Source organism: Hyperolius riggenbachi, chromosome 12 (genome assembly GCF_040937935.1).
Source record: "Hyperolius riggenbachi isolate aHypRig1 chromosome 12, aHypRig1.pri, whole genome shotgun sequence".
Lineage (NCBI taxonomy): Eukaryota > Metazoa > Chordata > Amphibia > Anura > Hyperoliidae > Hyperolius > Hyperolius riggenbachi.
Window position 1 is genome coordinate 113,495,383 of NC_090657.1, and position 144,179 is coordinate 113,639,561.

The 144,179-nt window shown below is 45.2% G+C and overlaps 1 protein-coding gene across 3 annotated transcripts; it reads left to right on the top strand.

The window, feature by feature from the left end:
* The first annotated feature begins 23,498 nt into the window (after positions 1-23,498).
* Positions 23,499-112,743, top strand: LOC137542588 (amine oxidase [copper-containing] 3-like). Of its 3 annotated transcripts, none has more exons than XM_068264619.1 (4): positions 23,499-25,136; positions 70,637-70,922; positions 107,437-107,566; positions 111,877-112,743. In XM_068264619.1, exons 1-4 carry the CDS (start codon positions 23,555-23,557, stop codon positions 112,162-112,164), a joined length of 2,286 nt encoding a protein of 761 aa, XP_068120720.1. In that variant the 5' UTR covers positions 23,499-23,554; the 3' UTR covers positions 112,165-112,743. The 3 variants fall into 3 exon arrangements, with proteins under 3 accessions (XP_068120720.1, XP_068120722.1, XP_068120721.1); XM_068264621.1 differs by lacking the exon at positions 23,499-25,136 and adding an exon at positions 46,435-46,496; XM_068264620.1 differs by lacking the exon at positions 23,499-25,136 and adding an exon at positions 55,222-55,361.
* The last annotated feature ends 31,436 nt before the right edge of the window (positions 112,744-144,179 follow it).

A 144,179-nucleotide genomic window follows, 5' to 3' on the forward strand; every position in this document is an offset into this window, starting at 1 on the left:
TCCCCCATGCAGGCTGGGATAGCCAGAATGTGGAGCTCCGACCGATTGGGACTTCACACCCTGACTATACCAGCTGCAAAAAAGGTCGCCTAATGCCGATTTTTGTTCCGGGGTATCTGTTGGGGGGGGGGCCCATTGTTGCTTAAACCGGCCCTGCATACAGTACCAGTTGTCAGAGTAACAGCTTGTTTGAATCGCAGCGCGCACACTGCATCACATACCAACAGCCTTGTGTTATCACTGTCACTGCTGTCTGTTATTATGTTCAAAAATAATAATAGTCACTAAGCGATCTAACCTTTGTGACAAACCGTTCCAGTTTAAAAAATTACTGTCTGAATTGCAGTGTGCACACTAGTGATGCTCAAATACCCCTTTTTAAAATTCGAGTTTGGTCGAATTCGAATAGTAAATTATTCGAGGTCAGTCGAATATTCGAGTCGAATAATTTTTACTATTCGATTCGACCTCGGACTTCGAGCTCACTATTCGAGTCGGTATTCGAGCTCACTATTCGAGCTGACTATTCGAATTGGCCTTAAATAGCTTCCAACACTTGTTTTGAGGGTGAATGATGCAAGAAACATCTTTTTTTCCAAGTAACAACAGCAAGTGATTATGTGGGGATGTTCCTTTAAAAAAAAATGTGGAAAGAGAAGTTGTGTCCTAAATTTTGTTCAGTAGTGTTACTGTATATACTTGTTCTTCTTCTTCTTTATCTTTCTTCTTCTTCTAGATCTTCTTCTTCTATATCTTCTTCTTCTTCTTCTTCTTCTTCATCTTCTTCTTCTTCTTCTTCATCATCTTCTTCTTCTTCTTCTTCTTCATCATCTTCTTCTTCATCTTCTTCATCTTCTTCTTCATCTTCATCTTCATCATCTTCTTCTTCTTCTTCTTCTTCTTCTTCATCATCTTCTTCTTCATCTTCTTCATCTTCTTCTTCATCTTCATCTTCATCTTCTTCTTCTTCTTCATCTTCATCTTCTTCATCTTCTTCATCTTCTTCTTCTTTATCTTCTTCTTCTTCTTCTTCTTCTTCATCTTCTTCTTCTTCATCTTCTTCTTCTTCATCTTCTTCTTCTTCATCTTCTTCTTCTTCTTCTTCTTCTTCATCTTCTTCATCTTCTTCTTCTTCTTCTTCATCTTCTTCTTCTTCATCTTCTTCTTCTTCATCTTCTTCATCTTCTTCTTCTTTTTCATCTTCTTTTTCATCTTCTTCTTCATCTTCTTCTTCATCTTCTTCTTCATCTTCTTCTTCATCTTCTTCTTCTTCATCTTCTTCATCTTCTTCTTCTTTATCTTCTTCTTCTTTTTCATCTTCTTCTTCATCATCTTCACGTATTTCTCTTTTCAATTTTTTTTTAAAGAAATGCAGCTATTTTTGAGCGTAACAAATAGCTGGTGGGCGCACGCATGTTGGAAGCGCCATTGTATGTGCTCCCTGGCAGTGGAAACACAAAGACAGCAGGAGGTAAATTCAGCAGCAGGAGGAGGAGGATGAGTGTGTGGCAGCAGGCAGTCAATGAGGCAGGCAGCTCGCCGTGACATAATAGCCCTGGTACCTAGCGGTGATACCAGGGCTGTAAATAAACACAACAGGAGGTCCCAGACAGCGGTCGTGCAGCCCACATTGTGTCCAATACACAACTGGGACAACACAGTTTTCAACCCGGGCACCTCAGAAAAATTAAACCTTTTTTTTTTTTTTAATGGTTTTTTGGTTTTTGGTTTTACAACCAATATAGCTATTGTTTGACGTAATAGCTGGTGGCAGAGTGGCAGCAGAAGAAGGTAATTCTGTGTACCCTGGCAGTGGGAAACACAGACAGACAGCAGCAGCAGGAGGAGGAATGGAGGAGTAGGCGAGCAGCTATTGTTTGACGTAATAGCTGGTGGCAGAGTGGCAGCAGAAGGTAAATCATCTGTGTACCCTGGCAGTGGGAAACACAGACAGACAGCAGCAGCAGCAGCAGGAGGAGGTGTGGAGGAGCAGTGTGAGTGTGGCAGCAGGTAGGCAGCGTGACATAATAGCCCTGGTACCTAGCGGTGATACCAGGGCTGTAAATAAACACAACAGGAGGTCCCAGACAGCGGTCGTGCAGCCCACATTGTGTCCAATACACAACTGGGACAACACAGTTTTCAACCCGGGCACCTCAGAAAAATTAAACCTTTTTTTTTTTTTAATGGTTTTTTGGTTTTACAACCAATATAGCTATTGTTTGACGTAATAGCTGGTGGCAGAGTGGCAGCAGAAGAAGGTAATTCTGTGTACCCTGGCAGTGGGAAACACAGACAGACAGCAGCAGCAGGAGGAGGAATGGAGGAGTAGGCGAGCAGCTATTGTTTGACGTAATAGCTGGTGGCAGAGTGGCAGCAGAAGGTAAATCATCTGTGTACCCTGGCAGTGGGAAACACAGACAGACAGCAGCAGCAGCAGCAGGAGGAGGTATGGAGGAGCAGTGTGAGTGTGGCAGCAGGTAGGCAGCGTGACATAATAGCCCTGGTACCTAGCGGTGATACCAGGGCTGTAAATAAACACAACAGGAGGTCCCAGACAGCGGTCGTGCAGCCCACATTGTGTCCAATACACAACTGGGACAACACAGTTTTCAACCCGGGCACCTCAGAAAAATTAAACCTTTTTTTTTTTTTTTTAATGGTTTGTTTGGTTTTGGTTTTGCAACCAATATAGCTATTGTTTGACGTAATAGCTGGTGGCAGAGTGGCAGCAGAAGAAGGTAATTCTGTGTACCCTGGCAGTGGGAAACACAGACAGACAGCAGCAGCAGGAGGAGGAATGGAGGAGTAGGCGAGCAGCTATTGTTTGACGTAATAGCTGGTGGCAGAGTGGCAGCAGAAGGTAAATCATCTGTGTACCCTGGCAGTGGGAAACACAGACAGACAGCAGCAGCAGCAGCAGGAGGAGGTATGGAGGAGCAGTGTGAGTGTGGCAGCAGGTAGGCAGCGTGACATAATAGCCCTGGTACCTAGCGGTGATACCAGGGCTGTAAATAAACACAACAGGAGGTCCCAGACAGCGGTCGTGCAGCCCACATTGTGTCCAATACACAACTGGGACAACACAGTTTTCAACCCGGGCACCTCAGAAAAATTACACCTTTTTTTTTTTTAATGGTTTTTTGGTTTTTGGTTTTACAACCAATATAGCTATTGTTTGACGTAATAGCTGGTGGCAGAGTGGCAGCAGAAGAAGGTAATTCTGTGTACCCTGGCAGTGGGAAACACAGACAGACAGCAGAAGGGCAGTACACAGCAGCCCACTGTAGGTGTAAAATGTGTGGCTGCAGGCGACGTAATAGTCAAAGTGAACCAGGCTGGCTTAGTGAGCAGGAGCCAGGAGGTGGTAAAGGGTGGTAAGGCACATTAACGATGGTTCCGGCAGCCAGTTCATGTCCCCCTCTCGCCGACAACAGGGGCCAGGAACTCGCCTTCCACCCACGCCTGGTTCATCTTGAGAAACGTCAGTCTGTCCACAGACTTGTGAGACAGACGTGAGCGTTTCTCGGTGACCACGCCACCAGCTGCACTGAAGCAGCGCTCGGACAGCACGCTGGAAGGGGGGCAGGACAGCACTTCCAGGGCGTACTGCGCCAGCTCGCTCCAGATCTCCATGCGCTTGACCCAATACTCCATGGGATCAACAGGGGCATCGCTGTCAAGCCCGCTGTACGACCCCATGTAGTCAGCCACCATGCGGGTCAGGCGCTGGCTGTGACCGGAGGAGGATGCTGCTGCATGCATCTCCTCTCTAGTCACTGCTGCCGGAGCCTCTACAGTCCTGTAGAGCTCGTGGCTGAGAGACAGCAGGTCTGTGGGGCGCTTGCTGCTGCTGGATGCAGGCACCTGCTGCTGCCTCTGTGCTGGCTGCTGGACAGTGGGGGTGGAAGGCTGGGGGAAGGCTTCCTCCAAGCGCTCAACAAGGGCCTGCTGCAAGCTCCTTATTTGTTGCGCTGGGTCTCCTCCTGCAGGCGGCAGGAACTGGCTCAACTTCCCCTTGAGGCGTGGGTCCAACATCATGCTGATCCAGATCTCCTCCCTCTGCTTCATCTGGATCACCCTGGGGTCCCTGCGCAGGCACGTCAGCATGTGCGCTGCCATTGGGAAGAGGCGGGCCACGTCTGCTGGCACATCGACGTCAGTGCTGTCCTCATCCTCCTCCTCTGCCGCCTCATCCTCTCTCCACCCCCGCACCAACTCAGCTGCGCTGTGCTGATCCCCCTCATCAGCAGCCAGGTCAGGGACCTCCACCAAGTCCTCCTCCTCCTCCCCCTCAGAGGTGGACTGCGCAGCTGGTTGCCGCTCCTGCTGGTCCAAGGCTGCCGCTCCCTGTTCCAGCAAAGCATCGAGGGCCCTGTTCAGCAGAGAAACCAGGGGCACCCACTCGCAGACCATAGCATGGTCCCTGCTCACCATGTTTGTGGCCTGCAGGAAGGGAGCCAGCACAAAGCACACCTGCTGCATGTGCCTCCAGTCATCATCGGGGACGATGGACGGGATGTTGCTGGTCTTGTCCCTTCTCTGAGCTGCGGAAACAGTGGCCAGGGCAAGGTACTGTTTGACAGCGTGCCTCTGTTCAACCAGATGCTCCAACATCGCCAGGGTGGAGTTCCAGCGAGTCGGAACGTCAAGGATCAGCCGATGGCGTGGCAGATCCAGCTCCTTTTGCACGTCTTCCAGGCTCGCACAGGCTGCAGCCGAGCGCCGGAAGTGACGCACAACATTCCTTGCCGTTTCCAGCAGTTCGCCCATCCCCTGGTAGGTGCGCAGGAACTTCTGCACCACCAGGTTCAGCACGTGGGCAAGACAGGGGATGTGGGTCAGGTTTCCCCTGTCTATTGCGGCAACCAGATTGGCCCCATTGTCGGCCACCACCTCTCCGACTCTGAGGCCTCTGGGGGTCAGCCAAATCCTCTCCTGCTCCTGGAGTTTGGCCAACACATGGGTTGCCGTCAGCTTGGTCTTCCCAAGGCTGACCAAGTGCAGCAGCGCTTGGCAGTGGCGGGCCTTCACGCTGCTGCTGAGGCGGGGGGTTTGGCCAGGTGTGCCGGAGGATGGCAGAGGATCGGAGGAACCTGCTGCAGTTCCCCTGACCCTGCGGGGTGGCACCACCCACTGTGTTGCTGCTGCTGCTGTGCCCGCTGCTGCTCTCCCATCCTCACCCCCTTCCACCAAGCTGACCCAGTGGACAGTGAAGGACAGGTAGCGGCCTGTCCCGAAGCGGCTGCTCCAGGAGTCCATGGTGACGTGGACCCTTTCACCAACCGCGTGCTCCAGCCCTCGCTCCACATTGGCCATCACAAAGCGGTGCAGTGCAGGAATGGCCTTGCGGGCAAAGAAGTGTCTGCTGGGGAGCTGCCAGTCTGGGGCTGCGCAAGCAAGCAGCGCACGAATGTCGCTCCCCTCCTGCACGAGCGTGTACGGCAGGAGTTGGGAGCACATGGCCCGTGCCAGCAAGCCGTTCAGCTGCCGCACGCGACGGCTGCTGGGAGGCAGAGCCCTAACCACCCCCTGGAAGGACTCGCTCAAAAGGCTCTGGCGTGGCCTTTTGCTGACACGGGAATCAGCAGACACAGCAGAGGAGGCCACTGAGGACTGGCTGCCAGAACAGGCCTCAGTGTCGGCGGCAGGAGTTGCAGAGGGGGGAGGAGCAGTGCGTTTCCGCACTCCTGCTGGTGCTGCTGGAGGAGCAGGAGGGCGGGTGGCTGCTGTTGCTGCTGCTGCTGCTGAAGGCTGTGCAGTGATGGGTGTGGTGCCACTGCCAGCACCAGATGCCTTCAGCCTCTGGAACTCCTCATGCTGGTGGAAATGTTTAGCCGCAAGGTGGTTGATGAGCGAGCTGGTGCAGAACTTTAAGGGGTCTGCACCTCTGCTCAACTTCCGCTGACAGTGGTTGCAAGTGGCGTACTTGCTGTACACAGTGGGCATGGTGAAATATCGCCAGATTGGTGACTTAAACATCCCCCTACGGCATGGAAGCGCTGCTGCCTGTCTCCCTGTGGTGGTTGGGGGGGGGGGCTTGGGGGGCTTGGGTGCGGCTGGTGGTGGTACTGGCAGATGCTGCTGCTGCTGCTGCTGAGCCTGAGACACCAGCAGGCTGTGGGACCTGCCTACTGCTGCTGCCAATGCTTGCAATGATGCGCCTCCTTGCAAGGCCCACAAGAGCATCCTCCTCCTCCTCCTCAGAGCTGCTGAGGACGACATCCCCTGGAGGTGGTGGCACCCAGTCTCTGTCTGTCACCGGGTCATCATCATCCTCCCCCTCCTGAAACATGTCCTGCTGGGATGAGGACCCCCCAAACTCCTCTCCTGATGCATGGATGGGCTGCTTGACTGTCGCCACAGTCTTGCTGTCCAATCCCTCATCCCCCAAAGTGCCCATCAGCATCTCCTCCTCAAGATCGCCAACAACAGCAGACAATTTACTCATGATGCCTGGGGTCAAAAGACTGCTGAATGACAGGTCAGCGAGTGACGGTGAACTGGCCTCCTCCCCAGACCCTGCTGGGCGGCTGCTGCGAACAGGGGTGGTGGTGGTGGTGGTGGTGAGGGTGGAGGCCTCGGATGCAGAGCTGATGGCGGGCTGCTCATCCTCCGTCATGAGTTGCACCACAGTGTCTGCATCCTTTTCCTCAAAGGGACGTTTCCGACCCGGCTGGAGGAAAATGGGAGCAGGTGCTACACGCTGCTGCTGCTGTGTCTCTGCAGCGTGAGTTGCAGATGCTCCTGCTGGGCGGCGCCCAAGGCGTCCACGGCCAGTGGCTATGGGAGGAATGTTAGCCACTGACGCTGCTGCTGCTGCTGCGGAACTGTGCATGGTGGCGCGCCCGCGGCCGCGGCTTGCCACAATGCTGCTCCCTCTCCTCCTGATTCCCTTGCTGCCCTTCCCCTTGCCCAAACCGCGCTGGCTGCCACTTCCAGACATCTTCAATGTTTTGGGCGTATAGAGAAAAGTTTTTTAAAAGGGCGGCTGAAAAGTGGGGTACTTTAATGGAGTGGGTTGGTTGGTGAGGTGACTGAGTGAGTGTCCCCTAGTACAGTAAGTAAGTAGTAACAGTCAGGAAGTACAACTAGCAGTTACAATAATCAGTAGTAATCACAAGTAAATTTAGTGTGTGTACACTCAGACAGTGAGTGCACGCACGCAGGAGCTAGTAGCCTATGGACAGTGACTGAGTGTCCTAGACTCCTAGTACAGTAAGAGTAAGTAGTAACAGTAAGTAGAACTAACTAATTACGATAATCAATCAGCGATCAGAAGGAAATAGAGTGTGTGTTGTGTGTGTACACTCAGACAGTGAGTGCACGCACGCAGGAGCTAGTAGCCTATGAACACAGTGACTGAGTGTCCTAGACTCCTAGTACAGTAAGAGTAAGTAGTAACAGTAAGAAGAACTAACTAATTACAATAATCAATCAGCGATCAGAAGGAAATGGAGTGTGGGTGTGTGTACACTCAGACAGTGAGTGCACGCACGCAGGAGCTAGTAGCCTATGAACACAGTGACTGAGTGTCCTAGACTCCTAGTACAGTAAGAGTAAGTAGTAACAGTAAGTAGAACTAACTAATTACAATAATCAATCAGCGATCAGAAGGAAATGGAGTGTGGGTGTGTGTACACTCAGACAGTGAGTGCACGCACGCAGGAGCTAGTAGCCTATGAACACAGTGACTGAGTGTCCTAGACTCCTAGTACAGTAAGAGTAAGTAGTAACAGTAAGTAGAACTAACTAATTACAATAATCAATCAGCGATCAGAAGGAAATGGAGTGTGGGTGTGTGTACACTCAGACAGTGAGTGCACGCACGCAGGAGCTAGTAGCCTATGAACACAGTGACTGAGTGTCCTAGACTCCTAGTACAGTAAGAGTAAGTAGTAACAGTAAGTAGAACTAACTAATTACAATAATCAATCAGCGATCAGAAGGAAATGGAGTGTGGGTGTGTGTACACTCAGACAGTGAGTGCACGCACGCAGGAGCTAGTAGCCTATGAACACAGTGACTGAGTGTCCTAGACTCCTAGTACAGTAAGAGTAAGTAGTAACAGTAAGTAGAACTAACTAATTACAATAATCAATCAGCGATCAGAAGGAAATGGAGTGTGGGTGTGTGTACACTCAGACAGTGAGTGACCGCACGCAGGAGCTAGTAGCCTATGGACAGTGACTGAGTGTCCTAGACTCCTAGTACAGTAAGAGTAACTAGTAACAGTAAGTAGAACTAACTAATTACAATAATCAATCAGCGATCAGAAGGAAATGGAGTGTGGGTGTGTGTACACTCAGACAGTGAGTGCACGCACGCAGGAGCTAGTAGCCTATGAACACAGTGACTGAGTGTCCTAGACTCCTAGTACAGTAAGAGTAAGTAGTAACAGTAAGTAGAACTAACTAATTACAATAATCAATCAGCGATCAGAAGGAAATAGAGTGTGGGTGGTGTGTGTACACTCAGACAGTGAGTGACCGCACGCAGGAGCTAGTAGCCTATGAACACAGTGACTGAGTGTCCTAGACTCCTAGTACAGTAAGAGTAAGTAGTAACAGTAAGTAGAACTAACTAATTACAATAATCAATCAGCGAACAGAAGGAAATGGAGTGTGGGTGTGTGTACACTCAGACAGTGAGTGCACGCACGCAGGAGCTAGTAGCCTATGAACACAGTGACTGAGTGTCCTAGACTCCTAGTACAGTAAGAGTAAGTAGTAACAGTAAGTAGAACTAACTAATTACAATAATCAATCAGCGATCAGAAGGAAATGGAGTGTGGGTGTGTGTACACTCAGACAGTGAGTGCACGCACGCAGGAGCTAGAAGCCTATGAACACAGTGACTGAGTGTCCTAGACTCCTAGTACAGTAAGAGTAAGTAGTAACAGTAAGTAGAACTAACTAATTACAATAATCAATCAGCGATCAGAAGGAAATAGAGTGTGGGTGGTGTGTGTACACTCAGACAGTGAGTGACCGCACGCAGGAGCTAGTAGCCTATGGACAGTGACTGAGTGTCCTAGACTCCTAGTACAGTAAGAGTAAGTATTAACAGTAAGTACAACTAACTAATTACGATAATCAATCAGCGATCAGAAGGAAATGGAGTGTGGGTGTGTGTACACTCAGACAGTGAGTGCACGCACGCAGGAGCTAGTAGCCTATGAACACAGTGACTGAGTGTCCTAGACTCCTAGTACAGTAAGAGTAAGTAGTAACAGTAAGTAGAACTAACTAATTACAATAATCAATCAGCGATCAGAAGGAAATGGAGTGTGGGTGTGTGTACACTCAGACAGTGAGTGCACGCACGCAGGAGCTAGAAGCCTATGAACACAGTGACTGAGTGTCCTAGACTCCTAGTACAGTAAGAGTAAGTAGTAACAGTAAGTAGAACTAACTAATTACAATAATCAATCAGCGATCAGAAGGAAATAGAGTGTGGGTGGTGTGTGTACACTCAGACAGTGAGTGACCGCACGCAGGAGCTAGTAGCCTATGAACACAGTGACTGAGTGTCCTAGACTCCTAGTACAGTAAGAGTAAGTAGTAACAGTAAGTAGAACTAACTAATTACAATAATCAATCAGCGATCAGAAGGAAATGGAGTGTGGGTGTGTGTACACTCAGACAGTGAGTGCACGCACGCAGGAGCTACAAGCCTATGAACACAGTGACTGAGTGTCCTAGACTCCTAGTACAGTAAGAGTAAGTAGTAACAGTAAGTAGAACTAACTAATTACAATAATCAATCAGCGATCAGAAGGAAATAGAGTGTGGGTGGTGTGTGTACACTCAGACAGTGAGTGACCGCACGCAGGAGCTAGTAGCCTATGGACAGTGACTGAGTGTCCTAGACTCCTAGTACAGTAAGAGTAAGTATTAACAGTAAGTACAACTAACTAATTACGATAATCAATCAGCGATTAGAAGGAAATGGAGTGTCGGTGTGTGTACACTCAGACAGTGAGTGCACGCACGCAGGAGCTAGTAGCCTATGAACACAGTGACTGAGTGTCCTAGACTCCTAGTACAGTAAGAGTAAGTAGTAACAGTAAGTAGAACTAACTAATTACGATAATCAATCAGCGATCAGAAGGAAATGGAGTGTGGGTGTGTGTACACTCAGACAGTGAGTGCACGCACGCAGGAGCTAGTAGCCTATGGACAGTGACTGAGTGTCCTAGACTCCTAGTACAGTAAGAGTAAGTAGTAACAGTAAGTACAACTAACTAATTACGATAATCAATCAGCGATCAGAAGGAAATAGAGTGTGTGTTGTGTGTGTACACTCAGACAGTGAGTGCAGTGCGCACACGCAGGAGCTAGTAGCCTATATGAACAGTGACAGTGAGTGTCCCTACGGGTACAGTAAGAGTAAGTAGTAAGTAAGTACAACTAAATAACAATAATCTATCAGTAATCAGAAGGAAATAGAGTGTGTGTACACACAGACAGTGAGTGAGTGCACACACGCAGGAGCTAGCTAGTAGCCTATAAACAGTGACAGTCAGTGAGTGTCCTACTCCTAGTACAGTATAACTACAATACTATTAGTAAAGGACAGCAGAAATACTGGTATAGATGAGAGAAATAAACAGAGGACAGCTGCCCACAGAGGCAAGGCCCCCCTGAGGCCTAAACCTGTAAGCTTGCAGCAGCTGCCTGTCTCTAATGTAACACACAAGCTACTAACTAAAATACAATGTCTATCTAACTAACAACAATATAGGTGTATATGGCAGGTGTAGGTGAGCAAAAACGCTAGGTAAATGATCACAATAGAGCACTTGCTAAGCCAAAGCACAAAGGAGCAACTCTCTCTCTGTACAAGTCTCAGGCAAGCATGGAGAAACGGAACATGGCGGCCGCTATTTATAGGGTAGGGGCTGGCCAGGGTCCCCCTCTGTGATTGGCTGCCGTCAGAGGGCCTGGGAGCCCTCTGATTGGCTCTAAGGACATCAATCGGTACCGAGCTCGAATAGCGCCGGGTTGCTCGAATAGCTCGAATAGTGAATGGGCTATTCGAGTGTACTCGGATAGCCCATTCGAATAGCTCCAGCTATTCGGAGCTCGAATACCGAGCTCGAATAGCTGGAAAAGAGCTCGAATATTCGAGCTACTCGAATATTCGAGCTCTGCTGAGCACCACTGGTGCACACTGTGTCACATGGGTACCACAAAAAAGGCATGGGAAAAAAGGGTGCACAGTAACGTTATTAGTAAAATATTGTTCTTAAAATATAAATATTTTACTATAAAAACATAAAATATTGATATTAAATGCCAATATTTGACTATGGCCAAACCAGGCGGGGTGTGAAGCGAACTCATAGGCTGCTGTACCTGGCAGCCCAGCCACGTCCTCCCCTCTCTCTCTCTCGCAATGTTGCAGAGTGGAGGGGCAGCCGCTGCACAAAGTATCCAGGGAAGTGCTGGGAGCTCAGCTACGCTGTGCTATTGCTATTCTCTGCTCAGAGCTACACTAGGATCCTCATTACTCCCCAACGACTTCCCATCCCTGGCACCTCACGCGGGACTCCCGAGCAGAGGAAAAGTTTCCAGCAGCAGCATTGGGGTGCGTTATGGCCTCGGTGGGAAATACACTGCTTGGGATTGGAGCTGCTACAATTTCCTCCTCATGGCTCAGAGCCTCTGCCTCTGCTGGAAGAGAGAACTGCGGCTCCCGCGTCTTTTGAGGAGAGCACTCTGTGCAGACTGCGGGCTGTGGAGAGAGTATTCAGTGGAGCTCCTATCAATGTATGAGGAGAGCAAAGACCGGGACAGGAAGAAAGGACACATGGAAGTGGAAAATAGCGGCATTTGGGCACCTGCCCAAATTCCATTTCTACTATGGTGGAATTTCCACTATGGTCCATTTCCACTATGGTGCCCACAAACTGTTATTTTGTATTGGCGCCTATAGCGGCACCCATTTAGTCCACATGCCGCATGCCACCCTTTTTCCTGCAATGCTATACCAACAGCCTTGTGTTTATCGATATCACTGATGCCCGTTATTTTTTAAAATAAAAATTGCTACTGAGTAATCTGACCTTTTGTGACATACCATTCCAGTGTAAAGCCTTTTGTTAGCGATGTCACTGCTCTCATTATATTAAAAAGAATGTTTTCCCATTATTACTGATTTGTGACAAATCCTTGTAGATCACTGTTATTAGGAACATAAAGGCAGGATGAAGCACAGAGGTAGTAGGGCTCGTGGTGTTGATACATCCCAGGGCCGTGGCATATGTGCTACTCTGCAGTAGGAGTGCATTAGAGGTAGCACTCAGCATTCCGCTTCTTTTTTACCTCTTCTGCTATCAATGTTCCTGCACCCTACTCATTCTCCACAGTATTGTGAGCAACCCCAATACCACCTCACTAGAGATGTTTTTCTGTTCGCGAACCTTCGCGGAAGGTTCGGTCTGCGTAAAAGTTCACGAACCGCAATAGACTTTACTGGGGATGCAAACTTTGAAAAATCGAAAAAATTATGCTGGCCACAAAAGTGATGGAAAAGATGTTTCAAGGGGTCTAACACCTGGAGGGGGGCATGGCGGAGTGGGATACATGCCCAAAGTCCCGGGGAAAAATCTGGATGTGACGCAAAGCAGTGTTTTATGGGCAGTAATCACATTGAATGCTAAATTGCAGGCCTAAAGTGCTTTAAAACATCTTGCATGTGTTTACATCAATCAGGGAGTGTAATTAGAGTTCTGCTTCACACTGACACACCAAACTCACTGTGTAACGCACCGCAAACAGCTGTTTGCGTAGTGACGGCCGTGCTGGACTGGGGCGCACCGTGGCCAGAGTGTAGGCCGTGGCGGTTTTCAAGCCCATATGTTTGCCGGGCTGTGGTAGCTCAATGGTAGAACAACAGTGACTCTCCAGCTGATCAAATTTGGTCTGACCACAATGAAGCAACGACCTTATTATCTTTTGTGTCCCACTCCCACCCGAGACACTCATATAGCCAGCGGTCATTGCTTCATTGTGATACGCAAGCCCCTTCACCGCGGCAAGGTAATGATCATGAAGGGGGATGGGCACATGTACATGCCTTTTGTTTTTTTGTTGCAGCCGCCGCAGTGCAGCCAGAAAAATTAGGCAGACATGTACACGCACCAGAAAAATTAGTGCAGCGGCCGCTGCTAGCAGCGGCCTTAAAAATTCAGGAATCCACCTAGAGTCCTGGACCCTGTTGGTGGTGGCAGAGAAGGCAAGTGGCCTGTAGGCAGAGATGCTGTGTGTGGGGACTGACTTAGTCTTCGGTCGTGCAGTAGCCCTCCGTGATCCATTCCTCACTCATTTTGATAAAGGTCAGGTACTGAACACTGTCGTGACTTAGGCGACTTCTCTTCTCAGTAACTATGCCTCCAGCTGCACTGAAAGTCCTTTCTGACAGGACGCTTGCAGCAGGGCAAGAGAGAAGTTGTTTGGCAAATTGGGACAGCTCTGGCCACAGGTCAAGCCTGCGCAACCAGTAGTCCAAGGGTTCATCGTCGCTTTTCGCAGTGTCTACATCCACACTCAAGGCCAGGTAGTCGGCTACCTGCCGGTCCAGGCATTGGTGGAGGGTGGATCCGGAAGGACTATGGTAAGGAGTTGGACTAAGGAATGTTTGCATGTCCGACATCACCCTGAGATCGCTGGAGCGTCCTGTCCTTGCTTGCGTGGACTTGGGAGGAGGAGGGTTACTGCCAGTGGTATCTTGATTGCATTGTGCAGCCGCATCACCCTTAAACGCATTGTAAAGCATCATTGACAGCTTGTTCTGCAAGTGCTGCATCCTTTCCGCCTTCTGTTGAGTTGGTAACAGGTCCGCCACTTTGTGCCTGTACCAAGGGTCTAGTAGCGTGGCCATCCAGTACAGGTCATTCGCCTTGAGTTTTTTGATACGGGGGTCCCTCAACAGGCTGGACAACATGAAAGAGGCCATCTGCACAAAGCTGGATGCAGACATACTCTCCATCTCCTCTTGCTCTTCCTCAGTGACGGGATGCAACTCCTCTTCCTCCCCCCAGCCACGAACAATACCACGGGAACATGGAGCAGCAGAAGCCCCCTGTGACGGCTGCCGCAGTTGTTCTTCTTCCGCCGCCTCTTCCTCCTCCACAGAAACACCTTCCTCATCACCATCATCAGAGTCTGACTCCTCTCCTTCCCCACACGATTCCTCTTCTTCCTCCTCCTCCTCCCCCCTCTGTGCTGCCGCAGGTGTTGTGGAAACATCGGGTTCGGATGTAAATCGCTCCCACGACTCCTGCTGCTGTAACTGTTCCCCTTCACGCTTCTCCACAGCTGTTTCCACCACTCTACGCACGGCACGCTCCAGGAAGTAGGCGTAGGGGATCAAGTCGCTGATGGTGCCCTCAGCATGACTCACCAGTTTGGTCACCTCCTCAAAGGGCTCCATGACCCTGCATGCATTTCGCATCAGTGTCCAGTTGTTGGGCCACAACATCCTCATCCTCCCAGATTGTGTCCTTGTACTGTAATGATACAGGTACTGGGTGACGGCTTTCTCCTGGTCTAGCAGGTGAGAGAACATCAGCAGGGTGGAATTCCAGCGAGTCGGGCTATCGCAAATCAGGCGTCTCACCGGCAAGTTGTTTCTACGCTGAATGTCCGCAAAGCGTGCCATGGCCGTGTAAGAGCGCCTGAAATGCCCACACAACTTCCTGGCCTGCTTCAGGACGTCCTCTAAGCCTGGGTACTTGGACACAAATCTTTGCACAACCAGATTCAGCACATGTGCCATGCAGGTTACGTGTGTCAGCTTTCCAAAATTCAACGCAGAAATGAGATTGCTGCCATTGTCACACACCACGTTGCCGATCTCAAGCTTGTGCGGGGTCAGCCATTGCTCCACCTGTTTGTTAAGAGCAGCCAGGAGAGCTGCTCCAGTGTGACTCTCCGCTTTCAGGCAAGACATGTCTAACACGGTGTGACACCGTCGTACCTGGCATGCAGGCCCTGGGGTGCGGAAGCTGTGTAGCTGGAGAGGAGATCGCGGCACCAGCCAAGGAGGAGGAGGATGACGACAGCGAAGAGGTGGTAGCAGGTGGAGAGGAGGTGGCTGGAGGCCTGCCTGCAAGCCATGGAGGTGTGACAAGTCGGTCCGCTGCGCAGCCACGTACTCCCTGCTTGCTGCCATCGGTCACCAGGTTGACCCAATGGGCTGTGTATGTAATGTAGTGGCCCTGCCCATTTTTGGCATCAGGCATCCGTGGTCAGGTGGACCCTTGACCCAACGCTCTTCGCAATAGATGACACCACTTGCCTCTCAACTGCACGGTACAGTTTGGGTATGGCCTTTTGTGAAAAATAATTGCGGCCTGGTATCTTCCACTGCGGTGTACCAATGGCCACAAACTTACGGAAAGCCTCCGACTCCACCAACTTGTATGGTAATAGCTGGCGAGCTAATAGTTCCGCCACACCAGCTGTCAGACGCCGGGCAAGAGGGTGACTGGCAGACATTTGCTTCTTACGCTCAAATACTTCCTTCACGGACAGCTGGGTACTGCTGTGGGCAGAGGAGAAGGAACCGCTGAAGGGAAGAGGCGGTGTGGAGGAGGGTAGCTGTGAAGGGAGAAAGCGGATGAAGACGATGCACCTGAAGTAGGAAGATGAGAAGGAGGGTGGCTTGTCTTTTGTGTGCTGCTTTTCCTCAGGTGTTCTTGCCATAGCTGTTTGTGCCTTCTCTCCAGGTGCCTTCGTAAGGCACTTGTCCCTACGCGAGAGTCGGCCTTTCCACGGCTCAATTTTTGCTGGCAGAGACAACAGATGGCTTTGCTCCGATCTGAGACACACATGTTAAAAAATCTCCAAACCGCTGAGCCCCCCCTGGGGTGATGGCGCTACGGTGGCATCAGCAGCTGACGTTGAAGGGCATGTTGGCTGGCTGTCCATAGCTGGCAATACATGGCGCCGGACACTGCCCCCAGCTGTTTCTGAGGACGAGTTCCCTCTGCTTCTATCATGGAGTCGTCTCCTCCTACTCCTCTCTGACTCCCCCTCTGAACTGTCCCCTGGTCATCTCCTCTACCGGGAACATACGTGGCATCCGTATAATCGTCATCATAATCCTCCTGCCCAGCTTCACTTTCCTCAGACACCTCCTCAACTGCACCAACTTCAGGTTGTTCATCATCCCCCTCCTCACACGTTACGTCCATACTATCGCCACCTTACTCAGACGTATGAGGTGCTGTACCTGCGCCTTCTTCTTGTTGTTGCAGTAGTGGCTGTGAATCAGTGATTTCACCACCACCACCAAATAACTCCTGCGAAGTGTCAAATGCAGCGAATGTGTTGCTTGTTGTAGCGCTGGTGGCTGCGGGAGATGAGGTGTTCTGTGTTAAATAGTCAAGCACGTCCTGATCTTGGGAAGTGATGGCACGTGCCTTCTTCTGAGCACTGTATTTTGGGCCAGGTCCGCACGAAATCACAGCTACACCACCTCGCACCGACTTGTCGGTGCCAGGTGGCCTTCCTCTGGGTCTACCTCTTCCTCTACCTGGTTTGTCCATTTTGTCCATCTCGGGGGGATGCTAGGTATATGCAGTGAGCTAGGATCACTCAACACAACAGGTAGTTATATGTAGTGATGTGGGTTCACTGAACAGTAAAGGTAGTTAAAGGTAGTTAGATGCAGTGAGCTGGGTTCACTGAACAGTAAAGGTACTTAGATGCAGTGAGGTGGGTTCACTCAACACAACAGGTAGTTAGATGCAGTGAGCTAGGTTCACTGAACAGTAAAGGTACTTAGATGCAGTAAGGTGGGTTCACTCAACACAACAGGTGGTTAGATGCAGTGAGATGGGTTCACTGAACAGTAAAGGTACTTAGATGCAGTGAGGTGGGTTCACTCAACACAACAGGTAGTTAGATGCAGTGAGCTGGGTTCACTCAACACAAAGCTAGGTATATGCAGTGATGAGGTGGGTTAAGTAAACACAACCGGTACTGGGTATATGCAGTACTGGGTAGTACAATGTGCAGCTCCCTGTCACACACACAGGTAGTCACTGAATGTGCTGGGCTGCTAGCAGTGGCACACACACTAGTTTGCATGGTGCAGGCGAACGCGAACCACCAAAGTTCGCCTGGAACCGTTCACAGGCGAACCGTTCACTACATCTCTACACCTCACTACCCCACCTTCAAGTGATTGCTCAGAGGCGTTATTTTCCCATGCATTGAAAGACCAAAGTGATGTGCAAGTATTCTTACCATCAGATAAAGGAGGAGAGGTGGACGTTAGACACTCAAGTGACTGTAGTCTACTGTGAGTCGGAAATTGTCATCGATGGGGGTGATGATGATGATGTGGATGATGAAATGATGGATTTTTCATGGGAACCCAGAAGAAAGGAAGAGGAGGAGAAGGATGGTTCAGAGGGAGAAACAGAGACTTGGAGAGGGAGAAGAAGGGAAAGAAGAGTGTGACAGCACCTGTGGTCAGCCAGACACCGCTCCCGATCACTTCTAGCGGTACTAGATCCGCAGCACAAGGATCTTTAGTGACCAGGTGACATACGTTGTCGGAAGCTTGTCTGGAAGGGACAAAGCCCACCTGGTCCCAATGCACCAAGGCCCCCAACACTTTGTTAAGCCTTTGAGCTAATCATAGTTCAAAAGGGAGATAGGGCGGTAGTTTTTTGGGAGGAGTGAGTCTCGTTCTGGTTTAGGAATAACTGTGAGGAATGAGGATAAGAATTCCGAACGGACCTCCTTGCCCTTGAGAATAGAGTTATAAAGAGATTTAAGATAGGGGAGAAGGATATATCTAAATTTTTTATAATAAAGGGCAGTTAGACCATCCGGCCCAGGGGATTTATTGTTTGTTAATTTTTTTTAATTGTAGATAAAATGTCCTCATCAGAGACATGGATACTCAGGGTTTTAGCCGATTCCGTAGTAAGGACTGGAGTCTTGATGAAGCCCAAGAATTCCTCCACTCCTCCTGCGCCCTCCGGATTAGGCTCATTGTAGAGAGATTGGTAGAAAGTATAAATTGCTTGATAAATTTTAGACAGTTTGCTGGTGACAGACCCATCAGAAAGTTTAATCTTTTGTACATGGTTAAGCAATTGTTGTTGTCTGAGTCTCTGAGCAAGCCATCTATCTGGCTTATTCATAAATTTGTGGAACCTGGACTGAGTCCATTTAAACAGCTTCTCAGAGGACCTAGAGAGAACAACATCTATTTGTAGTTTTAGGTCTTTAATAAGCTTATGAGTATATAAAGAGGGGTACCTCTGATGTTCTGCTACCAAGCAATTCAATTTATGTTCCAGGTTGGACAACATTTCTGAACTAGCCTTTTTGGCCTGTGATGCTATTTGGATAAATTTACCCCGGATTACCGGTTTATGCGCACACCAGACTAGAGCTGGGGAGGTATCTGGAAGGGCATTATGAGAAAAATAGGAGGAGAGCTCAGAACTTAAAGTGGCTATATTGGAGGGATTAATTAAAAGCGAATCATTGAAATGCCAGTTTCTAAAGTGTTGAATAGAGTATACAGTCGAAAAGGCTGTTAGTACTAGGTTAGATTAGACCACGCATTGGGAATATGTCTAGAGAAGATAATTTGGTCAGCATGAGCAGAATTAGTAAAATTTCATCAATTCTAGAGAAAGTGTTGAATTGAGGAGAGTAGTATGTATAGCCCCTTTTGCCTCCATTATGCTCCCTCCAGGTATCTACCAGAGTTAAGAGGGATGAGAAATGAGACATCTTAGCACGTTTAGAGGGGGAAAATCTAGTAGATTGAGAACCAGTAGTGTCAATAATGGGGCAAAACGGGAGACTAAAATCCCCTGCCCAGTATAATATGTCGTAATTCAAAGATAGCAATTTTTTAGCGGAAAGCATGAAAACCTTTAGCGGGTCTGATGGATGTGCATAAGAATTTACAATGCAAATAGTTTTATCCTGGATAGTGCCCAACAGTATGACAAATCTGCCAGAATCATTAATTATATTAGATGTCACCTGGAGGGGAAAAAAATTATGAAGGAGAATTTCGACCCCTTCCTTCTTCACGGTCGGGTGGGATGACAGAAAAAATCGTTGGTATTGGGAGTGAAAAAATGTTGGGTGCGATATTTGGGAAAAATGGGTCTCCTGTATAGCTATAAGATCAGGTTTGTGTTTGGTATAGTCTAACAATGCCTTTCTTCGTTTGGGAGGGGAGTTTAGTCCCCTGCATTATGGAATACTATTCGACACATCCAGGAACACATAGTAGGAATGCAAAATAAAACATATACGTCTACATGCAGATCAGAGAAACTAAGCATTACAGCCACAAAAAAATAACAGAAAACAGAAAACTTTAGAAAACAAAAACAGAAAGCTTCACAGGAAGCCTGAAGGAACGTAGTTCCTAATATCATGCCAAGGCCTGCCAGGACAGATAATAAATATCCCAGCATGGCTTAGACAAAGTTGAGGCAGCAAACCAACCCCTAAACTTAACTGACTCAAGTCCGCTAACAGTACAGTAAGCTAGGAAGGCAAGTATTCCTCCATCAGAAAACAGAGGTGGTGTTTTTCAGAGTTGCCGCCATAGAAAAGCTAAGGTAGATGGGGCTTCACAAGCAGCATAATAAAATGTGAGATTAGGCCCCAAATGTGTCCCGGTATATCTTGAGATAGACGTGTAAAAAAATAGAGAAATCAGGTCGATACTTCACCTGTCGTGGTGTCAAGAAAAATTAGAGTGTGAGTTAGATGGGGTGAGGTGTCTTAAGGGATCCTGACGCCTGTTTGCTCTCACCTCGGTCCAGGTTCTTGATGGGCGAAGGGACCTCTGAGGTAATGGAGCTGCTGCTGTAGTTGCAGTGGGCAATTGCACAGGTATGTTGCATTGCTCTAGTGCTTTCAGCGCCTCATCAAAGTTCTTGCAGTGAAAAGTTTGATTAGAATGTTCAAAAATGAGCGCAAAAGGAAAGCCCCATCGATAACATACAGAGGCCTGGATCAAGGCTGCCGTTACGGGCCTCATCTCCCTACGTTTAACCACTTAAGGACTGCAGTCATAAAACCCCTTAAAGACCAGACACTTTTTTTCCATTCAGACCACTGCAGCTTTAACGGTTTATTGCTCGGTCATACAACCTACCATCTAAATGAATTTTACCTCCTTTTCTTGTCCCTAATACAGCTTTCTTTTGGTGCTATTTGATTGCTGCTGTGATTTTTAGTTTTTATTATATTCATCAAAAAATACATGAATTTTGTCCAAAAAATGATTTTTTTTTAACTTTCTGTGCTGACATTTTTCAAATAAAGTAAAATTTCTATATACATTTTTGTCCAAATTTATTGTGCTACATGTCTTTGATAAAAAAAAAATCCAATAAGTGTATATTTATAGGTTTGGGTAAAAGTTATAGCGTTTACAAACTATGGTGCAAAAAGTGAATTTTCCCATTTTGAAGCATCTCTGACTTTTCTGAGCACCTGTCAGGTTTAATGAGGTGCTAGGGGCAGATTAGGGTCTGATCTGATGGGTAGCAGTGACAGGGGGTGACGGGGTGATTGATAGGTGATCAGTAGGTGATTACAAGTGAGAATATATGCAAGCAGTGCACTGGCGAGTTGATCAGAGCGGGTCTGGGGGGCTATCTGAGGGTGTGGGCATGTGATTGGGTGCTCGCAAGGGGCAGATTAGGGTCTAATCTGATGGGTAGAAGTGACAGGTGGTGACAGGGGGTGACGGGGTGATTGATAGGTGAAAACAATGCACTTGGGAGGTGATCTGACGGCGGGTCTGCGGGCGATCTGAGGGTGTGGGTGGGTGATCAGACGCCCGCAAGGGACAGGTTAGGGTCTGATCTGATGGGTAGCAGTGACAGGTGGTGACAGGGGGTGATTGATGGGTGATTGACAGGTGATTATAGGGGAGAATAGATGTATACAGTACACGGGGGGGGGGGTCTGGGGAGGATCTGAGGGTGTGTGTGTGTGTGGGGGGGTGATCAGGAGCCCTCAGGGGGCAGTTAAGGGCCTAATCTAAAAAATAGCATTGACAGATAGTAACAGGGAGTGATTGATGGGTGATTACGGGGGTGATTGGGTGCAAACAGGGGTCTGAGGGGGTGGGCGATCAGAGGGCAGGGGGGGGGCATCAGTGTGTTTGGGTGCAGACTAGGGTGGCTGCAGCCTGCCCTGGTGGTCCCTCGATCATATCGTATTCTACGCTTTAGATGCGGCGATCCAGGGGTTAATAACCCGCCAGCGCTTCCGATCGGCCGGCGGGTTGACGTTGCGGGTGGGCGGAGTCTATTGCCGGCGGATGCGCGCGCATCACAGCACGTGATCCCCGGCCAGCTGAAGTCCCAAGACCCGACGCCAATTGCCGTTACGTGGTCCTGGGCATGCCACTTTGCCGCCGCCAATCTACAGTGGGCGGTCGGCAAGTGGTTAAACAGGGTTTTTAGGAGAGAGGTCAGCGAATATTTGGACAGGGTCAGTCTGACCTGGGAGGGCAGTCAAGTCTCTGGCTGCATTCAGGATTGTATCTCGGTGTTCCGCAAATTGAAGTTTAAGGATAATATCACGAGGAAGATCCCGATTTTTAGGCTTGTAGAGCGCCCTATGAATTCTTACGATGCGGAACTCAGCCATGCCAACATTAGGCAGCAATGCTGGGAACAGATTTAGAGCCATTGGTTTTAAGTCTGAGATAGTTTCCGGAACCCCCTGATGCATAAGGTTTGCCCTTCTCGCCCTGGTCTTCATGTCCTCCAACTTCGCTTGAATTTCCTCGATTTGCTGTGCCTGATGATCTGTTTGAATTTTATCTGCGTTCAGAGCATCCGCAAAGGGGTCAGTTTGCTTTTTAAGATACGCTACTCGATCTCCGACATCTTTAATTTGCTTTGAAAGATCCGATACTGCAGTTGAGAGCTCGTCTTTAAACACTCTGTGGATATTGTTGAAAAGCTGATCCAGCTTAGCATCGAGAACCGTTGGTTGCAGATCAGGTGGGGAGGGAGAGGAGAACAGGGCCTGAGTCTGCTGTTCTGACATGGACGGGAGAGACGGTGTGTCAGACTCAGATGCCATCTTAGGAGCCAACTCCCTAGGCTGGAGAAGTGTGGTGATCGGAGTTTGCTTTGCAAGAGTGGCAGAGGCTGAGGAACGGCGTCTTCTCCCTCTTCGTTTTCTCGACCCTGGCATCTCAGGGGACTCCCGTGCTAGATGGAGGTATTCTCGCCTTAAATGCTGGTGCTAGCTAGTAAAATCAGCAAGTCAGGGGCAGAGCTCAGAGAGTCGCCATGCTTCCTCTCTGGCACCGCATATGCGCCTCCGAGTAATATTTGACATTTCAGGTCAGAATAAGTTTCAAATTGTAATAGCTAACTGTGCAGTGGCATGTATTTCTGGTCTCAGCTTAAGTGGCTGAACATAACAATTTTTAGACAGGTAGCCACGGTGAGCCGCTGAGCTTAACGGTGGTGTGGATCGAGATCACGTCTTTGGGAACTAGCTGGATGCCTTCACTTTGAACTGGACTGACCTGCTCAACCCCCATGAGAGGTAGTAAGAGTGTTGGTCTGCTTTCGGATTGAACACCGGGAACAGTTATGTGTTTTTAACTCCTCCTATCCTGAGCCTTGAAAACTGGTTCTGCTCCCTAGGTCGCTGTGATATCCTACTGAAAAAAAGCTTCTGCATAAATACATACTTTTTGTGGAACATTTCCCCTTGATCCTCCTCCGCCATGCTACTGAGTTTTGATACCCTCTGTACACCTTTTTTTTAAAGATATTGTGGATGCAGAGATCCCCTGAAGGTGTTAGAAGTGCACCCTGCCATTGAAGTCAATGGAGCTCACTGCGAATGATAGGTTTGCAAGCGTTCGTGGTAACGTTTGTGGACGTGTTCATGAACACAAAATTGTGATGTTTGGCCATCCCTAGTTTGCAGTCTGTCATCTTGGTTGCTGCCAGTCCGGTACACAGACTGTCAACCCTTTCCTTACCTATCCTGCCTGCAGTCCATCATCTTGTTCTCTGCTAGCCCCATCATCATTAGTCATAAAGATCCTATCAGGCCCTATTTATGATATGTTCGGTATATGTGCATGGGTGGTTTTTTTTTTTTTTTTGTCAAAATTGAGAATTATAATTTATTTTTATTGTCATGGGCTAAACAAACCACAGCCTTTGAAAATGCTACAGCCAAATGAAGTAAAAGCTAATGCAAAATTTTAACTATTGTGATTTCTTACAACTCTGTCCCTATTTGTAATTTGAAAAAAGCAGGCAATAGTTTAGATTTTTTAGAGGCTCTCCAGGGTATCCATAGTTTAGAGATTCCAAAATAAATATCATAATGTCTTTTTTCCTGCAGGATCTAGTTTCACTCCCCTCCCCTTTAACAGTTTGTTATTTTTTAGCAAGTTAAATAGACTGAGGATGAGTGAAAGAAATTCTTTTTCTGCCAAGCCAAGTCTGGAAGTTCAGGCTCCGACAGGGAAAGAGAAGCAAGCTTACTAGGACCAAAACATGAATATTAAAGCCATCACTGCTGTTTTGATTATAGCCATTTTAACCATTTTAGCTTTAGTCTCAGTGCTGTTATTTAACCTAAAAACAAAATCCTGTAGTGCAGAAAATCAGAAAGCTGTCCTCTTAAAGCACAGTGACAAGAGTTTGATATTTGCCGATCTGACACCTGAAGAAATAAGTGAAGTTGTGAACTATGCTAAAGTAAAGCTCAACAAACCTCTAGTGGACATCTCCAAAGCTGATCCTAATTCCAACTGTATATATTCAGTGGAGCTGCTGCCACCCAAAAAGCAAGATGCCTTACTGTATATGGATAAGGGGGGACCCAAACCAAGAAGAGAAGCATTGATGGTTATTTATTTTGGAAGTCATCATCAGCCTGAAGTAAAAGAGTATGTAGTAGGACCCCTTCCTAAACCTACCAGTATAACGGACATTACCATTCAAAAATACAAAGAAAACATTCCTTATCATCGTAGACCAGTAATTGGCAGAGAATATACTCAGATACGCCAATTTCTCCTACAGGAGTTTCAAAATGCAAATACATTTCTGAAGGACGTGCTTGAATATAATGAATCTGATAGTGAATTCTTTTCTGCTTTGACCAGCGCACCCAGAGGCTTGCAATCTGGAGATCGTAGAACATGGTTTGCCATGTTTTATAACACAAAGGGCAGTGGCTTCTTTCTACACCCAACTGGATTAGAACTGTTGGTGGATCATAAAAGCCTTGATGTAAAGGAGTGGCAGGTGGAAAAAGTATTTTACAATGGATATTACTTTCCAACCCTATCTGATTTAGAGGGGAAATATAAGAAGGGGACATTGACAACAGTTAAAATGAAAAAGCCACTTGACAAAAAAGAAGACATTGCTTCATTGCAGTCCCCCCAAAAAGCTTTTTATGATATTCCCATGCAATATGAACCAGAAGGTGCCCGGTATAGTGTCAAAAATAATCAAGTATTGTTCCAGCATTGGCGTTTTGCATTTGGTGTTAATGTTAATACAGGGCTCAGATTATATGATATTCAGTTCAAGGGAGAAAGGATAGTTTATGAGCTTGGTGTCCAAGAAGCCATCAGTATTTATGGTTCTAATGCACCAACTGGACTATCAACAAGATACATGGATGGACATTTTGGTATTGGACGTTCTATCTACCAACTAGTTCGAGGTATTGACTGCCCTTACTTCTCTACTTATGTGGATACTCATTACTTGTTAGATTCAGATACATCAGTTCTTAACAAGGGATCCATTTGCATCTTTGAACTTAATACTGGCATGCCTCTGAGACGTCACTTCTCAACTCTAGGTTCTTCCTTCTATGGCGGCTTAGCCAACACTGTTCTGGTCATTAGAACTATTGCTACATTGGGTAACTATGACTATGTGTTTGATTATGTGTTCTATCAAAATGGAGCCATAGAGTCAAAAGTCCATGCAACAGGATATATAAGCACATCATTCTTTATGAGAGGGGGTGAGGAACATGGACATCGAGTGGGGCCTCATACACTGGGAACCATTCATACACATTTCATGAATTACAAAGTGGATCTGGATGTTGGAGGTAAGTACCAATGTAACATATGTATTTTTTTCATAGAAAATCATCTAGGTGAGCTGTGTATCATGTTTTTAAAAACAATATATTTAAACAAATATATTAATCAAGATCAAGGAAAAATATGATTTGAAATAGTGATATTTATCTGTAGAGGGCAGGTATGTATATATTTTGCAAGTGTAACATGTACAGAAAAAGAATGTATTTGAAAAACAAAAAGGAAAAAAAAAATACTTGTTTTCTATAATTTTGGATAGAATAGGTGATGATTAGAGCATCTTTTATTGCTGTCTAAAACCCACTGGGGAGATTTTCCCTGACTTCCTCAGTTCTCAGTGACACTGTCACTAGGACACAGAGTAAGCAGTTCACTCAGTGATCTTGCCACTAGAACAGAAAGTGAGCAAAATCTTAATAGGTACTCAGACAGACAGAATAAAGAGCAAACAATATTTCAAGAGCAAACAGATATAAAGAGCAAACAGGTGTTCTTCTCATTATTAGTGTCTCAATTGCAAATAACTCACCTAACTTTCTGTCCCTATTGACCCAGCCCATGGGACAGGAAATAACGAAAAAGCTCTAACTTTTCTGTACTCTATCCAAAATGAAAACACATTCGGCTTGATTTTATTTTATGTTTCTCAAGGAACAAAGACAGATGGAACTTTATCTATCTTTATTTATACTCATGTGACATGCTGCAATATATAATATATACAAACAAAATTAATTAACAGTTAAAGCCATTGGTGAGCCATGACATCACCATTAAAACACGTACTAATACACATTAAACGCTTACTAGTACACTTAACAAATTAAGAAAAACCTGTACGGATTTAAACCTTTAAAAACTTTTCTCGTATTTACTGTTAACCATGCTGTAAAATGCTGGAAATGTACAGGGCAAACACTTTAATTTCTATAGTATAGCAAAAAGTAATAACCAAGTTATTTTCAGACTAGAGTAATTGTGAGGTTGATATAGTACAGCTGTATAGTGAAGAGATGAATAAGTGAAGCCAGAGGTATAAGTTGAAATGGGTGCCAGAACGGTCTGTGTAAAAAGGGTGACGCCATAGACTTGAATGTAATTTGTTGCTATTAGTGGCTATGTCTCTACCAGCTTTGCACATGTAGAGACTGAAATCCTTGCCCATTCTTCTTTGCAAAACAGCTCCAGCTCAGTCAGATTAGATGGTCAGCATTTGTGAACAGCAGTTTTCAGATCTTGCCACAGATTCTCGATTGGATTTAGATCTGGACTTTGACTGGGCCATTTTAACACATGGATATGTTTTGTTTTAAACCATTCCATTGTTGTCCTGGCTTTATGTTTAGGGTCGTTGTCCTGCTGGAAGGTGAACCTCCGCCCCAGTCTCAAGTCTTTTGCAGACTCCAAGAGGTTTTCTTCCGAGATTGCCCTGTATTTGGCTCCATCCATCTTCCCATCAACTCTGACCAGCTTTCATGTCCTTGGTGAAGAGAAGCACCCCCAAAGCATGATGCTGCCACCACCATATTTGACAGTAGGGATGGTGTGTTCAGAGTGATTTGCAGTGTTAGTTTTCCGGCACACATAGCATTTTGGCCAAAAAGTTCCATTTTGGTCTCATCTGACCAGAGCACCTTCTTCCACATGGTTGCTGTGTCCCCCACATGGCTTGTGGCAAACTGCAAACTGGACTTCTTATGCTTCTCTGTTAACAATGGCTTTCTTCTTGCCACTCTTCCATAAAGGCCAACTTTGTGCAGTGCACGACTAATAGTTGTCCTATGGACAGATTCCCCAACCTGAGCTGTAGATCTCTGCAGCTCATCCAGAGTCACCATGGGCCTCTTGACTGCATTTCTGATCAGCGCTCTCCTTGTTTGGCCTGTGAGTTTAGGTGGACTGCCTTGTCTCGGTAGGTTTACAGTTGTGCCATACTCCTTCCATTTCTGAAAGATCGCTGGAGCAGTGCTCCGTGGGATGTTCAAGGCTTTGGAAATCTTTTTGTAGCCTAAGCCTGCTTTACATTTCTCAATAACTTTATCCCTGACCTGTCTGGTGTGACTTTGGACTTCCTGGTGTTGTTGCTCCCAAGATTCCCAAGATTCTCTTAGACAACCTCTGAGGCCGTCACAGAGCAGCTGTATTTGTACTGACATTAGATTACACACAGGTGCACTCTATTTAGTAATTTGCACTCATCAGGCAATGTCTATGGGTAACTGACTATACTCAGACCAAAAGGGGCTGAATAATTACGCACACCCCACTTTGCAGTTATTGATTTGTAAAAAATGTTTGGAATCATGTATGATTTTCGTTCCACTTCTCACATGTACACCACTTTGTATTGGTCTTTCACATGTAATTCCAATAAAATTGATTCATGTTTGTGGCAGTAATGTGACAAAATGTGGAAAACTTCAAGGGGGCCGAATACTTTTCCAAACCACTGTATATATATATATATATATATATATATATATATATATATATATATATATATATATATATATATATATATATATGTTTATTTCCTTTTAAGCAATACCAGTTGCCTGGCAGCCCTGCGGATCCTCTGCCTCTAATACTATTAGCCATAGCCCCTGAACAAGCATGCAGCAGATCAGGTGTTTCAGACTTTAAAGTCAGATCTGACAAGACTAGCTGCATGCTTGTTTCTGGTGTTATTCAGATATTACTGCGGAGATAGAGACCAGCAGGGCTGCCAGGCAACTGGTATTGATTAAAAGGAAATAAATGTGGCAGCCTCCGTATACCTCTTACTTCAGTTCCCCTTTAAAGAGACTCCGTAACAAAAATTGCATCCTGTTTTTTATCATCCTACAAGTTCCAAAAGCTATTCTAATGTGTTCTGGCTTACTGCTGCACGTTCTACTATCACCATCTCTGTAATAAATCAACTTATCTCTCTCTTGTCAGACTTGTCAGCCTGTGTCTGGAAGGCTGCCAAGTTCTTCAGTGTTGTGGTTCTGTGATGCATCTCCCCCCTCCAGGCCCCTCTCTGCACACTGCCTGTGTGTTATTTAGATTAGAGCAGCTTCTCTCTGCTCTCTTATCTTTTACAAGCTGGATAAATCCTTCTCTGAGCTGGCTGGGCTTTCACATACTGAGGACTTACATACAGGCAGAGCTGTCTGCACTCTGCAGGAAGAAACAGCCTGACACTTCAGTGGAAGATAGCTGCAGGGGGAAAGAAACACACAAATGATCTCTTGAGATTCAAAAGGAAGGGTGTATACAGCCTGCTTGTGCATGGATGTATTTTCTATGTGTGGACATACTGTACATCAACCTACTTCCTGTTTTGGTGGCCATTTTGTTTGTTTATAAACAAACTTTTTAAAACTGTTTTTAACCACTTTTAATGCGGCGAGGAGCGGCGAAATTGTGACAGAGGGTAATAGGAGATGTCCCCTAACGCACTGGTATGTTTACTTTTGTGCGATTTTAACAATACAGATTCTCTTTAAAGAAGTTGGATGGATGCTGCCAGCTCTAATGTTCTTGACTGATATTATTTGCTAGGTTGACTAGCTCCATTTGAGGATCTGCTGAATGATTTAGAGCCACTATGTGCATAAAAAGATCATTATAGTATTTGCCTTTTGTTTCTTCCAGTCTATACATAGGGATGGATGGCCTGAGTATGGGTGCTAGCCTAGGTGCTACTAGTCTTGGTGCTGGCCTAGGCAGTGCCATGACAGCAGCATGTGGTCTTGCCTTGCCATTGCTCGCCATTTGTTGGCAGTTACAAAGTGAGTGATCTTTTACTTGTTACCAGATTTCAAGTCAGTAGCACTTGTGTTTACAGGCTGGTTAGTGAGATTAATAGTGAATGTGACATCATTTGTACTTTTATTCTCTTCAATGTCATGCAGAAGTGCTGAGTATCACATCTTGTACCACATCTTGTATCACATTAGATGCAGCCGTTTCCACCTGGGGTTCAGAGCTGATCACTGTAGATGTTGAGGAAGACAAATAATCTTTAAGAGGATCGGAAACAGTAAGAGATGGAAGTTGGACCTTGAGTGATCTGACACACTAGGTGCACAGGGAGAGAGTTGCTAAACTACATTTGTAGTATTAGAGGAAGCAGAAGGGGCTGTTTGATTCGTTTAATTATGACAGCAGCAGCTGGAGTAGTTGGTGGCAGCAGAGTAGGCTGAGGACCCTGGCCTTGGGAAAACAGCAGGAATAAAATAAAAATATGATAGCAACAGCAGTAGTATGAGGAGGAACTGGTGGCAGCAGAGTATACATGTGGACCAGTGTGGACCCTGGTAGTGGGAACGCAGCATGGATAAAATAAAACAATAACAGGTAGAGGTACCAGGCAGTGGTTGCGAAGCTGCAGTTGGGGCATCCCTACAACTCAACAGCACAGTTTTCAACCTGGACACCCACAGAATTAATGCAATACATTTATAATGGTGGCAGCAGCAGTTGGTGACAGCAGAGTAGGCTGTGGAACGTGGCGGTAGTACCACAGCAATAATTACACAAAATTATGTAGGTAGAAAAAAACTAAGTTTTGTAAAAGTAATACCTTTTAATGGCTAACTGATAAACCTAAATTATGCAGCTTTCAGGGATATAGTCCCCTACTTCAGGCCTATTTCCAGATGTTGTTCTGAAGTAAAACACTGATGCAGGTAAATAGTAAACACGAAGATGACAGTTGTGCTGGTTACTGTTTAGCAGTTATATGCCAGGTGATCAGCAGACACCTAACTGACATCTAACTGCTAAACAGTAACCAGCATCTTTGCGTTTACTATTTACCTGCATAAGTGTTTTACTTCAGCTAACATCTGGAAATATGCCTGAAAAAGGGGACTAGATCCCAGAAAGCTTGCATAATTAAACTTTATCACTTAGTCATCAAAAGGTATTATTTTTACACAACTTTGGTTTTTTTCCATCTACTTAATTTGTCTGGCTTACAAAGTTATATAACAGCAGCAGGAGGAATTGGTGGCAGCAAAGTGTGCTGTGGAACCTGGTGGTGGTAACACAGCAATAATTACACAAAATTATATAACAGCAGCAGGATGAGACATTGGTGGCAGCAGAGTGTGCTGTGGAACCTGGCGGTAGTAGCACAGCAATAACCCAATGAAATTATGACAGCGGAGGTTCCAGGCAGTGGTCGTGAAACTGTAGTTGGGGTCTCCCCACCATTCAGACAGCACAGGTTTCAACCCGGGCAATTCCACAATGAATGCAATAAATTTATAATGGCAGATGCAGCAGCTGCTGGCAGCAGAGTAGGCTGTGGAAGCTGGTGGTAGTACCACAGCAATAATTACACAAAATGATATAACAGCAGCAGGAGGAGGAATTGGTGGCAGCAAGCTTAGTGACCACTGTTTGGGGGGGGGGGGGACAGGGGAGCCGGCGACAGCACTGGCCCTTCTGCCTCTGCCCCTGGCAAACATTAGACAATTATAAGCAGTAAACTTTATTAACAGTAAAAAAAAAGTAGTGTTTTCAATGGTAAATGTGTGCTGCCTTTTAAACGGTAATTTTTAAATGGTATATGTGTGTTGTGTTTTAGATGGACGAACTACAAAAAGCACAAAGAGAGACAACAAATAGCACACAGACCCCCACAGTACACTGTCTAGTGACTACTAGTACTACACTTAGTCATTACATTTAGTTACACTCTGAAACAAAGCACTACTCTGTCTGAATAAGCTTGCACAATGACACAAATAAATATAGATTGTTAGATGTCTTTTAAGTAAACACTAAAAAAGTTGCTCAGAGATAAACTATACTAGTACTACTGAGGACTGCAGTGACTCACCCTGATAGTGACAACAGTGAATGAGTGACACTGATGACTAATACCATACTACTAGTCTAGTTAATCTTACTAGGCTAGCTCACTGACACTGAAAAAATCCTATATAATAATAGCTAAGTGTCCCTGCGTCATCATTTGTCCCTGTGTTCAGCTGACTTGCTCTGCACTGTCCCTGTGATTGCTAGGTCAACAGAGGCGCACAGCGCAGAGCTGGGAGGATGACACAGGGAAGGAGGAGGAGGACAACAGGGTTGCGGGGGGAGGGGGGGCGGGCGTATGCGCACATGCATGCTGACATGCGCTGGTGGCGGCGTTGGTGACAGACCTAGAGCCTATTTTTACACGGGCTTAGGTCTACTAGTATATAATATATAGATTGTTAGACATCTTTTAAGTAAACACCAAAAAAGTCGCTCAGAGATAAACTATACTAGTACTACTAAGGACTCCAGTGACTCACGCTGACAGTGACAACAGTGAATGTGTGACACTGACGACTAATACTACACGCACAGTATATCTAATCCCTAACCCCCGCACTAAGCACCACTAGTACAGCTAAATTCATTAAATCCCCGTCCCCAGGGCCAGATTTACAGCCCAGGAGCCTATAGGCACATAAGCTCTGGCGCCCTAAACTCCACCCCTTAACACAGACCACACCCTCTAATGTCACACCCCCTTGTCTTATGTAATAAAACCACACAATGTAATGTAGATATCCAGATAGGCAGGTGGGAGAGCCCAGCAGGTAGGTATAGAGGGCACAGAAAAAAGTCAGTGGGGGTAGGTAGGTGGGAAAATACAGTAGGTAGGTATAGACAGCAGAGAGAACTCAGTGGGGATAGTTAGGTGCAGGGGCGTAACTAGAAATCACTGGGCTCCCCTGCGAAAATTTGGATGCCCCCCCCCCCAATAGGTGCCAAATAATCGTAATGGCGCAGCGTTTCACTATAAAATAATTGTAATGGGGCAGCTTTTCACCATAAAATAATCATAATGCAGCAATGTTTCACCATAAAATAATCAATCATAATGTGTGCAGAATGTCACCATAATCGTAATGCCGAAATGTTTCACCAGAAAATAATAATGTGTGCAGAATGTCACCATAAAATAATTGTAATGCCGCAATGTTTCACCAGAAAATAATTGCAATGAGGGCAGCATTTCACCAGAAAATAATCGCTACGTGCTACGGGAAGATGGCACCCTAAGCCCAGTACTGGAGACACAAAGGGCTCGATTCACAAAGCGGTGCTAACCCAGTTAGAGACTTTAGGCGTGATAACCATTGCACCACGCTGGTGAAAAGCCAGTGTAGGCGTGAAAAGTTTAGGTGTGATAAGTTTAGGTGTGATAAGTTTAGGCATGCTAAGTTTAGATAAGTGTAGATAGCGTGCAAAGTCCCGCACGCAAAGCAGCGCCATTAAACTGTATGCGTAGTGCTCCAGACTTTGCTAGCGCAAAACTTTTGATCAGCTGTGCATTGCGGTGCCAACGCAGTTGGTGCTTAAACTTATCATGCCTAAACTTATCACACCTAAACTTATCACGCCTAAACTTATCACACCTAAACTTATCACACCTAAACTTATCATGCCTAAACTGAGTTTAGGCATGATAAAGGGCTTTTCACCAGGGTGCTAACTGTTAGCACCGCTTTGTGAATCAGGCCCTAATAGTCTTCAGTGCAGCGCTTCGGACGCCATCTTCCCGTAGCCCTGCTCTGCTTCCAGGAAGAGTCCCGCAGGCTGAGGTGAACTGCGGGTAGCTGGGAAAAAACTGGTGCAGCGTCTAATAGACACCATGGCCAGTTCAACACTTTAGGGGTCCCTCAAACTGGCGGCAGTGCTCCCCCTGCAAATGGCGCTTTTGCTGCTGGTAAAGAGCACATGCAGAGAGCAGTCAGTGGAAGGGTTAAAGCAGACCTGAACACAGAACTTCCGCTCTGCTCTAAAAGATACACAACAGCATCAGGGCTGTGAAGTTGGAGTCAGAGCAATTTTGGGTACCTGGAGTCAGAGGTTGTATAAACTGAGGAGTCAGAAGATTTTTGTACTAAATCCACAGTCCTGAATAGCGTAATAACCTTTAAAGATCCGTTACAGCTGATACAAATCCTGCAATAAATCTGCATTGTGTCTACTTCCTTTTTTCATGGAAGCAGACATAGGCTTAACATCCTGTGCTTTCAAATGAGCTTAAAGGAGTCATCAAACAGATAATGCTACCCCCAGTACTACTTACCCAGGGCTTCCTCCAGCCCCTCACAGCTGCTATGTCCGTTGCCGCAGCTCCGCACTTCGCCGCTGGCTCCCAGTCCCTGACGGTGCCTTGCCAGCGTCCTCTACTGTGCCACTGTCAATCCCCTCCACATGGTCCGGAGCGTACTGCGCAGGCGCAAAAATACTGAGCCTGCACGGTACACCCTGGACCACGTGGAGGTGAATGACAGCGGCGCTTGCACAGGTGCAGTTGAGGACGACCTGGAGGTCTGGGAGCGGGGGCCAGCGACGGAGAGTGGAGCTGCAGCGAGGGACATAGCGGCTGTGAGGGGCAGGAGGAAGCCCTGGGTAAGTTATACTGGTGGTAGCATTATCTGTTTGACTCCTTTAAGTACAGTGGTAGTCAGGTGACACGGGAAAAATAACAATTGTGATTAGACGCAGATTTGCGGGAATTAGACTAAACTCTCTAATACATACGGTGCACTTCTACTTGTTTTCCTTCTGTCGTGTGCACGAATTCAGATACAGGCAGGCAGTCGGAGGGGGCGGAGCCTCAGGGGGCGGAGCCGCAGAAACGTCAAGTCCCTCTTCTCCCAAGTATGCCGCGCGGCTCCGGACAGCGGCTGAGGGGAACTTGGGGGTAGAAGAAGGCCATGCAGAGAAGAGCAAATGGGATCCGGAGTAGCGGCGGCCGCCCAAGTCTCCACCTCGGCGGTAAGCCGGTAGCAGGAACGATGCTCTCTCCTCCATGCGTTCCAGGCAGCTAACGTCACTCCTGAGCAGCGCCCCCTGCCTCCTCTCCATGGTTACACACAGCGTGACATGGAGAGGGTGCAGGGGGCGCTGCTGTGGAGTGACATCAGCGCTGGGTCTGGAACGCAGGAAACATCATTTAAATGCGCCGCTCACCGAAGGATGGAGCCGCTGCCTGCTGCGCTGCCATATTTTTTTAACAACTACAGGGAGGGAGGGAGAAAGAGGCATAGTGGGTAGTGATCCGCCCACCCCTCACAAACGGCTCCGCCCCTAGGCACGTGCCTACAGTGCCTAGTGGTAAATCCAGCCCTGCCCGTCCCTACACTCCATAAACTTCTATCCCTATGCACAATACTAGTCTATCACTTTACTCACTATACCTAATACACTGACTGTAAATCAATCACAAAGCTAATCTGTCCAAAATCTCAGGCTAGATCAGCAAAGTAATCAAAGCAATCAATAAGTACAGTAGAAAGGCTCAATTTGCACAGTAGAATCACACTTGCACAGTAATACACAGCATTGGATCAGTATGACACTTTTATCAAAACTAGTCAATCAGCAAGGAGTAGGTTTTAACCGCATCAGGACCACACGCCCCTAGTGACCAGGCGATGATTTACAATTCAGCACTGCGCAGCTTTAACAGCTCGCTGCACGGCCATACAACATAGCACACAAATGAATCTTACCTCCCTTTTATAGTCAATAGTAGGGCTTTCTTTTGGTGGTCTCTGATCACTCCTGTGTCCTTTTTAAAAACAAAACAAACCAAAAAAAAAACCTTATTTCCTTTACCTCCCCCCCCCCCCCCCTTTAAATTGTCCCTAGAAAGCAATCAGTTAAGTCTCTATGCCTGCAAGACATAGGACTACGGCAGGGATTAGATTGTGCACGCATCTAAGGGGCAGTAAAGTGACAAGGCTTTCACTTCTACAGCGCTGCGGGAGATCCGCAGTGCTGTTTACAGGATCTTCTCAAAAAATTAGCATATTGTGATAAAGTTCATTATTTTTTTGTAATGTACTGATAAACATTAGACTTTCATATATTTTAGATTCAAATACACACAACTGAAGTAGTTCAAGCCTTTTATTGTTTTAATATTGGTGATTTTGGGATAAGCTCATGAAAACCCCAAATTCCTATCTCAAAAAATTAGCATATTTAATCTGACCAATAAAAGAAAAGTGTTTTTAAAACAAAAAAGTCAACCTTCAAATAATTATGCTCAGTTATGCACTCAATACTTGGTCGGGAATCCTTTTGCATAAATGACTGCTTCAATGCGGCGTGGCATGGAGGCAATCAGCCTGAGGCACTGCTCAGGTGTTATGGAGGCCCAGGATGCTTCGATAGCGGCCTTAAGCTCATCCAGAGTGTTGGGTCTTGCGTCTCTCAACTTCCTCTTCACAATATCCCACAGATTCTCTATGGGGTTCAGGTCATGAGAGTTGGCAGGCCAATTGAGCACAGTAATTCCATGGTCAGTAAACCATTTACCAGTGGTTTTGGCACTGTGAGCAGGTGCCAGGTCGTGCTGAAAAATGAAATCTTCATCTCCATAAAGCTTTTCAGCAGATGGAAGCATGAAGTGCTCCAAAATCTCCTGATAGCTAGCTGCATTGACCCTGCCCGTGATAAAACACAATGGACCAACACCAGCAGCTGACATGGCACCTCAGACCAGGGCCGGGCCGAGGCATAGGCTGGAGAGGCTCCAGCCTCAGGGCGCAGTGTAGGAGGGGGCGCACAATTCACTCAGCTGTCATTCCTAATTGTGTTTGAAGCAGAAAGAAATAAAAAAAGGGGATACATAGCAGTGACTGCAAGCCAGATAACTAGATATTAAGGTGTTGGGGAGGTTGTGGGCCCTGTGGCACCTCTAAGTCTAATAGCAATCAGTGTGTGACGGCTGGGGTGGGAGGGATGGAGGGGCGCACTTTGGTGTCTCAGCCTTGGGTGCTGGAGGACCTTGTCCCGCCTCTGCCTCAGACCATCACTGACTGTGGGTACTTGACACTGGACTTCAGGCATTTTGGCATTTCACTCTCCCCAGTCTTCCTCCAGACTCTGGCACCTTGATTCTGAATGACATATAAAAGTTGCTTTCATCCGAAAAAAGTACTTTGGACCACTGAGCAACAGTCCAGTGCTGCTTCTCTGTAGCCCAGCTCAGGCGCTTCTGCCGCTGTTTATGGTTCAAAAGTGGGTTCATGCTTCCATCTGCTGAAAAGCTTTATGGAGATGAAGATTTCATTTTTCAGCACAACCTGGCACCTGCTCACAGTGCCAAAACCACTGGTAAATGGTTTACTGACCATGGTATTACTGTGTTTAATTGGCCTGCCAACTCTCCTGACCTGAACCCCATAGAGAATCTGTGGGATATTGTGAAGAGAAAGTTGAGAGACACAAGACCCAATACTCTGGATGAGCTTAAGGCAGTGCTGGTCGTAATGGAAAAATCTACGCTTACGGATCATTACGCGTAATTTTACGCTATTACGCATTACGCAATTATGGTTACGGCGTAGTAAATTATTTATGGTTCATCAGTGTAATTACGCGTTAACTTACGCAGTTACGCGTAAGGATACCGTAATGTAGGCGCTTACACTACGATGTTACGCGTAGTGCCGTAATACCCATTAATGCGTATTTTTTGACGCATACGGACGATGTGTACGCAAAAGCCGTCAATGTGACAGTTATTGCGTACACATCATTCGTATGCGTCAAAACGTACGCTTATACTGAAGGGCGGGAGAAGATACTATTGGTTGCTTAGAATGTTGACTGATTGGCTACTCTTAGAAAAGGGGAGTTTTTACGTTAGTAATTACGAGTAAAATTACGCGTAAGTGTTCGTAAAATTACGCATACCTAGCAATTACGGTAGACAGTGGAATTACGATACCACTTAATTGCTTACGCGTAAATAATTACGCGTAAGACCGTAAATTACGCGTAGCGCTTACGCGTACATTTACATTGAATTACGATGCGTAATTACGCTCATGCGTAATTTCGGCCCAGCACTGGCTTAAGGCCGCTATCGAAGCATTCTGGGCCTCCATAACACCTGAGCAGTGCCACAGGCTGATTGCCTCAATGCCACACCGCATTGAAGCAGTCATTTCTGCAAAAGGATTCCCGACCAAGTATTGAGTGCATAACTGAACATAATTATTTGAAGGTTGACTTTTTTTGTTTTAAAAACACTTTTCTTTTATTGGTCGGATGAAATATGCTAATTTTTTGAGATAGGAATTTGGGGTTTTCATGAGCTGTATGCCAAAATCATCAATATTAAAACAATAAAAGGCTTGAACTACTTCAGTTGTGTGTATTTGAATCTAAAATATATGAAAGTCTAATGTTTATCAGTACATTACAGAAAATAATGAACTTTATCACAATATGCTATTTTTTTGAGAAGATCCTGTACATTAAGTTATGTAATCAGCAGCATGCCAGTTACTGACAGGCTAATTGATGCAGCCTCCTCTCTCCCTCTGCAGGAACCTGCGCTTGAGCGAGCGCTCGCTTGTTCCCTGCAAATCTTGTGCATTGCGAGATGACGCAATTCCGTGTTAGGCGGTCCTGGGGGAGCCACTCTGCGGCCGCAGTTCTGCATTAGGCAGTCGCAGAGTGGTTAAAATGGCATCCTTATATATAGGGGAGGGGTGGGCACAAGCTCTCCACATTACCATTGGTTGCTAGGGACTCTGCTATGGACACTGTGGTTGGTCTGAAGTGCATTTCCATACTTGGGGCCTGATTCACAAAGCGGTGCTAACAGTTAGCACCCTGGTGAAAAGCCCTTTATCATGCCTAAACTCAGTTTAGGCATGATAAGTTTAGGGGCTCGATTCACAAAGCGGTGCTAACCCAGTTAGAGACTTTAGGCGTGATAACCATTGCACCACGCTGGTGAAAAGCCAGTTTAGGCGTGATAAGTTTAGGTGTGATAAGTTTAGGTGTGATAAGTTTAGGCATGCTAAGTTTAGATAAGTGTAGATAGCGTGCAATGTCCTGTAGGCAAAGCAGCGCCATTAAACTCTATGCAAAGTGCACCAGGCTTTGCTAGCGCAAAACTTTTGATCAGCTGTGCACTGCGGTGCTAACGCAGTTGGTGCTTAAACTTATCATGCCTAAACTTATCACACCTAAACTTATCATGCCTAAACTTATCACACCTAAACTTATCACACCTAAACTTATCATGCCTAAACTGAGTTTAGGCGTGATAAAGGGCTTTTCACCAGCGTGCTAACTGTTAGCACCGCTTTGTGAATCAAGCCCTAGGTGTGATAAGTTTAGGTGTGATAAGTTTAGGTGTGATAAGTTTAGGTGTGATAAGTTTAGGCATGATAAGTTTAAGCACCAACTGCGTTAGCACCGCAGTGCACAGCTGATCAAAAGTTTTGCGCTAGCAAAGTTTGGTGCACTTTGCATAGAGTTTAAAGGCGCTGCTTTGCGTGCGGGACTTTGCACGCTATCTACACTTATCTAAACTTAGCATGCCTAAACTTATCACACCTAAACTTATCACACCTAAACTTATCACGCCTAAACTGGCTTTTCACCAGTGTGGTGCAAAGGTTATCACGCCTAAAGTCTTTTAGGCATGATAACTGAGTTATCACCGCTTTGTGAATCAGGCCCTTGAAGTCTCTCGTAATTACTTGGTATCGTAATTACCAAGCAGTAATCAAAATTTTGGCTGCATCTTCATAAATACCCGTAATCGGCATTCGTAAATTGGAGCCAATTACGAATTTCTATTTTCAATTTGTAAGTGCCATTTTCAATTGGTAATTACGGTAACTCATAATTACCGACTCGGTACAAGCACCACTAGCTATAGACTGTCAAAAGGGCACCTGCTTTTTTACAATGGGCTATATAATGAATATACAGGATCTTCTAAAAAAATTTGCATATTGTTGTCATTAGTTTCTGTAATGTACTGATAAACATTAGACTTTCATATATTTTAGATTCATTACACTACAACTGAAATAGTTCAAGCCTTTTATTGTTTTAATATTGATGATTTTAGCATACAGCTCATGAAAACCCAAATTTCCTATCTCAAAAAATTAGCATATTTCATCCAACCATTAAAAGAAAAGTGTTTTTTAAAACAAAAAAGTCAACCTTTAAATAATTATGTTCAGTTATGCACTCAATACTTGGTCGGGAATCCTTTTGCAGAAATGACTGCTTCAATGCGGCGTGGCATGGAGGCAATCAGCCTGCGGCACTGCTCAGGTGTTATGGAGGCCCAGGATTCTTCGATAGCGAACTTTATCACAATATTCTAATTTTTTGAGAAGACCCTGTAAGTGATTATCAATGATAGAGCTAGAGTAGCTTTTTGCCATGAAATAATTTTTATGGTCACAAGATGGCACTATATAGAAGGTAATAATATATTAAGGATTTAACATGCCATTGATGGTACTGGAGAAATTGCCTAGCTAAATACAAGCGCAGAGAGGAGTGACGACACACCCTGAGGAAACGCCCTAAGAGGCGTGAAACGCGTCGGTGGGCGGGGCTACGTCACGTCTGGCCAGACTAGCATGCTAACGCGCTTTCGCCTACTACACTGAAGATACGGAAGACGCGAAGTAAGGAGGAAGGTGTACGCGGAGACCAGGGCTGGGCCAAGGCATAGGCTGGAGAGGCTCCAGCCTCAGGGCGCAGTGCAGGAGGGGGCGCACAATTCATTCAGCTGTCATTCCTAATTGTGTATGAAGCAGAAAGAAATAAGAAAAGAGGATACATAGCAGTGACTGCAAGCCAGATAACTAGATATTAAGGTGTTGGAGGAGGTTGTGGGCCCTGTGGCCCTCTTAGTCTAATAGCAATCAGTGTGTGACGGCTGGGGTGGGAGGGATGGAGGGGCGCACTTTGGTGTCTCAGCCTTGGGTGCTGGAGGACCTTGTCCCAGCTCTGGCGGAGACCCAGCGAGTAAGCAAGCTGGGACGCCAGCTGCTCAAGGGTCCGCACACCGCCGCCCAGCGCATACCGCATCACAAGCGACAGAGGTATCACTACCAAAGAGGCTGACTGGAGACTACAGCAGTGAGAAAGAGTGGTGAGACATCAGTGTACACAGCTGACTGCCTATTTAACAGGATCTGCTGTATTGTCTAATGCCTATTCTGCCTATGACTGCTTACTGCTGAAGGACTGCCTTGTTGTGTTGTTGCTATAAAGCTGAAGCATAAATTAATGACTGCTTAACGCTACTAAACTGCCTGCCTTCCGCTATCTGTCCAGATAAAGTATCTTACACGTGCCTAAAGTTTACTCCAGTTAAAGATTATTTACCAACTATGCAGATTTTGTGCAGATAAAGGAAATATAAAAGTGGTACCACTGTCCACATATAGATTGCTATATAGGCTGTGTTGTGTGTGGCGAATGCGTGTATGTATGGAATGCTATATCATGTAAGCTGGCCAGCAAAGTGACATATTTAGCCCTGCAGTGTGCTCTTCTGTTTTTATGGATCATTTTCCCTTCCCTTATCCCATATCCCAGGTTTTAAACATTGTTAACCTATTTCAATAAACTTTTGATATGTTTTGCATATATACTTGAGACCATACACTCTTTTTATTTAAAACTAGAGTAGCTTTTTGCCATGAAATAATTTTTATGGTCACAAGATGGCACTATATAGAAGGTAATAATATATTAAGGATTTAACATGCCATTGATGGTACTCACGTGTGAGATTCATTTTAGCCACAGCATGGATACTGCAGGAATAAGTTTTTATATATATATTGTGTTTTTTTAGAAGCAGTTGTTTTCCTATTTGCAATGCGGGTGTAATCAATCATTATATTCTGAGAATCCCTGGATGGAGTGGTGCTCAATATATAAACAGGAGCACAAACTATATATAGGACTTCAACAAAATGGCGCCTATGGTGCAGACATTTCATTTTTTTGCATCCTCACAGGAAGGGGAAATGATGTCATCTGAACTTGATTTTAAAACTAAGCAGCATGCAACATTTAGGTGTCTTGAGAAAACCGGCGTGTCCGGTGAAACCGGTCGACACGTGTGACAGCCTCTCACTGCGCGTTTGGGATGTGCTGCTACAGTGCCTGAACAGTGGGACCGTGGTGACTTTTACGCCGACTGGGACTACATCTACCTTTTTAAGGCAGCCGAGAGTACAACATGGAGCTTTGATAACCACAAGGTGATACGTCGCCAGAGCGGTGAAGCAAGGTCTGTTTATAATTTACTGGAAGCATCCAGCAACTCCACTGCGAAAGGGTGGCAAACATGGTGAGACCGTTCTAATTGTTTTTTGGCTCTGTTATACTCATGGCTTTATACAAAAAAGGCACAGTTGGCAGCATGTGGACAATAATTCATGATTTTTACACCAGCTAAGGCCGTTTATATGGTGATATGTGCATTCTAGCAGAATAGGCACACAGTACATGGACTTTTGCAAGTTCTGGACCAGCGTCTTTTTTTGTTGATATTCAACCAGTATTTAACTGATATATATCTATATACTTTTTTGATGGACATATCTGCATGGATGTTTTTCATCAGAGGCCTCAGATCAGGTGTTTAGGCGATTATGTTTGCCTTTTTTTCAACATTACAGTGCGCACTGTGGGACTCTCACTGGTAGTACCCTATTAGAGGGCATTTTATTATGGGGGTTTGTAGGTGTGTTTTATAGGTATGAATAATAAGTTATTTTTTATATGGCAGTTATCCGTGCTGTGGCATTGTTTTTTGTAGATTTTGAACCCTGAATTTCATCCCTTTATTACAATGAATTTTGACCAGCCCATCCTTGTCAGGCACGAGGTCCTCTGCCAGTTACAAGGAGCCAGTGGGCACAAACGTGACACAACCGGCAGCTACACCATGCACACAACGGCCACATACCGAGTCCAACCAATTGTTCCATGACACAATGGGATATTCGCAGGAGCTATTCTCTCTCCCCCCCCCCCCCCCCATATGTGCAACCTTGCATCTGTGAAAGGTCAATAACAGCCACAAATCTTGGGCCTGGATTCACAGGCAGTGGATGCTGAAAATGCACTAATTACTGAAAGGCAAATCGAGGACGAAGACACCTAAATCTCGCAATGTGCGCAGGAATTTGAATCATAGGAGGTCTGCCAAGATTAGGAAGAGATGGGATTGAGGTGCGCAGAGGTTGTTCTGAGGAGCTCTAGTCCAGTGCACACACATGAGATGGAAGAGGAGGTTACGGACGATGAGTTCACAGACCCAACATGGGAAGCAGGCCATCGCCCTCGGAATAGCACTACAGATGAGTCAACGGAAGAACCCACTGCTGCAAGAGTTCACGTTGTGACACAAAGTATTCAGGGAATATCGACCACAACAAGTGCACATGTGAGACGCAAAAGAGGCATGCGCCAAACTCCCCAGCAAAGCAGTAGGTCTTTAAAAGTCTGGTCTTTTTTTTAAGACAGCAGGGAGGATGTAACCAAGGTGGTTTGCAAGGTGTGCAGGACCACAATGAGCAGGGGAAAAAATTTCAACAACCTCACCATCACCAGCATGTGCCGGCACATGGAAGCCAAACATCGCAATCTGTGGGCAGACACACAAGGCCAGGGTACCGGCTCGCTTCCAGCCCCCAGCAACACTGCCTCCATTTAGGACACCAGACCCTCCTCAGCAGACCAGCCATTACATGTTGGCCAACCATCAGTACCCGATGTCAGTCGCAGCAGTAGTGCTCTTGACTGTTCCCAGTCATCGACGACAACAACCAACTGCCCTTCAGTGTGCATGCCTACTGTTCGGTTGTCTGTCCCGGAGATGTTGGAGTGCTTCAAATCCATAATGTCGATGGCCATACCACGTTACGTGGTTCCCAGGCACCACTACTTTCGAGCTGTGCCGTGCCAGCATTACAGGAGCACGTGGTCGCAAACATCAACCCAAGCCTGAAAAATGCAGTTGCCTGCAAGGTTCACCTCACCATTGACATGTGGATGAGTGCGTTTGGCCAGGGTCGGTACATCTCCCTTACGGTGCACTGGGTGAACCTTGTGGAGCCTGGGAGCGACACCTCACCCGCTATGGCACAGGTTTTGCCAACACCTCAAATAGCCGGACCTGCGTCCCTCGAGTTGATGACAGCACCTACCTCTCTGGCTCCTTCTCCTCCACCCCCTCTCCAAACTCTACCTCATTTAGCAGGGCTAACTCAGCAATAGGTGCATGGAAGTAGTGCAGCACAGCTGTTGCCATGCGTCAGCAGGCCTTATTAAAGATGATCTGCCTTGGAGATAAGCAGCACACCGGTGCTGAAATTTGGAAGGGAATACAGGAACAGACCCCGTTGTGGCTGGCACCGCTGGACCTGGAACCAGGCCAGGTTGTGTGTGATAATGGGAGCAATCTCATTAGCGCGTTACAGTTGGCAAAGCTGAGACACATCCCTTGCCTGGCCCATGTTCTGAACCTAGTGGTTCAGTGGTCTCTGAGGACATACCCAGACGTGGCGGATCTTCTGCAGAATGTGCAACGAGTGGCAAAGCATTTTCGCAAATCCAGTACCGCTTCGGCCGCACTTACCAAGTTGCAGCAGCGAATCCATCTACCCAACCATCGCTTGGTGTGTGATGTTCCCATGCGCTGGAATTCGACGCTGCACATGTTAGCACGCCTTTGCGAGCAAAAGAGTGCAGTAGTTCAGTACCTGATGGAGCAGTACCGAGGCAGTCAGCTGCCAAACTTTTGTGGTTCAGAATGGGCCTCTGCGCAGTCCTCCAAAATTTTGAGCAATCCATGTTGCTTGTGAGCGGTGATAACTCATTAGTCAGCATTACAATACCACTACTGTGTTTACTGAAGAAATCAATGTTGAAGATCAAGGAAGACGCAATCAGGATGGAAGAGGAGGAATTCAGAGAAGACAACGCACAGTGTGATATTATCCACATTAGGCAATCTGCCTCAGGAACTGCTGGTCCCTTGTATGATGAAGAGGATCGAGGAACAGCTGGAGTTGGAGCAGGACATGGATGCCTCCACTGCCGAGGGACATGGCCGTGCATGTTTGACTTCCACAATTCAACGGGAATGGGCAGGAGAAAACGAGGAAGAAGGTGGGCATGATGCTGGTGATGGTGCATCACAAGCAAGCACAGAACATGATGATGATAACGAGCAACCTGTTGGGACTCTGGCACACATGGCTAAGTTCATATTAGGCTGCATTGTCCGAATTCTGGCGGACGTGGAGTACTGGGTTTATACCCTTCTGGATCCACGGTACAAAGAAAATTTTCCAACATTGATTGAAGAAAGTGTCAGACAGGTAAAAATGCAAGAGTACCAGAAGGCCCTTGTGGAGAAATTGGTGAGGAGATTTCCATCCTCCTCTAGCCACGCCGACAGACTGACTTCCGCTAACCCAGTACTAGGAGGGGAGCAAAGAATAACACAAGCTGCAGCTAGTGCCCACAAGGGAATCGGCAGTGTCCAAGGTGTGGTAAAGTTTTCTGACACCCAGGCAGCAGCCCACAGAACAGCATTTGCGCAGTTCCACCATCAACACCGCTCGCCTGCAGAGGATGGTCAAGGACTACATGTCAGATAGCGTAGCCATGTTCAACAATCCATCAGTCCCCTTTAATTATTGGGTCTCTAAGCTAGACACCTGGCACGAACTGGCATTGTACGCAATAGAGGTGCTGGCTTGCCCTGCCGCCAGTGTTATGTCCGACTGTTGTTTCAGTGCTGCCGGAGGCATCGTTACAGATAGGCGTATCTGCCTTTCCATAGCAAATGCAGACCGTCTGACACAAATAAAAATGAATAAATCGTGGATTTCGCAACACCCCCCGAGCAAGCACCATGAACATCTGTGCAGGGTTAACGTTGCCGGTCCCAGATAGGAATAGGACTGTTTTTCAGGAATATCTCTTTTGTATAATATTTATCAATGCATGGCGGCAAAATGCATTGGTTTAAAGTGAACCTGAGGTGAGAATGAGATGGAGGTTGCCATATTTATTTCCTTTCAAATTATACCAGTTACCTGGCAGCCATAATGATCTATTTGGACGCAGTGGTGTGTGAATTAAACCAGAAAGAAGTATGCAGGTAATCTTGCCAGGTCGGACATTATTGTCAGAAACACATGATCTGCTGCATGCTTGTTCAGGGTCTATGCTTGAACGTATTAGAGGCAGAGGATCTGAAGGACAACCAGGCAACTGGTGTTGCTTAAAAGGAAATAAATATGGCAGCCTCTCCATGTCACTCTCACCTCGGGTTCACTTTAAGCCTGCATTTTGTCCTCATGCAAGGCCTGGGTTGTGTCACAAAGCGTGGCCTTGCTCTCCTGTAACTCCTCTTCCATCCTGTGTGCTGGGTTAGCGTTGCCGGTCCTATTGGTACTAGGACAGCTTTTCAGGATCTCATTTGTATAAAATTTATAAATGCATGGCGATACACTGCATTGGCCTTAAGCGTGCAGTTTTTCCCCATACACGTATGCCTTTTTTTGGGGAGTTTTATTGGCAGTCAAGTATAATTGGCGCACTGCTCTGCAAACATGAGTCCCTGCTTTTATTCTGAGCCTAAGATCTATGTGTAAATGCCCCCCCACTATTTTTCAAACCATTTTGCAGAAGTTTCCCTCATTTTGCAAGTTTTTTTTCAGGCCTGCAAAGCAGGGATGCTCGGGTTCCCTTTGACTTCAATTAGGCTCGGTGTTTGGCCGAATATCCCGAACATCCGGACTATGTTCGGCCGAGCCGACCCGAGCCCGAATATCTGGGTGTTTGATCAACCTGATTTATTATGTGTATGAAAATTATGTTTACACTATATGCCCTTGATATAATAACAGCTATACTTTTACAGCTACATTTTAGCCTCATCATTTTGTACAGCGCTGTGAAGATGTTGGCGCTATATAAATATGAAATAAAAATATTTTGCAGGTACTACAATCCACACAAAAAATTCCCGGTTATTTTGATCAAGCTAAATACAGGTTATATCTTTACTATTATATCTTTTCAATATTGCACCTACAAAGATCACAAATGCAGTTTACATCTTTGTCATTAAATGCGGCTACAGCAATCATAGATAATACCAGTAATAACTTCCAAAAATTGTGGCTACAACAAAATCACTTAATAAAAAAGATCTCCCAACAGGGCTGTTCCTAGCCTTTTTGTCACTCGAGGCAAGAAGTCCTATGTCATCCTCCCCCGCCAGCCCCCATAAAAAAGTAAAAACCCACACACTTAAGAATATGAACCATGGAGTGAATAAGGTGGATGCTTAATACAAGGAGTCCCCAAGATAGAAACAACCTGCCGATCCTGTCTAATTTCATTTCACACCCCCTTCCTGCATCTCCTACATTATGTAGCAAGATTACATTTGACATGAGGAGAGTGAGGAGCCAGGAATAGAGGAAGCAGGAGACAGACAGGATGGTCACACAGGCACAGCCATGGACTCCGGCAGGGAGGTGAGAGCACAGCTTCTGCTACGCTATACTCTGCATTTACACACTGGGCTGGGGGCAGTGGCGTAGCTAAGGAAGCTCAGGGTCCCAGTACAAGTTTTACATTGGCTCCCCCCAAGCACTCTCTTCATAACAATTGATATGGCGCACCATATCCTGCAAAGGACAACTACAGTACAGTCAGGGGCGCCTCCTAGCCATTTTGTCACTCCAAGCGAGAAAACCTGCCCCCCCCCCCCCCCCCCCCCGAAAATAATCAGAAAGCGGCATCGTTTCACCAGAAAATAATTGTAATGCTAAAGCATTTCACCAGAAAATCGTAATGCTAAAGCATTTCACCAGAAAATAATCGTTGTCTGGTCGATCAGGTGACCCTGGGGGGAGAAAATAGGTAGAGAGAGGGATGAGAGGAGGTAGAGATACTGGAAAGTGGAAGTCACAGGAGGGAGAATAAATGGGAGAAATATGTCTCACCATCGGGGTCCTGTTTGGCAGGGCACACAGTGAAAGGAAAAAGCAGGAAGGGAGGGGGATGGAGCACATGGGAAGCAGATACTGAAACACAGCACTCAGGAGGGCAGCCAGAGACACAGAACTTTCTGCAGCAAGTCAGCTTATGTAAATAGTGCTGTACAGTGCTTCCCAGCCTCTGCTCCTGTTACAGCATGTCCCATCATTATCCTATCCTGGACAGTATGACAACTGGCTGTTCTACTGAAAAAAATCAGCATATAAGTGACAGTAAAATACAGTATATGCTGATAATGAGAATAAATAATCATGAATGCTGGGCAGCCAGGGTTTGTACTGTCCAGGATGCAGATAATGGTGATTGTAGTAACAGGAGCAGAGGTCCCACCATCCAGATCCACTCAAAGTCTCCCTGGTAATAGCGGCAGGCTGGTCACGGTTCATCTCCTCTCCCCCTCCTCCTGGCACAGGCAGCTGTATCACATTCTCTACCTCATGGCTGCTGTGCGTGTGTGAAGGATTCCTTCTGCCTCACACACACAGGTCCGGACCGTCCCTCCATTCATTGCAGTGCATTGTGACTAGCAGCTGGAGTCTCTGGGGGACGCAGGGGACATGACAAAGTTCAGCCATTGCGAGTGAGCAGCATGTCGTCCAGGGGCGTAGGAATAGACCCTGCAGCCCCTGCAGTTGCAGGGGGGCCCCTAGCAAGTCAGGGGCCCGGAGGAGGAAAGGCTGTCACCACCGGCGTACCTACCGGGGATGCGACTCTCTCAGCCGCAGGGGGGCCCGGCCGCCCGGGGCTGCTCTGGGGCCCGCTCACTGTGCGTGGGGGGAGCGCTGCTCTGGACCCCCCAGCAAGGTGCTCAACTGGCCGCAGCATCTAATAGACGCTGCGCCAGTTCATTCCCCGCAGCCCCGCTCCAGCAGCCTGCATAGTCTCCGGCAGGCAGAGCAGGGCTACGGCAAGATGGCCGCCGAAGAAGCCCTACACTGGAGACTATTTGTGTCTCTAGTACAGGGCTTCGGCAGCCATCTTGCCGTAGCCCTGCACTCTGCCTGTCAGCGCGGGAGATGTGCTGCAGGAGGACTCGGGGAGCTGCGAGCCAGATGCCGGGAGAGGAGAAGACTTCTGTCAGGTAAGTGAATTGTTTTTTTTTCACAGGTGCATTTTTTTTTCTAGTGTCTGCTGCCTACATTGTGATTTTCAGGTGTCTGCTGCACACATTATGATTTTCTGGTGTCTGCTGCCCACATTATGATTTTCTGGTGACTGATGCCCACATTGTGATTTTCTGGTGACTGCTGCCCACATTACGATTTTCAGGTGTCTGCTGCCCACATTGCGATTTTCTGGTGTCTGCTGCCCACATTGCGATTTTCTGGTGTCTGCTGCCCACATTGTGATTTTCTGGTGACTGCTGCCCACATTACGATTTTCAGGTGTCTGCTGCCCACATTGCGATTTTCTGGTGTCTGCTGCCCACATTGTGATTTTCTGGTGTCTGCTGCCTACATTACGATTTTCTGGTGTCTGCTGCCCACATTACGATTTTCTGGTGTCTGCTGCCCACATTATGATTTTCTAGTGTCTGCTGCCCACATTATGATTTTCTGGTGTCTGCTGCCCACATTACGATTTTCTGGTCACTGCTGCCCACATTACGATTTTCTGGTCACTGCTGCCCACATTGCGATTTTCTGGTCACTGCTGCCCACATTGCGATTTTCTGGTGTCTGCTGCCCACATTGCGATTTTCTGGTGTCTGCTGCCCACATTACGATTTTCTGGTCACTGCTGCCCACATTGCGATTTTCTGGTCACTGCTGCCCACATTGCGATTTTCTGGTCACTGCTGCCCACATTGCGATTTTCTGGTGTCTGCTGCCCACATTATGATTTTCTGGTGTCTGCTGCCCACATTACGATTTTCAGGTGTCTGCTGCCCACATTACGATTTTCAGGTGTCTGCTGCCCACATTACGATTTTCAGGTGTCTGCTGCCCACATTAGGATTTTCTGGTGTCTGCTGCCCACATTGCGATTTTTTGGTGTCTGCTGCCCACATTGCGATTTTCTGGTGTCTGCTGCCCACATTACGATTTTCAGGTGTCTGCTGCCCACATTGTGATTTTCAGGTGTCTGCTGCCCACATTACGATTTTCTGGTCACTGCTGCCCACATTGCGATTTTCTGGTCACTGCTGCCCACATTGCGATTTTCAGGTGTCTGCTGCCCTCATTACGATTTTCAGGTGTCTGCTGCCCACATTTACGATTTTCAGGTGTCTGCTGCCCACATTACGATTTTCAGGTGTCTGCTGCCCACATTGCGATTTTCAGGTGTCTGCTGCCCACATTGCGATTTTCTGGTGTCTGCTGCCCACATTACGATTTTCTGGTGTATGCTGCCCACATTAGGATTTTCTGGTGACTGCTGCCCACATTGCGATTTTCTGGTGACTGCTGCCCACATTGCGATTTTTCTGGTGACTGCTGCCCACATAAGGATTTTCTGGTGACTGCTGCCCACATTAGGATTTTCTGGTGTCTGCTGCCCACATTACGACATTCTGGTGACTGACTGCTGCCCACATTAGGATTTTCTGGTGACTGCTGCCCACATTACGATATTCTGGTGACTGCTGCCCACATTAGGATTTTCTGGTGACTGATGCCCACATTGCAATTTTCTGGTGACTGCTGCCCACATGGCGATTTTCTGGTGACTGCTGCCCACATTGCGATTTTCTGGTGAACTCTGCCCACATTACGATTTTCTGGCCCACATTACGATTTTCTGGTGAACACTGCTAACGTTACGATTGTCTGGTGAATGCTGTCCACGTTACGATTTTCTGGTGAACGCTGCCCACATTACGATTTTCTGGCCCACATTACGATTTTCTGGTGAACACTGCCCAAGTTACGATTGTCTGGTGAATGCTGTCCATGTTACAATTTTCTGGTGAACTCTGCCCACATTACGATTTTCTGTCCCACATTACGATATTCTGGTGAACGCTGCCCACATTACGATTGTCTGGTGAATGCTGCCCACGTTACAATTTTCTGGTGACTGCTGCTCACATTACTATTTTCTGGTGACTGGTGCCCACATTACGATTTTCTGGTGAACTCTGCCCACATTATGATTTTCTAAAGGCCCATATTACGATTTTCTGGTGAACTCTGCCCACATTACGATTTTCTGGCCCACATTACGATTGTCTGGTAAAATGCTGCCCACTTTACAATTAATTTACAGTGAAACGCTGCCCCATTACGATTATTTGGCACCTATGGGGGGGGGGCCCCATCCAAATATTCGCAGGGGGGCCCAGTGATTTCTAGTTACGCCCCTGATGTCGTCCTAACTCTGCTGGCAAGGGGGCGGAATTAGAGGCGGGGACAGAGTTCACTGAATACTGTGGCCACTGATGTGAAGAGGGGGTGGCCTTAGAAGTGAAGGCGTGCAGCAGAGCTGTTTCTCCATCTATTGGCCGGGGAGGAGGGGGGAGTGTATGGAGGTGGGACGGTGATCTCCCTCATCGCTCGAGTCTCTGACTTTCTGTCCTCTTCTCTGCTAACAAGATAACAATATATCACGCAAGAAAATGCGCCTGGTGACAAGCACAGCGCCCCAAGTGGCTGCTTGTAGTGCCTGCTGGTTCAGGCGCCCCTGAGTACAGTGTCAGTGTCAGAGGTGCAAAAAGATGATGGGGAACAGTTTGTTAATGATTACTACTATTCAATGCATCTGTAGAAGTGTTTATTACCAGCACAGGACCAATAAAGAGCTAATACTGCGTTTGAGGGAGGACACATTGGGGGACAGAAGGAGGCACAAAGGGGAAAAGAACGATGCACAAGGGGACAGAGGGATGCATGGGGTTGAGGAGAGATGGCACAGAGGGACACAGTGGCAGCTGCCTGCAACTTACACTACCCAGACACAGCAGAAGAAGGTGATAGAGCACACATGCGGGTGGGCTTCTTTTGTGGGTGGGGCTTAATCCAGGGGCATGGCACCCCCAGGACCAATAGCACTCCAGGCAATGGCCTGTAATCTCTATGCCTAAAAATGCCCCTGGTAGAAAGTGATGTACATGTGACCATTAGTCATGATCAGTGGTCCTCAAACTAAGGGCCGCGGGCCGAATGTGGCCCCCTGAGGATTTTTTTACCGGTCTCCCCCCACACAAAATGTAATACTTATAGTCTAGATGCGGTCAGATATATCTTTAAATATTGGTGGTCCTCATATAGAATAGCAGTGCTGGCACCATCCATCCACATGGAAGCCAGAAAGCAGTAATTCGCTGGTTTCCAATCAAATTCCACATCAGGTGACACTGCTGTCCAATTGGACTGCAGGTTGTCACCTGGGTATGATTCACTGTCTGGCCCGCAAAGACTTCTACATCATTTTATATATACTCCGGCCCCCCAGCAGTCTGAAGTATGTTGACCCGGCCCTCGACCCAAAATGTTTGGAGACCCCTGGTCAAGATGGTCCTTCCTCACTGGGTCCACTAGTGGGATCTGGCGCTGGTTTTGGTCTTTCCAGGTACCTCTTCATGGTATCTGTAAAGTTTTTGGTAAACTGACATTAATCTACACTCTTACAGCACTTCAGTGCAGACATTTACACCATAGTCACTGAATGATCTTGGTCATATTACTAACCACAGTAATGCACATAGTAAAACCTTAACCCTGGACAACAACATCATATCAAAGCAGATGATACACATGCTGAATGGCCAAATTATTAAAGACCCCACACTTATAATGCCTGTTATTTCTTTTAATTGCAGGCTTTTCAATCAATAGTTGTGCTTAGAGTTGAAGTTTCTAGACCAGTAGTAATCAGGCCCGGATTTCTGGGAAGGTCAGAGGCCATGGCCTAGGGCTATAAAAATTAGCAGGGCGCAGGACTTGGAGAGATAAGAGGTCACATGTCAAAGTAAATCACCTCTCCTGCTTTGCTCTGGTCTGCCTGAATTCCAGAGATCCCTGCATCTCTCTTACTTGTGCAAAGTGTGTGTTATGGCAGTCAGCATCTGCTGTCACCTGTATGATGAGAGGGGACAAACAATCTGCTGTGAGAAGAAAAATATATGGTCTCAAGTAGCAGAACTCTTGAGTTCCAATTAGTTTTTTTCATGCAGCACGCATTCACGGGCAGGAATTAGCAGCTCTCCCCCTCCCTGACTGATGATAGTTTATTACTAGTAGGTCAGTGCTGTTAAAGACCTCAGATCTGTTGAATTTATGGCTTTTTTTTTCCTCCTAGAGAATGACAACAACATTCTTTCTGCTACAGTTTAACTCTTTCCTGGCTTGTTTTTGTAAGCAAAGTACTGTGTTGACCATCAGTGAAAGCAGGATGTTTTGAAACAGAATGACAACTGTGTTACATTTATTTATATTTACAAAACTATCAATGCATCTCCTGCTGACTGTATATATAGCTGTGTGCCTAACATCTTGTATACAGTAACACAGTCTGAAGACGGCTCATTAACCAAAGGCTCACTGTTTTTCTTTGGATTAGCCAATAAAAAGTGTTATTTTGTTACAAAACTTCCTGCTGACTGATTTTAAAATCTGTCTTAAGTGCTAAATTGTCACTGTGTAAAGTACACCTGAGCTTATGCTGGGTACACACAATGCAATTTTCTGACAGCTTTACTGTCAGATCGACTATTTCCAACATGTCCGATCTGCTTTCCAATCAATTTTCTGAATGATTTTTCATAGAAGTGAACAGCAAATTGATCGAAAAATTGAAATTAGATCAGACATGATGGAAATAATCGACCTGACAGTAAATCTGTCAGAAAATTGCATCATGTGTACCTAGCATTACACTACATCTATGCCGGTGTGTGTAGTGTCAGAACCTTCTACTTATCTGGTCTCTGTTTTGGATAGGCTTCTCTCCATTGCACTGCTTTGTCCCTATTTGTGCCTCTGACGGCAGCAAGTAGCAAAGAGGACAAAGAAGCAGCGCTGTCCACTGGGGCTCCTTGTGATTTTGCACTTCTGTATGCATGTGCACAGGAGCTGAGGGAGTGTTATGGGTATGTGTACTTGACAAGTGCTGCTGAGTGCTCATACATGAGCATCATTTCTGAAGTATGCAAGCCCAGAACACTATCGCCTGCTGTGCATGCAGACAGGAGCGCGAAATTACATGAAGTGGACAGAGCATGCACTGCTTCTTTGTTGAACGGGGCAAAGCAGCAAAACAGAGGGGGGCCCGTTCAAAATAGTCAGAGTTGGACAGAATGGGGGGGGGGGGGGGCGGTTGGTGACAGCCGACCTAGGGCGCTGGAAAGTACAAATCCGGCCCTGGTAGTAATCCTCTAGACACCTGAGATATTGTTTCACAGGAAAAGCCAAGAATGTTAGTGGTTTCCTAAATACTAATTCTATCTTTTTGTTACACCCATAATCATGACTCACACCAGTTTGTTTATAGATTCTATCATACCCATGTAGAGGCTAAACAGATATCTTAATATGATATCTCTTATGTCACTAATGGAACCATTCAAAGTCGGTGTTGTAATCCGGGCACACAATGTATAAAAACTTTAATTAGCAAATAATATGAAATTCTATCGAGAGAATGTTCTAAATCAGATAGCACCAGGCAGCGTGGTTGAAGATTGTAACCTCAATCTCTTCAAGCTGCAGCTAAGCAACTCCAATTGGTCATTGGAATACTGTCCCAAAAAAGGTGTACTTTTTCATTAGAAGGAAATCCCATTGTATAACAATGAGACTCAGAGACATCTTCTTTTCGATCAAATAAAAAGAGTTTCAAACTGGCAAGAGGAGGTCCTTAAAGGACCTCTTTCGCGAATGAGGAAAAAAAAAGTGTTTTATGCATAAACTTTCAAACATCCTTCTAAAATAGTGTAAAAAGTTTTTTTTTTTTTTTTTAAATGAATGGTTTCATCAAAGCCACATGTAATCCTCAGTCTTTGTAAACACTGATGGATGATGGACTGGGAGGCTAATCCATTTCTTAGGAGTGCTTTTTTTTTTTACTTTCATTTCACAAACATAACTCCTGCCTGCGTACGTTAAAAAGGGGCGCTGGGAAAAAAGGGCGCCGGGTTTTAAACGATAAACATGGATAACGTTTAAAAATATAATGTACTATATTTCGTTTAAAAATAATGTTTTATAAAGTTATAAATCATTAAATAATGTGCATGAAATTGGCAATTGTGAAAACGTTAATCTTCCGTTTAAAAAGTGAAACGTATAATAACGTTTAAAAAAAAATAGTAAGTAACCCTCCCTGTACCTACCCCTAACCCCTAGACCCCCGTGTTGGTGCCTAAACCTAAGACTCCCCTGATGGTGCCTAAACCTAAGACTCCCCTGGTGGTGCCTAAACCTAAGACTCCCCTGGTGGTGCCTAAACCTAAGACCCCCCTGTTGATGCCTAAACCTAAGACCCCCCTGGTGGTGCCTAAACCTAAGACCCCCCTGTGATAAGCATTAATAACGTGTGAAAAAAATATTGTGCTGTTTTTCGTTTAAAAATAATGTTTTAAAAAAGATTGTACTGTTTTTCGTTTAAAAATAATGTTTAAAAAATTATAAATCATAAAATAATGTGTAATCATGAGAAGCAGTTATAAAACAGTAAAAGTCTCCGGGCGCCGCTTATAAAACGTTATTTTTTTCCGGCGCCCTTTTTTCCTGTCGGGCGCCCATTAAACGATATTTATTATGGGAGTGAATGGCGGCGCCCGATTTGTCCACTTGCCTCAGGCGCCCGAATTTACTGTTCCCCTCCTGCCTACCTAGTTTTCAGTGGTGTAATCCACTGCTGGCAGGAATCACCGTTATAGCATAACGGCTGAGCTCCACTGAGCTCCTCCGTATGCGTTTACATTGTTGCCTGGCAACAAGACTCCCGGTCTGTGCAGAGGGTCGTTCTGTGCAAAGGTCATCTGTTATCAGCTGCTGGGAGAATCAGTCAGAATCAGCCCTATCTACACCATCCATTCTTTGTCCAAATTGATTGAATTCGATTCATTGATTCGATTCGATCCGACCTGTCCAATTCATGATTCAATTCAATTTGTTTCAAATTGAATCGAATCATGAATTGGACATGTCAGATTGAATCGAATCAAATTGAATCGAATCGGACAAATAACCGTATGGTGTAGATGGGGCTGATTCTGGCTGATTCTCCCAGCAGCTGGTAACAGATGACTCTCTGCACAGAATGACTCTCTGCACAGACCGGGAGTCTTGTTGCCAGGCAACAATGTAAACACATATGGAGGAGCTCAGTGGAGCTCAGCGATTATGCTATAACGGTGATTCTTGCCAGCAGTGAATAACACCACTGAAAACTAGGTAGGCAGGAGTTATGTTTGTGAAATGAAAGTAAAAAAGCACCCCTTACAAATGCCTCCCAGTCATCATCTGTCAGTGTTTACAAACACTGAGGATTACATGTTGCTTTGATGAAACCATTCATTGAGAGAGCCTAAGCGCTTTGAGTCCTATGGGAGAAAAGCGCTATAGAAATGTTATTGTATTATTATTGTATTATTGTATTATGATTTAAAAAAAAAAACTTTTTACACTTTATGCATGAGCCACTTTTTATTTTTTTCCTCATTCAGGAAAAGGTCCTTTAAAATAATTTTAAGTGAGCATAACCTTAAGTTTAATTAATTCTACTCCCTCAGGACATCTCTCAATGGCTGCGGCAGATACAAAGTCTATCCATTCCTGTATACAGATGCACGTTTCCCTAAAATTTGTCAAATCCTGGTTTATTGGGAACTCTTACCCACTTATATGATGTGCACTACATTGGAGCCCAGCTGCTTGACCAAAGCGGCTATGGGTTTACATCCATCTTCTCTTTATTTGTGGAGATACAGCACACAGAACCAGCACAACATTTTGCACCTGTTGCCCTTTGTCTAGTGCTCAGCTGGGCACTTGACAAAGGGCAACAGGCCCGAAACATTGTGCTGCTTTTGTAAGTTGTATCACTGCAATTGATGAAATAAAGAGAAGCTAAATATACATCCGTTAAGTGTTGAGTCCTATATGGGAATTTCTGTATATTTGGACTTTGGTTTGAGAAGCTTGATGGACCACTTATCCCACTAGGACTCTCCCTTAATATTTGCACATCCCTGAGGCTAGTGGGCTCCTCATTTACATATACAGCTGAGGGGTCATTACTAAACTCAAGGTGAGGTCAAACCAGGTGTATCTTTAGAATTAGAATTCTCCTATTATATTTCTTTATAAAAATACCTCTGTTTTTAACCACTTTTTGCTCTGCCTCTTTCCCTCTTTCTTAAATTTTGCCTTGAAGGCTTTGATATTTTCATGATGAAGCCTAGGAGTGTACCAGTTATGGGTAAAAAGCTTACATAACATTAACAACAATAACATTCTATGGCGCTTTTCTTCCATAGGACTCAAAGCACTAATGCTGCGTACACACTGGCGACCATGGTCGTTTGAAACAGCTCATTAACGATCGTTCCGCCGACAATCGGGGAAAGAACTTTACCCAACGATCATTAACACGAACGACAAAAGAACGACATCGGGAAGATGGAAATATCCAACCTGACGGATCATATCTACCGACAATCGTTACAAAACTATAGTGTGTACAGCCATCGGCCGAGAACGATAGTTACAAGGGCAAATGCGCCTGCATTGAATTCTGCCCAGCTTCAGTACTTCCCTTGTAGCGCGGACGTACAGATTGTTACATTGCTCATTTCAATTAAACTTTGTTTTCAAGTTAACAATCATATATTTGTATTTATTGTAACTCCATGTCAGTGTTTTTTTTTTATTTTATATAAATATGTACGCAACATTTTCTTCTGATCGTTCTTTTCTGCGAGAACTATCGTTAAAATGTGTATGATGATCGCTGCATCCCATCGTTGCATACCAATCTTTCCAATATCATTCGTCTGGTAACTATCGTTCTTTGCAAACGATAGTTATCGCAAGTGTGTACGAAGCATTAGGCTCTCTCAAATTCAGTAATTGGCAGTAGGATGAAGTGGTAATACAACAAAATTATATTTCTGCAAATGCCAAACTGAACAGGTGGGTTTTCAGTCTGGATGTAAACACGTCCAGATATGGAGCTGTCCTGATCTGCTTAGGTAAGGAGTTCCATAATGTAGGAGCGGCATGACTGAAGGCTCTGGGACCAAACGTTTTCAGGTGGACTTTGGCTATGACTAGATTATTAGAACCTGTTTATCTGAGATTGAATGGATTGCTACGCAGCTGCAACATTTCTTTCATGTATCCAGGTCCCAGATTATGTAGTGATTTAAATATCATTAGGCCGATTTTGAATAGGATCCTCCATTTTATAGGTAGCCAGTAGAGATGGCCCAAACGTTTCGCCGGCGAACTTGTCCATGCGAACTTCGGTGGTTCGCGTTCACGGTGAACCACAAATTTCTTTCAACAAAGTTTGTGTTTGCATTTTTCCCAAAGACTTTAATGCCTGCCGACTTTAGCGGTTAATAGCAAAGTCCCCTTACATAGTAGAAACACCAAAGGGTATGTAGAGGAGGGCAGTGACTACAAGAGGAAAAAACATTTTTCAAAAAGACCTTATAGTTTTTGAGAAAATCGATTTTAAAATTCTCCTTCTGACCGTGAGAAAATTAAAAGCTTGTCAACTTTAGCGGTTAATAGCAAAGCCCCCTTAAAAGCTAGAAACACCAAAATTGCTGGGAATGTTAAGAACAGTGGGAACAAGAGGGAAAAAAAAGACCTTATACTTTTTTGAGAAAATCGATTTTAAAGTTTCAAAGAAAAAGTTATAGAGCCGATTCATTTGATTTATTAAAGAGCCGATTCATTAAAGAGAATCGGATCATTCATGAACTGGTTAGTATAGATTAGAATGCGTCCTGTGCAGGATGTATAGCTGCCGGCTCCCGCTGTCTCTCTCCACCTGCTTTCACCTGTCACCCTCACCTAGGTTGGCACCCAATGCACCCATGGGTGCACCAGGTGCCAGCCTGGGTGAGAGGTGAGGAGGCGGGGAGGACAGTGGGAGCTGGCAGCTATGTGTCCCAAAGGATGCATTCTCTGCTATGTGGGGGGTGGCGGAGATCTTCAATCAACTTAATTGAAGATCGCAAGATAAGAGGATACTGTATTTGTGGGATCATTTACCAAGGATATTGGAGTGGGAATTTTTTTTTAAAGGTACAGGTAAGTATTTCTGGTTATTTAAGAACATTAAAGGACTTTTTTCGTCGTTGTGTTTTTATTTCATTTAACCCTTTGTGGAAATGGGTAAGGGGTACTTTGTACCCCTATACTCATTTCTGCTGGGAGGGGGGTGGGCATCTGGAGTCCTCTTCTTAAAGGGGACTCCCAGATGCCACCATGAACCCCCCCCCCAAGGGAGTCGTCGCCCCACCTCTTCCTGGGGCACTGGAGGTGGGGAAGAGACCCTTGTCCATGGATTGGACAAGGGCTTGGGGGGAGAGGGGAAGGCTTGGCTGCCTCTCTCCCCCAGAGCCCCTCCATACCATGGACCATGCAGGCTGGTATAGCTCAGGGTGCGAAGCTATCCCAGCCTGCATGGGGGACAAGGGGTTACAAAGAGCACGGTATGGGGGACTCCACATCATTTTTATTTTCAGATTTCACACACCCAGCACATAAAAAATATACATTTTTTTTAACCACTTGAGGACTGCAGTGTTAACCCCCCCCCTAAAGGCCAGGATGTTTTTGTACAAATTGGCCACTGCAGCTTTAAGGCCAAGCTGCAGGGCCGCACAACACAGTACACAAGTGATTCCCACCCCCCTTTTCTCCCCACCAACAGAGCTTCCTGTATTTGTTTTTTTTATAAATATTTATGTTGTGTTTTTTTTTTTTTTTTACTATTTCTTTCTTTAAATTTTTTAAAATCCCTCCCCCCAATCCTAGCGATTGGCTGTCATAGGCTTCTGCCTATGAGAGCCTTTCACTCTCTTGTCCCCCAGGGGGACAGCCGTGTCACACGGCTGTCCCCAGTACAGCGTTGCTGCTGATCGCTGCCGCCGCGGTCACACCCATTGGCATGACCCGGTCGTTAGGTAGTTAAATATTGTTTTCTGCTATCTTTTTGACATATCCTGCAAATTTGGTGTTGCTAGGTTGTAAGGGGCCTTTGCTATTAACTGCTAAAGTCGGCGGGTGATAACTAACCAGAGTTATGGGGGTGCAAAAATGCTAAAATATCCCATAGGCTTTCATTGGGGCCTAGGTTTTGAGGGGGTACAAAAGCGGATGGTTTCTGTTGAACAGTACAGCTGAGCAGCCCCAAATTTTCAGGCTTTGTACAGAGTTTAAGGGGGCTCAGGGCTGGTGAGTTTCGGGCCCCTAACCCAAAGAGATCATATCATAGGGTCATAAAAACCTGTTTATTTTTGCAATTGTGCTGTTGACAAATGTAAATCCACGCCATGGCCGTTAGAAAATTCTGAAGCTCACGACATGTCGCATGCAGGTAGAAGGCATATTGTTGTACTTGCACTCCAACGTTGGGTTCCCTAAAGTGCTAAAATCTCCCATAGGCTTTCATTGGGGCCTAGGTTTTGAGGGTACAAAAGCGCAGGTTTCTGCCGAATGGTAAGGTAAGGGCCCGTAACTCACCAGCCCCGAGCCCCCTTAAACTCGGTACAAAGCCTGAAAATTTGGGGTCGCTCAGCCGTACCGTTTGGCAGAAACCTGCACTTTTGTACCCTCAAAACCTAGGCCCCAATGAAAGCCTATGGGAGATTTTAGCACTTTTGCATCCCCATAACTCTGGTTTGCAGAGATGTAGGGAACCCAACAATGGGGTGTGCAAGTACAACAATATGCCTTCTACCTGCATGCGACATGTCGTGAGCTTCAGACTTTGCTAACGGCCATGGCGAGGATTTACGTTCGTCAACAGTACCATTGCAAAAATAAACAGGTTTTTGTGATCCTAGGACCGGGATGTCAAACCGGTCCTACGAGGGCCCAGCTTCATGCACATTTTTGACACAGCTCAAATTAATTGATGGGTCTGAATCAGGAAAGGTGTGGTCCATCAGGTAGAACACATTCCTCTTTCTCAGTCCATCCTAATCACTGGCATGGATCTGGCCCTTCAGGCCTGGAGTTCGACACGGGCCCTAGGATATGATCTCTTTGGGTTAGGGGCCCAAAACTTACCAACCCTGAGCCCCCTTAAACACCGTACAAAGCCTGCAAATTTGGGGCCGCTCGTTCGGCAGAAACCTGTGCTTTTGTACCCTCAAAACCTAGGCTCCAATGAAAGCCTATGGGAGATTTTAGCACTTTTGCACCCCCATAACTCTGGTTTGCAAAGATGTAGGGAACCCAACGTTGGAGTGCAAGTACAACAATATACCTTCTACCTGCATGCGACATGTCGTGAGCTTCAGACTTTGCTAATGGTCATGGCGGAGATTTACGTTCGTCACTGGCATCATTGCCAAAAAAAACAAGCTTTTGTGACCCTAGGCTATGACCTCTTTGGCCTAGGGGCCCGAAACTCACCAGTCCTAAGCCCCCTAAAAGTTCCTACAATGCTAGAAAATTTGCCACTGCTGAGCCATTGTGCTTTGAAAAGATTTGAGATTTTTGAAAGTGAAATAGGAAGCCCAATGAATGCCAATTGCAAAATTCAGCACTTTGGCACCCCTATAACTCTGGTTGGTTATCACCCACCAACTTTAGCAGTTAATAGCAAAGGATATGTTAAAAAGATAGCAGGAAACAATATTTAAAAAAAAACAAAAAGAAAAACATTTTTTATAATTTTTATGTGCTGAGTGTGGGAAATCTGAAAAAAAAATTATGTGGGGTCCCTCCTACCGAGCTCTCTGTAACCCCTTGTCCCCCATGCAGGCTGGGATAGCCAGAATGCGGAGCCCCGGCCGTGTGGGGCCTTGCATCCTAAGCTATGCCAGCCCGCATGGTCCATGGTATGGGGGGGGGGGGTTCCGAGGGAGATGGGCGGCCAAGCCTTCCCCTCCCCCCCTGAGCCCTCGTCCACTCCATGGACAAGGGGCTCTTCCCCACCTCCGGTGCCCCTGGAGGAGGTGGGGCGATGACTCCCTGGGGGGGGTTCATGGTGGCATCTGGGAGTCCCCTTTAAGAAGGGAACCCCAGATGCCCACCCCTCCCCCAGGAGAAATGAGTATAGGGGTACAAAGTACCTCTTACCCATTTCCACAAAGGGTTAAATGAAATAAAAACACAACGACGAAAAAAGTCCTTTTAATGTTCTTAATTAACCAGAAATACTTACCTGTTCCTTTAAAAAATAATTCCCACGCCAATATCCTCGGAAATGATCCCACGAATTGAGTATCCTCTTATCTTGCGATCTTCAATTAAGTTGATTGAAGATCTCCGCCGCCCCCACATAGCAGATAATGCGTCCTGTGGGACGCATAGCTGCCGGCTCCCACTTTCCTCCCTGCCTCCTCACCTCTCACCCTCACCCAGCCTGGCACCTGGTGCACCCATGGGTGAACCGGGTGCCAGCCTTGGTGGGGGTTGATAGGTAAAGGCTGGTGGGGAGAGACAGCGGGAGCCGCAGCTATGCATCCTGCACAGGATGCATTCTAAGGTATACTAACGGTCCATGAATGATCCGGTTCTTTTTAATGAATTGAATCAAATGAATCGGCTCTTTTTTCTTTGAAATTTTAAAATCGATTTTCTCAAAACGTATAAGGTCTTTTTGAAATGTTTTTTCCCCTCTTGTTCCAACTGTTCTTCTTAACATCCCCAGCAATTTTGGTGTTTCTAGCTTTTAAGGGGGCTTTGCTATTAACCGCTGAAATCGGCGGGGGTTAATTTTCCCAAGGTCAGAAGGAGAATTTCCTTTGAAACTTTAAAATCGATTTTCTCAAAAACTATAAGGTCTTTAGGGGTGCAGGCGGATGCAGCAGAAGCAGGGGACTCCTCTGATCCCAAGAGATGTCATGCTAAAATCGATGGGGAATCGGTCTGAGGTGTCAGATTGGATTAGAGATTTGTCTCTTGGTGAAATCTGCCCATCATCGCTAGATGTATGGCTGCCTTTACTCTAGTATGGCAGCATAAAGACACTGCAGTGTCATTTCTGTAAGTTCAAGTCCTTTTCAGTACTAGGAGTGGAGGGGGGTAGGGACAGGGCCAGATTTCAGCCTAGCTAACATAGGCTGGGGCGGAGGTAGTACTGGCAGTTTACCTGCAAAAGCATTTTCACCCTAGCAGCGGATCGGGGTCCTGCTGGTGTGCTATACAGCCAGCCTGATCAGATCCGCACCTGCCCTGCTTCAGAGTTTGCTACGGCAGCCACGGATGGCTGGGTTTGGCACAGTTGGGCATGCAAGGGGCAGGGAGCGACAAGGTTACAGGTAACTCAAAGTGACGCTAATGCCTGTCGCTCCCGGAGTCCTCCTTCTCCTCTCTGTACAGCAGTGTGTTCTGCAGCCACGCCCCCTTCCTCTCCAGGCTGCTTGTCACACATAGAGACTCTGTCTGTCCCGGGAGATTCAAGAGATTGCTGTTGACTCAGAGATGTAAGTGCTCCTATCAGCGGGCCAAGATAAGCTCACCTACAGGAGGGAGGGGGGCTGTTGCTGATTATTTACAACTTTCCTCCCCAGCATGATCAAAAGCACAGTTTAGACTGCAGTCCTGGAAAAGTCTGTTTTCCTCCTCCTCCTCTTTCTACACTTTCCTCACCATCAGATTATCTTTCTGTCTTTAACTGCCAGCTCTCTGCCATCTAGTGCTTCCCCCCCCCTTTACCAACACTGATATCTTCTTCAGCACATTACAGAGTACACAGTCATGTCACTGACTGTCCTCAGAGGAGCTCACAATCTAATCCTACCATAGTCATAGTCTAATGTCCTACCATTATTATTATTATGTATTTACATAGCACTGACATCTTCTGCAGCACATTACAGAGTACATAGTCATGTCACTGACTGTCCTCAGAGGAGTACACAATCTAATCCTACCATAGTCATAGTCTAATGCTTTACCATATAATTATGTATTTATATAGCGCTGGCATCTTCTGCAGCATGATACAGAGTACATAGTCATGTCACTGACTGTCCTCAGAGGAGCTTATGATCTAATCCCTACCATATTTGTAGTCTAATATCCTACTATATTACATATTATGTATTTATATAGGCCCGACATCTTCTGCAACACTTTACAGACTGCATAGTCATGTCACTGACTGTCCTCAGAGGAGCTCACAATCTAATCCTACCATAGTCATGGTCTAATGTCCTACCATATTATTATTATGTATTTATATAGCACTGACCTCTCCTGCAGCACATTACAGAGTACATAGTCATGTCACTGACTGTCCTCAGAGGAGTTCACACTCTAATCCTACCATAGTTATAGCCTAATGTCCTACCATATTATTATTATGTATTTATATAGCACGGATATCTTCTGCAGCACATTACAGAGTACATAGTCATGTCACTGACTGTCCTCAGAGGAGCTTACAATCTATTCCTACCATAGTCATAGTGTAATGTCCTACCATATTAATATTATGTATTTATATAGCACTGACATCTTCTGCAGCACTTTACAGAGTACATAGTCATGTCACTGACTGTCCTCAGAGGGGCTCACAATCTAATCTTACCATAGCCATAGTTTAATGTCCTACCATATTAATATTATGTATTTATATAGCACTAACATCTTCTACAGCACATTACAGAGTACATAGTCATGTCACTGACTGTCCTCAGAGGAGCTCACACTCTAATCTTACCATAGCCTTAGCTCCTCCTGATCTATGAGTATCCCTAACCAGTCCACTGCCTTATGTCGGATAACCCTATCTTAACTCCACTGTAGTCATGGGGCAGCTGGGGATAGTGGGCCTAGGGCGGTAAAAAGTACAAATCCGGCCCTGGGTAGGGAGAAGCACAGAAGCCTTTACAGCCTGTCTCCCTCACTTCCGGAGCACAGGTTCAGGATGGAGGAAGGGGCGCAGGGCTGCACGCACGCACGCACGCACGCACGCACGCACGCACACACACACACACACACACACACTTCCGTTAGAATTCCATTCTCCATCAGTCAGCCATGCTTGACTGGGTGGCTTCCTGGGGGAGCAGCTGGATTACATCACTGACAGAAGTCAGTGAAGAAGAGTTAAAAAAACAAACAAAAGGAAATGTCTACCAATCTTACTAATCTAAACTATGTATGTCTTTCAGAACAACTGTGCAAAGAGCTTTTTATCTTCGCTCCCTTAGCTGTGTCTCTCAGGACTGTGGAAAAAAAACCTTTTTTTTCTCTGGACTGCCTGAGGATTGAAATGCCTTTGCCCCATCCTGACCTGATGACCTACCGCTCAGAGGCCGGAGCCTCTCGGGCCTCTGTGTCATCCCGGCCCTGCATAGATCAAATACAGATATTATGTCCCCCACAGATCAAATGCATATATGCACAAAAGTAAAACACACCTAAAACACATAAAAACGCACGTGCACAATGAAAACACATACAGAAACGCAACGAATACAAAGCAAAAGATGAACTCACCATGCAGAAAACACATGGTTTTCTGCACTGCCTAGTGTGCTCCCAGCCTAAGGGTCTAGCAAATTTGAAAATCTGATTTAAATGGTGGCAATACTGATGAATTTCTCAAGTGTATTGACCTGTATTGTAAATCTATACCTTGTTCAGATGCTCTCAGCACTAATTATATGCATGTCTAATTAATTAGATTTCCATCATTGTTTGTGTTTTGATGTTTTAATTCCAAAGTATTGCTGCTGATTTCTTTTAATGTAATAAGTCATCAGTCCCTCCTTGTGTTTTTACTATGCAAGAGAACAGAGGCGCCAAAAGGATAAAAGGAAGCTAAATGAGCGTAAAAACCAAATTCTTGGTAAATACAAGTAGACACACAATAACTGTAGTAAAGACAGTTAATATATTTTATTTATGAACTCCAAATATGCAACGCGTTTCACAGGTTTGATCCCGCTTCATCAGGCAATAACAACGGAGCAATAGCTGTAAACAGAGATAATTGGCTCATAACACATGTTTAGTCATACAGTCATTAAACTGTATAAAAATATATATAAAAACCTATAACTATAAATAAATATCAAACATTAGAGGTGATATAGGTATTAAAAAGTGGGGGTGATTGGGATAAAGACAGTGGAAAAGGTAATTGTGAGCAGTGATGAGCAAAACTGTTAATTTTCTTTTCGCTTAAAATCTTGCAAAAATAATGTTTAATTCGAATTTCAAGTAAACAATTTTGGGAAAAAAATTCCCGTTTAAATTGCGCGGTTTTCACGTGCATTGCACATTTCCACAAAAAAACAATCTTTCGGGCTAGAATAAAAATTATTGTTTTAGACGTTTTGCGCTAAAATATAGTTTTGTATGTTTTCACATTAAAATATTGATCTCGTGTATTTTTGCGCTAAAAGCAAAGAATGTAAAAATCCAAAATTTAAACTCGAATCAAAAACCGAATTCTCAATGCAAAAATTCACAAGCAATGGAAAAAAATGAAGGTATCATAAGGAAAGAAAGCTGGGACTTACCATATGTGGTCAGTAGAAGAGCCAGGCACCTCTGTGCGGGCTCACTTCCAGGAGTGCTCATTTATACTACTTTGGGGGTTGATTGACCAATCACAGTGCTTGGTAAATGTGCTGAGTCATTCTGCACATGTGCAAATGCAACTAGCAGTTGCTGGTGCCATTTTGGAATAGGGCAAGAGTATGGGCAAGTTCATTTTAGTGATGCAGTGCCATCCAGTGGTGGATTGTGATATATGCATAAAGGTGATTGTATGAAAAATTGCATAGCAGAGCGTAACAATGACATATTACCTGAACAGATAAAATAAGTACATGCAAGACAGGTTAAAATGATGTGATACATGTAGAATAATAAGATAATCAAAGAATATTAATAACACATACTATAAAAATATATAAAAACATCTAAGAAAAGCATGATATAGAACACTAGGAAAGATTGTCACATCTGTGTCACCTGATGTTGTAGCATCATGATATAAAAAAAACATATTGTCTATCCATCCATAGGTTTTCACAGTTTTGTGGCAATGTATTGAATGTTCATAATTTACAGTAAAAATATAAAACTGTAAAATCATAACATCAGAAATTATAAACTTAAAAGAGAGGACTAGCTAAAAGTGTGAACGGAACAGTATGTATATATTGCTTAGAAAATTAATAGATTTTTTCTAGGACCTTATTTAATCCTTGTGGAGCGAGTGTCCTAAGAGTCTGGATCCAGTACATTTCTAGTTTTTTGAGTTTCTCAAATGCCGCTGGTTCTGATTCGTTAATGGTGTCTATTAAGGTGATGGAAAAAGTGTCGGGTTTGCTCTGGTGCATGAGGTGAAAGTGGCGGGAAGGGAAACACTGTGCATGGGAAATTTATTAAGAATGTTCCTTTTATGTTGGCCAATTCGGCTCCGGGCTTCTTGAGTTGTTCTGCCAACATACTGGAGATGACAGGCACAAGTAATCACGTAAATAACGAATTTGGACTGGCAGGAGATGTGTTTCTTTATGGAGTAATGGGTATTGGTGACACATGATTTAAATGAGGAGGTATTGGAGACAAAGGTGCATGCTAGACAACGGATGTGGTTGCAGGACCAGGATCCTGGTGTGGAGGGGGCTTGGTTAAGTGTACTTTCAGTTTTGTGGCAGCGGAGTCTGCTGGGGGCTAGTAAGTTACGGAGGTTGGGTGCGCTTCTATAAGTGATGAGTGGCTTATTGGGTAGAATGGGTCTGAGGTATGGGTCCTGGAGTAAAATTTCCCATCTTTTGTTGAGTATTGATCTGATGCCCTGGTGTTCTTTGCTAAATTGTGTGATGAATCTGGGGGGTGGGTTTGCATCAGTATTAGGATTGGGTATGAAATGGAGGGTTGTTTAGCTTTATGGCATGCATTGCGGATGAGTTTTTTCGGGTATTTTCAAGCAGCAAATTTCTTGGTAAGTGTTTTGGATTGTGTAATATAATCATGGTTATCGGTACAGTTTCTGTATATGTGTCTGAACTGGCTGTAGGGTGTATTCTGGGTCCAAGGTTGGTGATGAAAGCTATTGAAATCGATGTAGTTGTTGGAATCTACGGATTTGAAGAAGGTCTTGGTTTTGATTTTACTGTGTTTATTGAAAATTGTTAGGTCCAGGAAGTCGATGGATACAGGGTGATGTTGTGAGGTGAATTGAAGGTCGGCTTTGTTTGTGTTTAGAAATTGTATGAATGCGGGGATGAGTGTGATGTCGCCTTTCCAAATAAAAAACAGTTAATCGATGTAACGTTTTTATAGTATAATGTTGTCGGTAAATGGATGTTCAGTTTCTATTAGTTGTTGTTCAATGTAGCCCATGGTGAGGTTTGCATATGATGGTGCAAAGTAGCTACCCATAGCTCTAGCGCTGATTTGGTGGTAGTATTTGCCATTGAAGGAAAAATGTTATTGTTAAGGATGAATTCGGTGCATTGTAAAAGAAAATTCTGTTGTATGGGTGGTATGGAGGGAACAGTGGTAAGGAAGAATTGTATATCTGATAAACCAAACTGATGGGGAATGTTGGTGTAAAGTGATGTGATGTCACAAGTGAGCCAATGGTATTCAGAGGACCAGGGGATGTGGGATTGTATTTGTATCAGATGTTGCGAGTCCTTCCAGGGTTGCCAACCGTCCGTGAAAGTACGGGCAGTCCGTACTACAGACAGGAAATTTCCCCTGTCCGTAGTTGTCCGTACTTTTAAAAAGGTGTCCGTCTAAAGTATAGAGCCAGGATCTGGTGTGCGCATGTGCACACCGCAGCAACAGGGCAGGCAACAAGCCGGGCAGCTCTGTAAGAAGCCCCAGGCTTTTTTCCTTCTTCTCTCCCACCCTCCAATCAGAAGTACTCTTTCTCCTGCTTCTGCCTCTCACCAGCCAATGAGAGAGAGCCAGAGAGAAGCAGCCAAGAGAGCCCGCCCCCCTCAACTCCGGTCCAGGAAGAGTGTCATGTGAATCAGAGCACAGCAGAAGTACCGAAAGGAGAAAGATCAGTCTGCAGCCTCATTCAGCTTTCCTGCTGCTTCATATCTCTCCGGGATGATCTAAATCAGGCTGCTCTCTCTGTACTCTGTAATTACATGATAAAGTTAATCTGCGGTGAGTGAAACTCCCCAGCCCCCACCATGAGAAGTGTATGAACTCTGCATTTACTGCCATCTCTTCCTTCCTCCCTCAGTGTGGCTGTTAATTCCCCCATAAATTTACCTACTTGGCTAGCCTGTGTCACTGGGTATGCTTATTTCTCTCTTAACTGTTATCCTCCCCTCTCTCTTTCCAGTGTATTTTAATCACAGTGTTTGTGTATTTTCTCCATGTGTTTCTATCTCCACATCTCCCCATTCAGTGACACTGCCTCTCATGGGGCTGTCTCTTCCAATCTATGATGCTGAACATTCTCACCAGCATGTAGTTGTCTTTCCCTCTCTGTTACTTCTTGCCCCTGTTGCTGGCTTACAAACTCACAAATTTGCTTTAATACTTGAAAGCAGGTGTACTGGACACTGCATGTAGCTTCTGGTGACACTACCCTGGGGCAGCACTGTGTGTGGCGGACCACTGCAGGGCAGCATTGTGTGTGGCAGACCACTGCAGGGCAGCATTGTGTGTGGCAGACCACTGCAGGGCAGCATTGTGTTTGGCGGACCACTGCAGGGCAGCATTGTGTGTGACGGACCTCTGCAGGGCAGCATTGTGTGTGGCGGACCACTGCAGGGCAGCATTGTGTGTGGCGGACCACTGCAGGGCAGCATTGTGTGCTGCGCACCTCTGCAGGGGAGCAATGTGTGTGTGGGGGACCACTGCAGGGCAGCATTGTGTGTGGCGGACCACTGCAGGGCAGCATTGTGTGTGGCGGACCACTGCAGGGCAGCATTGTGTGTGGCGGACCACTGCAGGGCAGCATTGTGTGTGACGAACCTCTGCAGGGCAGCATTGTGTGTGGAGGACCACTGCAGGGCAGCATTGTGTGTGGGAGACCACTGCAGGGCAGCATTGTGTGTGGCGGACCACTGCAGGGCAGCATTGTGTGTGGCGGACCTCTGCAGGGCAGCATTGTGTGTGTCGGACCTCTGCAGGGCAGCATTGTGTGTGGCAGACCTCTGCAGGGCAGCATTGTGTGTGGCGGACCTCTGCAGGGCAGCATTGTGTGTGGTGGACCACTGCAGGGCAGCATTGTGTGTGGCGGACCACTGCAGGGCAGCATTGTGTGTGGCGGACCACTGCAGGGCAGCATTGTGTGTGGCGGACCACTGCAGGGCAGCATTGTGTGTGGCGGACCACTGCAGGGCAGCATTGTGTGTGGCGGACCACTGCAGGGCAGCATTGTGTGTGGCGGACCACTGCAGGGCAGCATTGTGTGTGGCGGACCACTGCAGGGCAGCATTGTGTGTGGCGGACCACTGCAGGGCAGCATTGTGTGTGGCGGACCACTGCAGGGCAGCATTGTGTGTGGCGGATCACTGCAGGGCAGCATTGTGTGTGGCGGACGACTGCGGGGCAGCAGTGTGTGCGCGGCAGACCAGTGCAGGGCAGCATTTTGTGTCAATTCAGTAGGACTGTTTCGCATGAGCTTTATGCAGTAATACCTGCTTCAGCTATGTTTCTTTCCTCCCAAAATTAACAAGAAGTTTCCAAAAAATCCTGCTACTGACTCCGCCCCCGACTCCACCCCATGTCCGTCCAAACCTTGGGGTGTCCAGATTTTTTGACCATTTTGTCCAGAAAAAAATAAGAAATTGGGTTGGCAACCCTGAGTCCTTCAGATATGATGGGAGGTTGGTAACTATTGGTTGTAGGTGTCGGTCGATGAAGCAGGAGAGATTACTTGTCATGGAGTCTATACCTGATATAATTGGTCGGCCGGGTGGTTTATGGAGATCTTTGTGTATTTTGGGGAGATAGTAGAAGAAGTGGGTTTTTGGGTGAAAATTAAGAATGAAATTACGTTCGTTTTTGGTGATGATGTTTAGAAGTTTTATTTTTATACAATTTAATGACTGATCTATTAACTGTCTTTACTACAGTCGCTGTGTTTCTACTTGGAGGAGGTAAGTCCACCACTATTTGGTTTTTAAGCTCATTTAGCTTCCTTTTATCCTTTTGGCGCCTCTGTTCTCCTGCATAATATTGAGTCCACCCTGGGTGGAGGGTTGAACCTGCTTTTTTATCATCTACAGAGAGCGACTTCTTATTCCTGAGTGGGGTCAGGAAAATCTCCCCACCTGCCTTTACAGTGGTTGCCTAATGGTAACCCTGGTTTGTGAGTAATAATATTTACTCTATCTAGTAACCACTTACCAGTACATATTACACTATTGGGGCTCTTGGTGTTCCTTGTTTTTATTTGTGTTTTTACTGCATCACTTTAATTATTTTTAGTGCTTGCTTTTATTTTACTTAGAAGTACCTACACTACTAAGAAAATAATAAAAATTAAAGGTATATTTATCAAATAATGATGTACAGTATATGTGAATTTACAGGACTCAATAATTCTGTGGTGACTCATGACATGGAGTTTCAAGATATAAATGCCCCATGGGATCCTAAATGGAAATTACAACAAACAAAATTGATCAAGAAGGTTCTAGAAACTGAGACTCAGTCAGCATTTCGTTTGCATGAACCCATGCCTCGATATATACAGATTGCCAGCAAAAAGAAGAATATGTGGGACCATGAAAGAGCTTATAGGATCCAAATGATTAGTTTTGCAGGGGATTACTTACCAGAGAAAAGTGGTGTCCACAATTCGATGAACTGGGCTAGGTAAGTGTATAATTGATTGGCAGTTTGCAACTTTGATTGTCCTGCAGCCCTTTTAGATTCCTTAGTATTTAACACATTCAGTACCTCACAAAATAGAGTACAACACTAAGGACTGTTTCACATTGGCAACCAGCGTTTTCAGTGCGGTGCGATTAGAGCATCGCACCGCAATGCACCACAAAAACAAACTTCGTAGAAACCTTCGTTAATTCACGTGTATTGTCATAAATGAGGCTCTTTACTGCTCACTTCTTGTGGCAGAAAGACGAATTGCAAACAATATGTTCTGTCACAGAGCTAGATTGTTTTTTGGTGGTTTGGCTATTCTAATTGTATGGTGCATGTTACCGTATATGGTGCATACTATAGTTTGAAAAATGGTGCCTTTATAGCTAGCAAACAGGTTGTGCATCACAAGAATATTGGCATCTACACAGGGCCGTGCAGAGGATCCTCAAGGGGAAGGTGCTCAGTTTGAAAAAGTGGCCGTAATCAATCGATCCATTGTGCTAAATTGCGTATGTAAAACACCCTCTCCAGAAAGCAGTATTAGGTAGTCTTAGCCCCCACCCACCTCTCTTCCTTTACAGCAGTATCAGGCTCCTTTAAACCAAGTTTTTTGGTTCCACCACCGTCAAATCAGCAGTGATAGGTGCCCAGTATTAAATTAGGCACAGTGGAGCCCGATGTAGGCACAGACTCCCCTATCACTACTGGGACCTCTGTCCCTCTTGATCAGCACCCAAGCTCCTTTTAGGCAAAGAAGAAGTGGTTGCCAACATGCAGCAGTTGCTAAGCATTAGTAGGTGAAAATTTGCAGTAAGTGCCAATGTGCAGTGGGTGCTAAGATACAGTGGGTGGTGAGATGCAAAGGTCCAGTTTGTGCTAAGATGTAGTGGGTGCTGAGGTACCAAAGTACAGTCTGTGTCAAGCTGCAGTGGTTACCAAGGTCCAGTTTGTATTGGGTGTTTATTTGCATTGGTTGCTAAGGATTACTTGGTGCTGAATGAGTTGCAGATGGTGATAAACAATAGTGGGTAGAAGGGTGTAGGAGGCGCCAGGTAGATTCGCACAGTATGATGTTTACCTTATGTGCTCATGAACAGTAGCTTTAAGTATAGACAAAATAATAAACAGCGGTCCTACCTTATAAAAAAGTAGTCCATCCACTGAGTATATTTCTAAAATATATAGATGCCTTATTGGGCACTTAGCTGACAACGCGTTTCACGGTGAAAACCGCTTCTTCAGGTCGAATAACGTGCCTTTGGAAACAAACAAGGCACTTAGAATAGCAAAAGAACACAAAAGAACAAGAGAACTCTCAGATATTGTCATATTCTTAACATTATCAAGAAATCTATATAACAGTTTCAATAATAAAACATAATTGGTTGTAAAACACATTATAAAAACACTGTTAGCCTTTTGCTAAGTAAATCAAGAGCTATAAAAACATAGTGCCATTCTATGGTCATCTGTAAGGCCGTGCAATTGTAAACATGACACTTAAAATGAAAGCTACCATGTATAAAATATTTGGCAGGAACTGGAAAGGTTCCCTGTCCCAATAGACCTATTGGGCATGACGCTTAAAAACAGACATACAACTAGCTCCCATGTGATGGGTATATGTAATTCAGGTGCAGTAAAGGTAGGGGGGAGGGGAAGGGGGATATGGAATGGGGGGAGAGGGAAGCAGCCACTCGGCTGTTAGCCTATAAAAGGTTGATATTTGATGTCGGGTTAGGAAACAGAGGAGGTTGTAAGGAGAGAGTGGACCTAGTTTAAGCAGGGGCGTAGCAATAGGGGGTGCAGAGGTAGCGACCGCATCGGGCCCTTGGGCCAGAGGGGCCCCGAAGGGCCCTCCCTCAACTACAGTATTAGCTCTCTATTGGTCCTGTGCTCATAATAATAACTTCAATAGATACTTTGAATAGTGGTAATCATTAATAAACTGTTTCCCATCCTTTTCTTGCACCTCTGACACTGTAGTTGCCCTTGGCAGGTTTTGATGCGCTGTATCAATTGCTATGTATAGAGTGCTTGGGGGGGCCCCATTGTAAAACTTGCATCGGGGCCCACAGCTCCTTAGCTACGCCACTGAGTTTAAGGTTGTAGTAAGCAAACCAGCCTACCTTTCTGCAGCAGCGGCTATCCTGGGCGCCTATGAAGCTGACGCCGTGGCCGCTGTCAGGCTGTTCCCGAGCCGGATGTAGGGGGCGTGGTCACTAGACGCCGCTGCGCTCGCATGCGGCATGACGTCATTGTGGCTAGCCGGGGTAACACATAGTACATGTGTATTCCCCGAACAGGGGGGCATAGTCGCCCGACATCACCGCTCTCCCCGTGCGGCTTAATGTCTCAGACTCTCTGGGCAGGGCGGGTCCTGAGACTCCCACACTGGAGGCGATTCCTATGCGGTCAAATAGAGGAAATGTCACTACGCTAGTTCACGCGTGTGACGTTTATGAACGAAGTATTGAGGACTGCTGCTTCTAACTATACGCTAGTGTCCTCCTAAGCAGCCATATTTGCAGAGCCCCTATTGGAATATAGTGACCCTCGGATACATATAGTTCCTATTTTTTGATGCATAGTTTTATGGCCAAAAGGACAACAATAAACATAAGAGTATTTATACAATACATAATAATAAAATTACACTAATTATACATAGGATCATATACATTGCCACAAATACTCATGTAAATTGATAAACAATGAGGCATATGTTTATGTGTATCTGCATAACACAGGGGGAGAAAGGGAATAGATTATGAGAAAAAGCTTAGATGTAAGTATTCCTAAGAAGAATATTTAAGTATATTCTGTGTATAAAATTTAGTCTATAATATGGTTAGGAACAAAGAAAACATCTATATACATAAGAGACACTGGACATCTGTTTGATAGTGATCTCTTTTTTGTAAGTTGGGTGCAGCACACATTTTTGTGGAAATAACAGACATAATACCAAGTCTGTCCCTTATGAAACTGCTCCCGGGGCCTAAGATAGGTTCCCATTATGTTTAGTGTCCTATGGGGTATGTAAATATTCATATTCTATAGTCATATTCTATAGTCCATACGTATATCCATATTCATATTCATATTCTATAGTCCATACCTATACAACGCCCTAGGTGATGACTTAGCCTGGGTACTTCTGGGACCTTTAGTGACCCTTGGTGGTGGATAAGGACTTAGCCCTGAGCATATTGAGACCTTGGGTGGCTGGAAGGGGCCAATACTGGAAAATACTAGTCTGATTTATGTGGTAACTATCAGAGAGATATTAGTAGTTGGGTAAACTAACTAGCAATTGGGCCTCTAATCCTTGGGAGATAGGGGGATAGAGGGGATTAGATGATTGGGCTCATCCTTTGGGTACATGATTTGGATATAGGGATCTGGTGTGGAAATAGGGAATATCTGGCTTTCGAGGTGATTTAATATTGAAGTCCGGTCCTGGTGGGCATCAGACCCTTAAAAGTTGTGTTCCAAGCAGATATTGAGCCCTTGTGGTTGTAGAGTTTCTATCTTAAAAATCCAGAACATCTCCCGACTTTGTAGTTTGCTAGTTCTATTTTGGGAGGTTTCTGGAATTCTTTCAATAGGGCAGATCACAGTATCATAGTATTCGCAGTTGTGTACCATTTTGAAATGTCTAGAGAGACCATGCTTCAGGTAACCCCTCGCAATATTTCTCCTGTGTTGGCCCCATCTGGTTCTCAGCAGTTGTGTGGTTCGGCCGATGTATTGTAATCCACATGGGCACGTTATTAAATAGATGACAAAATCGCTCGAGCAGTCCATTGTACTTCTTGAGGTAAAGGTGGTTGCCTCCTTACCAATCTTCTCGCAACATAAAAACGTAAAACAGAAATATTTTTTGATCAACGCCATTTCATTTACGCTAACTCATAATAGTTTCAGGTTTCAAGATTCCATATATCTACAGAGGAGGGGCACAGCCATGGGGGCTAGCTGTGCTCCAAGCTACGCTAACCTTACTTTAGGCCTCTTTGAGGAATTGGTACTGGGCTCCTCTAATTCCTATACTGCTAAAATTGTCTTCTACAGGAGATATATAGACGATTTGATCCTTAGTTGGGATGGGGATGACAAATCTATATCAGACTTCTGTAACCACCTGAATGATAACGATTGGGGCCTCACTTTCACCTCTAACCACAATCTAAGGCAAGTTGAATACTTGGACCTAATCTTATACCAAGAAGCAACAACCATCAAATCAAGAAATTTCTTCAAGAAAGTTGACGCTAATTCATATCTAGATTATAAGAGCTGCCATCATAAGTCATGGAAGAAAAATATCCCCTACAGGCAATGCCTTAGAATCCGAAAAAAACTGCAGCGACTTGAATACTTTCGACCAACAAGCACAGACATTAACCGAGAAATTTGCAGAAAGACATTTTCCAAGGAAACTGGTGAGTGAAGCCAGAAGAAGAGCAAGAAACACTGATCAAAATAGTCTGATAACCAAGAAGGATCACAATACTAACAGAACAATGGAAAAGGAGATTAGTTTCGTCACGAGGTTCTCCAGTCAACATAAGGATATTGTGTAGAGAAACCGAGAGCCCAATATAGTGTAGTATGTTAAGCATAAATGAAATAAAGGTTATCGTGAGAAAATCATACTCACAAACATGGGTTACCACAAAGGCAACCACTGTATAGGCAGGTGAGGAGATTAGACCTGTCCTCAATCAGGGATAAGAAGTCGCTCTCTGTAGATGCGAAAGGGGGTAGATCACCCCTCCACCAGGGGTGGACACGGTATAGCAGTAGGAGAACAGAGGCGCCAGCAGGATAAAAGCGGATAAAAACTTTAAAATTTGCTGGGAGGAAGTGGTGGACTTACCTCCATAAAGCAGACACGAAAGACTGTCTGAATAGTAGCAATCACATTTATTAAATAGTACCCCAAAAAAGTGCAACGCGTTTCGCAGGCCCAGCCCGCTTCATCAGGCAATAAACGTGGGGACAAAACAGAATTTCGGCATTAGCAGGTGTAGCGCCTCAGCTCTCACTGAGGCAACTAATTATGTTTTATTACTGAAACTGTTATATAGATTTCTTGATAATGTTAAGAATTGTCGGGCGTTTTGTCAATGTTTGTATAACTTGTTTAAAAATAAATATAAAATCAAAAATGTAAATGTAATGCTCCTGGGAAAATAGGAGGAGCTAAAATACAAACATACGCCTAACTGTGTGAGCTTGTTTTCCGAGGTTTTACAGTACTGGTTTAAACATGCAAATAAATGTAGACCAATTTATAAAAATATCAATTTAATATCGAATAAATATTACAATATCAAAACAATATAATATTGCACTTTTGATATAAAACAAAACTCATAAGGTCATTCTTATAATAAGCAATGAGCTGGATAATAATTTCAGTAAAACATCAAAATGTTATTATACTTATTCACCAATACAAAAGGCTTAAACCAATTAGCAGTCAACTCAAATACAGTGCAGAGATATGACTCATCAAATATGGCCGTCGGCCCTGTTACTCAATTTACCACAGGGTCTCTGGAGACAAAATGGATGAATTGAACGACAACAAAATGGCTGTTATCAAAATCAAAATGGCTGCTATCAAAAACAAAATGGTGGCTATCAAAAACAAAATGGTGGCTATCAAAAACAAAATGGTGGCTATCAAAAACAAAATGGTGGCTATCAAAAATCAAAATTGCGCAGTCCAAAATCAAAATTGCGCTATCCAAAATAAACTGGCTGATGTCAGCTATACCATTCAATATAACAAATTTAGGATGACTCAGTGGATCTGACGACTGGGCGTTGCCCCACAATCGCTATGCAATCAACTATAAATGACAGGAATTTTCCCTCTGTCTACACTTTAACCTCCGCTGGCCTGTGTTACTACACAGAGCAGGCGGGTAAAATACATATAATTTTGGAATAAAATATCTATTGAGTCGTCCTAAACTTGGTTAGGTGTGGCTTGCACATGCTGCGGCAAAGTATCCAAATATCTAGAGGAGGTAGCTTGAAAGGTCTAGTTTTTTTATCCAAGACTGAGTTAAACAGCCAGTTATCAATGAACATATGGTAGAACTTAGGTGAGTTGTTTCCAACTTGCAACTTTGGAAAAGCTCACCCCTTTTTAAAATATCAACCAATGAAATTCAATCAATACATCATATGTTCAGATATTCTGCGCTGTAATAAGCCGTCTAACTAACAAGAAAATCAGAACTGGGTTCAAGTATAGTCACCAAGATGGCCTCTGGGCGTGTTCCTCTTAGGCGTGGTTGCGTTCGGATGGCAGGGATCCCTTATGTCCTGGTCCGCTCAGCTCTCTCCTGATGGTCTGCTCCTCTCATCTTATTCCCCTCACTACCTATGGTCCTGCCCAGGAGATTAAATCTTCTAGCCTATCACTGGGCAGTGGGAGTGACCAATGGGAGCTTTCTGTGACTAATCTTTAACCCAAGTGTAATACTGGCTTTCACCCTTTGTAGGTGCTGTTGGCTAACTAATCACAGACTTACTGGGATATTTGGCAAACTAAAAACAAAAATCATGTTTTATTATAACCCAACAGTGAATAAATCAATGTTATAATTCCTCTATGGATAGCTGACCTTGCTGGAATCACTGGTTATTATTTATTATACAGTGACCTTTTCTACCATATTTAAGATAGATTGGATTTGATCCAAAAATCATTGGCATGCTTAAAACCACCATGGATCTCTCATTATAACATATTGTGCTTGTTAGCAGGGTTTTATATCTCTAACATTATTGTTTAACATACAACACTGGTAAACATATAGCATCTCTATATCATCCTGGATATATTCATTCAAATAATCTTTATATTAATACATATACAATGCCATAACCTTTTTTTTATATTCATTCTTAATTGTTATGCAATGATGCATACATGTGCTGTCTGTTTTCTTCACCTAGATGGGGAATTGTAATATAACTTTATGCTTTTTAATATGAACTATTGCTGACAGCACAGTCAATATATTTCCCAAGCTTTGTTTTTGTGTCTGAACTTTGGAAACACATACATTGTGAAAGGAAAACAACCCCCATCCAAGGTTTCTATGCATTAAATACAGCCAGGTCTGAGCCATTGTTTACAAAAACTGGTTCATTTACCGACAAAAGCTAGTTAAGGTCTGGTCTGTCTCTTTCATTGTCCTAAGACTCTTCTTGTTTGGCAATTGTTTGGTCAAACAAGGTACTTGTCTGCTTCCATTGTTCAAGTAAGGTGAATGAGATTACCTATTGCAAATAGCACTCAGCTGACTGCCTGTTATTCCCAACTAATCTTTCTAGAGGGACACATACTGTGCAATTCAGTATTACTTGGCAATATTATATCGCCATATGAAAATATGCTCTGCCTTTCTCAATGATCAATGTATATATTAACCTACAATCACCATACATTAAAAAGTCTTTGTCTCCTGTACCTTAGGGGAAGGAAATATTAGATTTTATTCCTATTTGATCATGTACAGTTCAGTTTATCAGAAAAACGTTATTCCGTCATATGGAAATCTCGACACATCCCCCTTTTCTTTTGGAATGTTCCAGTGTGTGATCATTTCAAAAGAACAACAAGGATTATTAAACGTTTTTCGTTGCTTCATTCCTGTGGGAACGCGTTGTGAATAACCTTTGTTTTGTATTGGTAATCCAAGTATGAAAGGGAAATGGACTTTAAAACATTGTCTTCATCACATTGAAGTTCATGTTTCACGCTTCAAGAAAAATAAACTTGGCAAATGATACTCCGGATGTAAACAAACAGGTTTCCTCTTGTTGCAAAGGTGGCAAACAGCGACTGTAACAGCGATGAACTGCTTTGGCCTTTGGTTCAAACAAAAGGATTTTCCGGATCTGCTTCAAGATTTGAACAACTCACTCCTGTGAGTATCTGGTGTGCAACAGGTATCAGACTTGCATCTCCATCAAATGGACCTCGGATACATCAGCTCGTCATTCAACGACACATCGCGGGTTTAGGCTTATCTGGACCCTCTAGGATAGGAACATCTATCTGGTCATGATGAACTCCGCTGTATCCGGTAACATCACGGATGCTGAATCTGGCATCACTCGTGGCTCGGCACTCTTCCCCAAGATTAGGACTGCGTAAAGGATGGCAATCATCAGGTGGGGCATCTTTGCGCCGGATTGGAATCTTTGTGTCCATATGGATTCTAGTAGAGATTAACACATCATTAGGTATACCTGTCAGGAGAAAAATAATTTGTTAGCACACATTTCCAGATTGCTCAATTCTCCGCAATTGTGAACTAGGGTGACATATACGCAGTTGATTAATATGTACCCATCTTTCAACAAAGTCATCCCCCTTAGGGATTTTAACCTTATAAACCACAGGAGACAATTTATCAGTGATTGGATATGGACCTTTCCATGAAGGGAGGAACTTCTTTTCCTTTACCTGGTCTCTGGCAAAATTGTACAGATACACCTTATCGTCAACCTGATACTCCTTTTGGGTAGTTTTGAGGTCATAGTACGTTTTCGTACTGACTGCGGCTTTTTCGATGTTTCTTTGAGCAAATGCAAAGGCATGCTGGAGGTGCTTCCGTAAGTTCTCCACATATTGATGTGCAGTAGTTGCATTCATCAAGTTATGATCTGAGGTTTTGTAAAGCAAATGCTGGGGTAACACCATCTTTCTACCTGTGAGCATCTCAAATGGGGAAAGTTTGGTTGCTGCGCTTGGAGTAGCTCTAATAGCCATAAGAACTAGTGGCAGCTTGACATCCCAGTCTTTACCTGATTCGCTAACAAATTTTTTCAGGATATTTACAATGGATTGATTGTAACGCTCCACTCCACCACTAGAGGCTGGTCGGTAAGCTATGTGTAGCTTCCGTTTTACCCCTAGGATTTCCCACATTTTGGTCATTACTTCACTGGTGAAGTGACTTCCGCGATCGGATTCGATGCGCTGTGGAAGACCAAATCGGGAAAATATGTGGTTAATGAGCAGTGATGCGCACACACTGGAACTGCATGTTTTACTTGGTAGACATTCTACCCATTTAGTGAACAGGCATGTTACGGTTAACATATACCGGTTTCCTTTTGAGGACGTTGTTACTGGACCAATAAAATCGATCTGGATGTCTGACCATGGCATAGCTATGCCTCTTTTCATCAGCGGTGCCCTGTGAGTGGGACCTTGTGGCTGGAATTGAGGGCATACCAAGCACCCTTGACAATATGTCCTGACATCCTGTAACATGTGTGGCCAGTAAGCGTAGTCTCTTAATAACTCATACGTTATTTTCTCTCCTCGATGACCAGCTGTCGGGGCATCGTGGGCATGTTGCAACATTAGACCCCGATATGCTACGGGTACTACCCATTGTGTAATACCATTTTTCGAGGTTCGTATTAGCAATCCATCCTGTAATGAAAATTGTGACACACCTTTCATCAGAATACGTAATTCTTCGTTGTCACTGCAGTCTTCCACGGTGATGGGATAATCCTGTGGACTTTCAATATGTTTATAAAACAAACCAATAACGGGATCCCCCTTTTGGCTCGCAATGAGATCCTCATTAGGAGAATCTTGACTCCACATTGCTACACTGGGTTGAGACTCCTTTTGGGCCTGCCCCCTAGTGGTGACATTTACTTCGATAGTTCCCATGAGGTCATTGATATCGAAGATTTCACCATCAATGGCTGCTTTCTTAGCGAGGGAATCTGCTAGATCGTTCCCATCTTTATCAGCGCCAGGGTGTTTCGAATGACCCCTTACCTTTTTCCAATAAATGGTAAGGTCGTGGGTATTAACCAGTTCATCCATTTTACAAAACAATTTACCATGTTTGACTGGCTTTTTGTTACTCCTTGTCATGCTAGTCCTTTTCCAACTGGGAAAATATTCCACAAAACTGTTCCGAACATACTCAGAATCTGTTATCAAAACAAATTCCTTAAGGTCATGTTCGATAGCCATTTGTATAGCTTTATACACGGCAGCGAGTTCTGCGACCTGGCTACTTTTGGGACCAATTTTGTATCCCGCAGATATCTCTGGAAATATGTTATTCCATACGATACCGATACCTGCAACCAGCATCTTTTCATCTCCTTCTGTGTGAAAAGAACAGCCGTCAACATATGCACATGGTAGTGATTTGCAGTACTCCTCTTCATAGGATTTATATGGAGATAGAGATTGCTCTTCCAGAAAATCATTTTCTGGTGGCTCATCTTTATGTTCCACATGAGAGCAATCATGGAGTTCAGCTAATCCTTGAGCAACTGGATTTTTAGTATCCTGTTTATATTTGATTTCCAGTGGCCATCCCATTAGGGACATTGTCCATGCCGTTATCCTACTGTTTGACAGGTTACCTTCTTTTATTTGGTTACTTTGCAAATATTGTAGTGATTGGTGTGCAGTTTCTACAATGATCTTTTCCCCTTGAATAAAACTTCTGAAATATTGCAAAGCCCACACAGTTGCTAATAATGCCTTCTCACAATTATTAAATTTGATTTCAACTGGTGATAGTGATTTACTGGCATAAGCAATTATTTTATTCAGTCTTTCTTGCTTTTGGAAAAGAACTGCACTTACACTCTTGTCGGTAAAACCTGTTTCAACATAGAAGGGTTTACCACCTTCTGGATAAGCAAGGCATGGGGCCTGTATGAGTTTTGTTTTAAGCTCAGATACAGCTTGTTCATGGCACTCATTCCATTCCCATTGTACTCCTTTCTTTAGCAGCTGCAATAGGGGCTTTGTAATCTCAGCATAGTTATCTATGAACTTGCGAGAATAATTCATCATCCCCAGGAATGATCTCAGTTCCTTGAGATTTGTGGGGGACTTCGTATTTTTGATTGCTTCCACTTTCTTTTTCTGTGGATTAATTCCTTCTGCAGTAATTTCATGTCCTAGGAAATTTACTTTAGATCGGCACCATTGAGCTTTCTGTAGGGAAAGTTTAACACCTGCTTCTCTTAGTTGATTCAATACATATCTCAACTCTGAAATATGTTCCTCAAAGATTGTACTTTTGATAAGGATATCATCGACATAAGTTAGGGTACCTCGTTCAGCTGCATCAGGCATTGCTTTGTGCATGAACACAGCAAATTCGTGGCCTGCGTTGATGTATCCGAAAGGCGTACGGGTCCACGCAAATTGTCTATTACCGAATGTGAAGGCTAGTTTGTATTGATCCCTTTCATCCACTTTAATTGTCCAATATCCTTGTGCGCAGTCAAGGGCTGTGAATATTTTAGACCCTTGGATTTGCGCCAAGCATTGGTCAATGTATGGTACAGGCCAACCCGACATGTAGACACGTTTGTTTAACTGTCTCAAGTCTGAGCATAGACGGAACTGACCATTCGGTTTAAGAACTCCGAGTACTGGATGATTGAAGGAACTGTGTACTGGTCGGATAATACCTTTCTTTTCCAGGTTCTTAACTATTTCCGATAGTGACTCGTAGGCTGCTAATGGAAGTCGATATTGTTTGATAAACACAGGGGGTGCATCTGGATCAGTCAGGATTCTCGTAACATGCAGGTCAGTTTCGCCGCAGTCATAAGAGTCCTTAGCAAACATGTCCTGGAAATCCCAGAATAGTTGCCTTAGCTGCTGTCGTTCTGATTCATTAGAACATCCATCAGCTATAGAGAGCTGTTCTTCCACCCGTTCCTGAAATTCTGGGAAAATCTCAGGTTGACCTACCTCATAAGCTTCTTCAAGCCCATTAGTTAGGTCGTTTGGGGTGTAACATGCTTGATCCTTACCCTGCTGGAGTGTTTGATACTCACTTTCATTGATCTCATGGTTAAAAATCAATGATGTTCCCTCGACATGACATGTACCTTCCTCAGGACTGAAAGGATAAACAGAATGTATGCTGAACAATCCTTCAGGTGTTGAGAAATATTGTTGGTCCACTATTTGTTCTTCTGTCAAATATTCATCAGGTATTAATCCAATGACTTCATTTTGGAATCCAAAAGTATAATATTCTGAGTCAATGGCTAAGCCAATCATTGTATCCTCCTGTAACGTGATACTATGAGGGCTCATGTTTTGCATGACCATGTATAATGGTTCCTGATGAATATTTATTAGGGGAATTGGTTTTACCTTCAACCCCAATTGTTGCATCCGATTGGATAAACAAATCAATGCATCTGCATTTCTCATCTTTTGCCCCTTCTTTACTCGAATGGGTAAAAGAAATGATTTGCAACCTTCAGGGATTTTTACTTTTTCAGCGACAGTGATATCCACTGCATATGGTATTCGCTGTCCCCATCTCAGGGCTTGTTCTCTATCCTGGAATTCCTCTGGGTTTCCGGATAATTTGGACCACAGAACATTATTGACCAGATCAACCTGTATGGCAAATCGGTGAATAATGTCGTTTCCTAAGTACATTTGGTACTGTGGTTCCTTTAACACACTGAAGACATGTTTTGCAGATTTGTTTCCTAGAGACACAGATAAGATGCATTTTGCAATTACATTATGACTCTGGTTATCGTTATCCAGATCGTGGATCCATTCCTGTGTAGAGATAAATTTGATTACCTGAGGGTCGGTAACCTGCTTCAGCAGTCCTAGGCTTATGTAGCTGGCCTCAGATTTGAGATCCAACTTGGCATATTTTACCCGAGCAATATTATTTACCTGCACGGGAACCAGCACATTATCATTGATTTTCTCGATTTCAACCAATGCCTGTGTATGCTTGGTTATGCCTGCCACTTCCTGGTTTCCCCCTTTAAAGGAAATAGTTAACACATCCTCTTCAAGGACTATCTTTTCAATCTTATCCTTTCGGATATTTATGATGTGAAAAGCAGTGTTAGCATTTTCCTCGGGTTTACCGTTTTTCAGGATCGTGACTTCTGGTATCTGACTGTTCCGGAAATGGATTTCAACAGAGTTAGGCCTTTCCTCAATCGTATGGCAGCTGCGTTGCGATTGTGCATTGCTGGAGCGCTCAAAATCAATTGGAGTATTGACTTGAGCCCATATTGCCTCATTTATGAAGTCAATTATGGAATTTAGTCGTTTGAGCAAATCGATTCCAATGATTAATCTATCATATGGAAGATCAACAATCAAAGTTGGATGTTTAATGATCTTTTTACCGATCTTGTATGTCAGCCAGGATGTGCCTTTTACTTGTAAACTATTACCACCAACGCTTATCAGCGCACCGTCAAAGGCTTTTAATCTTGGCTTCCTTTTTGATGAATCCAAGATCTGCTGGTAATAGTTAAAAGACAGAATAGTAACCTGGGAACCGGTATCCAGTAAACCTGGGATCGGTCCGATACGTCCATCTTGTAGATGGGTATCGATAAAATACCGGCCATCTACCTGTTCAAGATTGCAAAGAAAATTGGAATGTTTTTCCATTTGTTGCTTCAGAGAATGATTTCTCTGCAGTGTCAGGGTATTAGGAACTTGTTCCTCCTGATTCTGCCTGCAAGGCATTTGGGTTCCCATGGATTCTACCACTGGGACAATCTGAACAGAGGGTACTTCACGCTCTGGCTCAAATGACATAATATCACCCATTTGTGGTGAAATATCAAGAACATTAGACTTCCCTTCCTCGACCTGGGGTAGGTCGGTACATTGCACATCATTTTCATTACTCGTATTTAGTATTGCCATATCCATTTCCGTATAGTGATTTGTCTCGGTTTCCTTTAATTGGCAGAGCTGGGCCCTGCCTCCCCAGCTAAAAAATCCTCATGCTGTCTTCCTGCAGATCCCTGAGCCAACTTACCCATCATGTCACTCAATTTGTTCACCTGATCAACAAGCTGATCAAACCTATTAGGTCGGCGAGGGTTCTGGTTCCTGGGATCATATCTGTTCCCTGCGGGTGATCCACTCCTAGGTGAGTTAGGTGGTGATCTACCCCTAGGTGAATTAGGTGGGTGCTGTCTCCTTTCCCACTGCTGCCTGGGTCGGTTATCCCATTGTCTATATCTTTGGGGACGTCTGTACCCCTGGGGTTCTCTATATCCCTGGTAACCTCTGTACCCCTGGCCACCCCGGTTTCCTTGGTAACCCTGGTATCCTTGATACCTGCGATTAAACCGAGGACGGTAGTCCTGGTTTCCAGAGCCTGAGCTCTCCCTATCTGACCCTTTAGGGTTTTGGGGCCTATTTTGATTTGGATTTTGTTGCTGTCTTTGGCCCTGCTGGATAGGTACTTTTGCGGGAGGTATTTTCTTCTGCTGGGATTCAAGGTTTAGGTCCGTCTTCACTTTGGTTTCATCTACTCTGCGTTCTGGGTACTTTTTGTTGTTTCTTACATTGGAACTCCCACCGATATTGAACAGCAGGGTTGCTGAGGTAACCATTTTCTCTAGGGGGTTTCCGAAGTCTAACTCATTGGCCATGCTTAACTTTATTTGGGTAGGCAATGCATCATAATATGCCTGTTTAAAATCAAGAGACTCCCAGTTAGGATTCCGATATGCCAAACTGTAAGAGTTTTTTAGCACAGAAAGGAATTCTCGGGGGCTTTGATCGGGTCGACAAGTAAGTCGATACACATCTCGTTTTGCTTCTGAGATAGTGCGATACGGCCCAAACTCAAGCTTCACTTCGTGTGAAACTTCTTGCCATCTAATGATACCCCGCTCCTTAAATGAGGTGAAATAGTGGCGGTATCTGTCATCAAAAACCCATGGGAGAAATCTGATCCTGTCTGCTTCAGACAGATTTAAAGAATCCATAGTGGATTCATATAACTCCAAGTGGGATGCGATTTGTGCTGAACCCTTTTTAGTGAATTTTGGCACAGCGGTGTTTAAGAATTTTATGATGCTGGCCGAGCTCTGCTTTTCCTGGGAGTACTGATTATTTCCCCTGCTTGAAACCCCTTTATACGTACCTTTCCCCCTTCTTGGGATAGGGCTGGATTTCTGCTTTCTTTCATCAGCCTCAAATTCATCTGAATCGATATCAGCAAGGGAGTCGTGACCTTTATGGGAATCATCATACCTAGGGGCCCTCATTTGCATATCTCTCTCTGGAGAGGAATCCAAATGTTGATCCCTAGGGACCCTTGTACTGTCATCGATTATGGTATTCATAGTCTTACATACCGTCTCCATACGATCCAACATGCCTTGCCATTTTAGGTCATATGGAGTGAGTACTGGCGGGCAAGGGCTGGATGATCTATCGAGTCTACCTGCCTGTTGGATTTTGAAGTACTGCTGTTGTAGTTCTTCAAAATCCTGTTTAAGTCTGCGATGCGCTTCACGATTCCGTTCGGCGTCTCTTTCCAGACTTTTGATCGCTACCTCCCTGTCTGAAATATCAATCATTAATTGGTCTCTATCAGCCCTTATAATTTGAAGATCTGATTCCACATCCCGTAACTGGGAGTTCAATGATTGGACGTTTCCCTCTGTTCCTTGCAATTGGGATCTCAACTGTACAATCTCTTTTTTCCTAGATTGTGCAAGAATATCTACCTCTAATAACCCATATAACACAGAGGGTAGGGCGCCTAACAACCTCTTCTTCAGTTCGGAATCCGAGGTTATTGTGATCATACATGAAAGATAGTGATCCACCATACCTTTAGATTGAAATATACAATCAGCTTCCTGTTTTACACTTTTCCTCATTCTGCCTATCCATTCATCTACTTCCTCATTATACTTTAGTTGTATAAATATAAATTCCACAATTTTTCGGAACGTCTGTTCCAAATGCAGTTCTGAATCACTACCTGTAGCACTCATGATTCAATAGCCAATGCAATAAAACCAGCTCAATAAAACGTTTTTACACTGTTTAAACCAGTAATGGAAAGTAAACGGATCTCACTAGGGCCTCCAATTCTTATGTCGGGCGTTTTGTCAATGTTTGTATAACTTGTTTAAAAATAAATATAAAATCAAAAATGTAAATGTAATGCTCCTGGGAAAATAGGAGGAGCTAAAATACAAACATACGCCTAACTGTGTGAGCTTGTTTTCCGAGGTTTTACAGTACTGGTTTAAACATGCAAATAAATGTAGACCAATTTATAAAAATATCAATTTAATATCGAATAAATATTACAATATCAAAACAATATAATATTGCACTTTTGATATAAAACAAAACTCATAAGGTCATTCTTATAATAAGCAATGAGCTGGATAATAATTTCAGTAAAACATCAAAATGTTATTATACTTATTCACCAATACAAAAGGCTTAAACCAATTAGCAGTCAACTCAAATACAGTGCAGAGATATGACTCATCAAATATGGCCGTCGGCCCTGTTACTCAATTTACCACAGGGTCTCTGGAGACAAAATGGATGAATTGAACGACAACAAAATGGCTGTTATCAAAATCAAAATGGCTGCTATAAAAAACAAAATGGTGGCTATCAAAAACAAAATGGTGGCTATCAAAAACAAAATGGTGGCTATCAAAAACAAAATGGTGGCTATCAAAAATCAAAATTGCGCAGTCCAAAATCAAAATTGCGCTATCCAAAATAAACTGGCTGATGTCAGCTATACCATTCAATATAACAAATTTAGGATGACTCAGTGGATCTGACGACTGGGCGTTGCCCCACAATCGCTATGCAATCAACTATAAATGACAGGAATTTTCCCTCTGTCTACACTTTAACCTCCGCTGGCCTGTGTTACTACACAGAGCAGGCGGGTAAAATACATATAATTTTGGAATAAAATATCTATTGAGTCGTCCTAAACTTGGTTAGGTGTGGCTTGCACATGCTGCGGCAAAGTATCCAAATATCTAGAGGAGGTAGCTTGAAAGGTCTAGTTTTTTTATCCAAGACTGAGTTAAACAGCCAGTTATCAATGAACATATGGTAGAACTTAGGTGAGTTGTTTCCAACTTGCAACTTTGGAAAAGCTCACCCCTTTTTAAAATATCAACCAATGAAATTCAATCAATACATCATATGTTCAGATATTCTGCGCTGTAATAAGCCGTCTAACTAACAAGAAAATCAGAACTGGGTTCAAGTATAGTCACCAAGATGGCCTCTGGGCGTGTTCCTCTTAGGCGTGGTTGCGTTCGGATGGCAGGGATCCCTTATGTCCTGGTCCGCTCAGCTCTCTCCTGATGGTCTGCTCCTCTCATCTTATTCCCCTCACTACCTATGGTCCTGCCCAGGAGATTAAATCTTCTAGCCTATCACTGGGCAGTGGGAGTGACCAATGGGAGCTTTCTGTGACTAATCTTTAACCCAAGTGTAATACTGGCTTTCACCCTTTGTAGGTGCTGTTGGCTAACTAATCACAGACTTACTGGGATATTTGGCAAACTAAAAACAAAAATCATGTTTTATTATAACCCAACAGTGAATAAATCAATGTTATAATTCCTCTATGGATAGCTGACCTTGCTGGAATCACTGGTTATTATTTATTATACAGTGACCTTTTCTACCATATTTAAGATAGATTGGATTTGATCCAAAAATCATTGGCATGCTTAAAACCACCATGGATCTCTCATTATAACATATTGTGCTTGTTAGCAGGGTTTTATATCTCTAACATTATTGTTTAACATACAACACTGGTAAACATATAGCATCTCTATATCATCCTGGATATATTCATTCAAATAATCTTTATATTAATACATATACAATGCCATAACCTTTTTTTTATATTCATTCTTAATTGTTATGCAATGATGCATACATGTGCTGTCTGTTTTCTTCACCTAGATGGGGAATTGTAATATAACTTTATGCTTTTTAATATGAACTATTGCTGACAGCACAGTCAATATATTTCCCAAGCTTTGTTTTTGTGTCTGAACTTTGGAAACACATACATTGTGAAAGGAAAACAACCCCCATCCAAGGTTTCTATGCATTAAATACAGCCAGGTCTGAGCCATTGTTTACAAAAACTGGTTCATTTACCGACAAAAGCTAGTTAAGGTCTGGTATGTCTCTTTCATTGTCCTAAGACTCTTCTTGTTTGGCAATTGTTTGGTCAAACAAGGTACTTGTCTGCTTCCATTGTTCAAGTAAGGTGAATGAGATTACCTATTGCAAATAGCACTCAGCTGACTGCCTGTTATTCCCAACTAATCTTTCTAGAGGGACACATACTGTGCAATTCAGTATTACTTGGCAATATTATATCGCCATATGAAAATATGCTCTGCCTTTCTCAATGATCAATGTATATATTAACCTACAATCACCATACATTAAAAAGTCTTTGTCTCCTGTACCTTAGGGGAAGGAAATATTAGATTTTATTCCTATTTGATCATGTACAGTTCAGTTTATCAGAAAAACGTTATTCCGTCATATGGAAATCTCGACACAATATGACAATATCTGAGAGTTCTCTTGTTCTTTTGTGTTCTTTTCCTATCCTAAGTGCCTTGTTTGTTTCCAAAGGCACGTTATTCGACCTAAAGAAGCGGTTTTCACCGCGAAACTCGTTGTCTGCTAAGTGCCCAATAAAGCATCTATATATTTTAGAACTATACTCAGTGGATGGACTACTTTTTTATAAGGTAGGACCGCTGTTTATTATTTTGTCTATTGTTCATGAGCACATAAGGTAAACATCATACTGTGCAAATCTACCGGGCGCCTCCTACACCCTTCTACGTATCTTTCCACCCCTGTATAGGGGTTACCACTGGACCAAGTGGAATTTTCAAGAGGAGCTGCGACCATCCGCCAGCAAGGCCGAGTGGGGGATGGTACTTTCCCACATGCGTCCATAGTGGTTGCTTTTATTGCAACCCTCTTTTGTGAGTATAATAGTCTTATTTCTCACATTGTCATCTGTACTTACAATATTGCACCAGATCGGGCTGCCGGTTTTTCTCCCGTCCTTTTTTCTACCCTCCCAAATCGTAAACAATAGTGGGTGGCACTGTGTGCCATTTGAGTGCTAATTGGTGCAGTTAGCCATGCGAGTGCTGTGTACAGGCCAAGAGTGGGTACTGAGTGCATGTAGGTGCAGTGGGCAGGACATGAGTGAGTAGGGAGTGCCACTTAGGGTATGCATGTGTGCCATGTATTGGGTATTGGGTCTCATATAGGTTTGGACAATGAGTGGGTACTTGGTGCTATTTGGGTTCTGGCCATGGAAGGGTACTAGGTGCATAGAATGGCATGGGAATTTGGTTCTGTGTGAGTACTGTGTTATGTGGGTGTGGGCGTTGATTATTGTGGTATAGGGTGCCATGTGGATCCTCCTAGATGCAAATACTGGATGCCAAGTGGGTACTGGGAGTGAGTACAGGGTGACATGTGGGTGATGGGTGCTGGCAAGTGGGGTATTGGTTGTCATGTGGGTGCTGAATGCAGATTTAGGGTGCCATGTGGGTTCTGGGTGTGGGTACAGGGTGTCATTTGGGTTCTGGCTATGGGTGGGTATCAAGTATCATGTGGGTGTTGATTGCAGGTACTCAGTGCCTTGTGAGTTCTGCGTGTGTACTGGATGTCATGTGAGTGCTTGGTGTGGGTACTGGGTGCCAAGTGGAAGCTTGGTGCAGCTGAAACTACTGCAGATGAAACATGCGGGTGCTGGGTGCAGGTACTAGATGTCACATTGGTGCAAATACTTGGTGCCATGTCTGCACTGGGTGCTGGCTATGGGTGGGCATTGTGTGTCATATGGGTACTGGATGCAAGTATTGGATGTCACATGGGTGCAAATACTTGGTGCCATGCCTGCCCGTGGTGCTGGCTATGGGTTTGAATTGTGTGTCATGTGGGTTCTGAGTGTAGATACTTCGGGTGCAGTAACTGGTTATGTGGGTGCCATGTAAAGGCTGTGTGCAGGTGTGAGTACTGGGTGCCATGCCAGGGTGCAAGTACTGGGTGACAGCTATAGGGGGAAGGGGTGCAGGTACTGGGTGTCATGTGATTGTTTGATGCGAGTATTATATGCCATAGGGATCCTGGATATGAGTGTGTGGATGCAGAGTGGTGGGAGATTTGGGGAATTTCTTCTATTACAATCTCTCATCAACAGAAAGAAATTATGATGTTGGGGATCGCGAGTTATTAGTCTTCAAGGCCACATTGGAGGAGTGGTGCTATTTAATTTAGGAAGTGCAAAAATCCAGTAACGATATTTACAGATCATTAGAATTTGGAGTATTTTTGTACTATAAAAAGACTGAGACCCTGCCAAGCTAGATGGGCTCTATTCTTTTCCAGGTTTTTATTTCTTATCACTAGAGATGTCGCAAACCTCCGATATTCGGTTCGCGAACCGCGTTCGCGAACTTCCGCGGAAGGTTCGGTTCGCGGAGAAGTTCACGAACCGCAATAGACTTCAATGGGGAGGCGTACTTGGAAAACTAGAAACACTTATGCTGGCCAGAAAAGTGATGGAAAACATGTTTCAAGGGGTCTAACACCTGGACCCCCAGGTGGCGGAGTGGGATACATGCCAAAAGTCCCGGGGAAAAAACTGGATTTGATGCAAAGCAAAGGGCAGAAATCACATTGAATGCTAAATTGCAGGCCTAAAGAGCTTTTAAACATCTTGCATGTGTATACATCAATCAGGGAGTGTAATTAGTGTACTGCTTCACATTGACACACCAAACTTACTGTGTAATGCACCGCAAACAGCTGTCTGTGTTGTGACGGCCGTGGTGGACTACTGCGCAGTGCGCACCATGGCGAGATTGCTCTTCCTCACTCAGTGATGTCTGGTTAGGTAATGTCTGTCTGCCTTATCAACTTTCGATGGTTCTTTCTCTACCATTGTTAAAGCTTACATCTATTTTTTTTTTTTACATTACATTTTCTATTTGCTGTTCAGTACCTGTAACGAGAATCTATTATGGAGGACAAGTCTGCCATTGTGACCAAGGGTAATGGCGAGGGAACCCTTCCTGATGTGATTCCGATCTGGAGTTGTAGCCTAACAAACGGCTACCACCACACATCCAGGAAAGGAGGGCAGCAGGCATGCCCGCCCCAAGGTAGTGACCAAAAATAACAATACGGGAGGACTTTCGAGGCCCTGCTGTTTTAGAAATAAATTCACTTTAAATCCTTTAACGAGAATCTGTTATGGCGGACAAAGATGACAACACTTGCCTTTCACGAGAATCAGTTATGGAGGGCAAGTCTGCCATCCATTCAAGTGCAAGGTATGCACTGACTGCCAGGTATATCAACTTTCGATGGTTCTTTCTCTACCATTGTTAAAGCTTACATCTATTTTTTTTTTTTACATTACATTTTCTATTTGCTGTTCAGTACCTGTAACGAGAATCTATTATGGAGGGCAAGTCTGCCATTGTCACCATGGGTAATGGCTGGGGAATCAAGGATTGATTCCGGTCCGAAGTGGGAGCCTGCTGAGACCCATGCTGTACCTGCCCTGACCGTGCTTTGCACACCAGGCATCTGTGGTCAGATGGACCCTTGACCCAGCGGAAGACAAACCAACTCGAAAGCATTGGCCAAGAATGTTTTATGGAGGGCAAGTCTGCCATTCCTTCAAGTGTGTGAAACTTTCGATGGTACTACTTTCTCAGTACCATGGTGACTGACCACGGGTAATGGCCGGGGAATCCGGTTTCTATTCCATTCCGGAGTTGGAGCCTAAGAAACGGCTACCACCACACATCCAGGCAAGGAAGGCAGCAGGCATGGCATGCCCGCCCCCGAGGTAGTGACCAAAAATAACAATACGGGAGGACCTGCTGTTTTTGAAACAAATTCACTTTAAATCCTTTAACGAGAATCTGTTATGGCGGACAAAGATGACAACACTTGCCTTTCACGAGAATCAGTTATGGAGGGCAAGTCTGCCATCCATTCAAGTGCAAGGTATGCACTGACTGCCAGGTATAATACAATGTGCAGTCACAGATGCAGTGAAAGGTATGCAGTGACTGCAAACAGCCGTTTGTGTAGTGACGGCCATGCTGGACTGGTGCGCAGTTGCGCACCATGACGAGAGTGCAGGTGATGGTGGCTTTACAGCCCATATGGTCGCCCGGCTGATGTAGCTGAATGACAGAACAGTGACTGTCCAGCTGATCAAATTTGGTCTGACCACAATGAAGCAACGACCTTATTATCTTTGCGGAGTCACAGAGGTGCCAAACTTTATCGGGACCTAGAGCTGTGTGATACTCCTGTTGTTTAATGCCTGAAGAAGCGGGATCTTGCCCGTGAAACGCGTCGCAGTTGTTCTCGGAGTATGTAAATAAATTGTTTTTGACTTAAGCGACAGCATCGAGTCTTTTTTGGGTCAGTTGGTCCACCACCACCACCCGAATATGTTTAAACCTTTTAGTGTGTTTTATCCTATTGGCGCCTCTGTACATCGCTATATTATTATCTTTGGTGTGCCAACCCCCCAGACACTCATATAGCCGGCGGTCATTGCTTCATTGTGGTACGCAAGCCCCTTCACCGTGGCAAGGTAATGATCACGAAGGGGGATAGGCACATGTACATGCCTTTTGTTTTTTTGTTGCGGCCGCCCGCAATGCAGCCAGAAAAATTAGGCAGGCATGTACACGCACCAGAAAAATTTGTATAGTGGCCGCTGCTAGCAGCGGCCTTAAACATTCAGGAATCCGCCTAGAGTCCTGGACTCCGTTCGGTGGTGGTGGAGAAGGCAGTCAAGCGGCCTGCAAGCAGAGATGCTGTGTGTGGGGACTGGCTTAGTCTTCGGCCGGGCAGTAGCCCTCCGGGATCCATGCCTTATTCATTTTGATAAAGGTGAGGTACTGAACACTTTTGTGACTTAAGCGACTTCTCTTCTCAGTGACAATACCTCCAGCTGCACTGAAGGTCCTTTCTGACCTTCTGAGAACTGAGAAGTTGTATGGCAAATTGGGACAGCTCTGGCCACAGGTCAAGCCTGCGCAACCAGTAGTCCAAGGGTTCATCGTCCCTGCTCGCAGTGTCTACATCCACAGTTAAGGCCAGGTAGTCGGCTACCTGCCGGTCCAGGCATTGGTGGAGGATGGATCCGGAAGGGCTATGGCGAGGCGTTGGACTAAAGAATGTCCGCATGTCCGACATCACCCCCAGATCGCTGGAGCGTCCTGTCCTTGCCTGCGTGGACTTGGGAGGAGGAGGATTACTGCCAGTGGTACTTTTATTGCGTTGTGCTGTCACATCACCCTTAAACGCATTGTAAAGCATCATTGCCAGCTTGTTCTGCAAGTGCTGCATCCTTTCCGCCTTCTGTTGAGTTGGTAACAGATCTGCCACTTTGTGCCTGTACCGAGGGTCTAGTAGTGTGGCCACCCAGTACAGGTCATTCCCCTTGAGTTTTTTGAAACGGGGGTCCCTCAACAGGCTGGACAACATGAAAGAGGCCATCTGCACAAAGTCAGATCCATATGTACTCTCCATCTCCTCTTGCTCTTCCTGAGTGATGTCACGCAACTCCTCTTCCTCCCCCCCAGCCACGAACAATACCACGGGACGTGGAGCAGCACCTGCGGTTGTTCTTCTGCTGCCGCCTCTTCCTCCTCCACAGAAACACCTTCCTCATCCTCATCTGAGTCTGACTCCTCTGCTTCCCCACACGACTCCTCTTCTTCCTCCTCCTCCCCCCTCTGTGCTGCCGCAGGTGTCGAGTAAACATCTGGTTCGGATGAAAATTGCTCCCACGACTCCTCCTGCCGTAACTGTTCCTGTTCACGCTCCTCCACAGCTTCATCCACCACTCTACGCATGCCACACTCCAGGAAGTAAGCGTAGGGGATCAAGTCGCTGATGGTGCCTTCAGCGCGACTCACCAGGTTGGTCACCTCCTCAAACGGCTGCATGATCCTGCATGCATTTCGCATCAGTGTCCAGTTCGCTGGCCAGAACATCCCCATCTTCCCAGATTGTGTCCTTCTACTGTAATTGTACAGGGTGACGGCTTTCTCCTGGTCTAGCAGGCAAGAGAACATGGGCAGGGTGGAATTTCAGCGAGTCGGGCTATCGCAAATCAGGCGTCTCACCGGCAAGTTGTTTCTCCGTTGAATGTCCGCAAAGCGTGCCATGGCCGTGTAAGACCGCCTGAAATGCCCACACAACTTCCTGGCCTGCTTCAGGACGTCTGAAGTACTGGTAAAGCCTGGGTACTTTGACACAAATCTTTGCACGACCAGATTCAGCACATGTGCCATGCAGGGTACATGTGTCAGCTTTCCCAAATTCAAAGCGGAAAGGAGATTGCTACTGTTGTCACACACCACGTTGCCGATCTCCAGCTGGTGCGGGGTCAGCCATTGCTCCACCTCTTTGTTAAGAGCAGCCAGGAGAGCTGGTCCAGTGTGACTCTCCGCTTTGAGGCAGGACATGTCTAGAATGGCGTGACACCGTTGTACCTGGCATGCAGTGTAGGCTCTGGGGAGATGGGGCTGTGTAGCTGGAGAGGAGGAGATGGCAGCACCACTAGAGTTGAACTACCACTCAGCCAAGGAAGAGGAGGAGGATGACAGCGAAGAGGATGTAGCAGGAGGAGAAGGAGAGGAGGTGTCAGAAAGCCTGCCTGCAAGTCGTGGAGGTGTCACAAGTTGGTCCGCTGCGCAGCCACGTACTCCCTACTTGCCATCGGTCACCAGGTTGACCCAATGGGCTGTGTACGTAATGTAGCGGCCCTGCCCGTGCTTGGCAGACCAGGCATCCGTGGTCAAGTGGGCCCTTGACCCAACGCTCTTCGCAAGAGATGACACCACTTGCCTCTCAACTGCACGGTACAGTTTGGGTATGGCCTTTTGCGGAAAATAATTGCGGCTTGATATCTTCCACTGCGGTGTCCCAATGGCCACAAATTTACGGAAAGCCTCTGACTCCAACAGCTTGTATGGTAATAGCTGGCGAGCTAATAGTTCCGCCACGTCAGCTGTCAGACGCCAGGCAAGAGGGTGACTGGCAGAAATTGGCTTCGTCCGCTCAAAGACTTCCTTCATGGACACCTGGCTACTGCTGTGGGCAGAGGAGCAGGAGCCGCTCAAGGGCAGAGGCGGTGTGGAGGAGGGTGGCTGTGAAGGTGCAAGGGAGAAAGCGGCTGAAGATGCTGCACCTGAAGGAGGAAGAGGAGAATGAGGGTGGCTTGTCTTTTGGGAGCTGCTTTTCCTCAGGTGCTCTTCCCATTGCTGTTTGTGCCTTTTCTCCAGGTGCCTTCGTAAGGCACTTGTCCCTACGTAAGTGTTGGCCTTTCCACGGCTCAATTTTTGGAGACAGAGAGAACAGTGGCTTTGCTCCGATCTGAGGTACACAGGTTAAAAAATTTCCAAACCGCTGAGCCCCCCTGGGGTGATGGCACTATGGTAGCATCAGCAGCTGACCTTGAAGGGCATGTTGGCTGGCTGTCCATAGCTGGCGATACATGGCGCCGGACACTGCCCCCAGCTGTTTCTGAGGACGAGCTCCCTCTGCTTCTTTCATGGACTCGTCTCCTCCTACTCCTCTCTGGCTCCCCCTCTGAACTGTCCCCCTGGTCATCTCCTCTATTGGGAACATACGTGGCATCCGTATAATCATCATCGTAATCCTCCTGCCCAGCTTCGCTTTCCTCAGACACCTCCACAACTGCACCAACATCAGGTGCTTCATCATCCCCCTCCTCACATGTTACGTCCATACTATCGCCCCCTAACTCAGACGTATGAGGTGTTGTAACTTGCTTAGCGCCTTCATCTTGTTGTAGCATTATTGGCTGCGAATCAGTGATTTCCACACCAAATAACTCCTGTGAAGTGTCAAATGCAGCGGATGTGGATCACGCTGATGCTTTATGGGAGGGAGCACGCCGTCTGAGCAGGCAAGCTGAATGGAATGCTCATACAATTACATTATGGACATTGTGCAGTGACAGATTACCTTGTCTATCTAAGGAGCCCATTGAGGTAGCTTCATTGAAAGTGAAGAGTCCTGCTGAGACTGTCCTGTTGGTTTATGCAATTCCTAGTTAGGTACACACGCGCATGAGACTAGGGTCGGCCGATCCAGATCTGAGTGAGGATGTGTGTTGAAAGGTGGCATGTGAGTATGTGTCCAGGAGTACTCCTCGTGTGCTAATCCCACGTCTTGTTTTTAAAGGGTTACCTTTTAGGGGGATGGTTTTTCACATGATTTTCTACTAATAAACATTTTTGCAGACAGTTTTTTGAGTGGCGGTTGTTTAATTTTATGTCTTTGCAGCAGATGTGGTGCTTGTGGTAGCACTGGTGGCTGCGGGAGATGAGGTGTTCTGTGTTAAATACTCAACAACGTCCTCACAATTTTGGGAAGTGATGGCACGTGCCTTCTTCTGAGCACTGTACTTTGGGCCACACAAAATCACATCAACACCACCTCGCACAGACCTGCCGGTGCCAGGTGACCTTCCTCTGGGTCTGCCTCTACCTCTTCCTCTGTCCATCTCGGGGGGATGCTAGGTATATGCAGTGAGGTGGGTTCACTGAACACAAAGGTAGTTAAATGCAGTGAGGTAAGTTCACTGAACACAAAGGTAGTTATATGCAGTGAGGTGGGTTCACTCAACACAAAGGTAGTTAGATGCAGTGAGGTGGGTTCACTCAATACAACAGCTAGCTATATGCAGTGAGCTGGGTTCACTGAACACTAAAGGTAGTTAGATGCAGTGAGGTGGGTTCACTGAACACAATAGGTAGTTATATGCAGTGAGGTGGGTATACTCAACACAAAGGTAGTTAGATGTAGTGAGGTGGGTTCACTCAACACAACAGCTAGGTATATGCAGTGAGGTGGGTTCACTGAACACTAAAGATAGTTAGATGCAGTGAGGTGGGTTCACTGAACACAAAAGGTAGGTAGATGCAGTGAGGTTGGTTCACTCCACACAATAGGTAGTTATATGCAGTGAGGTGGGTTCACTCAACACAATGGTAGTTAGATTCAGTGAGGTGGGTTCACTGAACACTAAAGGTTGTTAGATGCAGTGAGGTGGGTTCACTGAACACTAAAGGTTGTTAGATGCAGTGAGGTGGGTTCACTGAACACTAAGGTAGTTAGATGCAGTGAGGTGGGTTCACTCAACACAATAGGTAGTTATATGCAGTGAGGTGGGTTCACTCAACACAAAGGTAGTTAGATGCAGTGAGGTGGGTTCACTCAACACAACAGCTAGCTATATGCAGTGAGCTGGGTTCACTGAACACTAAAGGTAGTTAGATGCAGTGAGGTGGGTTCACTGAACACAGTAGGTAGTTATATGCAGTGAGGTGGGTATACTCAACACAAAGGTAGTTAGATGCAGTGAGGTTGGTTCACTCAACACAACAGCTAGGTATATGCAGTGAGGTGGGTTCACTGAACACTAAAGGTAGTTAGATGCAGTGAGGTGGGTTCACTGAACACAAAAGGTAGGTAGATGCAGTGAGGTGGGTTCACTGAACACAAAAGGTAGGTAGATGCAGCGAGGTTGGTTCACTCCACACAATAGGTAGTTATATGCAGTGAGGTGGGTTCACTCAACACAATGGTAGTTAGATTCAGTGAGGTGGGTTCACTGAACACTAAAGGTAGTTAGATGCAGTGAGGTGGGTTCACTGAACACTAAAGGTAGTTAGATGCAGTGAGGTGGGTTCACTCAACACAAAGGTAGTTAAATGCAGTGAGGTGGGTTCACTGAACACTAAAGGTTGTTAGATGCAGTGAGGTGGGTTCACTGAACACTAAAGGTTGTTAGATGCAGTGAGGTGGGTTCACTGAACGCTAAAGGTAGTTAGATGCAGTGAGGTGGGTTCACTCAACACAATATGTAGTTATATGCAGTGAGGTGGGTTCACTCAACACAAAGGTAGTTAGATGCAGTGAGGTGGGTTCACTGAACACTAAAGGTAGTTAGATGCAGTGAGGTGGGTTCACTGAACACTAAAGGTAGTTAGATGCAGTGAGGTGGGTTCACTCAACACAAAGGTAGTTAGATGCAGTGAGGTGGGTTCACTCAACACAACAGCTAGCTATATGCAGTGAGGTGGGTTCACTGAACACTAAAGGTAGTTAGATGCAGTGAGGTGGGTGTGGTGATATACTGGGGTGTTTATGATGTAAGGATAATACAGGAACATATTTCTTTCATTTTTCTGTCTGTATCATATGGGATTGTCTGGTAGCCAGTCTGGCTTTGAAGGCTGGCCGCTGGCTTCCTGGAGTTCCTTATATAATGTTAATTAACTCTGCATTCAATGGCAAGCAGGGGGAGCCATTGTCTGCTTCTAATTGGGGAAAGAGGTAATTAGATAAAGAGCCCCTCTTTTGTCTTTTGTTGCCGTATTTTGATCTTTGTATTCATGTAAACAGCCCCCTTGTCCCACTATACAAATCAGGACTGAGTCTGGACTGTTGAGGAAGCCTTAAGATGTCTGTTAGGATACAAAGTAGAGATGCCTTTTGATGTCTGTTAGGATACAATCTTACCTGTTGAAATCTGCAACCTTCAAAAAGCTAAAACAGGAACCCTTTGAAGTTTACATATCACATGAAGGATATGACAAGCATTCTGTGATGTTACAATCTAGGAGATTGCATTAGTTCCTGGGGGCTGGAGATTAAATGCCCCAGGGGACATTTCAGACTATTTAAGTTGGTCCAGGACAGTCACAGGGCATCTTCTCCTGGAGGTAGCGCATAGCTAGGGCCTAGGGATGATCTCGACTCCTGGTCGAAAAACGGCGTTCTCCCGCCAACAACGTTCTAACCTACGCTGGTAACGTTCTTTTTTCCCCGGTTTATTTTACGCAACTGTCCTTGTGTGTAACTTTGTTTGTTGAACTCTGTAATGTTTATTTTGTTTTTGTAATCTTTTGTGTATATTATTTTCTGCATTATTCCATTTTTTTCTCTGGAATATTAAATTGTTATTTAATAAGTTTGACTTCTGCTGTACTAAACTAACACTCATAGCCTAGAAGAGACTGAAGTGTAACTGTGTCCATGCCTGATTTTACGTTTGAGCAACACTACCGTATGAGATTGTAATTGCATTGTGTGTATGGGGCACGACTGCGCTCAACAGCCGAGTGGGAAGTCTAACAGTATCGTTCGGAACGACTGTTAGTGGTTTTGCTTCACTACAGTGTAAGATTGCAACTGTATGTGTGTGTGTGCGTGGCGTTCCCGTATTCGGCCTAAATCGCAAAGCTTACCCGAATACGAAAACGCGGATTGCGCGGTGAGCACTCGACAGCAGAGTGGAAGTGTCTAGCAGCAGCTAGTGGTGGCAGTGAGAAGTGTTCTGAGGGGTCACAGCCTTGTTTTAGCGTGACTAAGGCTGCTTCCCCTCTCGATCTGGTCAAACCCGCAGTCGGGAACCGTATACGCAGGCGTGCTGCGGGCCGGTTCCTGACAGTGGGTTCACTGAACACTAAAGGTAGTTAGATGCAGTGAGGTGGGTTCACTGAACACTAAAGGTAGTTAGATGCAGTGAGGTGGGTTCACTCCACACAATAGGTAGTTATATGCAGTGAGGTGGGTTCACTCAACACAAAGGTAGTTAGATGCAGTGACTGAGGTGGGTTCACTCAACACAACAGCTAGCTATATGCAGTGAGGTGGGTTCATGGAACACTAAAGGAAGTTAGATGCAGTGAGGTGGGTTCACTCAACACTAAAGGTAGTTAGATACAGTGAGGTGGGTTCACTCAACACTAAAGTTAGTTAGATGCAGTGAGGTGGGTTCACTGAACACTAAAGGTAGTTAGATGCAGTGAGGTGGGTTCACTGAACACTAAAGGTAGTTAGATACGGTGAGGTGGGTTCACTGAACACTAAAGGTAGTTAGATGCAGTGAGTTGGGTTTAATCAACACAATAAGTAGTTATTTGCAGCGAGGTAGGTTCACTCAACACAAAGGTAGTTATATACAGTGATGAGGTGGGTTAACTAAACAAAACATGTAGTAGTAGGTAAAAAAGTTTGCAGCAGCTCGCCCTAGTCTGTCTATGTGCAGGCACACGAGTGAGTGTAATGGCCGCCGGAGCCTGCCTTATATAAGGGGGAGGGGGGGGCTCCAGGGCTGAGTGTAGCCGGATTGGCTACAATGTGCCTGCTGACTGTGATGTAGAGGGTCAAAGTTGGCCCTCATAGAGCATTATGGGGCGAATCGAACTTCCGGGAAAGTTCGCCTTCTCTGGCGAAGGCGAACCACCCGAAGTTCGCCTGGAACCATTCGCTGGCGAACCGTTCGGGACATCTCTACTTATCACCTACTGATCTCGTTCAAAGATTTCCAAACCTGATGCATTATCAAGGATGTTTGATGAAGAGGCCTCAACTAATCAGTAGGAGACTATCCTTTCACCCAAGCCTAATGGTTCAACCCAAGTTACTTTCTCAAATCAGCATTGGGAAATTGGCTTTTACCATTACATTGGGATTACATCAATACAATGATTTCGTCCTTGCTGAATCCAAGATTTTTGTTCCTGAGGAATTATGAGTGGAGGTTCTGAAGTTTTGCCGAGATCATTTGCTAATACATCACTTTGGGTCTACCAAGACATTAAGATTGCTTAAGAGGAATTTCTGGTTGTCCAGAATGACTAAATACTGTAGTCAATACGTTTTGTCCTGTAATATCCTGTAATATGTGCTTGTTTCAAAATGCCCCGGACAAGACCTTGGGTGTTATTGTCTCTTCTGACCATGGGACAAGATTCCTCTCGACTTTATTGTGGACTTGCCACAATCCAAGGGTTTTACATTAACCTTGGTGGTTTTTGAACGGTTACCAAGATGGCGCATTTAATTTCTATGAAGGGAGTAGTGGTGCTTATAAGGACTAGGTAAATACAGCTTTCCTTAATTACAAGTAAAAATCGGCAGTTACAACACAACATCGTAATTGGACATTTGTAATTGAGAGGGATTATGGCTACCGATTACGAGTGCACTTGTAATTTTGATTATGACCTGTAATGTCGAGTACTTCGAGTAACCAGGGGAATGCACTTTCGGACTAATCACATTGTCCTTAGCATGTCTCTAGTAAACAATAGGAATGAGCTGAGCTTGTGTCCACTCCTACCTACATTACACTTCCCCATAAAAAAAACAAACCTGGCAGCCATTTTATAGTCTGCCTGGAGTGAGTGCAGAGTAAAGCTATGCTGCTTATTGAGGGACAGATAGACATCAGTTCTGTGTGATATTGAAAAATAAAAATAGCTGCTGACTGAGTAACATTAATTGCCAAACCGTTGCAGTTTTTACAGTTGCTGTCTGAAGTGCAGTGTTCATAGCTGCACACTCCATCATACCACCAGCATTGTGTTAGCACTGTCACTGTTCTTGGTATATTAAAAAGAGTCTGGAGCAGGGCCGGCCTTAGGTTTCACAGCGCCCTGAGCGTAACCAGATTTTGGTGCCCTCCCCCATTCATCCTCTTCGTGTGTGTGTGTGTGTGTGTGTGTGCATGCATATAATAGGCAGATCCCCCCTTAGTGTATATAGGCTACTAGTCTTGCATATGTAGGCAGATCCCCCCCCTTAATTTATATATAGGCAGATCCCCCTTAGTGTATATAGGCTTAGGCTACTAGTCTTTCAGTCGCAGATCCCCTTTTAGTGTATTTAGGCAGCAGATCCCCCCCCCCCCCCCCTTAGTGTATTTAGCATAGGCATATTCCCCCTTTAGCATAGGGAGGTTGGGGGTGGGGAGCCTTACATGCCATCAGATAATTCATCAAGCAGTCTCATGCCATCATATAATTCATCAAGCAGTCTCATGCCGTCAGAAAATTCATCAAGTAATCACATGCCATCAGATAATTCATCAAGTAGTCACATGCCATCAGATAATTCATCAAGTAGTCACATGCCATCAGATAATTCATCAAGTAGTCACATGCCATCAGATAATTCCTCAAGTCGTCGCATGCCATCAGATAATTCATCAAGTAGTCACATGCCATCAGATAATTCATCAAGTAGTCACATGCCATCAGATAATTCATCAAGTAGTCACATGCCATCAGATAATTCATCAAGTAGTCACATGCTGCCCAATAAAAATAAAGTTGCAACAGTCAACCAGATAAAATAATTAAGTAGCCAGGTACCTCACAATAAACAAATTACATAGACACAATTTAGTAGCCAAGTCCACCCTGGATACATAAGTTAAACAGCCATGTTCACCAAATAAAAGAATTAGATAACTATGTGCTCATAGATATCAGTAGGTAGAAATATGTGCCCCTAGATGTTAGGTAGCCATAGCGGACCCCCAATTGCTGGCTGGGTGCAGGATGGTTGCTGGGTGCTGGTAAGGGCAGTGTGCAGGCTGGTGGCTGGGTGCAGGGACAGGGTGCAGGTTAGGGCAGTGTGCAGGATGGGTGCAGGGACAGGGTGCAGGTTAGGGCAGTGTGTAGGCTGGTGGCTGGGTGCAGAGACAGGGTGCTGGTTAGGGCAGTTGTGGCTGGGTGGGCAGTTGTGGCTGGGGCAGGGTGGGCAGTTGTGGCTGGGTGGGCAGTTGTGGCTGGGGCAGGGTGGGCAATTGTGGCTGGGTGGGCAGTTGTGGCTTGGGCAGGGTGGGCAGTTGTGGCTGGGTGGGCAGTTGTGGCTGGGTGGGCAGTTGTGGCTGGGGCAGGGTGGGGAGTTGTGACTGTGGCAGGGTGGGCAGTTGTGGCTGGGACACGGTGGGCAGTTGTGGCTGAGGCAGGGTGGGCAGTTGTGGCTGAGACAGGGTGGGCAGTTGTGGCTGGGTGGGCAGTTGTGGCTGAGGTAGGGTGGGCAGTTGTGGCTAAAGCAGGATGGGCAGTTGTGGCTGAGGTCGGGTGGGCAGTTGTGGCTGGGGCAGGGTGTGCAGTTGTGGCTGAGGTAGGGTGGGCAGTTGTGGCTAAAGCAGGGTGGGCAGTTGTGGCTGGGGCAGGGTGGGCAGTTGTGGCTGAGGCAGGGTGGGCAGTTGTGGCTGGGTAGGCAGCTGAGGTAGAGTGGGCAGTTTTTGCAGAGGCAGGGTGGGCAGTTGTGGCTGAGTGAGGTAGGGTGGGCAGTTGTGGCTAAAGCAGGGTGTCGTATAGACTGCTAGCAGATGCGGCCTGTAGTCAGTACAAACCATCACCTACATATACATATCAGGAGGACATATAGAGGAGTGATAGTGCTATTTACAAAGTGGTTGTATAATGTTCTTTAACATGTTTCACCCTATGGCTTTTTCAAAAAGTACTATACATATATACAATGAGCATAGTGCACCCCCCACCAGGAAATTGTCCCCCAGCAAACAGCCCAAGTCAGAGCAGTCTATACGACAGCTGACTGAATGCTAGTGGCTACAACCATCTCCTATACCAGCAAGGTTCTAAACCTCTATGTGGAATAGCTACACCACATTATGCATGCAATTATGCAATGAACTTTTTCTCCTGATTTTTCTCCTAGGTGATATTTTTAAACTTGTCAATAAAATGCATTTTAAGCCACCAGAATGCAAGAAAATACTCAAAATAATTTTGAGAGTACTTGTTCACCTACTTTTTGGTACTTTTTTAGTTGAAAAGCGCTGGAAAGTTATTTTAAATTGAAGATAAAAAATTATCTCCTAGGAGAAAACTCAGGTGAAAAAGTGAATTGCATATGGCCCTATATGTCCTATTGTGGGGGATAAGCCAAGACCTCCACACTAGAGGTTTTATACATTAATTTGTGAATCTTGTTAGGCACGATTAAAGTTGTGTTTCTTTTACTGACCATTAGGTCCAATAATGTGGAGCTAAATACTCCTATATTTATACTCAAAGGGCTGGTCATTAGTGACCCTGGGCCATATGCAATTCACTTTTTCACCTGTGTTTTCTCCAAGGTGATATTATTACAACTTTAAATAAAATGCCTTTTAAGCCACCAGCCAGCAAACAAATACTCAAAATATTTTTACAGAAACGTTTTACCTACTTTTTGGTACTTTTTTCCATTGCAAAGTGCTAAAAAGTTATTTTAAATTGAAGATTAAAAATGATGTCCTAGGAGAAAACTTAGGTGAAAAAGTGAATTACATATGGGCCCCTGTGTTTGATTATATTTCCCTGGTATATTTTCTCGGTTGTGTGCATATTCAGCTAAAGCAGGGTGGGCAGTTGTGGCTAAAGCAGGGTGGGCAGTTGTGGCTGAGGCAGGGTCAGGGCCGGTTTAAGCAACAATGGGGCCCCAGGGCAAAATATACCTGGGGTCCCCCCCAACAGATACCCCGGAACAAAAATCTGCATTAAGGGACCTTTTTTGCAGCTGGTATAGTCAGGGTGTAAAGCCCCAATCGGTCGGATCTCCACATTCTGGCTACCCCAGCCTGCATGGGGGACAAGGGGTTAAAAAGTTTCAGGAGGGGGGACCCCACATATTTTTTTTTTTAAAAATTCCCACACTCTAAACATAAAATAAGATTGGGAAAATAGGAAAAAATGTCAGGGATCTTCATGCAGCCATATTGCGGCTGTATAACGATCCCTGGCCAAAGCGCTGCGGCTGCGTATGGACCCCCAGGAAACCCCGTCAGGAAATTTATTGCTCTTTCCTTTGATGCATGTAAAATTACACTACCGTTTGCTACTAAAAGTGACATTTACCGCATTTAAAAGTATACTTTTTTCCTTTGAAACTTTAAAATCGATTTTCTCAAAAACTATAAGGTGATTTGAAATTTTTTTTTCCTCTTGTAGCCACTGGGGGCCCTGGGTCAATTGCCCCCTTTGCCTCTATGGTTGCGCCGGCCCTGGGCAGGGTGGGCAGTTGTGGCTGGGGCAGGGTGAGCAGTTGTGGCTGGGTAGGCAGTTGTGGCTAGGGCAGGGTGGGCAGTTGTGGCTAGGGCAGGGTGGGCTGATGTGGCTGGGGCAGGGTGGGCAGTTGTGCCTGGGGCAAGGTGCTGTTACAGACCTCAGATCTCACGGCGACCGGTCCCCGCAGCCTGTCCCCGATCCACTGCTCATAGTTACTGACAGACCTCAGATCGTGGCGACAGCAGGCCATGCACGCTACCCGCGCTCAATGTACTCCAAATGCGGAAGTGACGTCAGTGGTCAATGACGTCACTTCCGCATTTGGAATATGTTCAGTGTGGATAGCGTGCATGGCCAGTGACTCTACTGTCGCCGCGAACTGAAGTCTGTCGGGGACAGGCGGCAGGGGCAGGAGCGGCACTGGGAGGGGAGGCTCAGTGGTATGGGGGCAGGTATGGCGCCCATAGCACCAGTCATGCCTGTACCCCTACAGATCCACCACTGGAGGCAGAGCTGCAACCCGCAGCAGCAGTTTGCTGGTTTTCGCCCGCATCACCCCCCAGCGGCACCAGGGGGGGAGGGGCAAGACACTGAGCGAGATGGACCCATCTGGAACACGCAGCAGCAGCCAGATAACATATGCGGCCAGGCGGCAGGAGCGCCCCCCTGGAACCTGGTTCCCTGAGCGATCTCTCCGGTCGCTCAGGTCAAAGGCCGACCCTGGACTAGAGTGACATTTAGTGACAAATACTGCAATTTTCACAGTCACACCAATCAGTACCGGTAACGGTAAAAAAATATTTTTCTCAGAAGGGCATCTCGGACCTGTACCGTCATGTGCAGAGGCAGGTCAATTAATCTCATTCAAACACGGATGAGCAGGAGCAGTAAGAGGAGGAAGAATAATGCTGTCACAAATAATGTTTGAAAGACCAGGTGTCTGCAGTCAAATGGACATTAGCCCCAACACTTTGTGCTAGAGATTCATTGACCTGTCTCTGCTCATGACAGTACAGGTCTGGGATACCCGCCTGAAAAAAATATTTTCTTACCATTACTGGTTGGTGTGACTGATAACTGCTACTATTTGTCACTAAATGTCACTCAGTCAGTGACAATTTTTATTTTTTTGAAATAACAAGAACAGTGACAGTGCTAACACAAGGCTGTTGGTGTGACGCACTGTGCAACTACGAACGCTGCACTTCAGACAGTAAGTGTGAAAACTGTAACCATTTGTAATTATCACCAATGTCAGAGACACTCAGTCTTACTTAAAGGTTATGGGCTGTAATGGTGATGCAGCCACATACTACACTATATACTACACTGTATATTGGTTGTGGTGTATATAAACCAAAACACACCACACCACAAACAGCAACAATAACAAGTCAAATTAACAGCAGGATCAATAGCAGTCCTGACAAGGACTATTGGGGTAGTGATCAGTTCTGACAAGGACTATTGGGGTAACGATCATCCCTGACAAGGACTGTTAGGGTCACAATCAGCCCTGACAAGGACTATTGGCATAGTGATCAGCCCTGACAAGGACTACTAGGGTCACAATCAGTTGATGAACTACAAGGAGCAAAACACCAATAAAGCAGCTAGACAGCACTGGATCACGCAAAAATTATTTGTCACTCAGGCAGGCTGTGTATGATACACTTGTAAAATGATAACCTGCTTTGTTTTAATATATGTCTTCTAGGTACAAGTTAGCCATTACCAAATACAAATCAGATGAGCAGCAGAGTAGTAGCATCTACAACCAAAATGATCCATGGTCACCATCAGTTAAATTCTCTAATTTCATTGACAATGAAAGCATTAAAGATGAGGTAAGTATGTTGCCAGTTTATCATTCATTGTAGTTTATGAAGTATTTGATATCTTTAGAGTGCATACAGTTTCAATTGCTTATTAGGTGCCAATATTTTGCAACCCTGAATTCTGTCATACAATGGTTTGCTGAGATGTTGGCTGGGATTTATTTAAAAATATCTTTATGTGAATGTGTGAACATATTTGCAGTTGTGTGCAACTATTAATTTACTAACCTTTTAGCAATGCCAATCGCGGAAGAAATCCCCGCTGTTTACATCATACGGCGCTGCAGCGCAGCAGCGCCGTAAGGCAGATCGGCGATCCCCAGCCTCTGATTGGCCAGGGATCGCCGGCATATGATAGGCTGAAGCCTATCCGTCCTGCGCAGCCCATGGAGGGAGAGGGAGGGACGGGAAGGTAGAGAGCGCCGAAAACGCTGCGGAGGGGGGCTTTGAAGAGCCCCCCCGCAAAGCGCAGAAAGCCGGCGGCGATCAGACCCCCTCAGCAGGACGACCCCCTAGTGGGGAAAAAAGGGGGTAAGTCTGATCGCCCTAGCATAATCCTGATCTGTGCTGCGGGCTGGAGAGTCCACGCAGCACAGATCAGGCAAAACACCCCTGGTCCTTAACCACTTAACGACCGCCTAACGCCAATAGGCGTCGGCGGGTCGTTAGTGGTATAGCATGGAAACGGCCGCTCGATTGAGCAGCCTTTCCATGCCAGTTCACGGAGGCTGTCTCCGTGAACAGCTGGCGAGCCGCCGTTCGCGGCTCGCCGGCGAAATGTAAACACACGGGGAACAAATCCCCGCTGTTTACATCATACGGCGCTGCTGTGAAGCGCTGCTGCTGTAAGGCAGATCGGCGATCCCCGGCCTCTGATTGGCCGGGGATCGCCGGCATATGATAGGCTAAAGCCTATCCTAGGATGCGCAGGACGGACTTCCGTCCTGCGCATTACGGATGAAGAGGGAGAGGGAGGTGAGCGGAGGGAGGGCGGAAATGGCTGCGGAGGGGAGCTTTGAGGAGCCCCCCCCCCCAGCTACTACGTAATAGCTGGCGGCGATCAGACCCCCCCAGCAGGACATCCCCCTAGTGGGGAAAAAAGGGGGGAAGTCTGATCGCCTGGCCAGAATCCTGATCGGTGCTGTGGGCTGTAGAGCCCACTCAGCACCGATGATGAGAAAACCCGCTGGTCCTTAAGTGGTTTTTAAGTGGCTACTAGAGTAGGCTTTTAAAATGGACCAATTGTTCTGAATGATGGGTTGTAACTGTGAAGCCATGGGTGAATAATAAAAAAACAAAAGAAATTCTGCTTACATTATCCCTGCCTCTTTCTTTTGCACCCTTTTTCTGCAGTCCCGGATCAGCTTTGAACAATCCACATTCCTAGCTCTCAAAAAGGCTTTAGAAATGGCAGATTAGTCATGCGTACATGCAAAAAGGGCATCTGGAAAGAAGGGCGCAAGATATAGACGAAATTATACGTTTTTATCTACAACAATATTTTTCTCTTTTATACATTATAAACGAAAATCAAGTGCTAAATATGTCGATTTAATGGAAATGAAATTGCAATATACCGTCAAAACAAAAAACAATATTTACACTTGTATTAATTAAATGAATTAAATATTAATTAGTAATATAATTGTAGATATTACAGGTATTTTACTGCAACTATACTGTACTGTACTCTCACACAGATCTCTCCCTATCCCTATTCCTAACCCCTAGACCCCCCCCCCCCTGGTGGAGATATGCATAATTTAATTTTTTTATACATTACATATGTTGTACTGTAACCCTACCTAACCCTACTCTTACACAGAACCCTCCCTGTACCTAACCCCTAGACCCCCCTGGTGGTGCCTAACCCTAAAACTCCCCTGGTGGTGCCTAACCTCAGAACCCCCTGGTGGTGCCTAACCCTAAAACTCCCCTGGTGGTGCCTAACCCCAGAACCCCCTGGTGGTGCCTAACCCTGAATCCCTCCAGGTGGTGTCTAACCCTAACCACCCACCTGGTGGCACCTAAACCTAAGCATCCCCCTGGTGGTGCCTAACCCTAACCATCCCCACTGCACAAACACCCTTACACACATATAAACAATAATATATTTGATACCATAAAATACTTCACTACAAATAACATGAATAGAATAAATTATATATTTTTAATAGAATAAATAGCCTTAAAATCACGTACACATTAAAAATATTACAAATAGAAAAAGTTATATATTTATAATAGAATAGATAGCCTTACAATCACGTACGCAATAAAAATCTTAAAATAAGGTAATATTAAAAGCGATATATTAGAAAGATAATAAATCTGTAAACTATAATCAACGCATTATAATTCTGAAAACAAGGTTAATACCAAAAGCGATGTATTTCTAATACAAGCTTGAAAACAATATTTAAGCATTATACGTATGAAAACGAATTTTAAAACGATAAAATAAGTGTAAACGAAAATTTACTTGTTACACTCCTGAAAGTGAAATTTAAAAATGATAAAATTAGTCAAAACTAATTTGCAAATGCGTTTCTCGGCTTACTGCCGCTTCCTCAGGTCAATACATGTGCCTGTCGGAGATTTCGTACGGGTATCCGGGCGCCAATGCCATTGCAGGCATTGGCGCCCGGATACCCGTACGAAATCTCCGACAGGCACATGTATTGACCTGAGGAAGCGGCAGTAAGCCGAGAAACGCGTTGTCGAAGTGCACCAATAAAAACCGAATTTAATCGTAAATATCCACTCGTTTATATTTTCGACTATACATCTATAAGGTAGGACGATTTCAATACTCCATACCTTGTGGAATGAACATAGTCTCCGTTTGCTCCAAATTTATATAGCAGTAACTGATTTCTATCATGATGTTACCCAGACCGGGCGCCTCCTACCCACTATAAATTTAGTAACACTTCCCCTCGTATATGTTCTATACCGAGGGTGATTTAGTCGAATCTCTCGACAATTAAATCGTTTTTCTTGGGAGTAGCGACCATCTGGGATTTACAAGGCCGAGTGGGGACGGTACTTCTCCACCTGCGAATACGAGTGGTTGCCTTGCTGCAACCCACTTTTGTGAGTATATACTCAATTACTTTACAATATACCCATACCCACTAACGATATTGCACTAGATTGGGCTCCCGGACTTGTTTTGTGCTTTTCCCTCTCCACTACTCTATAATTTGCAAATGATATTTGTAATACCTTATTCTTTACACAAAAACTTTTGTTAACACAAACTGCTATTTCTCGGGCGCCCTAATTTCCTCTCTGGTGCACAATAGCCGATATTTTGCATTGCAGCCTATGGGTGCGCCCTTTTTGTCCATTAGCCATATGCGCCCTTTTTTACTGCTTCCATTAGTCATATCCTCTTGTATGAAATCTCTCTAACTCACGGCTTTGAGACATAAAATCCATAAGGTTGGAATTATTGCAGTTCAAATACTTTCTTCTTTTGTTTTCTTTATGTTATTTTGTCTCTTACAGCTACAATAAAGCTACTAAAGCTACCATTACAATTACAGACTGGTCATTTCTTGGTCAGGGGGATCTAGTACTTTTTACCCTCACTGTATCTCTGTCATCACTGTATCTCATAGTGTACTGTAACTAACATTAACGGGCATTAAAGGATACCTTAGTGCCGACATGAATCAGAAATGGACACCCTGTGTGTGTGTGGGGATGAGCACATAGGCTTACCGCATCTCCTGTGGCACGGAGTCCATCCCTGTTCAGCTGCAACTGGCCCCTTTCACAAGCCCTGGTCGGCGGGGATGATGCAGGCGCATTTTACCCACATGAGTACGTGCACACTACCACGGGAAGACATGGTCAGCATACAAGGCCATCAGGAACCCAAGTGGACATACTGCACATGAGCGTGCAGTATGTACAGGTCATGATACCGCGTGCTTTGGCTACATCTTCCCGTGGGAGTGCTCACAATACTCCTGCGGGCACAATGCGCCAACCTCGCGGACCAGGGCTTGTGAATGGGGCCAGTTATAGCTGAATGGAGTTGGAAGCAGGGCCATGGGAGGTGTTATGAGCCTATGTGCACCTCCTCCCACACACAGGGTGTCCATTTCCGATTGGGTTCAGCACTAAAGTATCCAATGAGAGAACATCTCAGGTAGAATTGATCACATTTAGCACCAAATGCTAAAATATTAATTGTTAATAAAATGTCTTTAAATTATTCTGTAATTTGCTTTCATTCTTTTTAGAGGATTTTTTTATATGAAAAAACAATACAATAACAATTTTTACTAATATTACTTTATTCACAGGATTTGGTGGCTTGGGTCACTCTTGGGTTCCTACACATTCCTCATGCTGAAGACATCCCCAATACAGTAACTGCTGGAAATGGAGTGGGCTTTTACCTCAGACCTTATAACTACTTTAATGAGGACCCTTCAGTTCACTCTGAAGATGCTATGTATTTCCAGCCAGACGATGATCTTAAATCGTGCAGTGTCAATCCATTAGCCTGTATATCTGAAAGTGCTTCCTGTGCTCCAAAGCCACCACAATTTTCCTACAATGGATTTGAAAACACCTATATAATACTATAACAAATTGTATTTTTATATGTTGGTAAACTATAAACTGTGAATATGTGGTGACTAAAGATAGAACAATTACTTATGCTTATTAAATCTCACACTCGTTTGACCAAACAGAGAACAGTACTATATAATTCATGCATTCTACCAAATATATAATGTGCTTTTATTTTAACCATTTCAGCCCGCGGCTATTTTTAACCTTATGGACGAGAGGAATTTTCCCCTTTCAGTGCTCCTCCCATTCATTCCCCAATAACTTTATCACTACTTATCACAAAGAAATGATCTATACCTTGTTTTTTTTCCGTCACCAATTAGGCTTTCTTTGGGTGGGACATTATGTTAAGAATTATTTTATTCTAAATGCATTTTGCCGGGAATAATACGAAAAAAATGAAAAAAACAAACATTATTTCTCAGGTTTCGGCCATTATAGTTGGAAAATAATACATGCAACCGTAATTAAAATCTGCACATTTTATTTGCCCATTTGTCCCGGTTATTGCAACGTTAAAATTATATCCCTAGTATACTGTATGGTGACAATATTTTATTTGGAAATAAAGGTACATTTTTTCAGTTTTACATCCATCGCTAATTTTTAGCTCATAAATTTACAATAATATTGCCCTCCCTGCGGCTCTAGCAGCTGCCACGTCGGTCATGAAACTCACGTCCACGCGGCATAAATGATTAATAGCCCACACCCAGATGTTTGCAGATGAGCAATCTGCCCCTCATGCCATTCTAAAAATTCTGTGATGTCTAATTTGCTTGAAGTGTTTGTTTTTTTTTTCACTCTTAGAAAGTAGCATATAAATTAACCCTTGTTAAAGTTTATTTTTTAGTGGTAATAAAAAAAATGTTTTGGTCTTCAAGAAGCTAAAGAAGCATTCCATGGTCCACTGAATAGTACAGTATTTCAAAGTTACAACAGTTTTAGACAAGGGTTTTCCCTAATTTATAATCTGCTTTGAAAGATTACTTCAATAAGTTTTCTCTGACCCTGAAAAGCTAAGTGTCTTGGTCCCAGTTTACTTTGCTAACAAAAATAAGCAAGTTCTCACAGGCAGAGTTGGAACTGTCAGTCAAGTTGCCTGCATCTTTAAATATTTTTCATTCAAAATGACTAAGTACGGTCCTCCAATCTTTCCAATTGCTAAATATCTTGGTTCACCACAGTTAAAAAACCTGGAATATGGGGGCGTGGCCGGCAGCCCGAGGAAGATGGCCGCAATCTAACCTTGCTCTGCATCCCTCAGCTGCATCCGTTGCAATCCAACCTGCCTCCGGCATCCCACAACCAGCCTAACACGCTAGACGTGACGGCAAGGCGGCCCTCCTTCACGGGACACCGACATCGTGCAAATCAAGCCACCTGGGAAGCTGATATTGAGCCCCCAGTGAACCACGGTGAACGCCCAAGATGGCGCCTGGGAAGAACCAGCGTGGCGAGTCTCCGGGCCCAGCTTCAGACGACAGTAGCGTCTCCTCACTCCGCTTATCCACCAGATCTAAGCAGAAAGCTTCAGCAACCCCACGGGGTACAACAGGTGAGCGCACCCATGACCAAGCCCTGCTAGAACAGTTTGAGCAAATACTGCTGCGTAGGCTAGACGAAACTACAGCCCGCATTACATCCCAACTTAAGAAAGAGATCAGGGAGCTGGGGACCCGGACTCGTGAACTTGAGAAGCGAATGGACAAGGCAGAGATAGACTTAGAGACCCACGATAGAGACATCGGGACCCTACAGACCGATGCTTACTCCTCACAGCTAAAGATGGAGGACTTCGAGAACAGGACCCGCAGAGGAAACCTGAGAGTCAGGGGAATCCCAGAGACAGTGACTGATCTCACCTCCATGATCACGGCGCTCTTTCAGGAGCTAGACCCAACCATCCCCATAGATCGCTTGGAGTTCGACCGCATTCACAGAGCCCTGACCCCTTTAAAGCAAAATGGCCCTCCGCGAGATATTATACTCAAACCCACCTTTTATAATACCAAGAAAGCGCTGCTCCGGGCTGCAAGAGATAAAGGTGAGCTATCCTTCCAGGGAAACAACTATCAGCTTTTCGCTGACCTGGCCCCGGCTACAGTACAGCGCCGGAGAGCAATGAAGCCGTTCCTACAGATCCTACTTGCTAAGCAGATAAAATACAGTTGGGGTTTCCCCTTTAAGCTGACTTTTACCTACCAAGAAGAGCAGATATCCGTGTCGTCTCTGGAAGAGGCCCAACAGAAATTTGAGCAACTTTGCCTCTGTCTCCCAGCGAGTTCACCCGCTCATAGCCAGCACTCCTCGAGATCTCTCCCATTCTGGGACACAGTGAAGCCCCGCCGAAACAAACCCAGACGCCGCAAGAACCTCGCTCCGCTCTCTCAACTATCAGATCCAGGCTGAAAGGACTGTGAAAGCACCAGGATGGCTAAGTATTAGCTCTGTTTTTGTATCAAGCCTCCCCGCTTGAACTCTTGTTCATTTTCGCCCCCCCTTTTTTGTCCTGATCCCTGAAGTGGCCTTAAAGACTAGGGAGATTTCAGGTTGAGATTTCTCCTGCACGGGAAACAAGTAAGGAGGACGAGGAAAATCTCATACTTATGCTGTTTTGTTTTGATTTTTCTCACAATGCCTGCTCAGTTGATGTTCGTGGCTCAGGAGTAGTGTTGGGCGAACAGTGTTCACCACTGTTCGGGTTCTGCAGAACATCACCCTGTTCGGGTGATGTTCGGGTTCGGCCGAACACCTGATGGTGTTCGGCCAAACTGTTCGGCCATATGGCCGAACCAAGAGCGCATGGCCGAACGTTACCCGAACGTTCGGCTAGCGCTGTGATTGGCCGAACGGGTCACGTGTAGTGTTGGGCGAACATCTAGATGTTCGGGTTCGGGCCGAACATGGCCGAACTCCGAACATAATGGAAGTCAATGGGGACCCGAACTTTCGTGCTTTGTAAAGCCTCCTTATATGCTACATACCCCAAATTTACAGGGTATGTGCACCTTGGGAGTGGGTACAAGAGGAAAAAAATTTTAGCAAAAAGAGGTTATAGTTTTTGAGAAAATCGATTTTAAAGTTTCAAAGGGAAAACTGTCTTTTAAATGCGGGAAATGTCTGTTTTCTTTGCACAGGTAACATGCTTTTTGTCGGCATGCAGTCATAAATGTAATACATATAAGAGGTTCCAGGAAAAGGGAAGGGTAACGCTAACCCAGCAGCAGCACACGTGATGGAACAGGAGGAGGGTGGCGCAGGAGGAGAAGGCCACGCTTTGAGACACAACAACCCAGGCCTTGCATGAGGACAAGAAGCGTGCGGATAGCAATTTGCATTTTGTCGCCATGCAGTCATAAATGTAATACAGATGAGAGGTTCAATAAACAGGGACCGGAAACGCTAACCCATCACAGATGTTCATTGTTCATGTTACTTGGTTGGGGTCCGGGAGTGTTGCGTAGTCGTTTCCAATCCAGGATTGATTCATTTTAATTTGAGTCAGACGGTCTGCATTTTCTGTGGAGAGGCGGATACGCCGCCGATCTGTGACGATGCCTCCAGCAGCACTGAAACAGCGTTCCGACATAACGCTGGCTGCCGGGCAAGCCAGCACCTCTATTGCGTACATTGCCAGTTTGTGCCAGGTGTCTAGCTTCGATACCCAATAGTTGAAGGGTGCAGATGGATTGTTCAACACAGCTACGCCATCTGACATGTAGTCCTTGACCATCTTCTCCAGGCGATCGGTGTTGGAGGTGGATCTGCACGCTTGCTGTTCTGTGTGCTGCTGCATGGGTGTCAGAAAATTTTCCCACTCCAAGGACACTGCCGATACCATTCCCTTTTGGGCACTAGCTGCGGCTTGTGTTGTTTGCTGCCAGTGGCGTAGCTAAGCAGCTGTGGGCCCCGATGCAAGTTTTATAATGGGGCCCCTAAGCACTCTATACAAAACAATTGATACGGCGCACCAAAACCTGCCAATTGCAACTACAGCATCAGAGATGCAAGAAGGGGGTGGGGAACAGTTTGTTAATGATTACCACTATTCAAAGTATCTATAGAAGTGATTGTTATGAGCACAGGACCATTAATGAGCTAAAACTGTAGTTGATGGAGGGCCCTCCGGGGCCCCTCTGGCCCAAGGGCCCCGATGCGGTCGCTACCTCTGCAACCCCTATTGCTACGCCCCTGTTTGCTGCCCTCCTGGTCGTCCTGGGTTTGCGGAAGTCAGTCTGTCGGCGTACAACTGGCTAGAGGAGGGGGAGGATGTCAATCTCCTCTCTAAAGTCTCCACAAGGGCCTGCTGGTATTCTTCCATTTTGACCTGTCTGGCTCTTTCTTCAAGCAGTTTTGGAACATTGTGTTTGTACCGTGGATCCAGAAGGGTATAAACCCAGTAATTGGTGTTGTCCAGAATGCGCACAATGCGTGGGTCGCGTTCAATGCAGTCCTAGGCCGAAGAGGTCATAGCCTAGGGTCACAAAACCTGTTTATTTGGGCAATTTCAATGGTGGCGAGTCTGACGTACATAAATCGCAGCAATGGCCGTTAGCAACGTCTGAATCTCACGAAATGTCTCATGCAGGTAGAAGACATATTGTTAGACTTGGGCTCCAAAGATGGGTTCCCTACATCTCTGCAAACCAGAGTTACAGGGCTCCAAATTTGGTAAAATCCCCCATAGGCTTTCATTGGGCCTCCTATTTACAGTTCCAAAATCTCACATCTTTTCAAAGGGCAATTACTCAGCAGTGGCAAATTTTCTAGCATTGTAGGGACCCTTAGGGGGAACATGACTGGTGAGTTTCGGGCCCCTAGGCCAAAGAGGTCATAGCCTAGGGTCACAAAAACCTGTTTATTTGGGCTATTTCAGTGGTAGTGATGGTGACGTACATAAATCTCAGCAATGGCCGTTAGCAAAGTCTGAATCTCACGAAATGTCTCATGCAGGTAGAAGACATATTGTTAGACTTGGATTCCAAAGATGGGGTCCCTACATCTCTGCAAACCAGAGTTACAGGGGTCCAAAATTGGTAAAATCCCCCATAGGATTTCATTGCCTCCCTATTTCACTTTCCAAAATTTCACATCTTTTCAAAGGGCAATGGCTCAGCAGTACCACATTTTCTAGCATTGTAGGGACCCTTAGGGGGAACATGACTGGTGAGTTTCGGGCCCCTAGGCCGAAGAGGTCATAGCCTAGGGTCACAAAAACCTGTTTATTTGGGCTATTTCAATGGTAGTGATGGTGACGTACATAAATCGCAGCAATGGCCGTTAGCAACGTCTGAATCTCACGAAATGTCTCATGCAGGTAGAAGACATATTGTTAGACTTGGATTCCAAAGATGGGGTCCCTACATCTCTGCAAACCAGAGTTACAGGGGTCCAAAATTGGTAAAATCCCCTATAGGATTTCATTGCCTCCCTATTTCACTTTCCAAAATCTCACATCTTTTCAAAGGGCAATGGCTCAGCAGTACCAAATTTTCTAGCATTGTAGGGACCCTTAGGGGGATCATGACTGGTGAGTTTTGCCACTGCTGAGCCATTGCCCTTTGAAATGGTGTGAGATTTTGGAACGGTAAATAGGAGGCCCAATGAAAGCCTATGGGGGATTTTACCAATTTTGGACCCCTGTAACTCTGGTTTGCAGAGATGTAGGGACCCCATCTTTGGAATCCAAGTCTAACAATATGTCTTCTACCTGCATGAGACATTTCGTGAGATTCAGACGTTGCTAACGGCCATGGCTGAGATTTATGTACGCCACCATCACTACCATTGAAATAGCCCAAATAAACAGGTTTTTGTGACCCTAGGCTATGACCTCTTCGGCCTAGGGGCCCGAAACTCACCAGTCATGTTCCCCCTAAGGGTCCCTACAATGCTAGAAAATTTGGTACTGCTGAGCCATTGCCCTTTGAAAAGATGTGAGATTTTGGAAAGTGAAATAGGGAGGCAATGAAATCCTATGGGGGATTTTACCAATTTTGGACCCCTGTAACTCTGGTTTGCAGAGATGTAGGGACCCCATCTTTGGAATCCAAGTCTAACAATATGTCTTCTACCTGCATGAGACATTTCGTGAGATTCAGACTTTGCTAACGGCCATTGCTGAGATTTATGTACGCCACCATCACTACCATTGAAATAGCCCAAATAAACAGGTTTTTGTGACCCTAGGCTATGACCTCTTCGGCCTAGGGGCCCGAAACTCACCAGTCATGTTCCCCCTAAGGGTCCCTACAATGCTAGAAAATTTGCCACTGCTGAGTAATTGCCCTTTGAAAAGATGTGAGATTTTGGAACTGTAAATAGGAGGCCCAATGAAAGCCTATGGGTGATTTTACCAAATTTGGAGCCCTGTAACTCTGGTTTGCAGAGATGTAGGGAACCCATCTTTGGAGCCCAAGTCTAACAATATGTCTTCTACCTGCATGAGACATTTCGTGAGATTCAGACGTTGCTAACGGCCATTGCTGCGATTTATGTACGTCAGACTCGCCACCATTGAAATTGCCCAAATAAACAGGTTTTGTGACCCTAGGCTATGACCTCTTCGGCCTAGGACTGCATTGAACACGACCCACGCATTGTGCGCATTCTGGACAACACCAATTACTGGGTTTATACCCTTCTGGATCCACGGTACAAACACAATGTTCCAAAACTGCTTGAAGAAAGAGCCAGACAGGTCAAAATGGAAGAATACCAGCAGGCCCTTGTGGAGACTTTAGAGAGGAGATTGACATCCTCCCCCTCCTCTAGCCAGTTGTACGCCGACAGACTGACTTCCGCAAACCCAGGACGACCAGGAGGGCAGCAAACAACACAAGCCGCAGCTAGTGCCCAAAAGGGAATGGTATCGGCAGTGTCCTTGGAGTGGGAAAATTTTCTGACACCCATGCAGCAGCACACAGAACAGCAAGCGTGCAGATCCACCTCCAACACCGATCGCCTGGAGAAGATGGTCAAGGACTACATGTCAGATGGCGTAGCTGTGTTGAACAATCCATCTGCACCCTTCAACTATTGGGTATCGAAGCTAGACACCTGGCACAAACTGGCAATGTACGCAATAGAGGTGCTGGCTTGCCCGGCAGCCAGCGTTATGTCAGAACGCTGTTTCAGTGCTGCCGGAGGCATCGTCACAGATCGGCGGCGGATCCGCCTCTCCACAGAAAATGCAGACCGTCTGACTCAAATTAAAATGAATCAATCCTGGATTGGAAACGACTACGCAACACTCCCGGACCCCAACCAAGTAACATGAACAATGAACATCTGTGATAGGTTAGCGTTTCCGGTCCCTGTTTATTGAACCTCTCATCTGTATTACATTTATGACTGCATGGCGACAAAATGCAAATTGCTATCCGCACGCTTCTTGTCCTCATGCAAGGCCTGGGTTGTTGTGTCTCAAAGCGTGGCCTTCTCCTCATGCGCCACCCTCCTCCTGTTCCATCACGTGTGCTGCTGCTGGGTTAGCGTTACCGGTCCCTTTTCCTGGAACCTCTTATATGTATTACATTTATGACTGCATGCCGACAAAAAGCATGTTACCTGTGCAAAGAAAACAGACATTTCCCGCATTTAAAAGACAGTTTTCCCTTTGAAACTTTAAAATCGATTTTCTCAAAAACTATAAGCTCTTTTTGCTAATTTTTTTTTCCTCTTGTACCCACTCCCAAGGTGCACATATCCTGTAAATTTGGGGTATGTAGCATGTAAGGAGGCTTTACAAAGCACAAAAGTTCGGGTCCCAATTGACTTCCATTATGTTCGGAGTTCGGGTCGAACACCCGAACATCGCGGCCATGTTCGGCCTGTTCGGCCCGAACCCGAACATCTAGATGTTCGCCCAACACTACTCAGGAGGATTGACTTGAACTCCATGTTTGTTTTTTGGAGTTGGACAACATCTATAGCCCCTAATCAAGCCCAACCCGAACATGCTGCCTTGGGTCCCCCCTCTTGCGTGGGAAGATCCCTTGGTCGCTGGCGGCTGCGATCACCCAGACTTAATCCATCCCACCCAACAAGAACTCTTAGAAACATGAGCTGCTAGAACTATAACCGCATCCGGAGAGTCGGTACTGGAATAGGACACCAGTCCCCCTGGGCAGGAAGTGTATTATGTCTGCTAGCCCTGAACCCTCTCTTCCCCCCCCCCATGTATCCCCTCTTCTGCCCCCCCCTTCCCTTGCCCCTTTCCCAAATCTTCCCCTTAATCCTGTCCCCCATACCCCCCCCCGACCTAAGTGAGGGCCCAGGTAGCTGTTATAGTGGCGGTCAGCCACTCCGAGATGGTCCGCCCATGTTTAGCCCACAAGAAGTTTTGTTAAATAGGTTAGCTCAGCTCAGGTTGCTATATTTTTAATCTCCCCAATAACGCTCTTGAAATGTTTGTCCAACTATAGTTAATGTTGGGATATCCTAGGATAGCCTGGACCGAGGCAGGTCCAGAATATGGTTGATGAATAATGTTCTGAATGATGTAATGTTTTATTGTAAGTTTGTTGTTAGACGATGCAGCTGAGGGAGGCCACCCACCCTTGTTTAGCCACGCTGATGCTCCAAGTTCTGGAGCTCTTTGTGGGGACCAAGGCCCCTTCTGTGTCTACCAAGCACAGAACAGGCCGTTTGTGTGATTCGCACAGCCTCCCTCCATTTGGCCTCCTTCTGGAGAGATGCATCTTTTTCTCCTTATTCTTTGCTTCTATACTTCGATCTTTCATCTGCTATTTTCTTTTTCTAACCCTTTCCCCTCCTCTTCTTCACCCCCACCACTTGTGTCACTCAGCAATCCTGACAATAAGGAAAAGGTGGCTTGCCTGGGTTTTGATCTGGAATCGTGTTGCTTCCCTTGATTCAAATGGCTGAACATATTGATCCGGAATCTCTTTCTGTAATTTCGCATAATGTCCAGGGTTTCAACGTCCCCCAAAAGAGAACAAAGGCATTTCAGTTTTATAAATCTTGCAAGGTAGATATAATATGCCTCCAGGAAACCAGGTTCTCAGTCTCCTCCCACCCTTCTTACCTTAGTTATCATTATCCGGCACGCGAGAAAGTGAGGGCGGTAACAATAGCCTGTAGAAGAGGTCTACCCTTTAAATGCACAACACGAATATCAGACCCCACAGGGTGCTATCTTCTATTGACAGGAACACTGTATGATGCCACCATAACGGTGGTGTCCTACTATGCCCCAAACAGCTTTCAGGAACGCTTCCTGTCCCACTTGATCCAGGTCATAAATAGCCACTGTGAAGGGTCATTAATCATGTGTGGAGACACAAATGCAGTGTTAAACGAAGTGACCGATAGATCACGTCCCTCTCACCTGGAGGTGAACTCACAAAACCCAGTGGTCCCCCGCCCCAATGCAGTAGCAGATCTCTTTAAAGCACAAGGCCTCTTTGATGTATGGAGAGACCTTCACCCCAATACCCGTGATTACACTTTTTATTCTAATCCACACGACAGCTTCTGTAGGATAGACCATTTTTTTCTGCACCAGCCTCTTCTCCCTAACGTCCACGTGGCTAAAATTCTAACGGTAACCTCTTCGGATCATAATCCTTTAATGATCCGCCTTACATCTTTAGTCCCTAGGAAAACCAGCTTTAGATGGAGACTGAATGACTCCCTTCTATCAGACCCATCCACCCTAGAAAAGATTAGATCCTTCCTCACAGAATTTGCAGAAGACAATGGATGGTCTGTACAGTCACCTATCATTTTTTGGGAAGCCATGAAAGTCACGGTACGGGGCCGACTTATTGGGTTAGCTACCCATCTAAAAGACAACGCATTCAGAAAGTCCAGGCCCTCACCCTAAGACTGGAACAGGCAGAGGCAGAGTGGAAAACACAACCTACACCCATGCTGAAACGAGAGAGAGACTCTCTTCGAGCCCAGCTTGACTCGGTACAAACAGAAGCGGCGGAGAAATACCTCCTCTGGCAGAGAAATAAATATTATAGATGGGCAAATAAATCCCACACTCTGTTGGCAAATAAACTCAGAAATAGGATCTATAAACCACCTACATTAGCAGTGCGCCTATCTACTAACCAGGTAACATGCAACCCCCAGAAAATAACTCATGGTTTCCAAGAGTTTCTAAGTAACCTGTACAGTCGCCCCTTCAGGCACTCTGGCACCCCTATTAAATCTTTCCTCGATACAATTTCTCTCCCCATAATTGCAGCAGACCAAATTGAGAACCTAGACCAGGTAATAACTCAAGAAGAGACACTAGTAGCCATCAAATCTCTTAAGATTTCCAAAACCCCAGGGCCGGATGGCTACACAGGTTTGTTTTATAAGAAGTTCAGTGAGGAGTTAGCACCCCTTTTAACCTCAGTGTTCAACGAACTCAGGAAGGGAGTTTACCCTCATGCTGATTCGCTGCACGCAAACATATCCATGATCCCGAAAACAGATAAGGAACCCCTGGAACCCCACCAGTTCAGACCCATCTCACTCCTGAATATAGACCTTAAACTACTTAGTAAAATTTTAGCATCATGTATAAATCTTTTCTTAGCTTCCACAATACATAAAGATCAGGTGGGATTTGTCCCAGGCAGACAGGCAACCCACGCTACCCTCCGAGCCTTGCAAGTGATAGAGCTGATGCATAAAAGGAAAATCCCAGGACTATGTTTAGCTTTAGATATTTATAAAGCTTTCGATACCGTCTCCTGGGAGTATTTATTCAAGGTTCTGGAGAAATGGGGTTTCGGTGATGCATTTATGACCTGGATCAAGGTACTGTACTCTAGACTTTCAGCCAGAGTGCATTATGCGGGTTATATGTCGGACCTCATTCCCATTGATAGAGGAACGAGACAGGGGTGCCCTTTGTCACCCATTCTGTTTATCCTGGCAATGGAACCCCTAGCCATTGCCATAAGTAGAGTTGAGCCGAAATTTTCGTAATTTCGCATTACTAAAATTACGCATGCGAAATTTGCGATTACGATGCGAAATTACGGTAGCGTAATTGCCATTAAAATCGTAATTGAAAATACCGTAAGCGTAATTTTCAACGCGTAATTTCGCGTTTCGTTCATGCCGTAATTTCGCATTAAACGCTACCGTAATTTCGCGTTAAACCGTAACGCTCCGTATAATATAAAAAAGCCGCCGACTTTAAGGGTTAATAGCAAAGCCCCCTTAAATGCTAAGAGCCTCAAATTTGGAGAATATATTAAGGAGATCAGGAGGAATAAGAGGAAAATTTTTTTTTTCAAAAAGACCTTATAGTTTTTGAGAAAATCGATGTTAAAGTTTCAAAGGAAAAATGTAAACATTTAAAAACCCGCCGACTTTAACGGTTAATAGCAAAGCCTGCTTAAAGTTTAGGAACACCAAATTCCCAGGGTATATTAAGGGGATCAGTGGGAATAAGAGGAAAATTTTTTTTTCAAAAAGACCTTATAGTTTTTGAGAAAATCGATTTTTAAGTTTCAAGGGCGAAAATGTCTTTTAAATGCAGAAAATGTCAGTTTTTTTTGCACAGGTAACAATAGTGTATTATTTTCATAGATTCCCCCAAGTGGGAAGAGTTTTACTTACATAGTTACATAGTTACATAGTTATTTTGGTTGAAAAAAGACATACGTCCATCGAGTTCAACCAGTATAAAGTACAACACCAGCCTGCTCCCTCACATATCCCTGTTGATCCAGAGGAAGGCGAAAAAACCCTTACAAGGCATGGTCCAATTAGCCCCTAAAGGGAAAAATTCCTTCCCGACTCCAGATGGCAATCAGATAAAATCCCTGGATCAACATCATTAGGCATTACCTAGTAATTGTAGCCATGGATGTCTTTCAACGCAAGGAAAGCATCTAAGCCCCCTTTAAATGCAGGTATAGAGTTTGCCATAACGACTTCCTGTGGCAATGCATTCCACATCTTAATCACTCTTACTGTAAAGAACCCTTTCCTAAATAAATGGCTAAAACATTTTTCCTCCATGCGCAGATCATGTCCTCTAGTCCTTTGAGAAGGCCTAGGGACAAAAAGCTCATCCGTCAAGGTATTATATTGCCCTCTGATGTATTTATACATGTTAATTAGATCCCCTCTAAGGCGTCTTTTCTCTAGACTAAATAAACCCAGTTTATCTAACCTTTCTCGATAAGTGAGACCTTCCATCCCACGCATCAATTTTGTTGCTCGTCTCTGCACCTGCTCTAAAACTGCAATATCTTTTTTGTAATGTGGTGCCCAGAACTGAATTCCATATTCCAGATGTGGCCTTACTAGAGAGTTAAACAGGGGCAATATTATGCTAGCATCTCGAGTTTTTATTTCCCTTTTAATGCATCCCAAAATTTTGTTAGCTTTAGCTGCAGCTGCTTGGCATTGAGTGCGATTATTTAACTTGTTGTCAATGAGTACTCCTAAGTCCTTCTCCAAGTTTGATGTCCCCAACTGTATCCCATTTATTTTGTATGGTGCTAGACCATTAGTACGTCCAAAATGCATGACCTTACATTTGTCAACATTGAATTTCATCTGCCATGTATGTGCCCATATAGCCATCCTATCCAGATCCTGTTGCAATATGACACTATCTTCCTGAGAGTTAATGATTCTGCACAATTTTGTATCATCTGCAAAAATAGCAACATTGCTCACTACTGCATCTACTAGGTCATTAATAAATAAATTGAAGAGCACTGGACCCAGAACAGACCCCTGTGGGACCCCACTGCTAACAGTCTCCCATTTTGAGTATGATCCATTGACCACAACTCTTTGTTTTCTGTCCATTAGCCAGTTCCCTATCCATGAACACAGACTCTTCCCCAGTCCTTGCATCCTCAACTTTTGCACCAGACTTTTGTGGGGAACAGTGTCGAAGGCCTTTGCAAAGTCCAAGTATATCACATCTACAGCATTCCCAATATCCATATTAGCATTCACTACCTCATAAAAGCTGAGCATGTTAGTCAAACAGGACCTGTCTTTAGTAAACCCATGTTGATGCTGAGAAATAAGATTATTTTCTACTATGAAGTCATGTATAGTATCTCTTAGTAACCCCTCAAATAGTTTGCATACAACTGATGTTAAATTTACAGGTCTATAATTTCCTGGATCAGATTTTTTGCCCTTCTTAAATAATGGGAAAACGTGGGCTGTACGCCAATCCACTGGGACTCTGCCAGTTGCAAGAGAGTCACAAAAGATAAGATAAAGGGGTTTATCTATAACTGAACTTAATTCCCTTAGGACCCGAGGATGCATGCCATCCGGGCCAGGTGCCTTGTCTATTTTTAATTTATTTAGTCTTGCCTTCACTTCTTCCTGCGTTAAGTATTTAATATTACAGTTAGAAGATTGAGACTCTTCCGCCTCTGTAGTTTGCAACAGTGCTGTTTCTTTTGTGAAGACAGAAGCAAAGAAAGCATTTAATAACTCTGCCTTACCTTGGTCATCCACCATTGAGTTCCCATCCTCATCCTTTAGGAGTCCTATACAGTCAACCTTTCTTTTTTTAGAGTTAATGTACTTGTAAAACTTTTTTGGGTTAGATTTGATATCCTTAGCGATTTGTTTTTCAGCTTCAATCTTTGCCTGCCTAATTTCTTTTTTACAATTTTTATTGCACTCCTTATAATTGCTTAGTGCAGCCTCTGTCCCCTCCTGTTTTGAGACCTTATAGGCATTCTTTTTCCTCTTCATTTTATCTTTAACCTTTCTATTCATCCATAGAGGCCTTTTTTTATTCCTAGACATTTTGTTTCCATATGGGATATACATACTACAGTATTGATTGAGTATAAGTTTAAAAGCTTGCCATTTCCCTTCAGTGTCTTCCCCTTGTAGTACATTATCCCAGTTCACCAAACTTAGTGCCTGCCTAATTTGAGTGAACTTTGCTTTTCTAAAGTTCATAGTTTTAGTGGTCCCGCTGCCCCGTGGCCTATCAGTCACCAGCTCAAACGTTATCATGTTGTGATCACTATTTCCCAAATGTTCTTGAACCTGCACATTTGATACATTATCTGGTCTATTAGAAATGATCAGATTCAGTAACGCATTCCCCCTAGTTGGTTCAGTTACCATTTGAGTCAAGTAATTGTCCTGTAGTGCTGCCAGAAATCTGCTGCTTTTACCAGAATGGGTAGCCTCAATACTCCAGTCAATGTTCTGAGTGTGGGAAATATAAAAAAAAACGACGTGGGGTACCCCCTCCCAGACCTCTTTAACCCCTTGTCCCCCATGCAGGCTGGGATAGCCAGAATGCGGAGCACCGGCCGCGTGGGGCTCCGCACCCTGACTATACCAGCCCACATGGTCCATGGATTGGGGGGTCTCGGAAGGGGAGGGGCAGCCAAGCTTTCCCCTCCCCCTCCGAGCCCTTGTCCAATCCAAGGACAAGGGGCTCTTCTCCACCTCCGATGGGCGGTGGAGGTGGAGGCCGCGATTTCCTGGGGGGGAGGTTCATGGTGGAATCTGGGAGTCCCCTTTAAAAAGGGGTCCCCCAGATGCCCACCCCCCCTCCCAGGAGAAATGAGTATAGAGGTACTTGTACCCCTTACCCATTTCCTTTAAGAGTTAAAGTAAATAAACACACAGACACTTAGAAAAAGTATTTTAATTGAACAAAAAACATAACCACGAAAAAAGTCCTTTAATATTCTTAATTAACCATTAATACTTACCTGTCCCTTTAAATAAATGATCCCTCGCAATATCCTCGGAAATGTTCTATCAGTTACAATGTAACAAAGTTATTACAATGTAACAACTTTGTTACATTGTAACTACGCCGCACCCGACGTCACTCACCGCCGCCGCTGCAGCGGCGTCTGTGCTGCAGGACCCGACAGAGCTCTGAGCTATAGCTCAGAGCTCTCTAAGCATCTTTGTATTTGGGCTCCAAGGAGCCCCATTGGTCCTTAGCAGACCAATGGGGTTCCTTCTGATTTAAAGGAACCCCATTGGTCTGCTAAGGACCAATGGGGCTCCTTGGAGCCCAAATACAAAGATGCTTAGAGAGCTCTGAGCTATATATATATATAACTCTTAAAGGAAATGGGTAAGGGGTACAAGTACCTCTATACTCATTTCTCATGGGAGGGGGGGGTGGGCATCTGGGGGACCCCTTTTTAAAGGGGACTCCCAGATTCCACCATGAACCTCCCCCCCCCAGGAAATCGCGGCCTCCACCTCCACCGCCCATCGGAGGTGGAGAAGAGCCCCTTGTCCTTGGATTGGACAAGGGCTCGGAGGGGGAGGGGAAAGCTTGGCTGCCCCTCCCCTTCCGAGACCCCCCAATCCATGGACCATGCGGGCTGGTATAGTCAGGGTGCGGAGCCCCACGCGGCCGGTGCTCCGCATTCTGGCTATCCCAGCCTGCATGGGGGACAAGGGGTTAAAGAGGTCTGGGAGGGGGGACCCCACGTCGTTTTTTTTTTATATTTCCCACACTCAGAACGAAGTAAGTAAAACTCTTCCCACTTGGGGGAATCTATGAAAATAATACACTATTGTTACCTGTGCAAAAAAAACTGACATTTTCCGCATTTAAAAGACATTTTCGCCCTTGAAACTTAAAAATCGATTTTCTCAAAAACTATAAGGTCTTTTTGAAAAAAAATGTTTTCCTCTTATTCCCACTGATCCCCTTAATATACCCTGGGAATTTGGTGTTCCTAAACTTTAAGCAGGCTTTGCTATTAACCGTTAAAGTCGGTGGGTTTTTAAGTGTTTACATTTTTCCTTTGAAACTTTAACATCGATTTTCTCAAAAACTATAAGGTCTTTTTGAAAAAAATTTTTTTCCTCTTATTCCTCCTGATCTCCTTAATATATTCTCCAAATTTGAGGCTCTTAGCATTTAAGGGGGCTTTGCTATTAACCCTTAAAGTCTGCAGCTTTTTTATATTATACGGAGCGTTACGGTTTAACGCGAAAATACGGTAGCGTTTAATGCGAAATTACGGCATGATACGACTGCAATGCGAAAATTACGCGAAAATTAAGCGAAAATTGCGCTTGCGCGAAATTTCGCTAAATCCTTCTTCATTACGATTATGTACTTACGGCCATAATCGTAATTACACTAATTACGCGAAATTTCGCGAAATCGTAATTAGGTCATTACGCTCATCTCTAGCCATAAGACAGAATGATGGGATTTCAGGAGTAGAACTGGCAGGAATTACACACAATAAAAACCTGTTTGCTGATGACCTCCTGCTCTTTCTCACAAAACCTGAATCCTCAATACCTGAGTTGATGTCCCTGCTGTCCGAATTTTCTAAGGCCTCGGGACTGCAAATAAACACAAATAAATCCCAAGCTTTGAATGTTACCTTGGACCCGGAGTCCCGCCCCTCTCTTCAGTCTCAATACACATTTAAGTGGCACTCGGAGTACATTGAATACCTGGGTATAAACCTAACTAGTTCACACAAGACATTATTCAATCTGAACTACTACCCCCTGTCTCGTTCTCTCTCTAGGTGGCTCTCACAATGGTCCACTTATCCCCCCTCACTTTCTTAGAATGCTCCAAAACAAACTAGCTAAGTTCATATGGGCGAACTCTCGTCCTAGGATCTCTAAATCCATAATGCATACCCATAAAAGCACAGGAGGTCTGGGGGTACCACATTTGACCAGTTATTACCAGGCATCCCAGATAGTGCATTTGATAGATCTATATAAGGGCGAGAGAATGCCCCTCTGGGCATATTTTGATATTTCAACATCATTCCCTCAATCAATTCAGACTCCCATTTGGCTTTCTAAACCTTATCGACCTACTAACCTAAGTGTGGTAATGCTACACTGTTTAGCGGTTTGGGACTCAATCCGATACTCGAAAGGCCTGATGTCCCCGTCCCTTCCGCTCATGTCTTTTATTAATAATCCCTTGTTCATGCCAGGTCTGTATAACTCTCACAGCTTCAGGTGGTGGAGGGACCAGGGCCTCGAGCAAATCCAAAAACTAACAGACAGCTCAGGTGTCTTCTCCTGGGAAAGGCTAGTAGACAAATTTCAAATCCCTAATGTAGAGCGCTTTCGCTACATGCAGGTGCGCCACTGACTTATGTCCCTTCTGCCTCCCCAAACATCCTATCCGCTGATCCTAACCAGATTCGAACACTTCTGCTCCAAAGATCCCTTTTCTAAAGGGATTATATCAGCTCTCTACACCACCCTGAATGAGCCCCCTAGCCCCCCCATTCATTCGTACATGGCCCGGTGGGAGTCTGATTTGCGAGGGTCTAGGCCCAGAGAGGGATGGGAGAAGGCCTGGACTACGCTTCCGAGGCTATCCATAAACCTCTCAATAGTAGAATCTGCATACAAAGTTTTTTACGTTGGTACTGATTCCCTACTAGACTAAAACATGTATCTGGTGCGAACTCTGGCCTCTGTTTCAGTGGATGTGGGGCCCCTGGTAACATGGTCCACACTTTTTGGTCTTGCTCAATGCTCTCCAGGTACTGGTCAAACATTTTCAGACTCCTTCACTCCCTGTGTGGGGTCCAGATAACAAAAGACCCCTGGGCCGCCCTTTTACACTTCAAAATAGATTCACTGAACAGAGACCAGCAAGCACTAGCACATTTTGTGTTTGTAGCGGCCAAGCAAAGTATTGCCCGAGCCTGGAGGACACAATTTGTCTCCTTCCTGGAAATGAAAAGAAGGGTAACCGCTTTCATGATCCAGGAAAAGATGGCAGCTACCCTGGAAGATAAGATAGACAGATATAACAGAATTTGGGAACCCTGGTGGCTATCAGAAGGTCTCACTTAAGGACTCAGGCACCCAAGACCTTGAAGGCCCTAAACAAGTATCTCATCAGGATTCGCCTTTTGACACACTCCCCCTCCCTTTTCTTCCCCGTCTTCTCTTTCTTCTCCTTCCTTCTTCTTCTCTTTCTTTTACCTTTCTTTGTGGCCAATAGGCCACCTACATATGTTCCTGGTTGCGCTTGTGGCCTAGATAGAAAGTTTCCGCGATCATATTACGTTACTCTGATTGTGACGCCATGGCAAGACTAATGGAAACTTCAGCAGCTACACCTGTATAACATCTTATGTTGGGTCATGAGCTGTGCTTCTGTTATAAATTGGTCTGCGACCATACATGACTGTAACCATTTCTCTTAAAAATGTAAAACTCAATAAATATTTTGAAACAGAAAAACCCTGGAATATTTTTAAACAACCAATTTTCTTATATCACTGTAGAGAAAGTCATGTTAGCCGACATACAAGAGGAATCACCGCCGGGAGACTTGGCAGTACGGCTTATCCTGCTCCTGCACAAGTTCCCGTCGAGGTTAAATACTATTCACCCTCTAGGTCCACGAGGATAGTGGGGAATGAAATAATTCGGCTTCCAGCAATTGCTGGAGGCCAAATTATAGTGTTTTATAAGTAACTTCAGCTCCGTCTTCTGACGGCACTGAAGTTACTCACTGTGCGCCGCTATAGCCGTAATTCCTATTACGATCTATGGTGGCGCTGGCTGCGTCCAAGTCTCTTGCGCTGGAATGAAAGTGTTCGGTTAGTCTATGGCGATACAGAATTTTTTAAAACCTTGGCGTTGTGACGTTGCAACGTGCATGCGCAGAAGCTTATTTTTACAATACGCTTCCTTGCACTTTCGCATGCCCAAAGCAGGAAGTGATTGCAAGCGAGCATCACTTCCTTTTTGGCCAAATGTCAGACAGGGAACACTGTGTACTAATGTGGTGTTCCCCGAAGGCCTGTTTTTGACGGTGCGATGCAGTGCTTCAAAAAGGAGGAGGCACACAAAAGGCCTTGCATTTATCAAATCTTTAGCAATTACACAACATGTTTCGGGCTAATCCCCTTCATCAGGTGTACATGCTCAGGCAGAATAACAGTGCTCAAATAGATAAGCAAAGTGTACCACACCCACTAAAGGACAGCCTCTTCCTTGATTAGCTGAACAATGACATCATAACCCAATCCAACAGTTCATTAACCATTAATGTCCATTGTTCTATTGTCCATATACCCTAGATAGGGAAACAAATAGGGCACTACATTTCAAGTCTACCCATTGAACCTGATCACATATCAAATAATGCTAAATTCCACGGTAACAACTGATAAAGATCCATTGCAACAACGTTAAATTAGTTGAGCAAAAAAAGGGATCCGCAAACCAGACAGGTTTACTTCAACCTGTCTGGTTTTGCGGATCCCTTTTTTTTGCTCATCTATACACTATGGCTTGGCTTACCTGATCCTGCACCGACTGGTATGTTATCGGGGGGTTTAGAGCGTACATGAACTTTCTTTGCAACGCTAAATTAGTGCAGTAATATATAGATTAACAGGTCTCTAGAAAGACCATCATGATCTGAGGAGAAGAGGGAGAGAGAAACATATGTATAAATGATACAGCATCATAACACATTACAAAAAGCATTTAAGGGTAAACATCTTGTTCATCCCCCTTGGGGCAATTGTATCTAGCGCGACGCACCGCATTGCTAATGCAAATATACAGTGTGAAACAAGCTTCAGGCTACAACACAATTTCTGAAAGCCCACCGGTATAAGCTGAGTGATCACTAGAGATGGCTCGAACCTCCGATCTTTAGATTCTCGAACACGAACTTCCGAAAAAGTTTGCGCGAACTTCACGAACCGCCTTAGACTTCAATGGGCAGGCGAACTATCAAAACTACAAACACTAATTGTGGCCATTAAAGTGATGGAAAAGATGTTTCAAGGGGTCTAACACCTGTAGGGGGCATGGCGGAGTAGGATACATGGCAAAAGTCCCGGGGAAAAATTCGGATTTGACGCACAGCAGGGTTTAAGGGCAGAAATCAAATTGCATTTGTAAATTGGAGGCCTAAAGTGCTTTAAAACATCTTGCATGTGTATACATCAATCAGGTAATTAGTGTACTGCTTCACACTGACAGACTAAACTAACTGTGTAATGCACCGCAAACAACTGTTTCTTTAGTGGCGGCCGTGCTGGACTGGTGTGCACCATGGCGAGAGTGCAGGCGATGGCGGTTTTCAAGACCATATGGTCGGGCTGAGGTAGCTGAATGACAGAACAACAGTGACTGAGTGTCCAGCTGATCGAATTTGGTCTGTCCACAATGAAGCAACCTTATTATTTATCTTCTTGGGTCAGGTGTGCCCCCCAACCCCAACACACTCATTTAGCCGGTCATTGCTTCATTGTAATACGCAAGCCCCTTCACCGTGGCAAGGTAACAATCATGAAGGGGAATTTACACATGTACATGCCTATTGCTTTGTCGTTGCAGCCGCAGTGCATGCAGAAAAATTAGGCAGGCATGTACATGCACCAGAAAAATTATTATAGCGGCCGCTGCTAGCAGCCTTAAAAATTCAGGAATCCACCTGTAGTCCTGGACCCTGTTGGTGGTGGCAGAGAAGGCAGTCAAGCAGCCTGCAGGCAGAGATGCTGTGTGGGATCGAGTTAGTCTTGGGGCAGACAGTCACATGGTGTGCAGGCAGAGTGTTACGGCTGCTCTTAGCAGCAGACTGATAGATCACAATGTGCAGCAAAACTGAGACGGAAACCAACAAATGTGAAATAAACAGTTTTATTGTCAATCAGTGCAATTATATACAAATTAGCAAATGGTAAATCCCACAGTGCAACCCACATAAACACAGCAATCCTAACTAACTAACTAACTATACAACAATATACAGAAATATTTACAGACCAGGCGGAGCAGCAGACAAGGGCAAGGCAAATCAGAGTCAGAGTAAGCAAAGAACATAAACCAGGAGATCAGATCAGAACAGAGCTTCTCAGAGCAGGGAGCACAGAACACAGCGATCAGGACAGCCAAGCTGAACTGAGGTTCTGGCAAGGTTCTGAGGCGGGTGGAGTCCTCATATGGAAATCCCATCAGATGATGAATAATTGTCCAGGATGGATAGCATGAGGGCTACCTGCTGGTGAATGATAGAATTACTGCTGTCCAGATGCAGAGAGCCACCAGCAGGTGAACCAGGAAACTGCAGGCAAAGAAATGTCCATGACATGCTGCACAATGCCACCTGCTGGTGATAGATGTTAGCACAGTCCCGAAACCAAGTGCCACCAGCAGGTGCAACCACACAGAGCCGGATTCCTAACACAGAGATTCTGTGTGTGGGGACTGTCTTCGGGCAGGCCTGATCGTGCTTTGCAGACCAGGCATCTGTGGTCAGATGGATCCTTGACCCAACGCTGTGTGCCAGAGATGACACCACTTGCCTTTCAACATCACGGTACAGTTTGGGTATTGCCTTTTTTGAGAAATAATTGCATGATGGTATCTTACACTGCGGTGTGTGGCTTTGCTTTTGTGTGCTGCTTTTCCTCAGGTGGTCATCCCATTGCAGTTTGTGCTTTGTAATCATGTGCCTTCGTGAGGTAGTTGTCCCTACACGGGTCTTGGTCTTTCCACGGCTCAATTTTCGGTGGCAGAGAGTACAGATGGCATTGCTCTCATCTGAGGCAGACACACAAGAAAATATCCACACCGCTGAGCCCTGGGATTATGACACTTTGGTGATGGCTGCAGACGGAGTGTTAAGTGGGGTGCGAGAATCAGAGCAGGAGGAGGAAGATATTGGGGGGGATGAAGTGAAAGGTATACACTGACTTGACTAATACGATGTGCAGTTACACAGGTGCAGTGAAAAGGTTGCAGTGACTGCTGGTACAACAATGTGCGGTTACACAGGTGGAGTGAACAGGTATGCAGTGACTGGTATATAACACTGTGTGCTGTCACACAGGTGCAGTGAAAGGTATGCATGGACTGGTATTACAAATGTGCAGCTTTCACATACACAGGTACAGTGAACAGGTATGCAGTGACTGGTATATAGCACTGTGTGCTGTCACACAGGTGCAGTGAACAGGTATGCAGTGACTGCTGGTATATAGCACTGCATGCTGTCACGCAGGTGCAGTGAACATGAACAGGTATGCACGGTCGGACTGGTATTACAAATGTGCAGCTGTCACACACAGGTGCAGTGAAAAGGTAGGCACTGAATGTGCTGGGCCTGGCAGTGGCACAGTATAGGAATTAGCAAGGGCCAGCTGCGACTGACAGGGCTGTGTATGCAAGTGTCAGTGGGACACACACAAACAAAAAACAGATCACAAGAACAACATTAGCTCTCAAAAGAGCTGTTGTGGGGTGCTTTTTAACAATAAGTATCAGCAAGGAGCAAGCTAACTAGCCTAACAACAGCCTAACTAAGCTTTCTCTAATCTCTGCAGCAACTTTCTCCCTTCTCTCACTAACTACGCAGCACACAGAGTGATATCATGGCCAACACAGCTTTATATAAGGCAAGGAGGGAGTATAGCCTGATTGGCTACCATGTGTGTTTTGACTGTGATGTAGAGGGTCAGTTTAGCCCAATGATGTAGTATGGGGGCGGGTCGAACTCGCATAAAGTTTGCGAACCACCGATGTTCGCACAAAAAAATTTGCATGCGAACTGTTCGGGCCATCTCTAGGGATCACCACCAGGTATTTCACCAAAGTGTGTGGCAAACCCCCCCCCCCCCCACAAGGAAATCACTTACCAGATTGAATTCCACTACTTGCTATAGGCAGTGGGATATGTTGAATCCATTCCACAGCATAACCGAAAGATGACCTCAAAAAGCAGACAGATGCCTCCATAGCATAAAATTCTAAAGCTAAGTACCCACGACCATATGGATCGGAGATCTCCGCTGATGGACGATTGTTCCCCCGGCCATCTGGCTGAATCTGCAAGCGTTGTTGGCACCATCATAAACTAACAATCGTGTAAACGCACGAATTGTGTAAAACCCATGAAAAGTCATTGCATGACCCAGCATGGTAGTTGTTCAAAAACAAACAATCACTGCAGTTGGTGTGCATAGCAAAACATTGTTTACATTTTTTCGTGAAATGATGTTCCACGATATCACAGAAAAAATAGTTTGCTGTGAAAGATAATTCAAAGAATTTGAGCCATGGTTATGGGCATAAAGGCTTATTCCTCAAACCATAAAAAAAAATGCTTACTTCTTGTGGCATAACATTAAAGTTGCACATCTACCTTTAGCAGCTTCTCTAATAGGTAGGCACCTCCCTGTAACTGGACCTGTAACTGGCTATGGTCTATGTTCTGGATCCTTCCACCTCCTGTTAAAACACCTTATGTTTATTTGATTAGAAAATTTGGAAGAAGTAGATTTACATAGAACCCCAGAGTGCCGCAGTGACTTAAGGCAATTGGTTGTATGAAAATATCTTTAAATATGTATCTGACCAACAGAGCAGTCAACTAGGATTGATAGGATTGGGTATATAGACAACCACACACTGGAACAGAGGCACAGTCCCTTCCTAAATGGTATATATAATACCTAAACTATAACTTTTATTAATACTGATTTAAATAACTGGGCCACACCACCAACATATAACATGAAAATGGAGGAGGGTTAGGAAATAACAATTCAAATGGACTATAAGTGGACACTCTGACAAAAATATATCACAGTGTTATGAGTACATAAATAATAGGATTGGGATGTCATAAGTCAGGATAAACATCCACTATCATCAAAATAAATTGCTTAAAGTCTTTATGAAAAAGTGCTCATGCTGAAAATCCAATCCAGGTACACGTTTCCAAAATACTGGAGTATGGAGTAGATCAACGTTACCAAGAAAGGACAGGCTTCAGCTAAGAGGCACAAAGGTACACCCCCCAAAACATACACATCACCCCTTAAAAATCAGCATGTTTCAACATTAACGTAATCTAGTCTTCATCAGGAAAATAAAAAAGGTGCAGTGGTCAACAGTGCGTCGGGGGTCGCGTAACTAGTTAGCATGGGGGAGTCTCGTTTGTTATCGGAATTAACCAGACAAATCACTCCACCAACTAAGAACGGCCATGCCGGTGATACTTTCCGCGCTGTCATCCTCCGGCTGCGTCCCCAACACCCCTGCACCAGTGAATCCGAGCGCACGCGTGCGCAGTGCGTCCAAGCGGACGCACGCAAGATCTCTTGTACCTTATAGGCTAAGGAGGCAGATCTGAAGGTGATGTCATCAGGTGACATCACCATGCAGGAGGGGCTCCCAATCGGGGAGTGGTTTTGGGAATTGTCTATTGTGTATTTAAGGCCAGAGCTCTCAGTCATTCACTGGCCTTGATACTAATCAGTACGCTGGTTCTTGGCCTAGCTAGTGATCTTTTGAGCTACATTTATATATTATGTAGACACACAATATATATGTACTCTAGTTAGTCAGTCTTGTTATTTTGTAGTTATATTGTATATCATCGTATTGTAAATTATCATATCGTAATATATTGAAGTAACATCTTATTGTATATTATTCTGTGTACTGACCTCTTGCCTGCCTCTTGACCTCGCTCTTGTCTTGTCCTTCTGTACCACTGCCATCTGATTTTTTTTGTTCGACTCGGCCTGTCCCTGACTATTCTACTGATTATCCTTCCAATACGACTGACATCTGACTTACGTGTATGACCCTGCCTGTTTATTGACTACGATTTTGCTTAGCTACGCTGTACCTCAATACCTCTGACTTTGTGTACGACTACAGCCTGATCCTGACTACGCCTTACTCATTATTACTGTGTATTGCACTAGTTACGCTACCTCATCATGTATCAGCCTGATAGCCCACCAACAGAAAGCTCTGTAGATGGGCAGAAAAGGTAGGGGGGTTGGTTTGTGTGCTAAGTGATATGGCTCTGCAGCAAGCTATTAAAAAAATTAAATTGTAAAAAATAGCCTGGTCACTAGGGGTGTGTAAGCCTATGGTCCTGAACTGGTTAATTTGCTTATGTCACCTTGTAAATTGGAGTCATCTAAGTAACACAGACAGGCATGTCCTCCAAAAAAAAAAAACACAACTAAGCAGCATGCACCCACAATAACTTGCATACCTCCCAACATTTTAAGATAAGAAAAAGGGATGCTTAGATCACACCTCTAAACACACCCCCAACACACCTCTAGTTATGCAAACCATAAAGATTTCATAGGAAAAATATGTTGTTTTATAATTCAAATCATGCTTGTTCTTTCTATTCTGGTTCATTTTCCTTCTTATTAACACTGAAAATAAGAAATATATCAATTTAAAGAATATAAATAAAATTTAGAGTATATTAAAGACAGTTTTTCAGTAGAAAAATTCGTATATTTACATATTTCTGTACATGAGTCCTGATAGAGGGAAAAATGAGGAGGAGGGAGGGACAGAGAGACAGGGTTCCCAAAGGCATAAGTTTGATCACGTCACCAGTGAGTTGGGCGTCAGGAGAGCTGGATGACGGCTCGCCCCTCTGCTGCAAAACTCCCCAGCGGCACTAAATAGTTGAGTTGTCGCAACTCGGAGGGAGATTTAATTTGGGGTCTGGCAGCCGGGTCCAGTTACAAATGGCACAGGGTGAAAAATGGCACACCGTTCAACCGATAAATGTATCATAAAATGCTATTTACCATATTAATGTAAATACATTAAAACGGTAAATAGCCTTTTATGATACATGTATTGGGGGAACGGTGCGTCATGAAAGAATGCAGGGGGCTAGTTTTAGGCAGTGAGGTTCAGCGGGGGAGAGAGGCAGCAGGACCGTGGAGGGAGTAGGCAGTATACAGACTAAAGGAGGTATACGAGTTAACTGTCTATTGGAACAGCCGCCAATGCAGGCCAGTACATGTAACAATATGCTGTCTCCAATGGTTATCACTGCAGCAACAAATAAATATAGCTAGCAAACAGAGGAGTGACTCAAGCTAACACTGTATTATGATACAGTGGTTATCACTGCAGCAACAAATAAATATAGCTAGCAAGCAGAGGAGTGAATCAAGCTAACATTGTTAGCTTGATTCACTCCTCTGCTTGCTAGCTATATTTATTTGTTGCTGCAGTGATAACTATTGGAGACAGCATATTGTTACATGTACTGGCCTGCATTGGTGGCTGTTCCAATAGACAGTTAACTGGTATACCTCCTTTAGTCTGTACACTGGTCAGAGACAATGGCGTAACAATAGCCCCTGCAAGGGATGAAGCCGCAGGGGGCCCTTAAGGGGGAAAGCCTGAGGTGGGGCCCTGGCTCTGGGGCCTTCTAGGGCCATTTTTAGGGGCAGAGGGGTGCGCAGTGCAGGAAGGGGGAGTGGCAGGCACAAACAGCAATGAGGAAGGGAGCCCGCCACCCCCTCCCTTACCTCAGGCTGCCACCAGCGCTCCCCCCTCTAGCAATGATGGGTGGGGGTGGTCCCATCCAACATTTTGCAGGGGGGGCTCAGTGATTTCTAGCCCCTGGTCAGAGACATGATATAATAGACCATTGATCACATTTAGTCATTGGGAATCATATAAAAAAAAAGAGAGAGCCTTCCTTCTTCTCTCCCGGTCCCCTTGTTGCGTCCCCTTGCTGCAGCGGCAGCTCCTCCATTTGAATCCCCTGCCACATGGGACTTCGTAAGTCTTCGGGAGCCAGGTGAGACACCGCTTGCACATGCACATTAAAGAGAATCTGTATTGTTAAAATCGCACAAAAGTAAACATACCAGTGCGTTAGGGGACATCTCCTATTACCCTGTGTCACAATTTCGCCGCTCCCCGCCGCATTAAAAGTGGTTAAAAACAGTTTTAAAAAGTTTGTTTAGAAACAAACAAAATGGCCACCAAAACAGGAAGTAGGTTGATGTACAGTATGTCCACACATAGAAAATACATCCATACACAAGCAGGCTGTATACAGCATTCCTTTGGAATCTCAAGAGATCATTTGTGTGCTTCTTTCCCCCTGCAGCTATCTTCCACTGAAGTGTCAGGCTGTTTCTTCCTGCAGAGTGCAGACAGCTGTGCCTGTATGTAATTCTTCAGTATGTGAAAGCCCAGCCAGCTCAGAGGAGGATTTATCCAGCTTGTAAAAGATAATAGAGCAGAGAGAAACTGCACTATTCTAAATAATACACAGGCAGTGTGCAGAGAGGGGCCTGGAGTGGGGAGATGCATCACAGAACCACAACACTGAAGAACTTGGCAGCCTTCCAGACACAGCCTGACAAGTCTGACAAGAGAGAGATAAGTTGATTTATTACAGAGATGGTGATAGTAGAACGTGCTGCAGTAAGCCAGAACACATTAGAATAGCTTTTGGAACTTGTAGGATGATAAAAAACAGGATGCAATTTTTGTTACGGAGTCTCTTTAAGGAGCGGCCCATCAAGACTGCCAAAGCCTCGTTAAAGGGACTCCGATGAGTGCCTAAATTTAAAAGAATACACTTACCTGGTGCTTCTTCCAGCTCAGGGTAGGTCGGCGAGGTCCTGTGGCATCCTCCTGGCTCGTCTCCTTCAGCCTCCGCCGTCCCCCTGTTTTCAGCGTCACCCGGCGACACCCGGGCCTGGTGCCGGCCGGCTCTTCCTGAATAATGACGCAATGCGTCATCGCTGGCCGCTTCGCGTCATCATGGCGGCCGGTGTGACAGGTCTGGGCATGCGCGGAAAACTCAGGGCACGCAGTACGGCCTACACTCAGATGTCCTTGTTGGAATTCCTGGAGGCAAAGGGGGGGATTCTGCACTCGTCAACAGGGGACCTAAAGATGGCCTTAGAAGCCTGCCACGGAACAGCCGTGAGAAACGCAGGCGAATCTGGAAGATTCGCAGTCGATTTTCTGATTGCTTCCTTGGTTAGATTTGCTCAGTCATTGCAGCGATCAATAAATGTCATTCCTTCTTTTAAAAGACAGTTTTTTCCTTTGACCAAATGGCAGGAAACCTGCGGCAGAGTGTCCCAGGCACTCAGCTGTGCTAAGGGCCCATCCATCAGATGAAGTAGATAAGCAGCCTGGCAGAAACAATTTAGAGCAGGGAGAGGGAGACTTCCCGGCCCGATCACAGCAGGGAAGGCGACACGTAGCCTGCTGTCCCAGCTTCAAAAGAGCCTTCACCTAGAACTGACCTGCTGTTACTCCTAGATGTATATAATATTCCATAAACTGCTATATGTGTCATATTTCCTGTATTGCCAGGCTGGCAGGCCCTCCAAATTCACAGAGCATGCCGGGCCTTGTCTGGTGCTGGTACTGAAAACGTTTCAGAACATTCTGAGGTAAAGACTGTCAGTTAAGCAGTTCGAAAGAGCCCTGGTGATACCACAGGGGTCATACCCCTCATGTCTGGTATCAGGGCGCTGGGTAAATCGGGACGGATCTGAAAATGTTAGTAAATCTGCCCTGACCTGTACGGTTCTGTGAAATAAAGCCCATATATGGTTAGATATGATTTCTGGTCCCCAGGACAAGGGGGGGACTTATCTCATATTCTAAGGGGGTGTGTGGCTCCCACCTTCACTCCCTCCTACTGGATCAGGGGCATAAGAATGGCAGAGGACCCAAACTCAGTGTCCTCCACTTTGAACATCATCCGGATTACATCCTTGCCAGCTTGAGGACATGCTGGCACCAGGTTTGTTTGGACTTTGCTACTGAACTGAACTGAACTGAAACCAAGAACTTTATGAGTTTTCCCAGAAGGACATATTTGCACGAACTCTAAGTATTTTCTCCCTTTTTTATAATACGGGCTATTAATGTTTCTATAATTGTTGATTTTAACGATTGTCTGTATATATTAATTATTCATATTGCATTTTTAATAAGCGACACTAAACGTCTTTTATTTGTTCCGCTACCCTGCTATTCAGCCGCACAAACTGAACCCTGACTTCTGAAGAGTCGCTACTGTTGTTGCTAGCTAGACAGAATAGAGTGTGTTTAACCGTTTTTACTTGCAGGTCTAGACTCAGCCAGTCAGTGGGCTCCTCTGTCCCATGGTAACAGAGGTGGTGGCAGTTAGTGTTGGGCGAACATCTAGATGTTCGGGTTCGGGCCGAACAGGCCGAACATGGCCGCGATGTTCGGGTGTTCGACCCGAACTCCGAACATAATGGAAGTCAATGGGGACCCGAACTTTTGTGGTTTGTAAAGCCTCCTTACATGCTACATACCCCAAATTTACAGGGTATGTGCACCTTGGGAGTGGGTACAAGAGGAAAAAAAATTTAGCAAAAAGAGCTTATAGTTTTTGAGAAAATCGATTTTAAAGTTTCAAAGGGAAAACTGTCTTTTAAATGCGGGAAATGTCTGTTTTCTTTGCACAGGTAACATGCTTTTTGTCGGCATGCAGTCATAAATGTAATACATATAAGAGGTTCCAGGAAAAGGGACCGGTAATGCTAACCCAGCAGCAGCACACGTGATGGAACAGGAGGAGGGTGGCGCAGGAGGAGAAGGCCACGCTTTGTGAGACACAACAACCCAGGCCTTGCATGAGGACAAGAAGCGTGCGGATAGCATGCTTTGTACCGCCATGTAGTCATAAATGTAATAAAGATAAGAGGTTCCATAAACAGGGACCGGCAACGGTAACCCAGCAGCAGCAGCAGCAGCACACGTGATGGAACAGGAGGAGGCGCAGGAGGAGAAGGCCACGCTTTGTGAGACACAACAACCCAGGCCTTGCATGAGGACAAAAAGCGTGCGGATAGCATGCTTTGTACCGCCATGTAGTCATAAATGTAATAAAGATAAGAGGTTCCATAAACAGGGACCGGCAACGGTAACCCAGCAGCAGCAGCAGCAGCAGCAGCACACGTGATGGAACAGGAGGAGGCGCAGGAGGAGAAGGCCACGCTTTGTGAGACACAACAACCCAGGCCTTGCATGAGGACAAAAAGCGTGCGGATATAGCAGCAATGCTTTTTGCCGCCATGCAGTCATAAATGTAATACAGATGAGAGGTTCAATAAACAGGGACCGGAAACGCTAAACCATCCCAGATGTTCATCGGTCATGTTACTTGGTTGGGGTCCAGGAGTGTTGCGTAGTCGTTTCCAATCCAGGATTGATTCATTTTAATTTGAGTCAGACGGTCTGCATTTTCTGTGGAGAGGCGGATACGCCGATCTGTGATGATGCCTCCGGCAGCACTGAAACAGCGTTCCGACATAACGCTGGCTGCCGGGCAAGCCAGCACCTCTATTGCGTACATTGCCAGTTCGTGCCAGGTGTCTAGCTTCATGCCCGGTTTCAGGTCCAGCGGTGCCAGCCACAAATCCGTCTGTTCCTTTATTCCCCTCCAAATTTCCTCCCCTGTGTGCTGCTTATCCCCAAGGCAGATCAGCTTCAGCAACGCTTGCTGACGCATGCCAACAGCTGTGCTGCACTGCTTCCACGATCCTACTGCTGCTGGTGCTGGGTTAGCATTTCCGGATGAGGTACAGCTTTGAGATGCGTTGGAGGAGAAGGAGTCAGAGAGGTAGGTGCTGCTGTTGTTATCCAGCTGTTTGCGGCGTGGGCAACACCCGCGCCGTAGCAGGTGAGGAATCGCTGCCAGGCTCCACAAGGTTCACCCAGTGCGCGGTAAGGGAGATGTATCGACCCTGGCCGAACGCACTCGTCCAGGTGTCAGTGGTGAGGTGAACCTTGCAGGCAACGGCATTCTTCAAGCTTCGGGTTATTTAGCTGACCACGTGCTCATGCAACTCAGGCACTGCAGAGCGCGCAAAGTGGTAGTGGCTGGGAACCACGTAACGTGGGATGGCCACTGACATCATGCCCTTGAAGCTGTTTGTCTCCACCACTCGATATGGCAGCATTTCGCAGGCCAGAAGCTTGGCTATGCTGGCTGGCTGTTACTGCCACGGCCCGGGGGTCATTTGCTGGCAATTTCCTCTTGTGCTCAAACATCTCAGAGACAGACAACTCAACCGTAGCGCTGCACACCGAAGGGCTGTTGGTTGTTGTGTTTGATGAACACTGGGAGACCTCAAGAGCACTAGTCCGGAAAGTGACAGTGTCAGCATCGTCTGATGTTTGTGAATGTTGTGAACCACGCAATGGCTGGGCTACTGCTGCTGCTGAGGCGGGTCTGGTGGTGAGTCTGGTGAACCCAAGGGAGGCAGTGTTGCTGGTGGTACCCTGTCCTGCCGCGTTTGCCCACAGAGTGGGATGTTTGGATAGAATGTGGCGGCTCATGCTGGTGGTGGAGAGGTTGTTAATACTTTTCCCCCTGCTCAGGCGGGTCTTGCACACCTTGCAAATCGCCATGGTAACATCCTCAGTGCAGTCTTCAAAGAAAGCCCAGACTTTAACTGGCTGAGGACTCGGACCTCGTGCGTGATGTGCTGGTGCTGCTTAACCCACTGCTGGACGCTTGAGAGGTCATCCAAGTAATTATCTGGTCCTGTTCTTTTGGATCTGTGAGGGTTGTTGTCCTGGACAACATGGGCAGTATTGAGTGGGTTTTCTTGGGTGCTCCCCTGTGGCCTGTACGTGAACCGTCAGGGGAAACACCTCTTCCCTTGCCCCTCCCTCTTTCACCGGATTTCTTCCTCATTTCACTTATCCTTAAAGTACACGCTGACTGGCAGCAGTACAGTGGCAGTACAGAAATGCTATACAGTGGTGGGTGAGCGGTGTACCACTATTGTCAGCAGTGACACAGAGCACAATGCTATACAGTGGCGGGTGAGCGGTGTACTACTGTTCCCAGCAGACACAGAGTGGAAGTAAACACAATGCTATATAGTGTGGCTGAGCCGTGTACACAGAGTGGCATTAAACACAATGCTATATAGTCTGCTATATAGTCACCCCGAACAGGGTGATGTTCTGCAGAACCCAAACAGTGGCAAACACTGTTCGCCCAACACTACTGGGAGGGAACGCAGATTTTAGTACCTAAACACACGATACAACATGTTTTCCGGGGTCGGACTCTGAGGCACATACAGATGGTCCCGATCATCATCCTCATCATACAACTCTTCTCCTGAGTCTGACCCACCCACCACCTCTGCCACCCCAACATCCCCAGACACAGACCCCTCATCGTCCTCAACATTAACTTGGGATGCTGGCCTGAGCCAGACCTCCTCCTCCACAT

What these genes read in the sequence shown, in the direction of transcription:
- LOC137542588 (XM_068264619.1), top strand. Translation starts at nt 23,555, where the DNA reads ATGAATATTAAAGCCATCACTGCTGTTTTGATTATAGCCATTTTAACC. An exon ending in AGTGGATCTGGATGTTGGAG is followed by an intron (nt 25,137 to 70,636) that starts GTAAGTACCAAT and finishes GTGAATTTACAG; the next exon opens with GACTCAATAATTCTGTGGTG. An exon ending in ATGAAAGCATTAAAGATGAG is followed by an intron (nt 107,567 to 111,876) that starts GTAAGTATGTTG and finishes CTTTATTCACAG; the next exon opens with GATTTGGTGGCTTGGGTCAC.